This window comes from Amblyomma mixtum, chromosome 1 (genome assembly GCF_055824585.1).
Source record: "Amblyomma mixtum isolate Tamu chromosome 1, ASM5582458v1, whole genome shotgun sequence".
Taxonomy (NCBI): Eukaryota; Metazoa; Arthropoda; class Arachnida; order Ixodida; family Ixodidae; genus Amblyomma; species Amblyomma mixtum.
This window is the reverse complement of record NC_143012.1, coordinates 237,659,541-237,803,719: the sequence shown is the minus strand read 5'-3', so window position 1 is coordinate 237,803,719 and position 144,179 is coordinate 237,659,541. Positions and strand designations below refer to the sequence as shown.

Genomic DNA, 144,179 nt, shown 5'->3' with positions numbered 1-144,179 from the left:
CCTATAGTTCTTTTTGTACAGGATACCCTCCCGTAAGCAGAATGATGACAGGCCGCGTGAAAAGATGCGGGGCGGAGTCTGAGTGCTTCCTTCGAGATAGTCAATCAGGGACCGTAATTCAATGTCGTCTCGTTGGCGGTGAGCCAGGGTGGACGCGGAAACGACCCCAAGGAAAAGGGAATCGTCATCGAGGTCCACGGGACTGGCAGGAAGTGGGGCACGGGACAAACAGTCTGCATCACTGTGCTTTTGCCCTGATTTATACACGATGGTGACATCAAATTCTTGCAGTCGGAGGCTCCAGCGTGCGAGTCGCCCTGAGGAATCCTTGAGATTTGCCAACCAACACAGCGAGTGGTGGTCGCTCACCACTCGGAAAGGGCGGCCATACAAATAGGGTCGAAATTTCGTTACTGCCCACACAATAGCTAGACATTCTTTTTCGGTGGTGGAATAGTTCACCTCAGACCGTGATAACGTGCGGCTTGCGTAAGCGATTGCGCGTTCGACACCATCCTGCCACTGTACAAGTACCGCACCAAGGCCAACGTTACTCGCGTCTGTGTGCAGTTCTGTGTCAGCGGCCTCATCGAAGTGCCCAAGTATGGGTGTATTCTGAAGACGCGTGCGCAGCTCTTCAAAGGCATGTTGTTGCTCCCGACCCCAGACGAACGGTTCGTTATCTTTGGTGAGGCGAGTAAGGGGCTCAGCTATTCGGGAGAAGTTCTTCACAAAGCGCCGATAGTAGGCGCAGAGACCCAGAAAACGGCGCACACTTCGCTTGTCAGCAGGAATGGGAAAAGAAGCGACGGCGGCAGTCTTGTCGGGGTCTGGACTAACGCCCTTGGCGCTCACAATGTGGCCCAAAAACTTCAGCTCCTGGAAAGCGAAGTGACATTTCTCGGGCTTAAGGGAGAGACCAGCTGAACGGATAGCTTCGAAAACAGCGCGTAAGCGGCTGAGGTGTTCTTCGAAAGTGTCGGAGAAGATGACATCATCATCCAGGTACACAAGACACGACTGCCATTTGAGATCAGAAAGCACAGTGTCCATCATCCGTTGGAAAGTTGCCGGAGCTGAGCATAGGCCGAAGGGGAGCACCCTGAATTCGTACAAACCGTCCGGGGTAATAAATGCGGTCTTCTCCCGGTCACGTTCGTCCACCTCTATCTGCCAGTAGCCGCTGCGTAAATCGAGTGATGAAAAGTATCTGGCGTGGCGCAGACGGTCTAGGGAGTCATCAATGCGCGGCAAAGGATAAACGTCTTTCTTAGTGACTTTGTTCAGACGTCGGTAATCAACACAAAACCGGAGGGTTCCATCTTTCTTTGCAACTAGGACCACAGGCGACGCCCACGGGCTCTTCGATGGCTGGATCACGTCGTCGCGGAGCATTTCTTGAACTTGCCTTCGAATTGCATCCCGTTCCTTTGAAGATATCCGGTACGGCGACTGGCGGAATGGTCTCTGGCTTTCATCAACTATAATTCGATGTTTAGTTATCGGCGTTTGCCTAACTCTGGAGGCTGACGCAAAACAGTCCTGGAAAGAGTCAATGACAGTCTGCAGGTTGCGTTTTTGACTAGGCAGGAGATTCGGGTTCACGTCGAGTTTAACCGGAGCATTCGTTGATTCCACGGACTTCGTAGTCCCTGTCAACGCGTACTCTCCGGCGCATTCCCCGAGTTCTTCAAAATAAGCAATCGTTGTGTTGGCCGCTAAACGTTGGGGTTCACAACCGAAATTTGTTATCAGTAGTTCGGCTCGCTTATTGTTCAATTCTATAAGCCCGCGAGCTACACACACTTGCCGACCCAGGAGCAGTGACATGTTGGCTTCAGCGATGCCATGAGTGCCGGCGCTGTCATCGCACTCCACAGTTACTAGCATGGTGGTTCTCGACGGAATCACCACGTTATCATCGCAGACCCGCAACTTAGTCCTGCGTTGCTGCGGTTCGTCGCCAACAGTACGGTGTGCGGCAAACGAGACGATCAGCTCCTTAAAGTCGATGACAGCCCCATATTCCTGTAGGAAATCCAGACCGAGAATCAGGTCTTTAGAACACTCAGGAAGCACAGCAAAGCAGCCGGGGAAAGTGACGCCGCGGATCTGAATTCGTAAGGTGCAAACGGCGGTCGGCGTCACAACATGGCCGCCGGCTGTGCGGATCTGGGGCCCAGTCCAAGGTGTCAAAACCTTTCTAAGGGTCGTGGCTAGCCGGCTGCTTATCAGAGAAATCAGCGCCGGTATCTACCAGTGCGGTTACTTCACAGTTATCGGCGGTTACTAGAATTTCCGTAGAAGCCAACTGCTGGCTCTTCGTCGGCGATGGGCTCGTCGGGTCAGGTGGTCGTTGGTCTCGTCGTCGCTGCAGATCGTCGAGTGGAGGCTCTTGTTTCTTTCTAGCTGCGGCGGCCCTACCCCCAGAGGACGCCGTCTTCAGTTTTCCCGCCGTGGGGACCTGCCTCTGAATTCGCCAGAGGTCGACGGGCGGCTGGGAGAAGACAGCTCCTGGGCGATGGGGATCGAGACTGGCGTCGCGGCACGGTCTGAGCCTGCACGTTGGACGTCAGGTATTGTTCAATCTCCTGGGGTCGCTCGCCGTAGCGTGGTCGAGGAGCGTCTGAAGCGAAACCCCTTAAACCCATCCGACGGTAGGGGCAGTGGCGCAGGATGTGGCCGGGCTCACCGCAGTGGTAGCAGAGTGGCCGGTTCCTCGGCGTTCGCCACATGTCCGCTTTACGCATGGCGGGCCGGAATTCCTGCGGCACGGTGGTGGGCACAGTTGGACGTGGGTACTGCACAGCCGGCACAGGTGAAAAAGCTTGTGCCACTGCCGCAGGCCGTCGAAGTGCCTCGCTGTAGGTCATGATGTAGGGTTGCGGCTGCGGATCCGGAACAACTGGTGCTGGCTGCACCACTCGACGGATTTCATCCCGTACCACGTCCGACAGGGCGGCGACGCTGGCCTGTGGAGCTTCGAAGCGGAGTTTCGCGAGTTCTTCGCGAACGATGCTCCTTACAAGGTCTCGAAGATCTTCAGGAGGCAGCGTCGTAGGCGTGCAGGTTTGAGCGGCTGCCATACTAGCCTGCCGGCCGTACTGTGCACCGCGTTCCTGCAAGGAGCGTTCCATGCTCACTGCCTCCTTCGTAAAATCGGCCACTGTCCTTGGAGGGTCGCGGACAAGTCCAGCAAACAGCTGCTCCTTAACGCCCCGCATCAGGTGCCGCACTTTCTTTGCCTCGGCCATAGCAGGGTCGGCTCGACTGAAGAGGCGCATCATGTCCTCAACGAACATGGTGACGCTCTCATTAGGCTGCTGCGATCTCGAGTGCAGAGCGACTTCCGCCTTCTCTTTTCGTTCACTGCTGCCGAATGTCGCCAGCAGCTCGCGACGAAAAACCTCCCAGGTGGCAAAAGAGGACTCGTGGTTCTCGAACCAGATCTTTGCCGGGTCCTCTAGCGCGAAGTAAACGTTCCTCAGCTTGCGCTCACCGTCCCACTGGTTGAAGGCTGCCACACGGTCGAAACTGGCCAACCAGTCTTCAACATCCTCGAACCTGTAACCTGTAACCTGTAACCTGTAACCTGGAACGTCGGCGGTGACCTGGGCGCGTGAAGTACGAAGGGAGTGTCAGCTCCAAAATGTTGAGTGGTCTGGCTAGCTGTGGTTGATGTCATATCTCTTGCCGGTTTTGTCAGGCCGCTGAACTCTGGCTGTAGGCCTCGCAGGCGGCGGCTCGCTTTGTGGACGGGGGTTGTGTCCACGCACTGAGGGCTGGCTTCAAAGGTGTCTTCAGAGTCAGTGTACATGGGACGTTACCCAGCCGGCTCCACCAAATATGTCACGGCTATACAGTCGGGACAGCCAGGTCACGTTTTACTGAACAGCGCCAGGTAGCAGCGAACTCCCGAGCGGAACCCGAAGAAGAGACGACGAAGAAGCCCCGCCCGCCACCATGGCTAAGGCTAGCCAGGATGGCGGTTGAGACAGTTCGGCCAGGAGACGGCGCCACAAGAAAGTCCAGGAATGTGGCAATATGGAGTCCATTTTCAGAGGCAACGGTGATGCGCTGACCACCACAACAACTACAGAGATCTCCTGCAAGTATTCACTAATTGCACAGTGAGGGGAAAATGAGCTGCCGTTCTCCCCTGTATACCTCCGCAAACCAGGCAGATTCTCAACTGAACGGGCTGCCGCTGCGGTGCTGGACAAGAATATTACGGCAGGACATAGCCCAATCCTCGCGAGCGCGCATTTCGGCATAGCAATGGCAGTGGTGTAACGCATCATAATACGGCTAAGATGTGCTAACTAGTACTCTGGTTAACTAATATTGAATATTAAACTTCTTAACTATTACCGTTAGTATGCTTATTTATGGAGAGAGATCTAGACCGACGTAAGGAATATTCGTATCAGCTTTTAGAATTTCGAAAACGCAGTTACCCTCGGCGCTGTGGCCCAACAAATTTTGCCCACACCACGCCAAAATTCAAGCGTTTTCGAGAAGCTTGCAGGCAAAGCAACCTCTCCAGTGTACGTAACTCATCGAAATTTCCAAAATATGTTCGGCCACAGCACCGATGGGTAACGGCGTTTTCGAAATTCCAAAAACTGATATGGATATCACTTACGATGGGCTGCATATCTCATTAATTAAGGAGCCTAACAGTAATAGTTAGAAGGTTAGCTATTCACTGTTAACGACCCTGTTGTTAGCACGCCTTACCTGCATTCTAATGGGCTTTAACACTGACAAACGCTATGTCTAAAAAGCGCTCTTGTAACGCACAAAGCCTATTTTGAATAACTGCAGAACATCTTAGGGGAAACACCCGGTATAGCTGCAGGAAAATTAATCGTATTCCTCACTCGCAAGACCGTCGTTTAAAACGCACTTTGACTTTCGATCAAGGCCATACGCACATCTCCGCCATCCAACGTCCATGCCAGAATATAAGCGCATTCACACGCACATATCCACAGATAAATATATCGTTGCACTCATCTACTCACCGCATTATTAATTGTAGTAGTACGGGCCTGCAGAGTTCGTCAAGATCGATGCAGGGGCGCGCAGTTTTCTGTTGCCCTATAGCTCCTTCAAAACGGTTATTCCATTTATTTTTTATTTCTTAAAGTTATCTACTATCGAATGCGGCTCCTCGAAATAGGGCTTCATAAAGAAGCACCATTATGCTCGGTAGAATTTCGCCGTCGACGGCCCGAGCCGTGCGCTCCCGCTTTCCGCATCTTTTCGCATCCAATCTCCCCCCCACACCCCCCCATTGTCTGTGCTCCCATGCATGCTGCGAAGGAAGAAGCTAGAAGACTGCCGCACGACGAACGCTTCAGTGTTCGAAAGAGCCAGCGTCTTCTGAGGCGGTGCATCCGTTTCCAGGGCTGCCGTATATATATAGTACACACAATCGCAGTTTTCCAATCTGCGCTGGAGGCCTTTATGCGTGCTGCAGAAAGAAAGAGAGAGAGAGAGAAAGAGAAAAGCCATGGTTCGATCTTTTCATCGTCCTCGGAATTTCTATGCAAACTGGCGCATTTAAAGCTCACTCGGCGTCTTCTTCCCTAATCAATTTTGCCTCCTTTCTCCCCACGCGAAATAGCGCCTAACGAGTTGCTCCACGCGTCGTCGTCTGCAGAAAGACTCTGCGCGCGTTTTCGCCGCTCAGATTTGCATATGAACGACTCCGGTCACGTGCCCGAGGTGTATACATACGAATTCTAACGTTGTATTGGGGTCGGCGTTTTCGCGCTTATTATTTTCCCTGCGGCGCGTGGGCGCCTCTTTGTGTGAAGCAAAGTTTGCGCGCTTTATCCGAGATTTCGGGAAGCCTACTCTACTACGTACTGCGTGCCGGGCGGGAATTTTACAGCGAGAGCAACGAAAGATGAGTTGACTAATTGCAACTCTCCTTGCCCCAAAACGCAGTTCCGCTCTTTCACGTTTTCGGTTTCTTCTTCGAGGTTTTATACGCACTCGTTTTAGAAGCATTATTTGCATAGCGATGCCTGAATCACGAAGGAACACTCCTACACACCAGAAACTCATTTTCTCCTACGTGCTTTGCACAATCTGGAATCAACACTGGCTACGGTTAATACATGTCCTGGTAGTGAGAAGGAAACGCGATGCTATTATTATACTTACATGTTAGAGAGCCTCGTTAGCCGCCTTTGGCAGTGGGCATCAGCGCAGTGATCATACCAAGCGAAATGACCCCCGAGTTCTAGGATATCACAGCAGAGCCACCGCACTTAGAGCGCGGGTCGTAGGAAAAATTTCGCAAAAGTATAAGCCTTGTTACGATACGTTTCTGCGTAGCGCCCGCCTGGTTTCCATACCATACCATACGTCCACGTTTCGTCACCATTCACCATGTCTGGCACACGTTCGGAGTACTCGATTCGAATTCGGTGCAGCAGCTCTCGGCAGTGTTTCACTATTGCCAGCTTTTCAACCTGAGTCAAGTCGTGCGGCTCTTCTCATAAAAAGGTAACCATGAAGATGTGTGGAAACATTCGGCAAACTAATTTCAAGAGCGGCTTGAGCTTCTTTTGTTAGGCGAAGATCCCCTCTTGCAAACCTTTTCTCAGCAGCGACGCTTTCTTCAGACACCAGTGGTGATGTCCTGGCAACGCAATCATCGTCCTGCCTTGCACGCAGGACGCTTTAACGCGACGTCAGTACCATACTTTTTATTTCCTATACCCTGGAAGCCGTGACAAGCTCTTGTTCTTTTCACTCTCGGCGGGGAGCAAACAAAAATGGCACCCATGCTCGTGGTCACGTTGCTTTCTTTCTACAGCTTATCGATCACAGCACCAAAAAAGCTAAGCACTACAACAAAGAAACAACGTACTAAGTTAAGGCAGTAGCCATGAATAATACCCAGAAGTATCGCACGAAAGTGCAATTTTCACAGAAAACAACATTCGAAAACAGTTCGATATAGTACCATACAGATAAATGTACAAATGCGCTCCCACACACAAAAAGAACGTCATAACATAAATGCGCATGCAAAGGCACGCCATAATATAAAGACCATCCCGAGCGCGAGTGCCGGCGAACATCCAAGATCATTGCGCCATAGCACAACGCGTTATGTGCCCGGCAGATGACGGCCATGTCATCGGCTGCCACCGACGGCACAAAAAGGGCTGTCCCATCGGAAGACAGTACCGCGATCCCCAGTTCCCCAACACCCACCCCAAGCTCCCGGGGAAGAAGACACGGGTGAGCGCAACGGCACACCCGATTCCTCGGAAGGAGCGTCCAGCTTCCGCCGTCCCCTTCTATTTCCCCTCGCCAGGCGATGGCGCTGTGGTTCGGAGCAAGCGACTAGCCCCGTTCTCAAGATGCGCATGCATATGAGGGTGTTCTCGCGAGCAGGCCGAATACGCGACGCCTCATCAATACATCGATTGCGCGAAGCTGCTCCGAGATAGGGGGCGACCGACCGGGCCCAAATGGCACGGGCGACGCTGGCCGCCGGGACCAGAACGCATTATTATCCCCGCGACCCAAGGCGCCCTCCTTGGCGTCTCGGCGCTAACGGGCTCCCGCTGCCACCACCTTATTCCCTTATATTTTTTTTCCTCCCCGGTACCGCTGTTTAGTACCCGTTCGTTTGCCTGCTTGTAAATGGACTGCGGTCATTGTGGGGTCGCAACTACCATTTAGTTTGCATTTGTGTGCAATAGCTGGATGCTTTGTTTTGTTTAGTCCATAAACCGCGTCCTCTCCTGTTTGTATAGCTATACTTTGTCTGGCCATTTGCGAACCGTGTAAGAGGTGCCAATAAGTAAGTATAGATGGTTATGGCTGTGACCTTGCAACTAAATAGTATGGCCGGTTGCCATTAAAGCCGATGACGCGAGCAGTTGCCACAAGTGTTCAGCAGGGCAAACAGTTCCCGTGCCCACAAGTGATGACGGTTTGCTTCTCACTATGAGTGCAATGAATGTATTGGCGTCGAATGCCATAAATGGGGACGCAGAAGCATTGGAACTTTCGAAGAAACAGGACAATGCAACAGATTGAACAACACACTGCGACAAAACACTTTCCGTGAGCTAAGTGAAAGCCACCTGTCTGGGTCTCGTCATAACACCTTCCAACTACTCGCATAAATCTTTCGGATTGTAAAGCCTTAGTCAAAAGTCGCCCTCCGGCATGCTTCGCTTTTAGAGCGAATAGCGGAGCACTTGTGGCGTTCGTAAACACCGGAAGGCCTTAAAAAGTCGTTACAAAGTTCGGTTAAGCGTAAACAGATTTAAATCTTCAAGGGTGTCACTAGTTAACTAGAACAGAAAACTGGGCAAGTTGCAACGGATTCATCTTAATACAGCGCGATACACAGGACGAGAGAAAGAAACAAGAGACGACACGAGCGCAATCTAAGATTGCGCTCGTGTCGTCTCTTGTTTCTTTCTCTCGTCCTGTGTATCGCGCTGTATTAAGATGAAAGTGTCACTAGTGACGTAGTGCTCTGCTCAAAAACAAACAACCTTATGTGGCCTGAGGACTTTTGACTAAGAATGAACATGCCTTCGACAACCTATGGACTTTGGCCTTAGATTGAGTTTCCCAACTATAAAAGCCCTTTCAATCATAGTAGAACTTTCACTGGAATTCAAGTGATTAGCGCTCATTTTTTGTCCTCCTATCGACGCCTTCGAATCGACAACTGCCTCATGCATACATGCATAACCTGCTTCAACCACATGCACGACGTGACCGGCAAAGTGCACTTGCCGCGTCAGCGCCAAAAAAAGTACAAAATCAGCAAACACGGAATCACAAGCTGAGGAGCAAAAAAACGAAACCAGAAAAACAACGAAAGCACGAAAGTTTTGCTTCGCGTAGTCGTCATGTAAGGCAAAGAAGTTGCGGCGCGGTATTCGAACGGCTGTTGCTTTCCACGCGTCGAACGCGCGTACGTTCACGGAGCTGTACACAAAACAAGCGAGCAAGCAAGCATCGACAAAACACACCAGAATAAAACCGCCTAGAGTGCGCGTAAGCGAGGTGGCGCTTCTTGCGGCGCGTCACGTGACTCGACAACGGCCATCAAAGTCGCATTAAGCGGCGGACAGCGACGCTCTAATGGGCCAAAGATGGCGGACGCCATCTGCATCAAGTTGACGGCTGTGAGGCCACACTATCAAACTGCCGTTAGTCGCCATTAGGGCGCCAATACGCGTCAGTCTCTCTCCTTACGCGTGCGGTATTCCCGTTCTTCTTCCCCTTTTCACTTCTCTACACAGCTCTTCCTTCGCCACCTTCGGCTCCCTAGTGCTTTTCTCAGCCTCTGTCGCTCGCCCTGCCAAGGATTCTGCGCCCGTGCTCTCGATTAGTTCGGCTCGGCAAACGGAAACTTCTTTCTACACGTTGTTCTTATCGCACTTCGAGTTGCGCATCTATATATCGAGCCCTGCCGCCTTTCTCTCCTTTTTGAAGTCTTTTGCGTTGTCTCGGTAGGAATTTAATCCTTGGCTGTTATATTGCATGCCCGTATGAGAGATAAAAAGCAACTATGGTGACATTGCTTCGCCCTTTTCTCGGCGGTCTCCACTGATATAGTAACTTCCTGTTTGCGCAAAGCCATCTTTCTGGTCCTTCAAGGAACAACCGGTATCATGAACGCATTTTTATTTGGTGATTGTTTCCTTTTTGATGTCGTCAGGACATCTATTGCAACCCATAGTTTCAATTCCTCGCGCGTAGTACATTAACGTAAATATATTTGTATCGCTGGAATCCCGGTTTAAAAAACTTTCAGTTTTGTTTTGCGCTGAAAGAAGCAACCGTCTTAACTGTCGAGTTCTTTAGTTTATTTATTTTTGCTACCGTTTTATTCTGGGATTCCTTGCAGCTACGCCCACTTGACGAAATGGCGCTGCTAAAAAGTCATTTCATCAATGGCGCTTCGAAAAGGAACGCCACGGGAAGATCTAGAGCAAGTCGGGCCGGAGCTTTTTTTCTTGGTTGAATGACAAAAACCAAAAAGGTCAGCGAGATTATACTTTTGTCAGTTCAGTGACATTGCTATCCATCATCATGATTGGTCATCATCAGCATCATACGAAATAAGTTCACTTCAGGACAAACAGAAACAATCTCTCTTTTGAGCCAGCTGGACTTCAGAAATTCCCTACGTTCATCACTGCATCAGGGGCCCTCACTCTCTCACCTAACTCCAGAAATGACAATCCCAATGGGCATTGCTTTTCTCACAGACGTCCCATGGACGTCCATGAGAATAGCAGTGCCCATTGGGATAGTCATGGACGTCATGACGTCCAAGGGAGTTTCAATGCTCATTGGGTATGACCTTACAAATGACGCGACACACACGCCGAACATCCCTCATATGCCTTGAGGCTATAGTCAGTGATGCAAAAAAAAAAGAAAAGGCGAGATCTATAGAACCACTGGGCCTGCGAACAACTTGGTTGATCATCCGCAGCATCGAGCAGGCTAGTTTCCTTTCATGACTCACGAACTGCGTGATCAAAAATGTTTTTTTTTTTCTCTTTTTTTTGCCTCACGTCCTCGGAAGCTTTCCTGTGCGAATACGAGTCTCGCAGTGAAGCCCACATTACAAGACCAACCAACATCAAGAGACCTCAGGCCGAGATCTTACTGCCTTTCTCGGCACATCAATGGGTAAAGACCACAATTCGAAGAATAAATGGCATTAAAATAAATCTATCAAAAAGAGCATTCAGCTCCACTTTTCTTAGACAGCGCGTTTAGCTGTGAAGGAACTGTGGAATATTGTAAGATACTGTTGTGAACATATTCATGAGAATTGTCTAATCTTCCGATGCATAAGAAACTTTCGCTTATAAAGTTTGTACACTCGCACCGAATAGATAAGACTGCCATAGAAAGCCAATGGCGTGCTTTTCTGACAAAACCACTCGCCGAACAATACCCAAATAATATAAGCGTCCCGTGGAGGGATATGCGGATATATTGATTATTATGGTGCAGTCATGGAATATGAGATAAAATTACGTTCGTAAACAACCTCGCTTTGACGAAATGCGTTCGCACTGAATTTCTGGATATGAGTGTATCTTGCACTGGCTCCGTCCATAGGGAGCCTGAAAAGAGCGGTCCCCATCAATCAAATTTTGAAAAAGTAACACAGTCGTTAAATGGTTGGAGGATCTATGCAAAAGCGCCCTTGTGCCGCGACGTCTGAGCAAGTTAAAGAAGTGGATGAGGTAGGAATCAATTCGGAGGCATCCTCTCCAGCTTACCTTATAATCCACAATGTTTATTTTGACCGGAAAACTCCAAGCAATCAATGCTTCGGATTACTGTAATTCTTTCGCTGGATACCATAGGAACATACAGGAGCCGTGAAAACAAGAACGGGCTGTCAGATACCTCATAAGTAAAAAGAAACAGTAAGGAGCCCACGCCTCACTGTTACTCATCAGTAACGTGGGACAGTAAGAACGCGGCGAAACTCAAAACATAAAAATAGAGAAAAAATAATAACTTCAGCAAATCAAACAACACTACAGGCTCATTTAGTAAGCGGAAATGCCAGCCCCATAGGTAACACGTTTCGACGATCGCCGCTCCAAGTACGGCCGGCAGTCTATGCGCTCCTCGCGCAGAGGAGCGCGCAGCATATACCTCCTCCCGTCTCCTAATTCGGGTACTTCCGGGCAAAGCTCCCAATATGACACCGCAAGGAGGGTAAGCGAGCCGCTTTCAAGCCTGAAAGGCGCTGCTCTAGCTCCTTCGATTGAGCCGCTTCTCTGCAGATTATATACACCTCCGGTTTTCGCTCTCGACGCCGATAGTGCGCGACTGCCAGTGATGGCTAGGTGTATAGATGGGCGGCTCGGTATAGAGATTAGAGGCGCGGAGGCGTATTCAGAACCGCCTATAGGCACGCACACGCACGCACACACTAGCGCGCTTGCATGCTCGCAATTCAGCTAGGCGTCACGGCGGTTGCAACACTCGGCGAATGGATTGGGGACGAAGAGGAATGAGCGGGTGGGAATGGGGATACGAGGAGGGAAGGAGAGAGAGGAAGCGCCGAGATCCGCGTGAGAGATGCCTCCGCAGCAGCGATGGGTGAGGGGAGAGGGAGGGCGAGCTAGCTCGTGCGCCCTGAAGCCACTTGAGCGTTGCAGAGCCCTCCTCTCTGTTGCACGTGCAGCGGACGTGCAGACAGCGGCAATTAGGGAAGCGGCGCGAGTGCCTCGGTGTCGCGCAGCGACGTCGAGATCGTTGGCGAGAGGAGGAAAAGAAGGAGAGTGTGATGTGGAAGCGGAGAGTACATAAGCAGGTTGCGAATGCCGAGGTTATTTAAAGAACGAGTGTGCATATAGACGGCGCTGCAGGAGCAGAAAGATAGGGATGTGTAACGCGAGGTGCATATGCCGTTACTGATTGAGATATATAATAAGGATTGGAGCACTCTGCGCTCGCCGGGTTTGAGAGGTTGAAATGGGGAAAGGGCAGAGAGGGGAGGGGGGATCAAGGCGGGAAGACCGCGCCGGAGAGAGTCGCACGTCGGACGGACAGCAGCACGCTTACATGATCCGTTCGGGGCCGAAGGTGCGTGACGTAGAAGTAAAGATGAACAGAAAGAGGGGCAATGACAGGGATGCAGTGAGAAGGTGTGACGACGCAAAAGGGAAAATAAGGCAAAAGGGGAAAACATAAGGCGTGACGGCACATCGGGAGACAGCGCGCGCTTGGGCTTGTTTCAGAGGGAGAACGAAACCCCGAGCTCCGAGGGGGACACGCACGCACAGGCGAAGCGGTGAAAGGGAGAAGGGAGAAAAGGAGAGAGGGAAGAGGCAGAGGAGAAGGAAATGGGAAGAGGGAGGGAAGCAGGGACGCTCGGCGGGGTTTGAGTCGGGAGCGAGCTGTTCCAGTCGCCTTGTTTCCTGGTAATTAGGCTCCCCTCTCAATCAAGGCTCAAATAAAACGGCGCTGCCTCGTCGCCGCCAGCTGCCGCTGACGCCTGGCCGCTGCGGGGGAAATGAATAAGCTCCTGACGGCCGCTGCGTTATTCGCGCCGCCAGGCTTTAGCCTCCCCTCCTCCTGGCGAGCTGCCGCTGTATCCCCCAGGTCTTCCCCCGCCGCCGCCGCCGACGACGACGACGAGGAAACGCACAGAACCGTGTTGCTGCCGGATGGAGCGCCGAACGACGTGGCGGCCGAGGAAGCGTCATTGCGCATGCGTACGCACGTGCGTCACAGTTTGCGGCCTGCTGTGGGTATGCGATACTCTGTGCCCTAACGAGGAAGCTGCCCCGTGTCGATAAAATCGCGCGCTGAGAGCCATCGACACTAAGAAGATCGAAACAGTCGCCATGTAGTGTTTCCGTAAGTGGGGTATTGGTAAGTTGTTTTGGTAAGTTAATTTTTGCTGATACATTTCAAGCGGCTGCAGGAAGCTGACAAGGATGTAGCGCGTAAACACAGCAGTCAAGGCGATCGAAATACGCACGATTCTGCCGTGCCACTTTGTGCGGCAAGAATTTTTCGGTGTTTAAAGCCCTCTAAAGCGTTTTCCTGTCTGCATAAAAGAGCAGACTGCGTTTCATTAATGTACTGTTGCTTCTGCAGGCTCGGGCTATAATACCGTACTGCGGAGTCGACCCTTCGCTGAAATGGCACTAAACTTTGGAGCAAAGAATACCAATTTAAAACAGCTGAATCTATGAGTTTTCCTTCCTCGCAACTTCGCTAGCAATTTCTTCATATGATGGGCATGCATCATATCATATAAGATGCATACGATAATATCCAGAAAACTCAAGTAATGTATAACAGTCTCGGAAGGGAACAGCAGTTTACGACTGGTAGTGAAGTTTTGTAAGGGATAACGGCGTACGTCTACTTAGGACAGGTAGTGGCAGCATATCCAGATCACGAGAGTGAAATCACAAAGAGAATAAGAATGTGGTGAAGCGCACTTGGCAGGTTCTCTCAGATCATTATATATATTGGCAGTTTACCAATATCCCTCAAGAGGAAAGTATATGGACGATGTATCATACCCAACAATTCTGAGCAAAATATTTTTTGGGCGGGAAGCCATTTATTATCGCAATTTTTTTTTCATATAATGTAAGATTTCACTATAACATTCAATATATCCGCAGATCACTAAACGGCGGTCTTCAATTTTTTTTTCTATTAACTTTTTTCCTATCATCAAAAGTTTTCCGAAGGGTTTTCTATGGCAGTCTTAACTGTTCGATGGAATCGATGGAAACACTTTAAAAGAAAGATTTTCCTACATATCAGAAGAATGGACCATGACCATCAATATTTCCATAACAGCATACAATTTTCAAATATTTTTTCCGAGAATGCTGAACACGCTTACCGGTGCTCACCTATGGGGCTAAAATGTCCACCGAGGCAAAAAGGGTTCAACTGAAATTGAGGACAACATAGCGAGATGTGGAAAAAAAAATGATAGGTGTAACGTTAAGAGATCGGAAGCGGGCGGTGTGGGTGAGTGAACAAACGCGGGTTAATGACATCCTAGTCGAAATCAAAAGGAAGAAATAGACTTGGGTAGGGCGTGTAATGCGAAGGCAAGATAACCGCTGGCCCTTAACGGTAACGGAGCGGATTCCAAGAAAAGGCAAGCGTAGCAGGGGCGGCAGAAAGTTAGGTGGGAGGATGAGTTTAAGAAGTCTCCGGGAATATCATGGTCGCTACTAATACAGGAAAGGGCTAATTGGAGAGATATTGTGAAGGACTTAGTCTTGCAGTGGGCGTAGTCAGGCTGATGATGATGATGACGACGACGACGAGCTGGTGGTATCTGGCGCACGCGGCTTGTACATTACAGCAGCGCGCATGCATGACAGCTTGCTCAGTCTTGACCTGAGCAGTAGCGGCTTGAACATGACACCAAAAGCATGTTCTTGTTGCCCTGAGACCCAGCGGCGCATACTAGCAGTATTGGATCTGCCAATAATCGCTAGTATATGTATATGTGGGTAATGAACATGAAAAACGCTTTTGTTTTCTTCAGGGCTTTGCAACATCGCTGACGACAGGTCGTGCTCACTTCCAGTACGTCTCAAATACCCATATCACTAAGAAGAACAGAAAGCTTGGCGAGTTGGTTTTTATCCATTTTTTAACAGCACGAAAAAGACGACTGCGCTCGTGTTGTGTGTTTCAGCTATCGTGTTGTTGTGTGAGTAAATGTCGTCGTCTTTATCGCGCTGTTACAAAATGGCTAAAAACCCATATCACTCCGGTTGCAATCCGCAAATTTGGCAGCGCACTGCCGTTTACCGCACCTCTTCGCGAGTTGATTGGCGGCGTTTTCTGCACAACTATACGACACGCACTAATCTCGTCGCCAGCTTCGCCTTCTCAATCTTCGCCACCGTCATCGAATTCAATGCCTGACATTTCGCCTCGTGCGTTCTCTCATTCAACAATGCATCTAAGGAAATATGAAAGTGAAAGCGATGGATACGATAAAAACGCTCAGAAGTCAATTTTCGAAACTCGGTTTTACCGAAAAGCTAAGCATTTTCGGCATGCGCGCCCCTCCTAACTGGCTATCGAGTAGGAGTTACACTCAGTAACAGGTGAGGAATAACGAGATGTGGAAGCCGGGGACGTGGTGAGAGGTTTGCCGACAGATTAAGCAGCGCAGATGTGCATTTTGAAGTATTACCCGCAACTTTACATGCCACTTCAGACTAGGAGGCTTCAGCTCATCGCCATACGTCTTCTGATAGCGTATCGCTCTTCGCGGTCATCAAGCCCTTATAGGTTAGCTGCTTAGAGCACGTTTCTCCATTAATGCAAGAGCGCTCGACATCGTGCATACGTGTCACTGAAAAGCGTCATGCCTTGGCTAGAGATAGCTCAGAGGCAGATGCATCGTTGTCTTAAGTATGAAGAGCACATGACTCCTCACGCTCTTGCTCAACGACTCAGCGATATCATGGCAACCCCTCTTTTAGAAATCGACTTGCAACTTGAACGTGACTGGAAGGCAGTGTCATCAGCAAACCGCAGAATCCTTAGAATGCAGGTCACCAAATCGCTACCTTAAAGGTGCACTGAAGAGGAATCTGAACTCGTCTTTTTGCCCTGGGAACTCGATCTACACGTTCTGAGCATTCTTAAAAACTGCGAATTATTGCGCTGTGCGGCCGGTTGCTCTAATTTAAATCGAATTAACGTCCGGCTCCCGCCTTTTTTTTTTTCGAATTCTCCCCCGTACGGTGGGCGGAGTCGACCAACGCGTGGAGTGCCTTTCAGCCAGCTCCGTGGAGGCTTTGCTTTCGCTTTATATTTTGTTTTTTAGGTTTCCGTGAACAAATAGTTTCATTCGTAGATAATATAGCCGCAAAATAAGCCCGCATAAATAAAAATACGCGCGGACTATTTGCTTCTACGGACTACTACTTATTACTCAGCCGATGGCAGAGCGGCAAGCCGCCACGGGACTGTGTGAAAGGCACTCCGCGCGTTGGTCGACTCCGCCCACCGTACGGGGGGAATTAAAAAAAAAAAAAGGCGGGAGCCGGACGGTAATTCGATTTAATTAGGGAAATCGACCACACAGGGCAATAAATCGAAGTTTCTAAGAATGCTCGGAACGTGCAGATTGAGTTGCCGCGGCAAAAAGACGAGTTGAGATTTCTCTTCACTGCACCTTTAAGGACGCAGTCCTTACTCTCACTGATGGAAGCATGGCCAAAACTATAAGGCCTCAAGGCGTTTTGAACATCGCGAGGAGCAATGTCGGGATATGGTTGAGTAAGGTTGGGCATCGTAAGAAGTACTGAAGTCAGAGAAATGCAGGACACCTCACGAAGGAGTCTTTAGGAGCGAAGTGACAAGTAAGGTAGCATATAAGTGGCACTGCGCACTACTCACTACATCGCTGGCGGCTACTAAATACGGTTCAAAGCTGTCTTTTTTTTTTCTAGAAAATATTTACATAAACCTGTTTTGCGTTTTTGATCTTTAATATATTTCATAATGCTAACGTTTGGATATTTGGCTCGTTATTCGAAAAGAAAGAAAAGATAGGAGGCTAGACTGATATATTATTATCTTTATTTACATGGAGAACAACTGAATTCGAATCATGCATATTTAACACAATAATTTTCTTCTAGAAGAATTCTGTGCTAAAAAGACCGCAAAAACAATACGGTGCCAGAAAGCAATTACAAAACTGCTAATATCTGGTGTAAAACAATTTTTCTGTGTCGGGGTGTAGGCCTTGTCAGGAGGCATGCTTGGTCTACCTCCTTTAGCCTCACCTCAAGGGCATATTGTATATAATATAGCCAAATAAACATACTACCTAAAGAAAATATGAAATGGGGAATGAAATATGACAAACCCGAATGAGCTATGCGTAGTTGCCGGGATAAGGGGTGCGAAATATAAACATAGGACCTATCCTAGCTGCGCCCTTAAATAATGAAAAGGCGGGCATACAGCCATTGGCAACTCTGTTAGTTAAACCTGGGAGTACAGTAATCAGGCAACAGGGATTCGCTAAGCCATTGCGAAAATCGCTCCTTGCAGTTCTGAAATATATAACTGGACCATGTTATTATTCAGGATGTGAACAACCTGTTTTCTTAAGCCCGCTTTAAGAATTCCAGTTTCCATCCAATTCCGGCCACGGAGGAAATGGCCCACCTAGAGAATTATTTTCAGAAAACCTTGTTGAAGATTCGCCGCTCATTAACAAACACGCCTCGTTTTATTCAGCGGGATACGCGCATCAGCGCTATAATTATAACCCGCCGTTCAAATAATGACGCGCGCATTTGTCGTCATGCGTCTCCGCACCTTCTGTAATGAGCCACTTGGCGGCTTTGCATCTGCCAAAAATTAAGTCAGATACAAAGGACAAAGACTGCAGCCAAGAATAACGACCTGGCATTTCTTCGCTCACATCATTTCTTTCTTTTTTCTTTTCTATCGATAATATTTTTCTTCCACACCGATGTTATCTTTTCCCTATTTTTTTCCGCACCGTTCCTTTCCCGTTTTTTTTTTATTTTTCAACGTCATCGCCATCGTTCCCCACGGCGTATCACTCCGACCTGACGTGCGCGGGCAGGTCTCGGCGCCTCGAGGGCGTGCAAGTTTACATCCACTTCAATGAACGTGTCGGAGAAACACTCTCCCATGCGTGATCTTTGCATCGCCTTCCTCCTCCGTCCTCCTCGCCCATACACCCTCCCCATGAACACACGCACCCGTGGACAGAGCCGCCAATTCATTCACGTCTCGGTGGCTCTCAGCTCCGGCGAGTCTTCCGATAGTATACGCGCAGCGAGCCTTGTTATATGTACTTCGCCCTCATCACGCGTTTCTGACAGATACTGCCCCGCCTCACCCTGCAACTTCTTATCGTACTCCCGCTCTACCACTGCCCGTGTTTTTTTTTTTTGTGGTGTTTCCCATTTTTCTCGGTCTTTTTGTTGTTTTTTTTACCTATAAACATTTTTTTTTTCGTTACTATGAAGACCTCTCGGCTGCCCAGAAGGCACGGTTACTTCCAAGTTAACGCACGCGCCAGAAGGCGCTGAAGTGAGCGGGCGAATAAATGAAGAGGCAGAAAGAAATATAAATATTGCGTCGTTCCATAATAGTTCTACGCGATTTCGCCTGGGGCGTTAGAGAGCTCATTGGAGGCGGGAGTCTAAGAAACAACAAGTGCGTTGGCGCAGGTACAGAGGATACAGCAAAATAAGCGCGCGCGTTTATTCACAGCTGAAAGTAAGGGCAGAACTCCCTGACGAATGAAAGCAAGATGTGAAGCGGAGAATACATCACATTCTGTTCGGAAACATGTTCGGGACACGACTGTTCTCTCTGCGCGCACAGTCCATGCAAGTATACTAACAAGATACGATCAAAACATCCATCAAACGCTTATCCGTTCAATTAATTATTAGACAGATAAGAAAGAATGTCAAAGAGTTACGCAACATTGAGGTTTTTTTTTTGAAGAAGTTGCAAAAGTTCACTATTAATCAAGAAGGTGACCCCTTTACCCCCTCCCCGCCCAAACGATGCACCAGCTGGATCTCCGCAGAAAATAACTTCTTTGGATGGCTCATGAACCAGCGCGCTATAGATCTCCTCAGACTTAGCAGTTTTGCTCCGCTGAGACTTTTTCATCGACTAAAAACACTAAAATCTGGCGCTGGCAGATCTGAGGAATAAATAAAGGCGTTAGAAGACCCTTGTTAGAGGAGGAGTGTTAGAGCATTGTTCCGCTGTATTTAGTCCGCTTGAGCTGTGCGAGGCTTAGCGCTGCGCCTCTGTCGATAGAACTTTTCGTAGGTAAACATATATACATACTTCTCTACTATCGGCAGCAAAAGTTTAGAGATGAAGGTATGCGAGAAAAACTAAAATTTCGGCGCAGTCACCCGAGGCAATCGCCTACAATATACGAAGGTACGAAGGACATGCATGCTTTATCCGCTGGGAACAATACCAGGAGACTGGGTCGCAGGGCAGCGTTATACAATGAAAATTTTGCGAGAACACGCACCCATAAACCTTTGTTGCTGATTGCACGGTCTTTGTCAAAAGTATACAGCCCAAGGTGACTGCCTCTGAACCTTGCAGCGCTGCTCCTCATGCATACTCAGGGACCCTATTCTCACGAAGGCAGGAGGAACTTAAGTCCTCAACACTCCCAGGCTTAGGACTGTCAAATGTGCTTAAAAGCCCCGCTACACTGCTTGCAAGCAAACCCCTTGGGCTGTATATTTTTGACAAAGACTGTACATGCATGCGGATTTAATTGGGGACGTACAGGTCAAAGCAGCACGAAGGATAGAGCTGTTTTGACTGGGCGAGTTAACAAGCCTCTATATTTGCGAACTACATGAGTGGCCGCCCGAATGTAGCAGGTATTGTCCATGCGCAGATGTGAAAAGTAGCCTGAATATTTGTTTCTCCTTTTTTTACTGGCTTTCCCCTAAACGAATAAGTTCCATGATGCATTTAGAACGTCATGCAAGACAATTCCCTTCTTGAGTGCGAACTTTGTATTGATTTGCTTTTATACTGCTTGTACCTACTTGTACGCACAGTCTGTCAAAAAGGCAGCATGTCTATAGGAGCGGCGACTAGAATGCAGGAGCTTATCAACAATGTTTAAAAGCTGTACACCTGGTAAGGCAACCGCATATTTAAGTCGAGCAGTGCATTTTATACCACTACGCCGACTGGCGGTGTAGCCGATATGCGTACGGCTAGACGCATTCAGTCGCCGTCGGGTCTACCACGGCTTCGGGATACGCCACCAGTATGCTTAGTATAAAATAACTGCAAAAGCAGTTGCTGTCGGCCGGTCTGCAGAAAGGACAGCACCATATGTATAACAGAAATATTCTCGCTATTCGTAAATACTTTAAGAATTACATTTCTATTCGGGCTCCGGAAACCACGTCATAAGGGGAAAAAAGGTCTAAGTCCTGCCTGCTCACCCACGGGCATTGCAAGCTACCAAATTGAAAAAAAAAAGACCACATGGACTGTATTCAACCCTGTTCAAGAATAAAACAACAAACTTGCATGGAAAAGGAAATGGAAGCCTACCACTATCAGTGTCTCCGCCGCATGAAAACGGGACCATCTGCGAGGTTTCGTTAATCTATAGCTAAGGAACTCTGCCCTAAAGATTAAGCACACAAGTGAAGGGAAAAAGGCTCTCGTTATGGCCTGCATGACGGAAGTGAACAGCCACCGAAACCAAGGAGCATAGGGGATGTCTTTTCTTTTATTTGTAGTTTTTCATCAATGGGAGACTAATTAGAGCAGAAGCAAAAAAAAAAAACGCATGCCGCCGGTGGAATCCCAAACATACCTCCGAATTTCGCGTCCGTTGCTCTACCGACCGGTTGGTAGAGCACCGTTCCTCGCTTACAAAAAAATTTTTAGACAGTCTATAAAAAGTCTATAGAGCGCTCTCTATAAAGTCTATAGACTGTGTATAGACAAGTCTTAGAGAACAGTCTTTAGGCAATGCAAATGTCACTGCAGTCTATAAACAATCTATAGATTTATGGCCATACACTTTTAGTAGACTTTTTAAGGCGGAAGCCTTTAATGCCTCATCGTTGTAAGCAGGAGTTGTCGACAGAAAATGTCACGCTTTTCAATTGGTCGAAATGCTCGTGACGTCACAGTGCGCGAATTTCAAATAGGGCCAATTGTACTTTGGCTAGTAACCATGCAACCAATCAAAGGGATCGTATAGTGATGCTCCAACTAAGTGGGATTGAGTTTAGTTAATTGCCTAATTAATCAATTAGCCTAAAGTTAATCGCTTAATTAATCAATTAGCCTAATTAAGATAGAGGAGAATGAAGAGGTCAGAAGACAGAGGAAAAGAAAAGAAAGAAAGAAAGACGCGGGTCGCAGCGACAACAGCGTCCGCGGAAGGAGACGCTGCTGAAAAAACCAGATAAGTACGAAGCCGCGTTCGCTCCACCACCACGCACTTCCCCACTCAGTTCGATGTTGCTCGTTTCATATACGTTGTGTCGAACATCCTAGACAGTTCCAACATTTGACAGGTGAATGACAGAACACGATGGATAGAAATACAATGATATAAATATGAAATAGCCTAATTAACCTTTCTAGTTAGACCGCATAAATCAATAAAACCGAGAACGAAATTGGTCGAGTTGGGGAATCGAACCAGGGTCTCCGGAGTGCGATACGAGCACGCTAGCCACTCCGTAATGCCAGCTGAATGGTTTGGAATGAACAAAGGCGCGTCTAGCTAATACGGCGTCTTCGTTCACTCCCATCTTCCCCCTTTCCCTTACGGCGAGGTGCAGGTATACACCCAGATATGCGAGAGAGATACATTTCCTTTCCTCAAAAAATAAATTTACCGTCCAGCAAGGCGTACAGCCGAATTGGCGATGGCGTTCTGTGGACTCCCTGGCAGCGTTGCAAGACGCTGTCGCGTTCCACTCTTACAGGCGAAGCTTAACATGTTAACCACACATCAGTAACACACGCAGAGAGCCAATGGACGCGTCATTCGCTGGTAGCACTTGAATCATCATTCACAACCACATTCGTGGCAGAATGCTGTACTCAGGCTTTCGCCTTGCACCACTTTAGTCGCCAAAGTGACTCCTAATTTTTTTTATATAGAGTCTACAGACTATGAATAGACAAAAGCAATATCTATAGGAAGTCAACAGAGTCAATAAGAACTCTATAGACTCTCTATAGACCGTTTTTATAAGGGCTAGAAACCCAGGAGAGGGCGCATGACAGCTTCCGCTGTAAAAACGCAGGCCTTTTTGTGAGCTGCGCTTTGTTGCGCCAGAGTGTTAGAGTGGTAGCTGTATTCAGCGCTAAAGTCGCTCACCATTCAGTGCCTGATTTGACCTTGGTTGAACCTTAAAGGGCCACTGACCAGGGTCCGGACATTTTTGAAAAACAAGCCCACTGCATAGATGAGGCATCGAAGATAACCTCTGCAAAATACTAGAGCCATGCGCGCCCCGAAAAGCTGCGAAAATTCAAATCAAAGCCCGTTCGTTCTTTCCTTCCTTCAAAAACGGGCCCCGCCCACTACTCTGCACCCCGCTGACGTCAAGGGTGGCTACTTTCGCTAAAGGCACTCCATTGGTGCATCGTTCTGACTGACGGGAGAAGGTTGGGCGTAGCCTTGGCGTCGCGTCGTCTGCACAAGGCTTTCCGCAGCGCCTTCTGTTCTGGCTCATGCCTCCAAACCCGCATGAAGGAAAAAAAAAAAAAAACTGCGGAGGGAGCGTGCGGCGACAGCCTTGAACCCTTGCCATAAAAAGTAAAAAATAGTAAAACTGAGGGAGTTGGTTCGCCCCCCCCCTCCCCCCCCGCCGTGATCACGTCACGAGAAGCTCTGCGTGCGCGCTCCCTTCTCAGTTTCTTTTCTTCTATGCGAGCCCCCCAAAACAAGGTTTTAATTAGTAGTGCAGCAGAGCCTTTCCCTCGCTCGTCCACTTGAGCGCTCCGCATAGACACCGCTTATCCTCCATGCATCTTGCGTACGCCCTGACTCCAATGAACGACATGGGCTTCGGAGCGGAGAAAAGACACAAACACACAGAACACAAACACACATGAAGAAAAGCAAACGGGCGGTTGCCGGGTCCGCACTTCGCCGTGTGTTTCGAACAGAAACGACTTCCGCCCATCCGCTCGTGAAACGGTGGGGAGGCCTAAAAAAAAAAATGAAAAGGTGGCTCGCTAACTGGGAATGACAAACAGATGTATGAAAGGGTGCGCTCGCTAACAAGTCTAGGTGGCCGAGCCGATCGCGCCTCTCGATCGTTCAGTGTGCGGAGAAAATGCGACGACGCTGTTTCAGCCCCAGCAGCAAAAACCAAGAAAAGAATTCTATTGAAGGCGGGGCCATGACGTAGCCCCGTGACGCACTCCACAGACACCATGCCTCCGGCTTACGTCGGAGAAGGAAGGGGTGATTTTGCCTTGCCGAGCCTACTCGACGAGGAGCGGGAGAGAAGAATTTCGAGGAGGGAATGGAAGGAGAGGAGGCTCGCTGAAAGAGAGGTAGAGAGTGTCTGCTGAGCTGGGGTGGTCCGTGGCCCTTTAACAAGCACAGCATAGCAGCCGACTGACTTGGACAGAGTGACCTTGGCCGATCTGGACCAAAATCGTTGTCCAACCGTGACCATTCTGGCCCGACACGATGACGACCTCCAAATTTGGCCCAAATGATTTCCGAAAATTCCCCCCCTCTCCCCCCCCCCCCACCCCAAAAAAAAAGAACTGACCTTAGCCTATTTGGACCAACATCGATGTCCAACCATAATTTAGCATGTCCGACACGATGGCGACTTCTAACTTTGACCCAAGCCATTGGAAAAGTGCTATCTGTCAACGTTTGGGCATGAACTTGATTAAACCCATGGCCTAACTGTTTTTTTTTTTCAGCAGGAGTTCGTAAAGCTGCCATCCTGTAGCAGCCAGCCACCGAGCTCATCTGCTGCAGTGTCCGACGGCAACTCGACTGAGCAATCTCGGACGTGCCCCGGCCCGCAAAGAGCGCTGCTGATGAGCTACCCTCATGGCGGAGCGGGTGATGCAACCCTCGGTCGACCGCCAAGGGTTTAAAAGGCGAGCGCTGATGTCGGAAGGACAGCGGAGCACGAGACTCAGCGACCGTGTGTCTGTCGTTCGAGCGAGCCCGTCTCGAGAAGTCGCTACGTTGTCGGCGTCCGTGCCGTGCCTGTGCACTGCCATGTAAATATTGTATATAAAGCCAATTTCGTTTGCTCCGACATCGACTTTCTTCGGCTAGCCTGCCGTTGCATGCACGCCGCGCCGACTGCCAGGGAGCTCGACAGCTCTACCGCCACGACCACAACGTCCCAACAGTGGTTGCAGCGGTATGCTGTCCCACTGCCAGCCAGCAGCTTTCAATTCTGCTGCATTCGACCAGGAAATCGTGCATTCAACAGGCACGTATACAAGAGAGACCGCGACCCCTCGCCACATCAAGAAATAAATTACCTAGGTGCCCTCCCGAAAAAAAAAAAAAATCACTGCTCTATAGCTGTATTGCAACTGGCCACAAAGGTTAAAACCTCATTCCATTATCAAAAGTGCATTAATCGCATCCTCCTGTTTCCGTGTGGGGCTGAACGTATTGAGGCTTAAGTAAATTAAGACTCCGTATTTTCCGAAATAGTGCCAATTAGACCGGTGAGCAAGCGAAATTACTTGTTAAATTTTATCTTTAATCCACTGACCATTAATTTTCATACTCTACACCTGTGAACGAGATGGGGAGTGGTAGTATACAATAGTAAATAGTTTAGTTTTTCTTTTATTGTTGCCACATTTTCGCTTCTTACTTTTTCGCTTCTTACTTTATCACGCGCTACACCAGGTAATCAGGAACGGAATAAAAGACAATACACTCTAAACTAAGCCTCCCTCGCCACACGTGGCGAAATATAAAGCAAACAAATATAAACCTACGCAAAGTAAAGTGCTGAATCAAGCATATAAGACATTTCAGTCAGACATTGTTTCTACAAACACTGAGAAAAACACCAGCAAACAAATCCCGACTACTGACCGTGAAAATTTGCAAAGAATAATCCAAACCATGGTAAACGCTGCGAGGCGGAGAAAAAGGTGGCGTTGCTACGCGATACTGAAAAATGACGCTTGTGAATAGCAATTAGCTAAAAATTCACTAAAGTAAAATATCATTTGAAAATAACATTAAATGAAGCAGCCATTTCGAATTTTCGCAGTTGTTCTTTGTGCTGCCCAGGAAGTTTTGTTTTGTCTCGCACGGTTGAATTGAGAGCAATCCACGAGGCTGAAATACGTAATGTGAACAACGACGCACTACGGGATCGAAACTAACGAGAAAACGAGTCGCTCAGCATTTCATTTAGCAAGAACAACATGGCAATGGCTGGGAAGTTTGGACTTGCGCACTAGACATAAACGTCCACACGTCGCCGTTCTTTGTGTAGTACACGACAGAGACTGCGCGCTCGTCCTCGACACACAATGCGATCTCGAATGAGGCAAAACATTTGATGCAGTCCGTGTTTAGAGATTTCTCTCACGCACGGTCGAGATATTTACTCTGGTGTACCGATACAAACATCGTCTGCTTCCACACCCGACTTGGTTTACACATCGTCCGTAAACAAGTCCGCAGGTTTAAGCTTTAAGGGCACAGGCCTGATAGCTGTGTAGATACAATATGTCAGCATTGCGCAAGGATTGGCATCACAGTTCAGCGTTCACTCGATCCCTTCGGAAACAGCAGGTGTCACCGCTTCACGTTGAAACAGGAGAGGGCACCAGAGCGATTTTTGCTCCCTGAAAAGTTTCACTGCTGCGTGTTGCTTAGCAGCTTCGGAACCGTGGGAAAGCTGGAGCGGCTGCGTCAAACGCGCGCGAAGGGAAATGCACTTGTTGCTAAAACAAAACACAGGCGAGAGACGTGTGCAATTGTTTCGACGCTTATATATGACGGGCACAACGCATGAACCTTTTGTGGCGGGGACTGAATACTGGTTGGATGATATTAATCCGATTTCGAACTCCTTTCTAGGGAAAATAGAAGCCTGATATTTTCTCACGACAAATAAAGTGGACCTTTTGCCGTTTTCAAGGTCTTCCTGACCGACAAAGCTGTTCTCTTTAAAAAGCTGTTCATATATCCGGAATCGCAAGTGCATATCTGCACCCAGGCGGCTGACGTCTGCTGAGCGCATCACAGTAGCAGAATCTTCTGAAAGAGCTTTCCTCACACGCGTATACCTGTACTCTGGCATACGGGAAGGCGATGTCCACGTTTCATGTATTTCTTGTGCATATAAATCGTGAAGTCATGCACATATCGTCGCCCATGCATTTCAGCTTTCGAAACGCATGTCGTTGGTGTCCTGCATTAAGAATACAGGGAAGAAGATATCTGGTTAGCTGTGTGGAGGATTTGTTCTCATCTCTTTCTGTGTTAACAGGAAGAAAATATAAGCAAATGGGCTGTTAAGCGAACAGTTTCCGTATTAAAAGAGCGTAATACTTGGCCTTCAGACAAATCGTCAATTATTTCAGTCGCCTATATTAACGGGGTTCGTGTTGCGTCAACCACTTGGGCCGTCAGCCGCTTGGGCCACTACAAACGTGAAAGCACGTCATGAACGATTAGCAGACCGAGTTTGGTTGGTAACATTCCTTGCGTAGCTTCTCTAAGAAACCAGTCATCAGCCCGTTTCCCTTGGCATCAGGTATCTACATCATATAGCCATTGCTGCAGGTTACTGTATAACATTTTAGTGGTGGATCACACTGTGGCATTCTGGCTAATGAAAAAGCAGATGAAGCGGCCCGCAAAGGCCACTGTCATCGTAGATACATTCGAACTTTATTCACGAAATCTGATGCATCTCAAATGGCTAAAAGATTTGCTTCCGAAGAAACATATCGGCTCTGAAGCTAGCCGACACGTTTCTTTATTCCATCGGCCCAAATCTCTCATCATGACTCTCAACCAGAATTCCTCGCCATCTGGAAGCACTTTGCCCCCAACTTCTCCTGAACGCTGCATTTACAAACTGCTTGCGAAACCCTTTCGGTCAAATGAAAAGCAGTTCACTTTGTGACAACTGCGGCTCGATCGAAACTGTGGAGCATATTCTGCTTCAGTTCTCTGCATACGCTGACGAGCGTGCGCACTATGAACATTCCATGGAGGAGCTCTCTCCAGTGCCTCCAACAATGGACAGCTTTGCTTTAGGTCCCTTAGCCTGCTTTAGGCAACAGAGAGATAGAATGAACTCTTTGTTTGCATAGCTAAAAGGTATTAGACATCTTGAAAAGATCTAACTTCCCCTTGCACGTTACCCTCATGCATTCTTCACGCAGTGAACTTTGTTAGCCCATTTGTCGGAGTATGCACTTCATCATTACATACGTTACATAATCTCTCGTCGATGCACCATAAATCGCTTTTATTGGCCGCATTTTACCTTCTCCCCTTTTTATTTATTTTATTTTACCTTTCCCGTACTGTTCTCCTTCCGTCTTTGTCTCCCAAATTCTCTTCCCCATGAAGAGTAGAATGATAGTGATTTTTAAACGCCGGCTTAATTCTCTTTTTCATTAAAGGGTTTCTCTCTCTCTCTCTTTCAACGTATCCCATACAGGTGACGCATGGCATGCGTGGTTCTGACAAAGTGCGGGAGCTCGTGCTGATAAGCGCAGAAAGACTGCGTGGAAAAGCACTTCGAGCCCGCCAAGAACTGCTTGCTTCTCTCGCTTGGCTGGGACTTACGGCGCTGCGATCAACACGGCAAACTTGAGCGCAGGTTCTCTATTCCCTGCCGCCAATTTGGTCGGTACCTCGCTGCCTGTTTGCATGACGTAAAAGATGCAGTCGCCAGAAAATGCGGTAGAGGATGGTGGCCCCTACTGAAGAGCGTGCGAAATAGCAGCAGAAAGCGATTATTCGTATTTTTTTCAGACAAGTGAGTGTAAAAAAAAGTGCTAAAGAACTAATTTCTGAAATGGAGACAAAAAATTCGAGGTCTGGTACAGCGAGCTCAACGGGCGACAGTGGCCAGCGGAGCCCTGGACTGAGGGCAACCGACCATTGATTAGAGGCGGACGACTTCGACAGAGAAGGCTCCTGGGGATGCAACCAAGACGTCTCTGAAGATGCCCCCAAACCGCAGGAAAAAGCATTAGTAGAAATAAAGTTTTCCCTTCCGCCAACACAGCCTCAGTGTTCAACTTAAGAGTGTTAGCTACGGGAGCGTCAAGTGTTTGCATCGGTGTGCCCAGTAAACATGAAGACCAAATGCAAACATCCGCGGATGTTTCCTTTCCGGAAACATTCCTTCTGAGACACAAGCAGCACTATCTGCCTTATGGATTTTGCACTACTATTGCGATTTACAGACACCTTCGCTATATCCGGTATATTTCTTCATTATATCAATTAATAAATTTTATGAACGTGTACACCACAACACGACGAATCGTTTCACACCATCCAGTACCCCCTACGACAGACGGTTCGGCCGTAATGGCCGTCTGAAGGACCTCGGAATGCACGGTTCGGGGGCGGAAAGGTCGTCGTTGCGAACCCCACATATATTTTGGGCTTCAGCTCAACATAGTAATTTTGTCCTTATGAGCATGCCAAGTCATTTGACACCCCTTCAAACATTCGGCGTCAAATGGGTGGCCCCCAATGTTTGTGCAGATGATGCTCCCAAGGTGGGAGGGGTGTCCCTCTCTGATGGCCGCTATACTGGCACATATATAACGGATCGAAAGTATAAGTACTGAGGTGCCACGCGCCCACTGCTGCTATGTGGTCACGTGGTTACTCTGTTAATTTGACCTTCATTGTAGAGTGACGCCTCCGTGACAAGCGTAAGTAGCAAGAGCTAACGCTGTTAAAAAACTCTTTGCCACACAGCATGAGGACACCTGCTTGCCATTTCCGCAACTATGTTTGCGAGCTGTGCAGCAAGTTCAAAAGCGAAGTTGCAGGAATTAGCTAACGAAGTTCTGCTGGAACAACGAAGTGTCAAATGCAATGCACAGGTGGAAACAGGTTCAACGTGAACAATTTTTTTTCTTTCACTTTCTAAGCACTGATTCATGCACTGAATCAGCACTGAAGTAGTTATCTTAGCACTGAAGTAGTTATCTTAGACGTGCTCTGTAGAGAAAAAAACATTGTCTTCTTTGTTATCTGTTTTTTACCATAGGAATAATCGCTATAATGTTACATTGTGACTGTCGCTTCTAACTTTTGTCACTGCATAAACGTTTAAACAATAACCAGCTGATTAACTCGACAAGAGTCGATAAGAGTAGTGCGACCGGCACGCCCGCAAATAATGCAGATCGACTGGCCATAATATTTGACCGGTCATGTTGTGGCTTCAATAAACCAACCTCATGATGAGACAGCAGCACATCGCTCTTACTCTTCACTCAAGGATGCCTCAACATCTTCAAAGAGGAAAGCAACAACGTTTGAGCACTTCAGGCATTTCCTTTCTTTGTACCAAGGTGCTTTCTGGATTTCTGGGAGTTTTTTGTAATTTTATAAAGTAGTATATAAATATAAACGCTTATAAAAACAATAGAAGGCACTATTAGGATGTGTTAATATAGCACATGGTACTGAATTTTTCTTCCAAGCCTTGATTTCTTAGCAAATGCTTGTCATACGACTCAGTTCTCATGTTTTTAGATGGAGCAAAATTGCTGACTTCAGCTAACTTCGCCATCGCACTCAGACAGTAGGTGCTCACTGTTCTGTGAAAAAAACAAGTTCCAGTCATATCAAACGGTATTCGCGTCAAGCATTGCTTCTTTCTGGTGTATCAGATCGCTTTAATATTTTATAGTAACTTTAATTCGAAAATAGAGTACAAAGAAGCAAGAAAATATTAGTGTATTAGAGAATGTTCGCAGACAGTAAACGGTAACGCAATTTCAATCAATTTGATATTAAAGCAACAAAATGGTAAAGCCAAAAATCATACTTGTGAGAGCACTCATGCTTTGAAACAAGGGGTGCTTGATAACAAATCGTATATTACGTAGAGCCTAGTAAGCCGGAGAGCATCGCAGCAGCTGGCAAGTACTAAGTCATGCGAACTTCATAATGTCGACACTTTTCGCCACCTTTGCATCCTTGTATGACCTCGCTCGCCGAACTGAAAACAACCCCGTCGAAAGAGTGTGTACCCTGTCGACTCGCGGGAATGTTCCCCGTTGTCATCCTCCGTGACCGCGGCGCTCTGTACATTAACGAGCTCCGAACGCGCTTCGGAAACCACCTCTTCCCCAGGTCCGTATAAACCCGGCTCGATTGCGGGAGAGCCTCCTCAGCGCGGCGCGCGGACTACCTCACTCCCACACGCCACCGCATTGCGCGCGAGAAGCCCTGGAGAAAATCGAGCGATCGAGTGCGCCCATCGGCAGAGGAGGTGGAGGGGCGAGTGCGCGTCCGCGAGGGACGTATACGGCGCCGAGGTGCTCCGCGGTGGGCGGCCCCCGCATAATGCGCGCGGGCCGGGCGGCCGTCCAATGGGACGGCCCCGATCCGCGGCGGGGTCCCATGCATTGATCCCAGACCGCGGGGCGAACCGACTCGTGTATAATTCATAGCGGCACGCGGGGACGGCGCACGGCGCTCCGATGTACCCGACGGCCGCAGGGCCGCTCACGCTCACGCATCGGCCCAACAGTTCCTTCCTCGTGGACAATCTGCTGGCGCGGGGTGTCGAGGCCGCGTCCCCTCCTGTCGTGGTCGGCTCGCTCGTGACCCAGCAGCAGGTAGTGGCGGCTCATCAGCAGCAGCAACTGCAGCACCAGCTTCAGCTTCAGCAGGAGCACCAGCAGCATCAGCTGGACTGCTGTTCGCCGGGAGGCATGACGCCCCGGGACGAGGACGATGAACTGCGCACCCCGCCTCCGCCGCCGCTCAAGTTCGGTGTGACTGCCATCCTGGCCGATCACGGAGCCGCGGCTGTGCACGCCAGGGACAAGGAGCGCATCTTCGGAGGTGCCGCGAGGAGCGCCGCTGCCGCCTCGCTGCTCGCCGCCGCCGCGGCCACAGGTGGGTTGCCCCGCTTTGGGACAGCACGGTGGACAGCGCGATCACGTGCGCCTGCGTCGCTCTTTTTTCGCCCCTGACAGTTGTCACGTGGCAATGAGCTTTCGTCGTGCTGTAAAACGTCTTCCGCTGAGGGTAAGAGCTCAGGTGCGGTCTTGTTTACGTCTATGACATTCCGTGGAAGAAAAGTGATGCACGCGGGCCGCCGGCGAGAGGCGTAAATGCCTCCATCCTCCTGTCTACTCATGGATTAAGACACAAGTAGCCGACGACGAGGAGGAAGTAATACTCGTACCTCGTAGCTTCAGGTGCGGAGAGGCCTCGCGCGAGTCGCATTACAGTCCTGAAGTGAACAGAAAAAGAAAAGGCCCGATAAGTATATGGCCTGTTTGCTTGAATGAAGAGCGCGCAAAGAAGGATGCCTCACCGCGTCTTTTAACGGAAACGGATAATTTCATGAAACAAGGCAGGGCCTCCTCTTGTCTTCCTTTTTGCCTAGCTATTGACTATCATCATCATCATCAAATGGAGCTCACGCTTTCAGCTGCCGCGGAGAATGCCTTCTCTCACCCGCATACCCTTCCGAGGTGGCCATTCCAGGTGCGGCGGAGAAGTTGCCAGCAGTGCTTGCGGGCACGCGAATCAAAAGTGATTGCCGGGGTTCATTACGCCCAGATACGTGCATAAACTGTCATGGACCGAGCTGGGTGACCATGGACGGAGAATTAACAGCTTATTGAGCGCCTCGGGTTAATGAACGAACAGCCTTGCATCTATGATGCGACGTAAAAGTCATAGGACGCTTTTGCTGGAGCATGCGTACTCTCAGTTATTGAAATTATCGGATAGTCAAGCGTCGTCGACAGATGTCACTGAATTTGTAGTGGAATTGTGAGACCAAAACCAGTCGACGTTCCGGGTAACAATGCACGGAGCCGAACAGTAAGTAAAGTAACATGCTAAAAAAAAACACTGCTTTGTTATCGCGTGGTAGACAGGCATGTTTTTGTATATTTATTAATTTTTGGATGTCACTATAAGAGAGCCTTATCGTGCCGTTTATATGTCCGCGTACCGTCGATGGAACAGAATCACTAGTCATCCTGAATTCCTAACGAAGCGCCATTACTCACCGCAACCAGGCATATATTCAGCACTCGCCAAATACGGTGTAATAATGCTGCACAGCCAAAAGATAAATAGTAGCGTTGACACTCCATTTTACATCACGTTTACACGCACTGTTCCCACGATGTGCATGCGGGTTGTCATCGAGCAGTTTTTGCCATATGCACGAAGGCGTTGCATTTACTTGCATGCCTTGATTCCTTTATCTCTGTGTGACTTATTTTCATTATTCCAGCGATGGCTGTATAAGGGATTACCTCGTGGAAAATGGCGTCAGCTTGTGCTGTAATCGAAAGCATCCTCCTTCTTCCGAAGCCGACTCATCGGGGATAATTTATCGAAGGGAGAGGGGAAGGGGAGGGAAGAGGGAGAGCAATCATCTCTCTTACAGGCGAGAAATTATCTGTGAAAGCAGCTTTCTTCCATTATTCTATTTTGTTGACCAAAAATGCGTTATGCCAATAAGAGTGCCCCCCCCCCCCCCCCCTCCCTCCCTCTAGCTCGCAAACATCCCGCCCGCTTCATCCAAAAGCTGCCCACGTTCGGGTTCCAGGTTACAGAGACGTTCAGTGTTGCAGATGCACATACAAATGTGAGGAGTGGCTTGCTTACACGGCAACCCTGGGCGGGAATGGCGCGAGCCTAAAAAGGAATCGGCCTTTTTCATTTTCCTGTGCTGCCACCTCGCGTACAACGCTGGAAGCTCACTGGAAGGGTACTGCGCGCCCAACCCGGCTGGACTGAATGCCGCTGCGGAGCACGTTTTGTTGGAATCTGTCGACGATGGCGTGTCCTGGGCAGCACCTGGTATCTGGAGGATTTCTACGGCTGACTGATGGCGGGGTGCAAAGTCCGAGGCAGGCTGCTGTGCCCACCGAAGCAAATTCTTCGTATCTCCAATCATCCGGCATGCGATGCGATCGCCAGCTAAGCAAGGGCCGCCGCTTCAAAGATGAAGGCTACATTCGGAACGTATTGTTCAATGAAATATCCGCGATCATTTCCCATTTATTGGTGGTAGTGCAGTTTGGCTTTATCAACGTGCCGCAGCTTAGTCTCATGGAGGCCGATCTGCATACAGTCGCGATATTGAATGTGCAAACTCGTATGTGCTTGCTGGTGTGCGATTCCAGTTTGCAGTGTTTTAATGTAGGAACAGATGAAATGGCCACATTTTTGCTTCGAGTGTCCTCTATTTTTGTCTTCAGTTCCACCATCCGCCCGTCCGTGGGGATCCGTACGGATGTGCGTGCGGCAAAACTTTTGGAGGTAACTTAAATATAACCGATTCACTTTTTGCCCTACCGGATTAAAAACCTAAAGCCATTTTTGGTGACGAACTGGAAGCGTGTGAGGCTACCGCCGCAGTTCACCTTTGCTTGTTTCTAGAAAAACAGTTGCCTTCGATGAGCGCACGCCATGGTATTTTACGTGGATTTGAACGTCTGACACATGGGCTGTGTGGAACGCTTCAGTGGAGGGCTCCGTATTAATATATGCGACGTGGACTTATTTCACGTGCACTGACATACACAGCACACTAGTGCTTTTGTATTTCGCCTCCACTGAAATGCGGCTGTCGTGGAAACCGAGATCTTGAGATCAGCGACCAGAAGTCTGGGTGCCGCGGTGCCGAGGCCTTCCTGCCCACGAATAAAAGATTTCGTGATGGACTGCACACGCATTTAGCCGCGGCAACTAGTCCGTACCTGTCACAAAGTGATTCCCGCTAAGTTTTGACGTTCTTGACGGTGCCCGAGGGCGGCCACGATCGTCGAGCCACCGAACTGCTTTTATCCACGCTTCGCTTCGAAGGCGGTCCCGGGAAGCGTTCAGAGAGCGAAAAAATTCGACTTTGCTTCCCTTTACATATTGGGCATTGGAGCCGTATGCAACACATGCCGTAAGCATCGCCAAATGCGCCGTGCTGAGCGCCCGAAGGCTGCAGCAAAGCACCCCGCCGCGTAGGAAGCCGGTTTGTTTACACTTCCAGTATGTTTCGCGACACCGCCGCCAGGGGATGGGCGCATGCGCAGTCGCGTCGTGAAAAAGGCGGATTCTCAGATGCCTTCCACAAGGCACACAGGGAGTCACGATCGCGCCACCAGAAACAGAAACTGAGCTTTTTAAAAAGACTTTTTGCCAGCTAAGCACGCAGAAGGAGACGTATGTATACGTATAGTGCTTGCAGTCTTGCTCTTTTCCGCTGAATACTTGATTGTTAGTCTGCAGCTACACCAAAAAAGTTGGTGTAATCTGCACCCGTTATTCTGCCGCCTACGCACGTCATGCTTGAGTCCTCCTTAGCGTATTCTTTGCGAGAGAAAATTTAACAGACATTGAGACTGTGCTCGAATGGACACTGTGTAGGCATAAATGGCGTAAAATCGAGTTTCAGACAAAGAACTCTGCCAGAGCCAGAAAGAATATGCTTTGAAACTTGGTTCAGTCCACGTATACAGAGTACTGTCTGCTCAAAAATAGCCACTCGTTTATTCCTCCCGTATCCTGTATGATTTCTATACAAGGATATAAAAAGAGATAACTCCCTCCGAGTAGTATGTATACCGTGCCTGTACGGACATAATTGCAGACGATTTTGTGTACATCTCGGTGAATCTTGCGCGTACGGATAAGTACTGATCGATAACCGATGTTAGGAACATTATCCAACACCGATCTACTGCATGAAGTCGATCTTGCGACACCACGAGAGAGACAACAAATCATCTACCGCGCGAGAATATGATCGAGTGCAACATTATTAACTCCTGTAGGTCTGCACATAATCAAGAAACAAATCAACATACACAGCTAGCTGCGGAGGGTTCGCGCAGGTTATTCGACGATTTTTCAAGGCCAGCTCCCGTTGCGCACATGACTGTTTTTTACCTGCATAATTACGCAATAACTTGCGCAATAACGGTCTATCTTCATCTATGATTTCGACGACGGAGCTGCAGGGAATGAGAAATTCAGCGCGACGTGCCGCTACTAATTCATTATACCTCAGCTTTGCACACACATGCGAACATCTAGCAACGCTATCAAACCGACTGCATAGGATGCAAGTATACAGCCGCTGCAGGGATACTGCCAGGCGTACAGTTCTTCAAAGCTCCTACAGGAAAAAAGGGGCGCTGCGATCGCTCATCCACCACAGGAATGCCAGAAAAGGTGAAATTCGTGTCTGCCTTGGCTGGTAATTGTCCGAAAACGAGGCTTGGTCGCTTAGAGCAATGAGAAAATTTTCGAGGCAAGCCTCCGATAAATCAGTTTCAAATTTCTGTTGTCGCCGAAATACCCGTATTGAATGTGTTAAAGTAGTGAAATGTGTACAGTAAAATCATTCAGTTTTAGTTGTGCCTTACAGGGCCACAGCTACGCTTTGGAACCCGACGGCACATTTGCGGCCAAATCCGAATCGCTTATTTCACGCTTCCCGGCATTGCCGCGATGCATGAAGCGCTAGGCCTAATAAAGCCGAAGTAAACTTAATAAAAGCATGAATGCACTTCGCTAAAGATGCGCCTGGACGTAGAAACAGCTGCTAGAGGGGCACTAGAAGCCTTGCTCAGTGACCGACGGGGTCATGACGCCCGTCGGTCACCTTCGTGCTCTTTCGCTCTCGCCTGTGTTCTCACCGGGCAGGAGAAGATTTATGGATGACTCTTGGAGGGGGTGGTTAGGAGGTGATCTTATCTGCGCATTGCATTTCTTGAACTCTCTTTGTATAAATAAACAGTTTTCTTATAGTTTTCTTATATATGCAGTTATATATCCCTAATAACAATGGTCTATAGACAGTCTCTGGACCACTTATAGACTTTATTGCCGTCCTACAGATATTTCTTTCTCTCTATTCATAGCCTACATACATTCTATAAACAAAATTCTTCTAAAAGTGTATGGCCAAAAATTGTTTTAGAGAGAGAGAAAGACTTTAATGAATAAAGGACAGGTCTGCCTGGTTATGAGCCTAGCGTGCTGCTCCAGCATAAATCTCTGGGTTCTCTATAGACTGTCGAAAGGATTTGTATTGCCTATAGACTGTTCTCGATTATTTGTCTACAGACTTTGTCGACACAGGTCTATGGACTGTCAAGAAATTTCTGTAAGCGTATGGCCCTCAGCGCGAACAGAGTAGTCATTTGGCGTCCAAAACCGGAACGCATGTTCCACCCTTCCGCCTAATTTCCTTCTCCACACAATATTGGAAGCGACCGAGTGGAGAGTGGCCAGAGGGCTTCGGCCAGTCTTTATAGCGCCTTTCCTTCGCTCTTTCCCTCCTTGCTGCACCTAAGTTGCATTCTAAAAGCGTCAGCCCGTATGTGGACGTTCTCTCGCCAGTTTATAGGTGAAGAGCACTCGTAGTTCTTGGCTAAGTCTCCCTCTCTAATAATACCATGTTACTTTTTTACTTTTCAAAAGGCTTTTTGAGTTTAGGCAAAACGTTTCCTTTTCAGTGTCCTTTCTTTAAGTGTATTGCTGCGGTCCGATCTGTTTCCGCTGCTCAACTGCCTGTGTTTTCAGGTCATATAAGGCCATGCGCAGGTCAGGTGTAAGATCGGATCAGGTCAAATAAAGCGAATAAACATCCGCTCTAACAATTCGCGATGAATGAAATAATTTTTTCGGCAACAAGAAGGGTGCCCGAAGAGCAAACCACGCACCTACATATTTGCATGAACAATAAAAAAGAATGGCATTCTTACTTGCTGGACAGAGGTATACTTTGAAGATGTGATGGCCTGAAATTGCATGGCAGAATACTATAAGATGCAACGATGTGCGCACTTAAACAGTGGGATTTTTAAGCATTGACAAATTTAATTGAATCAAACCTCAAATAACTGCACTCTACTGCAGCAAAAAGGACGCGATGGATTCAAGTAGTCAAATAAACCATGCACTTGCGGAACACTCCTCATTTATACCATCGTATGCTTGTTCATTGCTTAAAAGCTACGTTACTAACTAACAATCGGAAAGTGCTGACCGTTACACTGATCGTTGCATTAGTAGACGCCATGACATCGCAGTGCTGTATAGTCTCCTTAATACACTGTTCGTGTATTTTTTTTTCTAATATATTCACTTCTTATCAGCCTTGGTCGGAAACATTCTGGAACGAGTAAAATGAGAGCATACGAAACATTCTGGAACGAATAAAATGAGAGCATACTCTCATTTTAGAGTATACTTATAAACGCATCAGTTATAAGCACATGGTCTGAAACACTGCCCCCGAAATTCAAACCATGCAGAAACACCTTTCCTCCTTTCCAAGTAACCCCCGTCCCCATTCCCAAGCGCATTATTGTGGAAGTTAACCTGGTACACCACACCATTCTAACTTCTCGCCACACACTAGGAATTACCCATGTTAAGGTATGCTAGACTTATTCTGGCTTCTTAACACCAGACTTGATGCTGATGCACTTTCTATATCCCTGCAAAACAATGTGTGCAATAACTTCAGGTCTTCAGGTCAGGACATGTTCGATATCAACGGTAAATAAAAATAAAAACCAACAAATGGCGGTTAACTTTTTTTTTAATTACTGAAACCTACTCAAACACTCTGATTTAATCCCTCGAGGCACACTGATCAAGCCTTGTGCTGCGAACGCCCAGCTGTACTAGTGGAAACAAACAAACAACAGCGTGTTTTCGCTCCGTGTTATAAAAGAAACAAAACTATAGGAGAGCCCTGACGCCGACAAAAAAAAACAACAAGCCAGAATCTACACATAGTCTCAACAGTGCAGCCGTGTATATAGCGCTGAGGACACCAACAGGTGTCCGAACACTTTTCCTGTCATGATTTACCCTGTATATACGTGTATTTTCATTATTTGCGCCCCCCCCCCCCCCCCCCAGGCCGCTCAGAAACACAACAAAAACAAAGAGCAGTTGCAAGGAGGGGCAGGAACTTGTGAACACAACAACACGACGCGACTGACGACAAGTCGGACAATGGGCCACCAACTGGACGCCACGAACTGGACGACATAAAGAACGCTGTGTAGAGGCTGAAGAGAGAGGCAGTCGCCCGGTGGAAGCAAAGCGGAATGAAGAAAGCCAAGAAGTGGGGTGGCTAAGACTGACGCCCGGACACCGACATAAAGAACGAGTGGACCGGGACTTAGACAAAGCTTCCCGAGTGACCCGAGCGGGGAAAGCCAAACGCGACAGCGGTCATTGCCGGGAGCAGCAGTGGGAAGAGAGGGGGGGGTGCCGGAGAAATCTTGGGAATTTCGGAAGAAAATAAAAAAAAATAAAAATATGAAGAGGACCACAAGAAGTGAAGTAAAAGACAGTGAGTGAAAGAAAAAAAAGATGGAGGTTCGTATTGTGGGAATGAGGAGACCCCTGGTCTCGGCGTGCGAAGACAGTTGAAGGGAAATACAAGAAAACAAACATTCGAGGAGAGCCGTAAAGATTGTGTTGACGCGAGCTGGCTGTGAACACCGGCCTGCTCGACTCAACTTCTTGTCCGCGACATGCAGCTCGAAGTGGTGACTTATAGCTACATGGTGGCGTGGACGTCAAGAGTTCTCCAAACTTCTCTTTCCGCACAGAGTGGAGCACTCGGGGCAGTTTGTCGGGTCGGGAATGGGGTACGTGCCAAGCGCCTGCGCTCTGGGTTTTGACAGCTCTCTTTGACCTCTCGAGGACGACCTTTGCCCGGTGTTGTTCTTTTCTTTTTACCTGCCCCTTCGTTTTAGAAAGACAAGCTCTCTCTGTTGTGTGCGATGATAAAGTGTTTCCGCGAACCAAAAGGTCGCCGAGGATGCGGAACCTCTGTATCTCTTTTATAAGTGGATTAATGTGGGCTGGTATGCTGGTATTCACTTATGTGTGCACTGAGAGAATCCGCAAGACTAATCCCACCCATGGCCTGCATCAACCTCTACCTTTCTCTTATGAATGAGAGAATTTAAAATAATTGCGCAGTGTCTGCAATGATGCAATGACGCGCCATGTAAGTAGAGGTCAATATTTTGTGATACTTCCGATTGTTTTTGACGTGCATCAGTTCAGGGACCCGACAGGGTTTTATCAGTGGCTGCCTAAAACCCTGTATTATTCCGTACCAGTGAAAGGGGCCAGGAGACTTGCCAAGGAAGCCATCATCGATATCTGCCCTACAATTCTCTTTATATAACTTCAACACTGTGAAATAGTTTTCTCCGCACTAAACTTGAAAGGCGTGGTTCAATGACGTCTTTTCGGGACATTAGCCGAGCGGGAATGAGTTCAAATACACAACTAGAACCTTCCGCGCCACAGAGAAAGCCTACATCGCCTTTGTCTTGTAGTGAACTGCGCCAATAAGATTCCTTTCGAGATGCTTCTTGAGCCTTCTTGGTGTCGCTGCTGCCATGAGGAATTATGTATTTCTTACGCCTTCCTTGACCTACCAAGATACTGGACAAAAAGAAAGGTTTTAACAGCTATAGGCTACCAATGTTGCCCAAGCGCCCCGTATACAGCCCGGAAGAGAGGACTGAGTCCGTGGCCGGCGATTCGCTTGCAGCTAACGGGGATCGATGTTTGGAGAGGGTTTCCGGGAGGCAAATCTGCATGAGCGGATGCTTTCCAACCGCTCTAGAAAACTAAATGTGTAAGAGAAGCGCCCCTTGATAAAGGCGCTTCTTGGGTTGTTCTGCACTGAGCTACGCCGGTAGGATACTGTACGCTTAAACAATTAATACCCAGCGGGCTCATAAACCAGACGGAAGAAAGTCAAGGTGCGAATGTATACCAGTCCTTAGCGTACCCCATTCTTTTTTTTTGGCTGAACAGGGGTGGTATTCTGCCGGTGTCGCCTTTTGCGACATGTCGCATATGGGCGGGGCCTAAAAAAGTGCTTACAGATGCTCGAAGAAACGGAAAAAGCCGCCGGCACTTTTGTCTGCGGTGCATTCATTCACTCCGAGAAGCGACAATTTACCACTGCTGATTCACTAGCAGCAGTAGTTTCGTATCTTTTATAGCAAGAATATTTGCCATCACATGACGTCTAATGTTCAAAAAAACATTTGCAAATTTAATATAAACTCGCTTTACTTCATTTAAGTCTATAAAACACCGCGAAAAAGCTCCAAATCTATTTTTCTTTCGTTCCGGACGGTTGTGCTAGGTTTCGGCTGCGTTTCGGGCAGTTGCAGACGGTAGCAGTGTAGCTGGAGGTGCCATTAGGCTTGCGCGCTCCAGAATCGAGAGCGTATCTAAAAAACTAGGCTGAATTGCAGCTTAAACTTTATCGTCGAAGCAAGGTAAGTCATAGCGAAAAGTAACAACACCAGTAGTTGCCGGTAAACATGCCGACCGGAATCGCAAGAACTGCTGAATTGGCTGAAGCGGGCGGCTCTTGCTTGAAAGGACGTCGCCATGTTTTCACGCTAAGGGCGCAAAAGCCGCAACTGCCGATTGCGTTCGTACGCTAACGGTAGCCCGTCGCCCGCGCGAATCGCTTCAGCGCATTCCGTAGTTCGACTCAGCGTAGTAAATTGGGGCGACGTCACGACGACGTAGCAGGAAGGCGGATCCGTGTTGTCACGCCGCCGTCACCGCGGCTCGAGCCAATCAGCGAAGTGCGACTGCGACATGTCGCAAAAGGCGACACCGGGAGAATACCACCCCACAGGATTTAGCAATCGTTGATTATTTGCTTCGAACAGCTCCTGTCATATTGTGCCGTTGGCTTCATGTCCCGGGAGCTGAATCAATACTTTTCTTCCGATTTTGTAGACTGATATCGCCAGCAGCTGCCGTTTTCGGGCGTAGCACGTCGTAACGAAAAACACTCATATTTTCCCGTTGGTTGCAGAAATGCGATTCAGGTGTTCGTAGCGATGGCCTAGTCATTTGAGCATCCACTCGTATGCGCGTGAGGTGCGGGGCTCGAGTCCCTGCGTGCTGAAAAGTAGGTAGCCAGCAATTTGCCAAATGGCATAGCTGCCCTGCAGCCTGGTGTTCGTCTTCAATGCATTAACATGCTTGGAAATATGGGTCCTGTTTTCCAATCGCATTCTCTGGTCAAGCTTCTCCTGAGCAAACATCAAATCATCATTATCATCATCCGCGCCGCCGCGGTGGCTCAGTGGTTATGGTGCTCGGCTGCTGACCCGAAAGACGCGGGTTCGATCCCGGCCGCGGCGGTTGAATTTCTTTGGAGGAGAAATTCTAGAGGCCCGTGTACTGTGCGATGTCAGTGCACGTTAAAGAACCCCAGGTGGTCGAAATTTCCGGAGCCCTCCACTACGGCGTCTCTCATAGCTTCAGTCGCTTTGGGACGTTAAACCCCATAAAACCAAACCAACCATTATCATCAACCTGTCATCCTTGTACAGGTGTTCTTGCGCCCTCGGCTGGAGTGGAGCACAACTGTTCGGGGGAAAGAGTGAAAATCTTTATTAGCTCTCTTCTGCTTCCCATTTCTTTTTTTAATTTTCTGCGGGTTTGAGGTGACCGTGAAGTGTAGGTCTCATTTTTTCATGGTGCGCTATTCAGCTCTATTTGAAGGCAAAATTTCGTGACAAAATCAAAAGAAAAAAAACTTCATTTATATATAATTCGAGTTAAGGCACCGACATTTTAGCCATACCTTCAAAAATTTGGTGGCTCTGGTGCAATGTGGGATGCCGGTATGTCACAATAACTTTTGTTCAATAAGCGCCAGTTATAGAAAGGGCCAGAGGGGCGAATTATGTTATCGGTGAAAATCTCATAGAGTTATACTAGATGCAGTTGCAGACTGCGCTTTCCAGCCAGAGAATTTTATTTACTCCTTGCAGCAATTTCGCTTTGCGCCTGCTTACAGAGGCAATGTGACCATGTCGCTACGTTAGTTCTCATCCACTTCATGCATTACTTTTCACTATTACTAAGAGCAAACCGAGACAGTCATTGGTTAAAGGTAGGGCGTAAGGTACGAAAAATGTTGCGCACAAACACGCGGTGCTGAAAGAGAAATCGGCAAGTGCATGATGCTGGAGGTCAGTCGATTTTTACGCTCCATATCCAAGCCCAGCTTTCATGAATGGTGGATCTATTTGGCATCCGCTTTGGATCGGGGTAGCGGCTGTAGCCACTCTGCCTAACAAACTCATGTGTACTACATTTAGTGAATGTGTGAACTCGTCCATGTGCTAAGTTACGCAAGAAAAATCCTTATCTAGTATTTGCTCTATCCTGATTGGACATCACCAACTAGCGCCATAGGTCGTCTGCCAGTACGCAGTTAACACAACGTACCTCAGTCGGAATATTTTCACGGCAAAACTAACATTGTGGTGAGATGCTGTGCGAACAAGTCGATCATGATGGTCTAGTGCTCCCACATGCTGAAAAATCTTACTTGTAACGTGGTTTCTGCGCTCGTACCAGCCACTCGTAATGAAGATAAAAAAAGTCAGCGAAACATACCAAACATGCAGAATTCGTGCAGCAATTTTCGACGCTGAGCGGCATGCTATTCGTAGCATTGGGAACTAATAGCGGCATGCTATTCGTAGCATTGGGAACTAATAGCATTTGTCCAGGTTCTCCGGACCAGCCAACCCTGCATGCGCTCTATATGGGCTGCATGGGTATCTGGTGGTATTTAATGCGTCCTGAGAACATTGTTCGTAAGCTTCTCTGCATTCCGCCTCCATCTAAATGTAGCCGTTACTGCGGGATCGAATCCGCGAATTTGTGAATATCAGCTGAACGAAACTTACGCTGTGCCACCACTCCGGCGGGTAACTATAGGTACCAAAATTTCTGCCATGGGAAACGCATATAACGACGCATCACACTGTGCAGTGCTTGAGCATCCCAACTAACCCCAGAAGAATGAAATAACTGAGCCGATGCCCTATTTCTTTATTTTTGTCGTGTCCGGTCGCTGTGTTGAATGCAGCGAAAGACGCACACGGTACTTTAAGACTTCGTTTATTTAAAGCCGATGAGGGTGCGACCAGCGTCGACCGAGGCAGGAGCCGAACTGGCCGCCCGAAGAAAGGAGGGAGCGGAGAAGCGTCCACGGGAGGGAGTGGCTTCCCAAAACAGGAGGAGGATGCGGGGGCGCACCATGGGGGGGCATCTGGCGACAGCGTGCGACGAAGGGCAAGTGGTCGTTAGGAGGAGGATGCGAGTGGTCGTTAGGAGGAGGATGCGAGTGGTCGTTAGGAGGAGGGTGCGGGGGCGCACACACAAAAAAGCAATAAGGGGACACAACACTTCCTTCCCCCTTAGAAAGTTGCCTGGTATCGTGCAGGGGGTCGGCGCTCACGCGTGGAGGCGCGCTGGCTTTGTGCGCTCGGGGGAGAAACACTTGTAGGCTGGCTGTTGTTCGCTGTGTCTCCTAGGTCTGTCCTGGGCGAAGTCTCTTCTTCCGGGAAGAGGTGCCAGGCTATGTGGGAAGATGGTGCACGTGTTCTCTCCGCTGGCGGACAGCTCTCAGACGGCGTCGTAAATCTACGCAGCTGGTTGAGATGTCGGCGTGCTACTGTGCCATGTATGTTGACGAGCCAAGAGCGCAGGCCTATGCGTCTGACAATTGTAGCTTCCTCCCAGCGTGGCTTTTTCAGAAACTGTCGGGCGAGGACGCGCTGCCCCTCATTAAGCGTGCCGCAGCGCGGAATTGCTTTTTCTTCCCGGAACGTCTCTGCCTTTGGCTCGGGGAGGATGGCTGTGAGCTGGGTTCGCATTTCACGCTCGAACATCATTTTCGAGGGGGTCTCGCCTGTTGTGCTCTGAACCGTCGTGTGCTGCTTGAAGAGAAAGCGCGCAAGGCGGCGCTGCAGCGAGCCTGTCTGATCTCTTTCAAGGGCGCGTTTTAGCTCGGCTACGTAGCGCTCGGCTTGTCCGTTTGTCGCTGGGTGGTAGGGGGCCGATGTAACTGATGAGATCCCGTTGTCGCGATAAAACTTGAGGATCTCCGCAGACACAAACGGTGTTCCGTTGTCCGACACTACCTTGCGCGGCAGGCCGAACGTTGCAAATAGTGATCGGAGGTTGTCAATGACTGCTGCCGAAGTCGTCTGTCCCATTTGCCTTATCTCAAGCCACTTTGTGTAGGCATCTACGACCACAAGGAAAGTGCAGCCCTCAATTGGTCCTGCAAAATCAATGTGCAGTGTGTGCCATGGTGTGTCTGGCTTTTCCCATTCTGGGACAGGAGCTTTCGGCGGGGCGCTCCGGCTGCTCTGGCAAGGCTTGCATTCTCGCACCACTGTTTCGATGTCGTTGTCAATGCCAGGCCACCACATGTAGCTTCTGGCACACTTTTTCATTGCAACGATGCCCCGATGTCCGGCGTGGATGAGAGACATAGCTTGTGCGCGTAGTTCTCTCGGCATCACAACTCGGGACCCAAATATGATGCAGCCGCGATGGGTGCTCAACTCTGTAGCTCGCCTGCGGTAAGCGTCGAAGTTGTCCCCTTTGAGTTTATGCACGTTGCCTTGTTGAACAGCTGTGTAAACTAGCCGGAGAGCTGCGCACTTCTGCGTAGATGCTGCAACTGTGCCTGCTGTAAGCGGAGGTTCTGGCAGTGCTTCGAACATCAGAACGTCTCCTGGTGGAAATGGTTCGTCAACAGTTGCGTCTAGTGGCAGACGGCTTAGCGCATCGGCGTTTTGATGTTTACTCCCATTGCGGTAGACCAGAGCGTAGTCGTACGCTGAGAGTTTGATGCACCAACGTGTCATTCGCGGAGACAAAGTTGGTGGCATAGGCCTTTGTGGTCCCAGAATGCCCAATAGCGGTCGGTGATCGGTTATAAAGGTCACCTTCCGGCCGGCAATGTACTGGTGAAAATGTGTCGCCGCGTAGACGATGGCTAGCCCTTCTTTGTCAAGTTGCGCGTAGTTGCGTTCTGCTTGCGACAACGTACGTGAGGCGAAGGCGATGGGAGCTTCCCTTCCTTGCTCGTCAGTTTGCGATAGAACCGCGCCGACTCCGTACGGTGATGCGTCGCAAGCCAAAAGCAGAGGCTTCCTTTCGTCGTAGTGGCGGAGGACTATACATCTTCGAATCAGGTCTTTCAGGGCATCGAATGACTGCTGATGGCGTGGCGACCATGTCCATGTCACATCTTTCCGAAGGAGTTGGTATAAGTCGTTGGCCACGGTAGCTCTTTGTTCCAAGAACCGGTCGTAGAACGTCAAGAGTCCGAGAAAAGCCTGTAGCTCCTGCTTGTTTGTTGGAGCTCGTGCTTCTGTGATCGCTCGCACTTTGTCCTCGGTAGGGTGAATGCCTTCCGCATCAATTCGGTGTCCCAGAAATTGCACCTCTGGCACCGCAAAACAGCACTTCGATTTGCTTATGCACAAATTAGCGTTTGCTAGCCTTTCGAGAACGAGCTCTAGGCGCACTGCATGCTCTTCAGTGGAAGTGCCACTGATGATGACATCGTCAAGGTAGACACAAACTCCTGGGATGCCCTGAAGCACTGTCTCCATGAATTTTTGAAATATGGCCGGGGCTGCAGCTACGCCAAAAGGCAGTCGCTTGACTTTGTACAAGCCTTTCAGTGTGTTAATTGCCAATAATTCAGCAGTTGACTCGCTCACCTTCAGCTGCTGATACGCCTGGGTGAGGTCCAATGTGCTGAAGACTCTTGCGCCACGTAGTACACTGAATACTTCTTCAGGTGTCGGTAGCGGGTAAGAGGACGCTTTAGTCGCAAGATTGACGGTGCTCCGGTAGTCTCCGCAGAGGCGTATGGTTCCGTTCTTCTTGCGAACTACGACAAGTGGTGTGGCCCATTCTGAATGCTGCGTCGGCTCGATGACACCTTGCTGCTCCAGTTTGTCCAACTCTTTTTCAACTGAATCTCGGAGAGCAAACGGCACCGGCCTGGCCTTCAGAAATTTGGGTTGCGCGTTGTCCAACAACTCCAGTGTGACCGGGGGCCCTTCGTTTCCTGGAATCTCTTCCGAGAATACTCTTTCGTATTTCTCTTGCAGTTGCTCAACCATGTTCTGGCTCGGCGTCTGGTGTATGCCGCATATCATCACGCCTAGTGGAGAAAACCAGTTTCTCCCTAGAAGGCTTGATCCTGTGCCCTTCACAACAAGCAAAGGTAGCGTATGGGTCTGGCCGTTGTAGTTAACCTGCACGTTGGCAGAGCCCAATAGTGGCAGATTCTGTCCTGACCACGTTCGCAGGTGCGTGTCGTCTTGTTGCAGGGCGGGTGCGTCAGATGGCCATGAAGTTCGGAACGTGTCCTCACTGATCAGAGTACAGGCTGCGCCGGAGTCCACCTCGAACTTAATCAGCTGGTGATGTACGCTTACTTCTGTAAAAATCTTCGGTCGCGTGCCGAGATTCATGGTGTTCAGGTCGTACAACACAGATGGTGTTGCTGATGTTGTTCCATGGAGATCAGATAGCGGCGTATTCTCTGAGGCGTTGACGCTGTGATTAGGCTGGGAAGGTGACTTTATCTTGGCAAGTCTCCGTTTCGTAATGCATGCTCTTTCGATATGCCCTCGCTTGTGGCAAAAATTACACGTGGCTGACTGGAATCGACATCCCTGGGGGTTGTGTTGGTCGTCACACCGCCAGCAGCGTTGTGCCTTTTTGACCGATTTTACAACAACAGAAGGCTTGCGCACCTGGTTGCTTGTCTGGTGTACCGGCTCGGTGTTCCGGCGAATCCCTCTCTGCTGGTGACCGGCGCTCTCCGCTCGAACGGCGATGTCGTAAGCTTTGCTGAATGTGAGGTCCTTCTCAGCGAACAGGCGCTGCTGCAGTGACTCGTCACTCAGTCCGCACACAAATCTGTCGCGTAACATCACGTCCAAGGGAAGCATGGTGGTGTTATCAGAAGAAGCTGCGTCTCCCTCCTGCCCGGTAGCTGTTGTCGACAGCGTTCCAAAATTGCAGTCGGCAGCGAGCTTCTTGAGCGCGGCTACGTAGGCGCTCACAGTTTCTCCTCCCAGTTGATCTCGTCGTTGGAAGCGAGCCCGGCTGTAGACCTCGGATGGCCTTGGGTCGTAGTGCTTTTGCAGCGCTTTTACGATGTCGTCGTAAGACACTGCCGCTGGTGTGCTTGGCTGAATAAGGGCGCAGACAGTATCGTAGGTCTGCTCCCCGCACAGCGTCAGCAGGTTGGCCCTCTTCAAGGCTGGGTCTGTGATGTTGTTAGCTTCAAAGTAGAACTGAAGGCGTCCAACCCACGATGACCACGATGAGCCGTTGAATTCTGGTATCTGATTGGGAAACCCTCGCGTAGCCATGGCTTGTCAATAGCGTTGCGTAGCGCGGGTCGAATCCACTTTCTCGTCGCCACTGTCGTGTCCGGTCGCTGTGTTGAATGCAGCGAAAGACGCACACGGTACTTTAAGACTTCGTTTATTTAAAGCCGATGAGGGTGCGGCCAGCGTCGACCGAGGCAGGAGCCGAACTGGCCGCCCGAAGAAAGGAGGGAGCGGAGAAGCGTCCACGGGAGGGAGTGGCTTCCCAAAACAGGAGGAGGATGCGGGGGCGCACCATGGGGGGGCATCTGGCGACAGCGTGCGACGAAGGGCAAGTGGTCGTTAGGAGGAGGATGCGAGTGGTCGTTAGGAGGAGGATGCGAGTGGTCGTTAGGAGGAGGGTGCGGGGGCGCACACACACAAAAGCAATAAGGGGACACAACAATTTTTTAATCCGTAAACAGGGTAAGATGTAGAGAAGGCCGGTCATATGCTCCAGCACTCATTCCTGTGCACACATTGGCTTTGCATGCACCCCACCAGGCACCATCAGCATAAATGATACTCTTTGGCTAGCAAAAACGACAATACTTAATCAACCCTTCAAAGAGAGGAAAAAAAGTGCTGCTAAGCTAAGCTCTGCCTTAATTTAAGCTTTGTTCACGAAAGTGAAGGCATAATTGTTCATGCTGTTTCCAACGGCAGGCCTGTTCCACTATAGTTGGAGGAGGGCCTGGTTCAGCTGCAGTTCTAGAAGGTCCGGATGCCACAGATTGTTCTTCTCGCTGCCATTTACGCCGGTCACGCGCATGGTCAGGTTTCAACGGGCGTCGGTACCCGCATTCATCCCGCTGGCTGTGAGCCCGACGTTAAGCATTTCGCACATTGGGGTTATCGCTGCAGCGACATTGTTTCTCACGGTTACAAGAGCGAATGTCTTCCTTCTTTTCCTTCTGTGGAAGAGGGGGGGGGGGGGTACTACCAGATCGCGTAATCACACCGACCCATCTGATTGGTTTCTGGAATTATGACGTATCAGTACACGTGACAGTACCGACGCATATGACTGGTTCTCAGGATTAGACGTCGTCATCACTCAGTGACCACGACGACGCCTAATATTGGTTGTTAGTGCAAGAGAAAGACGAAGGCTATTTGCGAGTGGCGGTTACGTCTAGGCTGAAGCAGTTGCAGCCTACAATGAAGCTTCTCACTGGAGGTCACTCTACACCGTCGTAGAAACAGCTGTCGCTGTAAAAAAAAAAAAGGGGCGGGGGAGGGGGATGCGCTATTTAAACGAATAATTTCTGAGCCGCGTTCTTAGCCTGGTGTTTTACAGCACCTGGTCATGAATACCACTTGTGAAGTCTCTGGTGTTTGGGTTACTCACCTATGGGGCGGAAACGTGGAGGCTAACAAAGAGGAGGGCGTGGTTTTCCTACATCGCCTTTCTCATGGTCTTAAAAATGTGGCCCATAGGTATGAAGTTGATGTGGCTTTTCGGCCTCTAATAAGCTCAATAAAATCTGTTCAGTGGTAGAAAATAAGTCCCGCAATCCCAAGAAATCTGTAGCGTCTTGTGGTGTTAAGCACGATGAAAGATTTGTGCCGTGCTCCAAAGGGGTAGTTTATAAATCCCCCTGTCCTGTGGTCAGATATACATTGGGCAAACGGGACGTTGTATTAACACGCGACTCGGAGAACATCTCAATTCATTAGAATCTAATCGCTCCACTAATCTAGTTGATCATTGCCGAGAGTGTCAATCCTGATATGCATTGTACTGACATTTTGTACAAACACCCCGACCAGTTGACCAGGGAAATCATCGAGGCGTATAATATGGCAAAGAAAGCAAGAATGTGTGTCAGCAAACCGTCCCTGCTCCTGCGTGACTGTGAGGTTGCATATCTGGATATCACTTAGTAGCACGTGCGTTCTGGTTTTGGTGTTTTTTTGTTTTCTGTTTCCTTTTATAAGCGTGTTTCCTGCGATTAAACTTCAGTTGAGGGTCAGCGCTTGTTCCTGTGTATTCTTCCTTTCGTCCCTGTTTGTTCGCGCTGTTTTTTGCATAATGCATCACCAACTCGCCCGCTTAGCTATCCTGTTGAACAAAGAGGGTTCAGCTTAAGTTAAGGACAACGCAGCGAGCTATCAAAGAAAAATGACAGGTGTAACGTTAAGAGATCGGAAGCGGGAGGAGCGGGTGAGAGAACAAACGCGCATTTATGACATCCTAGTTGAAATCAAGAGGAAGAAGTGGGCTTGGGCAGGGCATGTAATGCGAAGGCAAGATAACCACTGGACAATAAGGGCAGCGGAGTGGATTCCAAGAGAAGGCAAGCGTAGCAGGGGGCGGCAGAAAGTTAGGTGGGGGGATGAGATTAAGAAGTTTGCCGGGATACGGTGGCCGCAACTGGCGAAGGACAGGGTTAATTGGAGGGACATGGGAGAGGCCTTTGCCCTGCAGTGGGCGTAGTCCGGCTGATGATGATGATGATGCAATTGATGTGCGCTGCATTGTGGCCAAAGAAATCTCTTATGCCGGGCAAGGTGACGTGCATTAGAATCGAAGCTAATTCAGTGCATTAGGTTCGAAGCTAAAGTGCAATTAGGTTCAGGCCTACCATCTCCCTTATAAATGCGCCACTGGCAGGCTACCTGACTTTGTCCGCAGCAGTCTCCTCATCTAAGATCGCTTGTTTTCCACCGTTCTATGCTTTTGTGCAAAAAAGGAAAGAAGCTTTGATACCTGTTTTCACGAAAAGCGTTCAGTTATTTATCCCTGGTCTCTTCGCTTCTTCGTAAGGCGAAGCTCCAACAGGCGGAGAAGCGCCAGGCTGAACCACGGATGCCATATAAACCAGAGCAATGGGGCCGTGTCATAGATCGTCAAATGGTCAACCGTTCGCGTGTGCGCCGCAGGTTTTTTATGCGAAGCATATTGCTAGAGCTACCACTCACCGTGGGACCCCCACGTGACACCGTGACGTCACACCACGTGACATCGGATGAGGGAGCCGGCCTCCACCTCGCGCCGTCGCCGTGGGACCCCTAGCCGTCACACCCGCGCATTCCCGCGCATTTCGAACGCGCGTTCACACTCGGTGTAGGTGAAACGCTCGCTCCAACGGGCAGGCAGACGCGGCTTCCGTGGCAATCCAGGCGCTCACCCAACGCGCGTCTCGGGGTTAGTCGGCGTTCCGCTGTAGCCATGCCGTTGTCTTCCCCCACGACGAAGGCTTCTAGTGGTTGTATTAAAATGACCAAGTATTCAACCAAGGAAAGCCATGTATTACCAAGCCTAGCCACTAATATGCTTCGCATTCCCCAGGCTTAGCCAAGCTGAGCCTCAGCAATTTTTTTTTTAGTCGTTCTTATTTTCTGAGATGAAAAACACGTTCTCTTCTTCTATTCTTTTTTCTTCCGGTTCTTTCACGACTGACGATCCGCGAACACAGCCAGGACTTCACCACCGCTGCTGTGTCTCATTTTGAGTTGCGAAAATACGGTTCCCTGATCTATCCAGACGTAACAAGAGCACAGAAAAATAAGAAAATTGCAGCCGCTTACCCTCGCGGTACGACGAGGAATCAGCGTTAGCTTGTTCGTGAAAGGATTTATACAGTAATTACGTCACACATGACTACCACTTAATTGCCAGTCGAGAAACACGAACATTTGCAGTAGCCTATAAATAATTGGACGGGAACGTGTGCGCCAGGAAACGTGTATTCCGTGATCGTATGGGTTATGCTTCCGGCCAGTTCAGATTCTCTTTACCGTGTTAGTCTTCGCCTGAGGGCGGAGTCCAGGGCAGAGTGGACACGTACCCCAACCGGTAGCTTTGTACATATATATATGGAGAGTTGCCTACCTTTTCCACGGAATGGAGCATGCGGGTGTACGACAAAGCCATCGACGTGAAACCGGAGGAACTAGGCTAATACAACCATAGCGCTGTAAAACTATCGACAACCTCTTATATCAGTCTGCGCAATCATGGGCTGCAATATAGTTGACGGTGTTTCTGGTAAATGGCGAGAATAGTCCTCGGTTCAAGACAAAGGATAAAATCTCGGGGAAAATCTTTTTTTAGAGGTTTTTTTTTTCTTGACTGCGCTTATGCAATAGCTATTAATACCTAGTTTCAGAAAGGTCGTAGTTTGGCACTAGTTCCGACTCTATAAATAACCTGCGCTCACCTCTCTGAATTTTGCGCCTGCTTTATAACGCACCTACCATCACTTTCCACTGTCTCTATAGTCCAGCTACACCGTCTGTTTATGAGGCTATTAAAGCATGGCGGCAGCACAAAAAAAAGGCGGAATGCTCACTCTTCTTATTTAATTTTCTTTTCTTTTTTCTGGCCTCGTACTTGTGGAACTTGTGACGTTCAAAAATACGCTGTGACCTCTGATCGGTAATCGTGAAGCCTGTATACAGCTTGAGGATATAGGAACGCCATATTTTCTTGGCTTCGAGACCATTCTACTGTGATTACGGCGAAAGCTCGTTAAGAACACTTCGTCATGCGCAAAATCATCGGTTTCTTATTTTCGATTTTTTTTTTCGTCTTTCCTTCGACGTCATCGCTTTTGGTCTGAACCAAGATTGCCGCGAATGAGGTGCAGCCTTATAGAAGAAATGGGGCTAATCATTGGCTTGCTACACCTCGTTCCATTTTATGTAGTAAGCATTTAGTACGCGAGGCAGAATTCATTAACGAGGACATTCGGTGAATAAATTCACGATAATTCGGTGCGCCAGCAGGCATGGCGTTCATTGATATTTGTTTTTTTTCTTGCCATGTTGCTTAATAAAGAAGGGCAATAATCGTCGACTCAGATGCTTCATCTTCACAGGCCATTAGCCACGCATATCAATATGGGCCCGTTAAAACAGGTGCCGCGCTATTTAACGTCTAGTAACCCCACGAGCGAAGTCTGTACCTTTGCTATAGCCTAATGAGCTCTGAAAGCCATGTTATTAGTATTCAGTCTGAAAATCCCCCCCCCCCCCTCCCGTTTTCCACGGTTCCTCAAGCACGGAAAGGGGAGCGGAATCGGCAAAAGTATTTTTATTGGAAAAGTAATTACCTCTAATTAGCTGACTGATGCAGTTTGCTGGCAATAATGGAAATTCGCTCCGGCAGTTTGTAATTTGTGTTTATATTGCGGCCAGAATTTCTTTGGCCCGCCCTGCACCCAATATGCACTACGAATACGGATAAATAAGAGCGCTCTTGGGGCACTGTCTTCACATAGCAAATGAGCGTAAGTAGAACAGGTCTCCAAATGTGGTGAAACGTAAACACGTGCAAGGGGCTCTGAAACGACAGGTTAATCAGACCATGGTTAGTTACATCTGGGATTCAAACACGAAGATCATGACAGAAGCACTGAGCAAAAATACAACTGTTATGCCTTTAAGTGTACAGATCGGGCTTGTAATCGATCTAGTCTCATTTCGTTTTTTTATTGTCCTCTGCCAACTCGTTTTAACGCTGAAGACACCAGAGGCGCATCGTCAACAAGGTTTGCTTTGACAGATGAAGCTTCTGAAAAAGATGAGAAGGGGTATAGTGTCACCACAAGTACTTTATGCTCTTATACGAGGCTAAAGACCTGAGTTCTTCACACATAATTGATGCACCGTATTTTTTTTTTTAGTCTGGGCTTGCTCGAAGATCTGGCGACTATTTGCCGCTCCTAAACTAGTAAATGTCGAAGTATATAAATTAATGTGAGTAGATTTATAAAAACAGTTAAGAAAGTAAGTGAGTTTCTTAGAAGTTCTAAATTAGAGTACTCGAGGACCACAACAGAATAATAAAGGAAAATAACAGGAAAATACCACAAAACAACAACTTAGCTGACTCATAAAATGAAGAACGGCGGCAGGCGATATAGGAGAGGGAAGTAAGCACGGTAAAAAGAAAAAGAAATATGCTTTCAGGATGCACTAAAATATGAGGACACCTTCAAAGCGCATCTCGTGAGGCAGGGCCACCAATGGAAAGCAAATCGCGTGTTAAAGAGTGCTTTAGTTTCTCCATCGACAACAGTACAGACACTTCGCCGCATTGTGTAAATTCACCTCGCTTATAACACAAAACAGCTTGGATAAGTTCGCTGGCAGCGAATAACAACGCTAGTGAAAGACCATCCTCCTTACGCACCGGTTCTCTCCGAAATTTGTCGCAACCTGAAGAAAGACAAAAAATAAACAAGGCATTTATGCTTTCGTTCGTCCGTTTGTTTTTATATTTCCCTTCATTTCTTCCCATTTATTGTTTGAAAAGTCTTCTACCGTATTCGGACCAAACAGTGTCCGAGCAAACTCCCGAATCCTCTTTACTTCGTCTTCATTTATTCACTCTTTTTGCCTCCATATTGCTCGAGAGTGAGTCCCCGCTTAACGAGTTGTCGTCCACGCTTATTAAATTACCGAGCGCGCGCCGACGTGGCGACGTTTCCGGACACTGGTCCCAGCGCTCACCGCCGCCGCGCGCTGCTCTCGTCAGCACCGGAGCGCACGCGACACGGTTGAAGTCATAGCTGGGCTGAATAGCTGCAGCCGCAGCATTAATTTCAGCAATGCCACCAAGCGACTCCTCTCCCCCCTACTCCATCCGCCAGCCCTCTCTTACACCACCCGTTTCCCTATGAGCACCATCTAAGCACTAAGCACAGCAGCACGGAACGCAATGCGCATGCGCGCGGCGGTGCAAGAGCGACGCACGCAGACCCAGCTTTAGTATAGACTCCACTAACCTTCTCCAGGCTCCCTTTCCTACGCACATGCGCAGACATACGAAAACCGCATACTCTAAAGCGTATTGGCACATAACGCGCTTTCCACACGCAGGAAAGCCTGCCTGCCCGGCGCGAGTATACACAAAGCAAAAGAGGTGAAAGCACGCACGAAATAATCCGACACGCTGCAACAGTGCTACGCACGCGCGCGCGCACATACACGGGCTGACGGCTCGGAGGTCAGGCAGCCAATTAAATGCTAATTACGTTGCGCGACGTCTTAATTGTGGAGCACCGGACGAGAGGGGGAACAGTCATCCATCGCTGCTCCGGCGTCGCTGAGGGAACGGGCAAAGGGGGGAGGGGGAGGTGGGGGGCGACGCCGACCGGCGAGGACCCCGGGGAGACGCGGCGCGCACCTCGAGGCATTAGCCGCGTATACGGTGTCCGCTGCTGTGCCGCTATGAGAGTGCTTCGCAGTCACTGCCGAGAAGTGGTTCTCTCTGCATGTAGTCTTTATCTTTTTCCCACAGTCGCGTTTTTCATATTGTATTTTTTTCTTTCTCGCCGGTTAGGTCCGAATTCAAAATAGTTCAAAAGATAAAAATTAACTTGAAAGCTCAGCAAAAACAACGTGCTTAGTTTCTCAACCCGTGAAAAGCTGGGTGCAAGAAAGGAACAGTTGAAGTCGGCTGGAGTGAATATTTTATTTGATTTATACCAGCTTATTCTAGACTGTCCTTTGTGCGAGTTCCTATGCCCTGTTTTTGTTGCTCACATCTGTTTTTGTTGCTCACGCACACAGGACAAAGCTGTACCTCTCTCGAGGCATGGGGGCTGATTATGACGCGTGATGACGGGAATGAAGTCAACATCAAGAACTACAACACATCAAGGTTGTTTACTTTTTTAGTTTTCTTCTCTTCTCCACCCCTTTTTCACCGTCTTCGGGCCAGCGGTGAGATGAAGTGGATTTAGATTACAGGCTCCGCAGCGCTCGGGTTCCTTGCGAACCAGGCTTCTTGCGCCAAAATGGCCGCCAAGAGGCCGATCGTGTCTAATAGATCGCATATCGCTGTTGCATATTCCAACTCGGGTGGAGCGGAGGAGAGCGTTACCTCAATGATGCCACCCTTACCATCCACCTTGACATTCATTCCATTGGATACACCAGAGTTGCGTCTTCATAAGAACCGTTGGGCACGTCGTTGAATCAAGAATTTTCTTAAAATGAGCAGACATTCCGATCTGTGGCTAATAACAGCGTATCTCGGCGAGTTTTTAACGCGATATCGTTAAGGAAGGAACCCGTGCTGCAGAAAAGGCGGCGTGGTCGTCGGCGTCGTTAACCGCGCCCGAAAAATCCACGAATTATCCTCAGAGAAGCAACGTTCGCGGGTCACCTAAGTCACGTGACCTGATGATGTTATCACCACGGAGGAAGCGCAATGATTTCGCGGACGCCGAGCCACGATGGCAGCAGTCAAGTGCGTCATCCTGGACCAAGGATCGACCACGGCGCCCAGTGACCCGTAAGGGTCAAGAACACTTTAAATTTGTTAGAAATAAAGTTTTTTCCATCCATCCATCCGCCATGGTAGGTGGCAGTTAATGACTGGTCGAGAGAGGTTGCGCGGGAAGAGCAACCTAAGTCGCACAAGCCCCACCGGTGGCAGCACCTGCCATCGCAGGGCAGTGGCGCATCGCTTAACCGCTGCACCACTGCGCCAGGAGGGGCATGAGGACTCCCAGGGATCTATGAATGTAAAGTTTAAAATCACCAACTTTGTACCCATTAACTCTATCACGTCATACCCTTATGGCGGAGCTTAAATGTTCCCTCGAACTTTTCGTTCGTTTGTTCTGTAGCCAAGGTTTCCAACTGCGGGTATAGCCGAACAGATGCAGTTCCAGTTTCGCTCCCTCTTTTCTCAAGTAGATCGGATCTGAGAATGTGGGCGTCCTTTTTCGTAGCTGGTGACTCTTTCTGGCTTCGTGTGATGAATGAATCGCACACGCTCAAACAAAAAAAAGTTTAAGACTTGACTACAACTACGAAGGGATTAAAGCCAGTCCAGTTCTTTGCTTCCAGTTGAACTCTCCGGGCACGATACGCAAGCCAAACATACCACTCACAAGAAACATTCACTTTTCCATGTCACTCTTAGGTCATACTTGAATATACAGACACCGTATGTGGTACGTACAGATACAGACTGGCCTAATACGAATAATACTTCTTGAACCATTTTTTTTTTCGTTTCCCGTGGTTCGATCTTTTCCATTCATGACTACTCTTCTGAACTGTCCTTTCCACGTTGCACAGTTACACACTTCGAGTAAGTGGCTTCATCTATCTCTTGTGTAAGCCATCTCTCTTTCCCTCGCGTTCGATAAGCTAAGACCGCGTGCTAGTGGTACAAGCTTAATATAAAGGAGCATTTACATAATGTATACTGACTCGTATCTTTATGGGATCTCTCTCAATCATTTCGATGAAATGGTTTCAGCATTTTTCCCGGATAGCCATATGTTTCCAAAACACGGTAGCTAAGGCGCTCTCTAAGACTGAGTGGTCCTTGCGCCATTAAAATGAAATCATCATCATCAGTCTTAATTTTGTTTAGCCCCGCGATCAAATAGAGCTCCAAGATTTTGTCCCATATTTTCGAAAATAGCGACTACACCAGGGTTTTGTAATGAAGTGCGTCTTGAAAGTAATCATTGTTATCTCTGTTTCACCGCCTGAGGCGGCAAGACGGTGTTCTGCGTTGGGTAATTCGTTCAACTTCGTGTGAGCGTAAGAGGCATCTCGGTGTATGCTCGAATATTCATGCAGCGTGACCGATGGCCGCATGTGCCGAGAGGGGCGGAAAGGTAAGCCTCCAGTTGCGTACTCGTCTGACGATGACTTTGGAGCAACGTAAAGAATTTGCGCCTACTCTTGGCAAGATAGAGAGACCGGTTGATGCCGTTTTTAGGATAAGTGTAGATGGGCTTCGCTCAAACTCGGCCTGCACGGCAGAAAAGATGGGGAGGCTCGGGAGGAATTCTCCTCCCTTCTGCTTGACCTGCAACTTTCGACGACAATTAAGTGCATGCCTCAATTAATCGCGTATCTATGGGCTCTTCGGCTCCACTGAAACAACGCCAGCACGCACCGGAACTGAATGAAAAGACTACATAGCAGCACTAACACAGGCCCCTCGACCCTTCCCAAACAACGCCAATACGCACGGGAACTGAATGAGAAGGAGCATGCATAGTAGTACTAACGCATATGAAGTCCGATGGAAGTGTCATTGGTCAGTGAAGAGCGTAGAGTGGTACTGTGCTTTGCTGCGAAGTTCCTTCTAACAACTTCTGCTTTTTTTGCTTCTCAGGCAACAACTCAGAGCATGAGAGACAAGGACGCACGGTCCTCAGACACTTTACAATAAAATTGGCAGTGGCTTAGCTCAACTATGCCAGGATATACGTTGCGAGAGGTGCGCAGTCTCTCTCTCGGTCGGAGGCGAGCGGCGCGGCGCACCAGCTGCGCGGCTGTGACGTCACTCGGCTCCTCGCGCATGCGCACAAGTGGCGCCGACAGCGAAACGGCGAGACTGCAGGTGATGTAGCTCTCGCTACAATATATACACCCGGGAACAAAACTTTCTGGACCACAGACGCCGCGATAGGTGTTGCAGCCATGAAGGCAAAATAAATGAAGTTGATGCACACAGCATGAAGAATGTGCATAAATGACGCAGGCGGCAGCGACTTTCAGGCAACGGGGACATTCAACTGCTACTATTTAGTTTTTTGCACCGCCCTTAGTCCGGAATTTGTGCGTGAAGACGCAAAAAATAGCCCCAAAAGGTAGTCACTTTCCGTGATGAGCCGCCCACTAATACATACCAACTTACTACAAGTGTGCGAACGCTGTGCATATAAGCGGCAGGTTCCAAAGGCAAGAAAAAGGCGACTTAAAAGCACCCACACCCAGTGTCTTCCTATATTTTTGCCGCAAAGTAGCCTTCGCTTTTATCAACCGCACAGCTCAAACGGATCCAACGGATCAGTACTGAATACAGTTATGAACCTTAATTCTTTCAACCGAAAGTTTCATATGTTATAAACACGCTGTGACAACATGCAACAAAGGGCAGCATAAATAACGGTTTAATGGGCACTCGCGACGTTGCCTATTTATTCGGGCAAAGCAAAACATATCAAGTAGAAGAAATGCATGTTCCTTGCCTATTTTCCTTTTGTTCAGATACGCTCTGCCTCAGAATAAATCCTCCGACACCCTCCTACAGTGTCATGTAGACAGGAGCCCTAAGATCAGCGCCTCGTTGCGAACAAAATGCATTAGAGAACACAAATTTTCGGTAACATACAAATGTCTGAACATCTGCCTCACCAGATGTTGTAAAGTACAACTATGAAAGATTACACGTTCCACTCGTACACTTGCACGCCAACGAAGAGCGCAGACGTGATGTACTCTCTAGCTTAGGCCCGCACGCATCATTGCTATTAGCACGCAGGAGGTGCTGCCAAACGGCCCTTGAACTGTTCCGAAGTACGGCGCTCGAGTCACGGTGCGAAGTTTATACGCTAGCCTTGAAAGAACTGTCTGAACAGGCCAAACGTGACTTCAGATGCGAAGGACATGTTACAAGGCATCATGGATGTTGCACACATGACAAACTGTTATTCTTGAAGGAGACACTAGAGACAAATTGACGTGCATGACTGTATCAGTTCATTATCGCGTTCTAACGACAAAGTGCCTACTTTAACTGAAAAAGGAGCTTTTGTAACCTTTAGTATAGATAAGGCAAAAAAAATTTAAATGTCGGTACCGCCGTTACCCACCGTTTTCGCAACCCAACGGAGATATCAACTTTTGCGTAGATCTCTGAGGGTATAGACCACATCGCCATCAAGTTTCGCCTACCGATCGCGAAGTCTAATACAGTGTCGATGTCATCAAGTCACGAGTGGCAGGAAAAAATTTTCCTTTTTGAACGACAAATTTCTCAACAACGGATATACCTTTTGCTGCCTCACGAGTGGCAGCAAGGCCGGGAAAAATAAAGACTTTACTAACAACAAAAACTCAGTGGAGTTGTCCTTAATGACCCTTTGAACATATAATAAGAGCTCTGCAGCTCGATGTAAACGAGGGTTTCGATGTCCGTCATGATTTTCTCTGTTCAGCTCCTATTACAAGTGCCGTTAGTTTGTTTCCTAACAAACTACCCTTTTACCTCCGTCTTCGATTTGCCAAATGATGATTGTTGGTTTGGTTTATGGGGTTTAACGTCCCAAAGCGACCCAGGTTGTGAGAGACACCGTAGAGAGAGGGCTCCGGAAATTTCGGCCACCTGGGGTTCTTTAACATGCACTGACATCGTAGAGTACACGGGCCTCTAGAATTTCGTCTCCATAGACATTCGACCGCCGCGGCCGGGATCGAACCCGCGTCTTTCGGGTCATCAGCCGAGCACCATAACCACTGAGCCACCGCGGCGGCTAAATAGTGATTGTAATGTTGCAAAGTGCACAGTTCATATGACCGCATATTGTTGCGGCCAGCTTCGCAGTGTCCTAAACTCCCTCTATACAATTCATGACCTTTTCACATCTTTCCTCTCACCAAAACAGAACGACCTATTCGGTTCTCACGGGCTGACCTTCCCAGCGTTGTCGCTTTCGCGTTAATATTCCACTACTGCTCGTTATCTTTCACCGCATCTCATGGGCGCCGCCACCTCAAATTCCGTTCCACAGCGAGGTCCCCCGCAAAGCCCGGCCGGAACCCTAAAACCGCAGCCGGCACATTTTATCGCTCTGGGAAATCCGGGGTCGCGTGCCGCAAAAGCCCATCGTCGCTCCATTGGTCGCTGATCGAGCCACGCGACGGCTATAAACACCGCGGTGGCTAACCTTACCCGCGCGGCTGTTCCGGGAGGCCGCTTCGGACGGTTCCCATGAAGCGCCTTCTCTATCCATACACGGTGGTCGCGGTGACAACATGCGTTGGGAAATGCCTGCGCCTGAGTATCTATAAACGAGATCGAAGGAGAGGGAGAGAGGGGGGAGAAGACAGAGAGAAAGGACGTGGTCAGCAGGACAAGGCCCTCTCTCCATCCCATCCCCGGATTTTCTTCCTCTTCCACCCACTGCCGTGCGTTGCAGCTCTCCGTGCAGTGCATGTCCCTTTTCAGTGCTGCAGCCGTCACATTTCGGCGAGGCGCGACACCGGATCGCTGTGAGAAACGCCCACGTTGCGCGTGTGCGTGCGTTACTCTCTCGATGGGTAGCGAGCGCAGGCATCACGTAGTTGACACAAGGGGGCAGGAGAGGGAGGGGGGAACTAAGGCTGAGAAAGGGCAGCTAGGGGTAGAGAAGCAGATGGCAAGAGCAAAAACAAAAAAAATATTGGGAGAGAGGGAGGTGTGGAGACAGAGAGAGGGCCCGAGGGGTAGCAGGAAAGGAACAACTGCGAGGAGGAAAGGGGGAGCCTGGCAGCGCTGGGACGGCGCTTCAAGCCACGCGCGTCATTTGTCAGCAAATAGACGTTTAATGGGGCGCGGCCGCGAGTGGCGCTACGGGGCCTCGCAGAAGAGAACAACGCGTCCGTGCTCGGAGACCGCGCCACTGCGTCCGCTTCCCAGCGCGCAACACTTCTCGCGCCTAACACCCATCCTCCTCCGCCTCCCCTCCTAGTGTAACGCCTCCCCTCTGCCCACTTCTCTCTCACACACACTCTCTCTCTCGTGTAGCCTTTAGCACCCAAGCCTAAAAAGCTCGACGCCCCCCTTTCTCCCGCTCTCCTATCGCCTTTCCCGTCCTGCTTTTCGCGGCCGTTATCGCGTCATCCGCCAGTCGTTCCGTGTTTCCCTTCTGCACGCTCGCGGACTCCGTCGTTTAGCGCGCCAGATAACAAAACAATGGAGAGGGGCGACACGCTATAGCCTCGTTTGCTCTACTGAGCGATAACGACAGAGGGCACGCGCGAGCGCTTGTTCCTCCATGTGCTTCTCTCCTTTCAATCCTTTCTTTTCTTCTCTCTCTCTCCAGACCGCCCCTCGCTCTCGAATGACCCTCGCTCTCCTTATTCACATTTCTCCCCGACCCCCCCCCCCCTCCTGCCATCCTGCTCCTCTTGGTCCCGTGTCTTATTCTGCGCAGTCCGTCGCGCGCTTCGTTGTCCCCTACATCCCACTCAGTTGCTCCTTGCCCTCCGTATTTGTCGACAGGACCTTAAAAACACACGCGTTCAAGAGAGAATGCGATGCTTCTCTCTATTGCCATTATTACTTCTTGCTTTTGTGAGCAGTGGATCAACAACGCTGTCATTTCGATCGCTTCTGCGTCGTTGTTTATCTACTTCCGGGAGATTGTGCGTGGGTCTTATCCTTACTCGGCACCATAATCTCGACCCACAAAATGATACAAGCCCACATACATTAGGTGTTTCAAATGACTCAATAGAGATTTTTCTTTCAAAAGCGGGGAAGATGGTCCCCTGCGGCCTGTGCACGATAATTTTGCGGAAAGAGAACGTTATTTACGTGACAGAGCGTAATATTAGCACTATAAATTAGTTGAAATTGAATAATCAACATTTTAGTTTTTTCTTTTACTTTTCGGCCGATTATTATATTGCAAAATTGGGGGCCATGAACAACAAAAGTGAACCCACTTTTTAATTTTACAAATCGGCAGAGTGGATCGGGGTATCGAACGTTAAAAAGATGTCTTCGCACGCTTCTTAAGTTCAGTTCTTCAGTTCAGTTCTTTATTATCATTTCTTCAGCACACTACATAACATCACTGTCTGGATTCTTAGCCAAAGGCTAAGAAGGTTATGCTAAGGAAGGTTATGGATCCATGCATTAAAAGCAAAGAGATTATTGAGGACAAATGCTTTCTACTGCATGCCAAAATAATACACACATGAATGGTGGAAAAAAGCAAAGCGTACAAGCAAGATGGTTCAAATTACAGAAATATAAAAGGGCTAATGACAAAAAAATAGAAGAGTGTGAAAAAAAAAAACATATGAGAGCAGGAGCAGCATTCTTTATACAAAATAAACGCAGTTGCCTTAGAAGTGATTATTCGATGACAAATATAAATAGCAAACCCAATATCGACAGTACAGAGAATAATAAGAGACAAGCACTAAGCGATCTGCGTTGTAAATCAGGTAGTTATTTCTGACAGAAAAAAGGTCTTCAGTGAAATATAAGGATTAGACGTTGCTAAGACTGCACAAGGGATTTTATTCCAAATTTTTACCCGTTGATACTCGAAGCGGCGCTGGCCATAGTCATTGCGAGATGTAGGGACCAGAAATCGTCCCTGTGCTGCTGAACGGTTGTCTTTCCCATGTTGCATATCAGGCAAATTGTGCCCGTGCAGTTAGTGTCGCCACGGGAACATCACCTACAACATCATCTACAAAATAAAACACATAAGCAGCATAAATGCATAAATATGTTTTGTAATGAAGTGTTCAGCGTGTGAAGCGTGTAACATGAGAAAGCCAACCTAAAATCTTTCAAGATCGTCATTTCCCCGTCCGATATCTCGAACCATATTGCCGATTCCGGCATTTAAAAACTGAGCTCGACTTCCATATTGGCGGTCGCCAATTTCGCAATATAATGTCGGACACTGAAACCAAAAATATGAAGTTGTTTAGGTGATTCGAGTTCATTGTCTTTTACTTTTCTCTGTCACATTTTAACAAGGGCCACCGCACAGCACATCCCACATGGACAGGCCACACCCACGTGTCTTTCCCGGCTGTTAAAAGAAATACTTGAACTCAACTCACTCACCTCAACTCAAGCATCCAAAATACACGTTATCCTCTACGTTGCACTATGCCTCTTCTTAGGCTTCGAGACTTATTCCAATGTCTCAAAACAGCGAAAAGGACACGGACAATTACAGAAGTGGACACACTCAGTGGACACGCACAGCGCAGCGTGTGTCCACTCTTTTCATTGTCCAAAACATTTGCGCTGTTTTAAGATATGACGAAGCAACTAGCCCGCGCCTCTACCCTTCTAATATTTCAACGCATAGTCTCGCTTAGTGAGTGCTACGCGCTATGCACGCTGTGGATGACTGGTCAAGGAGCGATTGATCCAAAGTCCACTTTTGTTGTAGGACTTTTTAGTTGAACGTAGACAGATTTTTGACAGCTGCATAGTGTACTGATGTAAGAATGGTCGACAATGCGGCAACGTCAAGGGCTCGAGGTATCTTTTTCCAACGTTTTAGCATCGAGAAAACTGCAAGAATTGGGCCTAGTTGCTAGATGCTGCACCTGTCTTGTATCCTGTCACACGGCATATTAAATTTCCTGTCCCACAAATGGCAGCAAATAGTAATCTAGATCGTTTTTTCTGACGCGGCGAAATTAAATGTTCTTCGCTGAAAACGGCATTTCACATCTGCAGAGTTCGAGAAACTCGTTACCATTCACTGTAGCATCGATTTTCTTGGATCAAGGCTAAAGAACTCGCGGGACTCGAAACGCATAATCAGATCAAAAAGTAGGAAAAATCAAACGTCAGAATTCTGCAAGTTTTCTTCAGCAAACACTGGTTTTAATTACGCCAAAATAAACATTCTGCCATTTTACCAGAAAGCATTGCTGTTATCGTGCTTGTTTCCGATATCGTGCTTGTTTCCGACGCCATGCTGTCCCCACTATTGCGGTCTCTGTGCCATGCCACGTACAGCCGTGCTTTTTTTGCTGCGAGATCGCGCGCTTATTGGTTTTATTTAGGTTTAACGTCCCAGAGTGGCTCAGGCTATGAGGGATGCCGTAGTGAAGGGCTCCGGGAATTTCTATCACCTGGGGTTCTTTAACGTGCACTGACATCGCACAGCACACGGGCCTCTAGAATTTCGCCTCCACCGTAATACAACCGCCGCGGTCGGGATCGCACCCGCGTCTTTCGGGTCAGCAGCCGAGCGCCATGACCACTGAGCCATTGCGGCGGCCTGGCACTCTTATTACTTCTTTTTCTATTTGCGTGGACTTAAGGAAACGTTGGGCCTCACAGCGGCGTCGGCTACTTCTCACATAAGGGGAAAAATTACACTAGAACTGGCTATTGTTCCTTGAGAGCAAAAAAAAATTATTGTTTTGAATCCAACTCCGCTGCAATTTTGTTCCATTAAATTCCATTTTCTTTCTCTCTCTTACCAGGCGCCGAGATACACACGGCACATGGTTGGCTGGCCTCAAATAAAATGGCACACTCTTCCATTTTTCAACGTCGGCTGCTGCTAAGGTTTCGTGTCATTTGGGTACATCCGCTATGCCCATTTTCATCCCTGAAATGTATGAATTTTCTGTGTAACCTTATTTTTCACACTGTATCGTTATATTATCAGCTCTAAGGTGTTCCTTATAACGCGATAACGTTCATAACATATTATCACTATTCTCACGCAAGTGCTTTTCTCAGGGAATTCTGTTCCCACCGTCACTACATAAGTCGCACACGACATCAATTTCTGTCGTGCCAAAACGCGCGGGACAAAAGTCAGATAGGGTAGGGTGATCGTTCTTCGACGGTAATGACGTTAAATAAGAATATTTTCAAATCGACAGTGGCCTAACTTCCCTGCTGGATCAGAGCATAAATACGCCAAAACCCTTTGCAGACGCTTTTGTCTTGGAAGATTACTCGCACAAGGCGTACGCTGTTAACGACAGTGCCCTCATTTTCATCTTTTGTGAAGGCTCGCCGTGAATCAATTGTCCAGTGCAGTACACGCACCAAGAAAACGCGACCCACGGAGGTCTGGATGGCTACGCAGGCCTTCGTGGGTCACGTTTTCTTTGTTACTGTTAACTTTGAACAAAGAAAAGCCAAAAACTACTAAATGCAGCTGAAAAAAATGTTTCACACTTACCGAAATGACCCGATCCACAAACATACAGAATATGCTTCCACTGTACTAGAAGGTCCTGAAGCTATATTGCCTCTGATTGGCGTCATTTCTGTCATTCTTAGACTCATTTAGAGCGTCATTTGTAAACAACTACACACTGCAAACAGAAATCGCTCACCAGTTACTGAGATTAACATTTCATTTAAAAGCCGCAGAAAGAGGCCTCTTTTTTGGTACTATAGTTTTTCGTAGCACTGTAGTACTATTATAGGTACTGGAGTTCTGATACTATAGCTATTAACTAAAACAAAAAGTATTGTTTAATGATCTCTAAAACCGCTCACTAGTTACCGAGATTAATAATTAAATTAAACGCCTCAGAAGCAGGTCTGTTTTTGATACTATAGTTTTTTTTATCTAGTACTATAGTACTACTATAGGCATTAAGTCGAACAAAATTATTGTTTCGTGCACTCTGATTTTTGCTCGCTATACATCGTGCCAACAACAATTGCTATTAACAAAACGTAGAATTGAAAACTAAATACATTTATTTCTAAGGAGCTAAAACTTGCTTGTCTATCATAAGCGGGAGGTGCACAGCGATCGCACAGACATTGTGATGAACGGACAATGACCGCGAAAGCATGGGACCCACGCCTTAAAATTTCGTTCAAAGGCTGCCGATAAAGTTCTCTTTTTGGTGCATTAGTTACTCCAGAAAACTTCACGCAAGTAGACGAGTCGAACTGAAATGCCTTTTTTTTTTTTCACTTGCTAGTTTGCTCACTCCATACCGAGCAACTGAAAGTGTTCTTTAAAAAGATTATACATTTCTCTTTACAGTAAACTAAAAATTGTTTCTTCAGCTTTATCGAAAAGGACACAGCGACGGCGCAAATAAACTCGAAAACGATTTTGTCATCGTGTACTCGACTTGAGGATAAGTAGGTTCCCCACTTTTCGAACCAAAACTGGAAGAAGCTTCGTTTTCCTTTCTCTTGAAACTGGCGACGCTTTCAATTTTGTCGAGCAAGCCCCACACGCAGTTCTTCTAAGATTAAGTTCAGAAAAGTAAAGCCCATTCCTCGGCTATTGGATCACGTGGTTGGAATTAACTTTTTGAGCCAGTCCGATTATTCATAGTTTAATATTAACTCTATTATTTCCTGCTAACAACCAAGCTCTCCCTGAGTTCAGCTGCATTCTACGGTCAAATCACAAGCCGGCCTTACGAAGCTTAAAAGTAGCTGAAAACGAGATCATCTGACCAGTACCTCCACCACATGTGATTTGCAAAAGACACAATGACGTCTACAAGTAGCAGTATACTGAGTACTTCAGTGCTTGTTCGACTGGAAAATATTTACGATGAGTCATGGTAAGGTCTAAATTATTTAAAAAGATATACACCTGCGTGACTCCAGAAGTAACCTCATATACTCGAGCTGCTGTGGTACTGACTTCACAAATCTCCAAAGCCTATATGAAAGACAAAGGCTATGTGACGTCACTGCCCTCTCCACAAGGTTCAACGTTGCATTCTATGATGCGCGAGAATTTCCTTATTATGGAATGCTTTAAATCAAGCCCGCAAATTATTATAAGTGTCAATTTCTTCAATTGGCGCCCAATATTTGTAGCAATGAAAAAACTGCTCATCATATGTTTACCCTGCCAGAAGCGCTTGAAAGCAATGTGAGAAAGACAGTTGACTTTCGAAAGGAATAATCCGTAATCACGTACATACTATGTGTTTCGTTTCCCATAAATATATTTCTTTTCTGGGTTTCGTGCAGGAGGAAAGCCCGACCTGCGGGATCTGTTCGAGCAGCTGAGGACGAATTCGGGCTTCCTTCCCCGGTGTTTTGTGACGGAGAGGCCGAAATACCCGCCATGCAAGGATGAGAAGGTTCCCGGTGGCATACCCTGCGTCCCTGGTGAGTGTTCGTGGTTTAATGCTTCATACTTTTTTTTTACCTATCTCACAACAGACTCATCGTTAAACCCGTCGAGTTCCTGTAGTTCTTCGTTGTGTAAAAATTGGCAGTGATTTAGCTCTGGTTAAACCTGGAAGATTGCGAATGCAACGAGGAGAGAGAGAGCTGATGGAGAGCGCGCGGCTGCGGCTGCGGCCCCGGCACGCTATAGCTATGCGCCGCTACTGCGCATGCGCAACTGGCGAGTGCGGCGGCGGCACCTCCGAGTCACCCGCGCAGCCACGGCGGCGGCGCGCCAGCTGTGCGCCGTGTGACGTCACTGCTCCTCGCGCATGCGCAGTATGGCCTTTCGTCAGCTCAGCGAAATGGCTCGGCGACTCGCGTAGTGTTGCTTTCGAAACAAAAACGGCGTCTGAATGAACGGAATGAATGTAACAATATGCGCAGTCACGCAAGTGCTTAGTGTGTGAACTTTTTCTTCTCGCTTCGCCTGTAAAGTGAATGTATGTCCGCTGTCACTTTAAAGACCTGCGTATTATTTAAAATACCATTAAAATTACAACATTCATCAGCTTGCTTTACCGATTAAACTGCAACAATCAGTGCTCTTTTCTACCAGTTTTCCATGCCTTCGAGGGTACGATAAATAATAAATAATAATAGTACAGCAGAAGCTGGAGAGTGTAAACCTGTTTTTGCCCCTTTCCCCCTTTCCAGTGTGCAAAACTGATACAGGCTTCACGCTTGAGGTCTCACAAGAATGTTCTCTGTCACTTACCTAAATAAAAGCGCTGCAAAAAAAGGCGAAAACCTAGCAATGTAATAAGGAAGAAACTCCCGCAATCTTCTTCCCACTATATTCATATATATCGGAGTGATAAAAAAAAGTAGTCTAATAATAGCACGGCCTATCACCGCTAGAGCTCATAACATACTCGGACATCGTGCGTCAAATTACGTGAAAACAATTAAACAAAGTTAATATGACTGCTTTGTCCGCCTCGTCCGCGGACAGGATTTCAATTATCTCGGCCTGCCCTTCGCCGATGCATGTAAAAACTGATATCATCCAGACGGCGCAAAAGCTCCCAATCCGGCGTACATATTTATCGAGTGGGGACAACGATCGCGTCCTCATCTCGGCGACTGGCGATGTAGGGAATTCATACGCACCCTTGTCCTCATTCGGCGCTTAATTAATGCGGGCCACGGTTTAACGAATTACGACGACGACCGACCGACCGACTTAGCGCCCGTCTCATTACCGCTTCAGCGTCGCGCGCTCATATCCCTTTTTATTAACTGTCATCTCAGACGTGTTATTATCTTTCGACACTAGGCGGCGCTCCGGTTGCGTCGCGAAGAGAGTAATTAACGACGGGCCTCCGAGTGGGCGTATATCTCTATGCTCGCATTTATTCGCGCACCTTTTTCGAACCAGGCATAGAGAAATGTTGCGAAGAGTGGCGATAACCGCTGTCTTTATATTTATTTTATTGAGCTAGCGAAGAAGCATACAGGCAGAGTTATGAAAACAGATATATAAGGCGTACGCGCGCGTCAGAGCAGCCGCGTCTCGCTAGTTAATAACAATACATAGGTAAAAATTTCGAAGTTCGCTAAGAAGTTGAAAAGTGAATTAAATGACACTACCCAAGCTCAATTGTCAATGTCAAGGCAGCAGAGCTACCTTTCCATTCGTGACTGCGTTTCCAACACATAACTGTCGCAGGCAGCGATATCGACGAGCTAAAATTTTTCCCGTGTACTGCTGCTATACGGACTATCGGAGACAAAAGTGTCCAGGACACGCGACTGGCATCAAAAGCATATAGCTTCGTCATCAGCTGGTGGTTGCAAATCACACTTATGGAAATGAAACTAGGCGTCGCAGTTTAGATTGTGTGCTAGTGAAATCAGCCGAACAATAGTACACTTCGCACCAATAAGCCCCAATATCACCAGTCGCACGTTCCGGAGAATTTTGTCGTCAATAGTACATATGCACCAATAGGGTTGAGAGAACGAAAATGGACTGCCACAGATCAGCGGCGACTTTCTCGCAAGGTTGCCTTGTTTTATTCAATTCACTTTATTTCCTTCAATACCGTCTTGGGATTACATATAAGAGGTGCGATTACAGAAACAATAGGATCAGGGGACAGTCACAGCAGTTGATTGGAAATGATGGTTTAAACTTCAAAGAAATGATAATGAACATGAGATGCCATGGAGCTGTATGGCGGGGAAAGACAGTTCCAGTATGCAGCAGCACTGCGGAAAAATCAAGCCGAAAGATGGCGTTTAATTTGATTTATTGATTTATTGGGGTTTAACGTCCCAAAGCGACTCTGGCTATGAGGAACGCCGTAGTGAAGGGCTCCAAAAATTTCGACCACCTGGGGTTCTTTAACGTGCACTGACATCGCACAGTACACGGGCCTGTAGAATTTCGCCTCCATCGAAATTCAGCCGCCGCGGCCGGGATCGCACCCGCGTCTTCGGGGCCAGCAGCCGAGCCCGGTAACCACTAAGTAATACAAAATATCTATGGTTTATGCCGCATGAACGCGTAAAAGAGCATATCACCATATTTAAACAGAGATAAACTCGATCTCCTAAATACGGAATTAAGAAACGAAACTTTTGATTGCAATACGAATGTGGTTCGTTTCAAACCAACGACACCGGCTACATAATCACGACCGTGTAGGTCTAAATAGCTCCAGAGTAACTATCGACGGAGTCCGGATCACGGAGTTGCGTTAACTGCCAGGACAGGTTCGCTCAAAGCATGTTCGCGTTCAGGTAAGGACCGACGCGTTCCCTGTCCTTTGCGTTTGTTGTGATGACGTAACACTTGCTTTGCGGGAGCCAACATATATATCTGTCCTGGACGAGGCGACCCCTTTTAAAATAGGCGGCATTCTGCAATGCGACCAAATGAATCTTCACAAGTTTATAACGACACACTTATTTTTAAAACACGGCCTTGGGTAATAAAAACGTTGGCGCCTGGAGAATGTTGGAAATAATTGTGATGGCCGCAGGGAATCAAGCCGCCACGATATAAAATTTGTAAGTACGTGCACCGGCACAGACATCGACAGTTCGAAAGAGATTAATGGACAAATAAAAGGTCATCTTGTGCAGAAACAACTGGTCAAGAAGCAAGAGAGTATACAATGTGCTTTTTTGAAGGATGCACTAAGACGACGTAACTAAAAGCAGCGGGGCGTTAGGACTCTTGCACAGTTTGAACCCATGTGAATGCATTCCGTTACAGCTAGGCTGGTAATGATTATGGTGATTATTAAAGTAAAAGTCGATTTCAAAAGGCTCTTATTTAACGTCATTACCATAGAATAACAATCGCCCTACCCTATCTGACTTTTGTCCCGCGCGCCTTGACACGAAAGAAATTGAAGTCGTGTGCTATTGATATCGTGACGGTGGTAACAAAATTCCCCGATAAAAACACTTGCGTGAGAACGGTGATAACCTGTTATAAAGTTATCGCGTTATAAAGAACGCCTTAGAGTCCATAATGAAACGATACGGTGTGAAAAATAAGGTTACTTATAAAAGTCATAAAAAATCAGACAAGCGGAAGCCCATACCGGTCAGGGGTGAAAAATGGGCACTAACACAACGTAACTAAACGCAGCGGGGCGTTAACACCCTTGCACACTTTGCACTCATACGAATGCAAACCGTTACAGCTAGACTGGCAATGATTATGGTGATGGTTAAGGCGGTGCAATGACGAAGCAAAATAAAGAAGCTTGAATATCATGTATACCATGTTTGGAGATCGCGTACGGCTCCATCTATTTATGCAGGCAACATAAGAATTATCGCTGTGCACTGGTAAATGATGGCGCTTGCCTCCAGTAACTTTGTGCATGCAACACGCACACGCCACTGCGGTATAAGTTTCAGCAGTGGGTTGTGTGTAGATAGTTCAGTTATTTCTTAGATCAAACGCCATGGGGAGACGCAGCGCAACCTCTCAACATTTTTTATGGACTATCTGAAGGGCACAGTGTGGACAATGCCCGAAATAACTTTGAAGGATAACACCCCCCTTCCCCCCCCTTCCCCCCCCTTTCCCCATTCCCCCCTCCCCCCCCCTTCCCCCATTCCCCCCCCCCCCCCCGCTCCCCCGTGAATGGAATAGCCCCAAAATGATTTAGTTTTTCCCAGAATCTTCCATTTGGCGCTAAAACCTTCGCAAGCGAATGTGATTTCCTAGGACCGAATGTTCTCTAATTGTCTTTGGTCAATGGCGGTGCGCTTTAGTCTTCCGTTCTGGTTACCTGGTACTGTGCTCCCCCTCTGCATATTGGTAACTGCTCATCCTTCTTGTTTTTTTTTGTTTTGTTTTCAACTGCTGCGGTTTCCTTTTGACCCCTGATATTGGTTGGTATATACCTGTATGTGGGATTTGTCTGACGTTCTTCATTTTGTCGCTTTGAGGCGGGCAGATTGTTTCCTTTCATGTACCTATCACTTTCTCTTTATTTAGCAAGCTTATCATTGCTTCACATCAGCGAACAAAGCAGCAGAACTTGGTAAAGCACGAATTTAGGCATTTTAGCTGTCTATGGATAACGTTTACGTCGCAAAGCAACACTGTGCACGATCTGAAGCATGCGACAGGCCCCGGGTAAATTTCAGTCACACGGAGTTCTTCAACATGCACCGAAGCATACACGGGCGTTTTTACTTTATCGGTTGCATTTGACCTCCATCGAAACAAAGTCGGCACTAAAACCTCTAACTCGTGCTCAGTGTCCGAATCCCATATCCGCTGCGCCACAGCGGGAGATATATATGGATAATCCATAAAAGAAACACGGCAAGAGATAAGCTTATCTGTAATCTACAGAGGTAAGAACACATTATACCAACGCTAATCAGGCGCTTCTTGCTGCGAAATGTGCCCCGCCGGCATGCTGGCAGCTCGATAGGCGTTGTTAGGCCTAACCTGCTACGCTTCGAAGCCGCAGAGCACAGTGCTAATTGGAAGTAGCCGCTGCATATCATAGCATGTCTAATCGTGTTAGCAGTGGGATAAAATCAGAATAACATTAAAATTAAGATGCAATGGGTTTCCGCAACGCCTTAGGCAGCGCAGCACGCTAGGCGAGAGTCGCCGCCAGGTTTCACCGCATGAGAATGAATCGGCGTGGAAAAGTAGTGCAAGAGATCGAAGGCCGCCTTGAAGCGCATCCCACATTCACCTCGTCACACGGTTTCACAGAGCTAGCGGCATCATCAGATGTCCAGCACCGCGAAGCCGACCCGTTTTTTCCCGGCAAAATTTACCGATGTGCGCCATAAGGAGAAGCGCCGCTTCAAGTGGCGCGGCGCGCAGTTCGATACATCGAACGTCCGGCGATATTGGAGTTGCATAAGCTGCGCAATTTTCGTGTACCTCTACACGGGACTTTCGAGGGAATAATCTCTGTGTTTGATATAGCCAATAATTCGAAATATCAAGGTTCGATAAATCTGGGCTCTACTGCATTTCAATATTTTAACAAAGAACTGCCGTGCACGTTACGTTTACAAAACACATTTCGTTCTGAGCTCGCTTAACGCCGACTAAGTGATCGCTAGAATGGTGACAAAGGAACTCAGGCAGGAAGAATATGCTGAATAAAGACAAGTGTATTAATAACAGACGCTATTAAAACGCATGCATTCCTGCGAACTGTCCATGCACCACAGAATAATACGGAAAGAAATACCGCACAAAACGCATTGTGCCCCTCGAAGCATAAAGACGAATTTCGAACCAATGAGCCAATTTTCTAAACCTCAGCAACTCTTCTGTACACTCAGGTTAGCGCGTCTTAATCTATTTCTTCCCGTATTACTTTCCATTCGCAAAGACCTTCACGCATTAGGCAGCCGGCAATTATAGAGAGCAAAAGAAATTCCAGTCTGCGCTTGGCGCAGATGTTTCTAAGCGTGTCTATTGTTCCGCCTTTTTCTTTCCTTTGTATTGCGCCGTTGCCACTTTTTTTATATTCCTGCTCTCTTTGTGATTGGAATTCTCTTCAAACTCAATGAAAGAAAAAGCAATAATAGAAGGCGACGGAGTCCAAAGCGTTCGCGTGCCGCATAAAGACCACGGCTGCTCTGATAGTGCTGCGAACTTCTTTCTTTTTTTAAAGAGCTATTAAGAAGCAATTAGGAGTATGCGTTTAACACACGCCCGTTGTCGCGGTGTTAACGACGCTTTAATAAATGGACCCTCGGCACGAGTTCGCCTCGCGCTGCCGCTGCCTCGCTTATATGTATGCATATATGCGTGTAAGCGACCTCGGAAGGCGTAGATATTATTCGAAAGAGGTTGAAAAGTATATTTACATATGCTAAAGAAAAAAGAGAATGAGCGAAAACGAAGAGAGAAGTGTGCGATGCGGCGACATGAGTACTTTGCTCGAAAGGGCGCTAGGGGGCGTAGTGATTATGCGAGAGTTAAAGGACTCTGGCAGCTGACGCTTGCTCTGAAGCTTTTGAATTAGGAAGGAAATAAAGCGCCTAGGACAAGGCGCGGGTTGGAGGTCCCAGCCACTTCAAGTACGGGGACTGAGTACAGTGCAACACACCAATGACAGCCGTTTTGCACCTTCGAGTCTTGATAAATGCCGCTGTCGAAGGCCCGTTCCCTGCGGTTAGTGTCAGTAATAGTAGTAGTAGTACTACTACTACTACTACTACTACTACTACTACTACTACTACTACTACTACTACTACTACTAGTAGTAAGAGTATTAGTAGTAGTAGTAGTAGTAGTAGCAGTAGTAGCAGTAGTAGTAGTAGTAGTAGTAGTAGTGTAGCAGTATTAGTAGAACAGTATTAGTAGTAGTACTACTACTAATAGTAGTAAGAGTATTAGTAGTAGTAGTAGTAGTAGTAGTAGTAGTAGTAGTAGTAGTAGTAGTAGTAGTAGTAGTAGCAGTAGTAGTAGTAGTAGTAGTGTAGCAGTATTAGTAGTAGTAGTAGCAGTAGTAGTAGTAGTAGTAGTAGTAGTAGTAGTAGTAGTAGTAGTAGTAGTAGTAGTAGTAGTAGTAGTAGTAGTAGAACAGCTGGACTTCGTTATAACTAAGCGGTTTATAACGAAATAACGGATATAACAAAGGAATGACGATGTCCCTTGCAAGCTCGGTCAACACGGGCTATAACGAAACTACGGTAATAAAGAAGTAGTCGCCGGGCCCCTTCAATTTCGTTATAACCAGGTTCAACCGTGAGTAGTAGTAACAGTAGTAGTGGTAGTAGTAGCCGACGTAACCGGACGGTGTTAACCACGGGTAAAGAGGAGAGCTACCGTGGAAAGTCAGTACGGCGGGCGTTGAATAATGCGCAGACTTGGGTGGCTGCCACGGGAATCATACGTAGGGTGGTAATCGTTCGAAGAGGAGGAGGAGGAGGAGGGCTACCGTGGGTGGAGGAGGGTATGGGAAAAGCTGAGGAGTGCGCAACCGGAGGGTGGCTGCCAAGGGAAAAGCCCGGACGGTGGTTACTGGGGAAGGAGGAGGAAGGGCATGGCGAGAACTCAGGAATGTGGCATGCGCCGTAAGCGGCGGCTGCTGCAAAACGTGCCGTCCGAAGGGAGGCTCAGCGTTCGTGCCACTGCACGCCTGGAACAGCGGACTGGAGAGGAGCTCTATAGTCTAAGAACGAGTATGTGGTTAAAACTAAAAAGTGTGCTCTATAACCACGCACACAACATGCATGTCTCTCTCAAATTCTTTACTTCAATATATCGCGAAATGAAAATACCGCCACATCTCCATGTCACTGAATATGGCTTTTCACAGTGGTAACCGCTCTGTGATTGTTTTTTAGTGCGGAAGCACAACCTCACGTGATCTAAGCAGCTCACCGAGTTTGTGTGAAGCTTGACCTTGACAAAAGCTAGCATAGCAACAACGGATGCAAAAATAAAATAAGCATTGTCGCCACTGGGTTTCGAACCCGTGGCGGCGCGAACAAATCAGCTTCGCTGTCGAGGGCACTATGCTACCTTACAGTATGCAGTTCTTGCCTGTCATGAAAGACTCCGGGATGCCGTGCGATCTGTTAATGCTTATCGGACTTCTTAGCCTGCGGGGGAGCCGCATGATGGATCGATACGCAGAACCGCCGCGTTCATCAAAGTCTCTGTTCGGTGAACAGTGCGCTTTGGTGCGAAGGGTTTAGGCTGCGCCGGACTGGCCGCCTGAATTGTTGCCGATTCTTGACGCAAGTCTCCCACGGCGGAGTGGAGTGTTTGAAGACATGAATGTGTGTCTGCATCGCGCAATAGTATCCGCTTACCTTAGCTTAGCGGGTTTGATTTCCATGCAAAAAAATAAAAAAATACGATATCGCCGCAGCCGATCACGCCTCGTGTTAAACTGTATCACACTCTCGAGCTGAGCATTGCGCATTGTCGTCTTCATCAACTTCCATCTGCGGCACGAACAGTTTAATCTCGATCAGAATTTAACCTGAGTCTAATATCGTCGCCAGACGTGCCGATTACCCAGCAAAGCAAAAACATGAGCCAGCCAGGCTAACCACATGCCTTTACTACGTTAAAACCCGACCCCTTTTATCCTTATGGAATATTATTCTTAGAAGAGAGTCTAACACCAGCATGTCAGCTTCCTCTAGGTAAGAGGGCTTCTTTTTAACTACACTAAGCATTCAAGACAATGATACGGGCAAGCTAAAGTAAGCAAGAGCCCCCGATCAATGCGTATGCGTACATGTACTTACATGCGCTTTCACGAAGGCCCGAAGATTTCTTGATGCAAATAAACGCACACAACTCCAACGGTCCTCTCCTAAAAGGCTTAGGGGCCAGTACACACATTACCCATGTTCTCGACCGGTAGTGTGCAAAGTATAACAGCCCCGATATTACCTTCTCCCCTCCTTTCCATTATGAGCGAAGGGGCAGTGGCTTCCCTGTCCTGTGCAGATTCTCGATGTTTAAGTTTTCGCCGTGTAAGTTTCGTGTAACGCCCAGAGCATCATAAATTCCCTCTGGCAAGCGCAGGTATAACAGCGTGGTTTCGCTTCAAATCGTTGACGGATTTAAGGATGAGACAGGGCACGCATGACAGATCCGAGCGCTGTAAATGCGCCCGCAGAAGCCGCTTTCGAATACTGCGTTCCCTCAATAGCATTCTGTTTTCTCTATATTTTTTTTTCTTCTATTGCTGTTAAAGTCGCGGTTGGCATAAAACCTCGCAACTCGCCTCACTGCTCACGCGCGTTTCGTGTTCAGCCCTCTCGTCTACTCTTTTGGAGCACTTGCTTCAGGAAGGCAATTTCTTGGAACCATCATCACCATCAGCCTGATTACGCCCACTACAGGGCAAAGGCCTATCCCATGTCTCTCCAACTAAGCCTGCCCTTTGCCAGCTGCGGCTACCATATCCCCTCAAACTTCTTAATCTCATCCGCCCACCTAACTTTCTGCCGCCCCCTGCTACACTTGCCTTCTCATGGAATCCACTCAGTTACCCTTAAGAATCAGCGGTTATCTTGCTTTCGCATTACATGCCCTGCCCAAGCGCCAGTTTTTCCTCTTGATTTCGACTAGGATGTCATTAACCCGCGTTTGTTCCCTCACCCAATCCGCCCGCTTGCGGTCTCCTAACGTTACACCTACCATTTTTTTTTCCATAGCTCGCTGCGTTGTTCTTAACTTAAGCTGAGCCTTTTTCGTTAGCCTCCACGTTTCTGCCCTATAGGTGAGCGCCGGTAAGATAGAGCGGTTGTATACTTTTCTCTTGAGAGATTTGGTAAACTGCCCTTCATGACCTGAGAGAATCTGCCATATGAGCTCCATCTCATACTTATTCTAGTTATCTTCCTTTCATGATCCGGATCACCGGCCACAACCTGCCCCAAGTTAGATATATTCCCTTACCAATTCCAGGACATCGCAACCAATTGTGAACTGCTGTTCCTCTGCGAGACTGTTGAACATTACTCTGGTTTTCTGCGCGTTATTTTAAGACCTACCGTTCTGCTAGGCCTGTCTAACTCACTGATTATGCTTTGCAGCTCATCTGAGTGACTTAGCTGGGCAATGCATGTCATCAGCGAATCGCAAATTACTTAGGTATGCTCCATTAACTCGTACCCCCAACTGTACGAAGCCTCGGAACGCCTCATGCAAATAGGTGGTAAATAGCATTGGCCAGATCGTGTCTCCCTGCCTGACACCCTTCCTTATTAAAATTTTATTGCTCACTTTATGGAGGACTATGGTAGCTGTGCAGTTGTTAGAGATATCTTCCAGTATTTTCACATGGCTCTTCTACACCCTGATTCCGCAATGCCTGCATGACAACTGAGGTTTCCATTGAGTCAAATGCTTTCTCGTAATGAATGAATGCTATATATAAGGGTTGATTATATTCTGCGCATTTATCTATCACCTGATAGTATGAGAATGGTCTTTTGCCGAGTATTCTTTACGAAAGCCTACCTGATCATTTGGTTGAATGGAGCTGAAGGTTGTCGCGATTACCTTAGTAAATACCTTGTAGGCAACGGACAGTAAGCTGATCGGTCTGTGATTTTTCAAGTCGACGTCTCCTCTCTTATGAATTAGGATAATATTAGCGTTCTTCCAAGCTTCTGGTACGCTTGAAGCCAAAAGGCGTTCATATACCCCTCTTTAAAGTCCATGTTTATACCTTTGTACTGGTAAATTCACTGAATGTAGAGCTGCTGCTGCTGCAGTTCATTATTAAGAGCACCAACTCTCTGCGAAGTAGCCTCTCGACATCCGCTTTCTACATTGCAGAAGCAGCAGAACACAGAGAAGCCCAGAAATTGCCCTCGCTTCAGCTATTCCACGTTGGTCACATAACTCGGGGAGAGCAATCGTAAAGATTGTTTTTTTTTTTTTAATCTGTGTATGCCCCTTTCACCTCATCGTTAATCCCTTCCTTCAGGGTAAAGTCTATGTGCCTACAAATACACACAGTTAGCGACTGAGAGTCATTTCGAAGCCGAAGCATTTGATGGCGCTTTACGCCCGTGCATACTATATACCCGGTGGCAACGTAGGGTGCGCGAGACGTGGCTGCGTGCGCTTGTGGTCACCAGATCACGAGCAAGAGCTACGCATGGTCGAACCCCCCATCCGAAGATGACAAGGGCAACATGAGGCACGTGCATGGGATGGTCACGTGATTGAGAGTGGACGTGCGCGTCGGCATCAGGCAACGTCGGAGAAACAGTTGTCGCGGTAATAAAGCGGAGCTCGAATTACAGCGGCAGTGCCGCATCTGGAGGCATGCCACTATACGTATCCTCACCTTCACGTCGCGTGCGAGGCCTAGAGCGAGACAAGGAATGTGTCCAGACAGGTTGAATTACGCAGGTGCTGTCGAAAGTGAACTTAACGGCGTTCCGACCCCGTGCTTTTATTGCCGCACTAAACTATATGTAGAATAAGGAGAGCATATACCATGTCTATAGACGACTGTTTCAGTGTCACATTTCATGCGCCAAAACAGCTCCCGATACGAGTGCACTACCATGCGCAAAAAGAAATAAAGGGATAGCATTTAAGGTGTGCACTATTCATGGTGACATCGTCACCCATTCAAAGTCCATTTCTTGCGTTACTGACCGGCTAGTTATAGGAACTCTCAGAATAATTTAAAGGAAGTGGAGTGCAGACGGTAACTATTATAGCAACGTGATGGACGCGCATTTATTCATCACAAAGTTTTTGTATAGCGTGTGCGATATGCTAACTTGGACGTACTATTAGCAACAAATGAAACACGAACAAGACAGTTAAAGCGCGCACAGCAAAATGAAACGGTTTCAGCCGACAGAAGCTCAATACCAGTGCAGGTTAATTTCGCTTCGAAGGCGTCAAGACTCTCGTTTAGAAGTGTAGTCAACCTCGCTTCCGTTTCCTCTCCAGGCGCTGACATGTTTGTGTTTTTATCTTCGCGTTTCAGTTTCCTTGTCCCCGTTTCATCTGCTGCTGATGGTTCGTATTTGCAAAAAGTAATCGTCTTTGCAAAACCGTCTTTGCAAAAAAGTAATCGGGCAACGGTGGTTTGTTTCTTTGCCGCGTAGTGAAGCACTTACGGCAGGCTTTAAACTATTAATCTCTGTAAATTGGAGTGCGCCCTTGCCCTCATTTTTTGACATCTTTCGGTCTTTACGGGTTCCGTAAAGGCTCCGTTACGCGGTTGAGAAGCATAAATCTGCTGCTTGGTTACTTTCGCCAAAGGGGTTACAATTGACTGCTGCCGCGCATCAACAGTTGAATGTGCACGCCCGATGTGGCCCTTCAGGGCAAAGGTTAGGCGAAGATTAGCCGTATGGCCATCCGGCTGTGCTAAAACTTTCAGCTGTTACGGTGTACCCATTACACAAGGCGGCAACACCAACACTGACACCACCACCTTTTCTTCCGTTGTCATCACCGTGGAAGGTGCGTTCTGCGTTCTATAACTACAACGTCGCTTCTCACATGGAGGAAAGGCCGTCTATAGGTGCACGATATATGTACACCAGCTGTAACGAGTTTATGAAACGCATCTTTGGCAAAGAAAATCTAATTTCTTTGCGTCGATTTGCTTGAATTCAGTCGTGCACCGTGTAATTCGCAGATTCACTCATGTTGCATGTACCTATTCCAGAGCTGCGTTTTCCTTTTTTTTTCCCCTAATATCGTGTTACACAAACTTTTGAGTACGGTTGTAGCTCAGTGGCAAGGCAGTCTCTGCCAAGTAGAATCAGACCTGGCACGGCTATAGCAATTTCGTATGTCGCCCATTTGGGGGAAAGAAGGTTAATCGTGCTCGCTTAATGAGCAATAGGTGGGCTAAACGCAAAAAAAGCAATAAAAATAATAAACCGCCTAGTGGCTACTCTCTCTAAGGAAAAACTAAAACGAATAAAAGCGTAGAAACATAGGCCGAGTATACAGTAAAGTGGTGGGGGAAAATTGCCGCGCACTGAGGCGCGGTTTTCATCGTGGCGTGACAAATGACTTTTTAATCTGCACGAAGTGCCGCGTAGGCGCCAGAAATTCCAAAAAAAAAACGAGTCACTTCGATCTACTGAAGAAGAAAAAGAGAAAGAGAAGAAAATGTGGACGCAGAAAATTAAGAACGCGGGCCGTCCGTAGCTCACTAATGTTTAGGGTTAATACCCCGTGAAAACCGCAAACTTTGACTTTCGCGTTCCGTGGCCTCCCGTACCCTACTGGCTTTTTATACTGTACCGAGAAAAAAAATGAGCGCACAAAACTAAAAGTGCGCGCTACAAGCCATCGTCGCGAACGTCGCCTGTTAAGCGACTTTCTATAATACCTTTCTTTAGCTGGCGGTGTATAGGCTTGCCCGTGTAACTTTGAATTATGCTCGTCGGGCATAAATTTCACTCCTGAAAACTCCCCGCTAGCCTAACGCATGGGTTCGTAGGAGTAGTGGGCGCAATAGACATACACGAATAAAAAATATATACCGTAGCTATGATATAAAAACCAAATGCTAAGCACATGTACAGGAACGCTACGCACTGCAGGTCACGATGGGTTTCGGCCAGAAAAAGAAAACATGATTGAGAAAAGCGGCGAGCTCATTAAAAATTCCTGATCGTAAGAAATTGCTTTCGGAGCGCTGACATTCGCCAGCTTAAATTTTGCGCTCCATCGCTTCTTAGAGCATTTCTTTTTTTTTTTTTTCCTTCTTTGGTCAACAGTTATGGGAACGCCAAGTACTGGAGACCTTACAATATTTGGCACCTTATGTCAAGCGACCGCTGAGCCGTAAAGAATTAATTTAGCCTCCCTATCGGCGCGGCCAGTCCTCTGACCCATGCGCGGCCATTAGTTCATCGTGGCGAACGTAGCTATAGCCCCTTCGCTGATGTCGGCCGGTAAACGGCTCAAGTGGAGCCAATTCCATGCGAAAAATAACAAGCTCGTCATCAACGTCGTTACAAAGTGGGAAAAACATCTGGATTGAGGCATGCATGTTTTAATATGAGGTCCGTTAAGCGCAGATTTGGACTATTTAACCAATTCGTGCCACAGGAAATAAGATAACGAGCTGGTGAGTGCGTTCCTGTCCTTTAGCTATACAGGAACGTCATGCTTGTAATTAAAAAGTTGACCAAGGTTTTAGACATGAAACGCTTTTAGCTACAAACTCAGCAAATTCCGAGTTTATCCGAAACACTCCGAACTCTTCTGTCCGAATGGGAGGGAAAAGAAAATAAATTTAACGTACTTATAACGCTAATTCTGATCTAATATGTCACCAGCGCGAACAGATCAGCTCTGCTATCGGCTACTTTAGACCTCTCCGCCATCGCCTTTTCTTTTTCTTTATTGCCTTTATGTCCCAAAATAAAGTACTAACTGGACGAATTAGAAAAGTGAGTAGGTTTACACAACTAATCTCACTATAAATGGTACAGGTTTATCACTTTCTTCAGTTCACTTATACATATACCCTCAGGTGCACATGTCTGCGTTTTCAAAACATCTAAGATTTGAAGAAAAGAATCACCAAAATAGTCGTGAATATCTCAGACATGAACATCAGGATGGTGAACAGCCATTCGGCGTTTACATATGCTGTATGTAAAACCAATACTATTAGCATATTATATACGCAACACCATCATCATTTTCAACAGCTAAAAACTGAATTATATGGGGATCTAAAAAAACAGTTCGACAAAGTTTACTACGTGCCAGAAGAAAACCCATATCAGCACCGTGTCCCGTTCAGTTACCACGATGTCGTCGTCTGATGGATACGTCTATAAGCGCATGTCCAACAGCCTCCATCTTTCTGCATAAAAGGCAATATGGACAACATGGTAAAAACATTTACTTTCCCGCCATTCATGTCTTTACGGGCAGAATCCCCTCATACAGTTCACAGAAGAACGTCTTCATAGCAGACTGTACAGGAACGACTGTACAGCAGACTGTTTTACACGTTTCATTACCTTTTGCCCCGATCCAAAAGAGAATAGAATGGTGACAGATACTCAGGAAATGGCAAGGCTGCTTCAAAATGATCTCTGTAAAGAAGTTTTTTGGTCACACTTGTTAAACATTCCAGTAAATTAAAAACACGCTACTTGGTCAATTTTCCGAAAATAACCATGTTTCGCCACCGACATGACAAACAGTTGGTACAACAAACATCAGCCAAGCTCTTCCCAAGCGTAGCTGACAAACGGTACATAAAAATGAATCCCTAAAATATCATAAGAACACAAAATGGTCAAAAACTTGACGCAAGAACAAGTGTGACAAAGAAAGACCACCAAACTCTACGCGGCCGAAAAGGTTCACTCGACTTGTTGTCTCATAACCTGAAGCCCAAACAAACACTGCAAAGATCCTGTGTAGCTTTCCCATATTCATTGATACAACCTTTAACACTGCGAATCCTGAAGTACACACAATACTTTGCTGGTAAAAAATAAAGTTCATGCGGTGCGCGAACAAACGCTGACATTAGCTTTGCCCCCCATTTTTTCTGCTTTGTTTCCCAACTACTTCATCTGCTGTCGCTAACATGGGTCGCTGTCCGTAGTCTTCTAGTGGGACAAAGATATACTTTGTTGGAGTCGATAGCTAAGTCACATTCTCAAATACCCGAGGCTTTGCTCCCCAATTCTCATTCCAAATCCTCAAACATTTTTTTTTCCCCTTGAAAGCTCTTCCATTAACTCTGCTAAAATCTAAGCAGCCTCCCGTACCACCTGCCTAACTGGTAGCTTCTCGGCCTCTGCTGATTCTCGGCCTCTGCTGATAGTCTGATTATCGTCGTCTTCATAATTTTCATTCGTTCGTTCTGCGGTTGTAGCTCGGAGAGAACCTTGTTTGCAGGAAAGGCAAAAAGAAAGGAGGAAAGGCACAGTAACTTCTCATTTCTCAGTGCACTTCTCAAATGCACTGTGAGGGATGGGATAAGAAAGAAGTGAAAAATTATGTTTTAGGTTCTATGGGGTTTGACGTCCCAAAGCAACTCAGGCTATGAGGGACGCCGTAGCGTAGGGCTCTGGATAATTTCCACCGCGTGGGTTTCTTTAACGTGCGCTTACATCGGACAGTACACGGGCGTCCAACACTTCGCCTCCATCGAAATGCGACCGCCGCGGCTGGGATCGAAACCGCCTCTTTAGGGTCAGCAGCCATACACCATAACTACTCAGCCACCGCGGCGGCGCAACGAAAAAGGAGAAGAGCTGAAGAAGTGCACTTGCGTGCCAGGCAGCGCCTGTGTTCTGGCGCTGCAACCGGTGGTATGCGCGCACTAAAGGCGCCACCATGGCTTAAACACGAGTCACACTTGTGTACTCACACAATGCGCACTAACAGCTTCTTTGCAGAAAACAAATGCAGCAAAGACGGCGCCTCAGCAATGCACATACTCGCTGTCATTCCACTGATGACCATGCGAATACTATCCGGTTCTCGCGCTGTGATAGGCGGCGGGCGCCAACGCCGACAAATCGTATGATTACCAAGGGAATCGAATAAACTTTGCATAAGCCAGGGCGCTGCAGTCCTAAAAGTCTTCCCTTATAGGGCCTGTAAAGTGCTGTGTGTGTGAGAGAGGAAATAAATGCAATTAAGACGGCAGGTGACTAGGCGACGCCTTTAGAAGTAAATTACGGATACATTAAGCAGTCACAATAAATTGACGTTCCTAATACTACAAACAATCCCTGCAGCAGTGACTCATACAAGCGCCCGTGGTATACGTGTCCAAGGATATTGTTGGTCTGTTTTATTAGTCGAGATGTTTTGGGGACATTTTATTTACTTTTTGCGTTATGACAAAGTTAAGCTTTATCCGAAATATAATTATATCAATGTTTATTCTCCCCTGCGAACGACCTGTTTATTGCGTTCTTTCTATAAGCACACAAACGCTCTTGCCCATTAAACTGTGTCTTATGCCAATTTCGGTGCATCCCTGTGGTCTCTATAAAAGAGACCTCATTCCGCATTTTTTTTTTTTATAAGCCACAGAAACTTACCTCGAGCTGCCCCATATTTAAAAATATCGTTCACAGCAACCGCAAGCACAGCATCGTATATCTCTCGGTACATGTTCCTAGTTTTCTGCGCCTACGTTACATTCGCAATCAAGCGCCACCTTTCGAGAAACATTCTAACTTTTTTTTTGTCAAATTTACGATAACAGTGCCTGGATCCATTCAATACCGCTACGGCTCTACAGCCGTGAAGAGTTTAATTTAGCAACCGCTCTTGTACTCCACTGGCAAACGGCGGCAAGAATGTTACTTTGGTGCCAATTTCGCCCCTGTCCTTCAAATATGATTGTCGCAGACGATGTCGTCCGTCGGGATGATTCCAAGACCTTCCAATATATCGACTTCTTCACAACATGCGATACAGCAGCCTTAGACTGAACATCATCCCTCAGTTTCATCTTTACAGCTTGGAACCAATTCTGGACACCAAAGCGCACAATATGTTAGTAAAAAGCCTGAGCATCTTGTCAAAATAGAAAGCAGTGTTTTGCTATAAAACAGTGCCATGTTTATTTTCTCTTTTCATTCTAATATGTGGGACTTTATCACCAGTAAGGAGAGGCCGCCATTTTCCGTTTGCTGCGCACATCGGGTTGCCTTGTATGTGGTCATCGATCGTAAGCGCTTACGGCGAGCTACTGAGGAAAAAAATATCTATACGATGTAAGGCCGTGACGAGTCAATAACCGCACTGTTTTCTCGGGAGAACTGTCAAAGAAATCCAACATGAAGGATCGAAGTCCTGCGGTATAAAAAATCGATGAAATTGTCTTGCTTTGTGATCGCAGGGTATAGGCACGTAAATGAGAATTCTACAAAACAGAAATGTTTTCGAGTGATAAATCTAGTTTATTCCTCCGGTGCCTCGCATAAAAAAATAGGGACAGCTAACGTTAACTGCCAGATTAAACGCTTATAATAATAAGGGCTTGGAAGAATGTATGGTATCGGAATTATAGGGCAATGGTCTCCTCCTTGCAGTGCTATAAACTTCAATTCCACACATATAAAACAAAGAAAAAAATATGCATCCATACAAAGTGCTTTAATGGGGGAAGGCGAGGAAGAAAGTAAATGATTCTGGCGGTAAAGAATATATGCTTAAAATTTACACTTCCACATATATCCACGTTTGCCTTTTCGTGTAGGTTAATATAGCTTGTTAATTCATAAAACGGGCATAACAGCTAACTCATAAAACAGTCGGTATCAAAATCATGCATTTGTCGGGCAGATACTTAAGTTCTCATCCAAAGAGGAGATAGAACGCTAGGTCAAAGTCGCTTCTGCGATTGGTCTTCAACCACGTTCTTACAGCTGTCAAGTAAATTGTACGCGCAGCTCTGCCCGACCTCTTAAGATAGGCAGATAACTCGGATGAACGCTACATTAATCTGAATTAATCCCAACTAAAGAATGCCTGCATGTTCTGCCTTTACCGACAGTTTCATTGGCGCCGTTGTCTCCTCTGAACATATAGATAATCGGCCGTAAAGTATACATCGCACGTTCTGTTTCTGTCACGCCATCTGTGCGTTTTTACCACCGTTATCGTTATCGCTCCAGCTGCGTTTAAGACTGAACATGAAACCCAGATTAAACAGTTTCACATTTGCCATCGACCAAGTTGGATTCCCCTCTCTTGATCTCGTAGAGGGAAATTTAATTAATGATGATGTTGTAGGATTCTTGACGTCTTGAAGATTCGTTTTGCTCAATCACATTGCAAGAGGACACTTTAGGAGAGGTTAACTTTTTATAACAATTAAAAGCACAAAGGAGGATACAAGCAAGGAGAACAGATATTTACACTTGACTGGCTCGTACTTCTACGTGACGAAACCAGCCCTCGGTCCTGCCGAAGCAGCGGGTTTTAAATCCCATGTCCCCGCCCTCGGTGGGAGAATAACCAATCAAGTACTATACAAACATCCACCCAATAACTTATTGGGGAAAGGAAAATACCACCAATCAGCAATTGGGGAAAGAATAACACAACCAGTGAATGATTGGGGAAAGAAGGTAACTCATCGCGACACTGTACACATATGCACACTTTCCGCCATCACGATTTCGGATAATTATGCTTTCCCGCTGCGAGCTTCGCGAACACTCGCTTTCCCAACGTCCGGTTGCCGCCAAGTTCGAGGAACGCCATTTCAATCCATCTCTTTCCCATCGTCGCTCCTCATGCCTGCAGCTAGCGTGACAATAGGACAAAGCATGCCGCTGCAGACATGGTACAAAGAGCCACGCACTGTGACGCGGGTCAGCCTCGCCGTACACACGTGCACACAGGATGCCGCCTAACGACTCCGTCCATGAGGGGAGTTTGACGTCTCCTGTAATCCCCCGCCATTCGGCGCCTCCCTTCTCCCGCTGGGTTCACTGACCCCTTTCTGTGCGGTTGTGCGGAGGGCCTAAGAAAAAGGACTTAATGGGCATTCCCATAAAGCGACCGGATGCGGCAAACAAACTACAGCACCGCGAACTTCACTCCTCCCAACCAAGAATGTCACACGGACACTTGTTGTCAGTGGGACATTAAAGTTCAGCCACGGTGTCCAACAACAAAAGTACACACGCACGCACGCACGCACGCACGCACACATACGCCGGCTGTCCGGTCAGTACACCAGCACACACACATGCGCGCACACAGCGGATATTTCAACCCGCACACACAAGGCCGGAAACCAATCTACACATTCCAGAATTCACCATGTCAGATCGGTGCCCCAAACTGGCAGAAATTACTTCTAGCCACCTACATCACGAAACAACAAATGTTTCTCTAGAGCTTTGTCCAGAAGTTTGGACAAAAATTCTGAATTATCCGGCACAGCGCCGGTTGCAAAGGCTGCCGCCGCTATCAGATTAGTAGAGCGGACTGGCTCCCCGCGGGCTACGAAGATTGCTGCTGTCCTCGCGTCTACATTCTCCACTTCTTTCAATTTTACATTTCGTTCAGGCCTCTCATCGGCTACTTCACATGCAGTTTTGCATCGAGATTCAAGTAGCGCTAGCTCTTCGTACAACTGCCCACCGATGTACGCTTCAAAGAAAATCGTTCCTTCGAGCCTTCTTTTCTCACAATTGACTCCATCAGCTTGCTTGCGCACTTCTGGCAATGACACACACTGTCTCTCCTCCACGCTGATACCCACAGGGACAGATGCATTATCCCAATCCTGCAGTTCCTTATCAGCTTCGAAAACCATTGCAGTGATCAAACGCGCGTTCCTTCCTTCCTCGGCATCAAATGCAGCCTCATCGCTCGTTGTTAACTCACAATCTGCTGCCAAAACTTTTGCAGCTACCGAATTGGCCTCAAGCTCTACCGGCGTCTCAGATTTGTCTCGAATTTTGAAATGCTCTTCCAAATCAGCTCTCTCATTTTCTTGATGTAGCCGCTCTCTTTCTATCTGGTCTAACAGCGAGTGCGTCTCAGGTGTCACCAACTTCGCTACACCGTCAGCTATATCTGCTGTCACTGCGCAGATTGTCAGCTCCGGCTGGCTAACCGATTCATCTTTGGCAGCCAGCTTACCTTCGCCTGCAAAGGGTGTTCCCGTTATGCGCGCCTGCTCTAGCTTTTCGTCGAGCGTTACAGCTGCGCCAGAGTTTGCGCCAACCTGTTCTTGCTCAATGCTGAACTCCTGTTCACAAACAAAACACTCATGAGCCTCCTGGGTCTCCTCTATCTCGGCTTGCTCTGACAAGCAGCGCTTCAAAGGCGTGACTAACGCCCCTATGCCCTCGGCCATCTCTCCTGGCACGGCACACACGGTTGGGCCCTGCTGCCTAAACGCTGCAGCTTTCACACCTATAGCCATTGGCCCACAGGTCACTCTCAATACGGGAACATGCTGTTCTCGCTTCGATTTCGGACAGTCAATCATTAGATGCCCAAATTCCATGCAGTCAAAACATTGAACTGCTGCCAATAACATCCCTTTATCAGATTTCGTTCCCTGGTTGAATTTAGATTGCATCTGTGCAAGTTTTATCTTTTCTCGTTCAATTTCGAGTTTCAACTTGCCAATTTCAAGCAGCTGTTCTGCCTTCTGCTCAGTCTCCAAACATCGCATCATGCCCTCCCGATCGTACCGCACGGCAGCCATCTCCCTTTTCCGTGCTATCATCTATAGCACTAAAACACTACACCGACATGGTGAATTCGGAGGAAGCAGAAAGGTCTCCTACCTCGCAGGTTGCTTTCCTCTGCCACGGTAGTCACGTCGCCCTGAGTGACGACAGCGGGCTCCTTGATGCGGATGAGTTGAGTTGAGCCCCGGCTCTCACAGCAGCTCGCTGACTTGTCCTGCCTCGTTTGACTTGCTGGTCGCCTGGTTCTTCTCTTGAACCTCAACGGGGACGCCTGGTTCCTTCCGCAGCTCACGGACTAGGCACCTCCACGACACGTCGGTCGCCTGGCTCCTTCAGCTCCTCGCCGACTTGAGCCTCCTACGTCCCGTTGACAATGACCAGCAGTCTCTGAAGCTTTCAACGTCGCTCTATGACGCTGACGTTCCTCCTTTAGGACGTACCGCTCTGCAGCTTGTCCACCGACTTGTTCCTCCGCCCCTCCGTCAGATACCTCGAGCAGGAAGACGTAGCAAATCCTGTCGAGACTGCGCCAGTTGGATTCCCCTCTCTTGATCTCGTAGAGGGAAATTGGGTTAAAGATGATGTTGTAGGATTCTTGACGTCTTGAAGATTCGTTTTGCTCAATCACATTGCAAGAGGACACTTTAGGAGAGGTTAACTTTTTATAACAATTAAAAGCACAAAGGAGGATACAAGCAAGGAGAACAGATATTTACACTTGACTGGCTCGTACTTCTACGTGACGAAACCAGCCCTCGGTCCTGCCGAAGCAGCGGGTTTTAAATCCCATGTCCCCGCCCTCGGTGGGAGAATAACCAATCAAGTACTATACAAACATCCACCCAATAACTTATTGGGGAAAGGAAAATACCACCAATCAGCAATTGGGGAAAGAATAACACAACCAGTGAATGATTGGGGAAAGAAGGTAACTCATCGCGACACTGTACACATATGCACACTTTCCGCCATCACGATTTCGGATAATTATGCTTTCCCGCTGCGAGCTTCGCGAACACTCGCTTTCCCAACGTCCGGTTGCCGCCAAGTTCGAGGAACGCCATTTCAATCCATCTCTTTCCCATCGTCGCTCCTCATGCCTGCAGCTAGCGTGACAATAGGACAAAGCATGCCGCTGCAGACATGGTACAAAGAGCCACGCACTGTGACGCGGGTCAGCCTCGCCGTACACACGTGCACACAGGATGCCGCCTAACGACTCCGTCCATGAGGGGAGTTTGACGTCTCCTGTAATCCCCCGCCATTCGGCGCCTCCCTTCTCCCGCTGGGTTCACTGACCCCTTTCTGTGCGGTTGTGCGGAGGGCCTAAGAAAAAGGACTTAATGGGCATTCCCATAAAGCGACCGGATGCGGCAAACAAACTACAGCACCGCGAACTTCACTGACCAGTTCGGCAACTACCGCTCGGCAACTACCATTCGGAAACTACCGTTCGGCAACTACCGTTCGACAACTACCGATCGGCAATAACGCAAATATAACACTATCCCAGAAGTTGGATTCGGATCCACACACGCATACAAACCATGCGCTGCGTCGGAACTGTTTCCGTAAGATTCCGGGGCCGCTTATACGGGAGCTATATACAGGCTATGCAACGAAACATCGATGTCGCCTTTTGTTGGCTTTCTCCCAAAGGTCGAGATACATGGTCTGTTCTGAAAGTAGTAGGACTCATTTTTTTAAACAAAATTTATTCAAGGGAATAGTACAAACTATTACAAATTTTCAAGGTAGCACCCTTCCGCGCCTACACGCTGCTGCCAATGAGTTTTACAGTTTTCGTACGAATCCAGGAACGCCTGGACCGGAATGCTGTTTAGCTCCCTTGTCACGGCCTGTTGAACATCTACCGATCCGTGATGTTCCCCCTTGAGCGTCGATTTTATTCTCGGGAATAGAAAAAAGTCTGGCGGGGTCAATTCGAGGCTGTAGGAGGGCTGAGGCATCGTTGCCTCCTTGTGCTGGGCAAAAAATCGGGTCCTCATTCACATGATGAAGAAGATCCTACCGGTTGACCTTTTCCTCCTCTGACAACACTCCCGGCACCAACTTCGCACACGCTATCCTCATGGATAAGTTTTCTGTCACGATCTCAAAAACTTGGGTATGAGGAATGCTCAAGTCATCAGCAATCATTCTGATACTCATTCTGCGATCACTGTTAAGTAAATGTTTCACTCGCTACACATTTTCGTTGGTCTTGCTGGTCCAAGGGCGTCTGGAGCGGTCGTCTTCCTCCACTCTTTCCTTACCTTCTCGGAACAGCTTGTGCCACTCAAAAAACACCTGATCTACCCATGGAAGCGTCGCTGTAGGCCTCCTTAATCATGTTGTGAGTCTCTTTGCCCGTTTTACCAAGATTTACTCAAAATTTGATCGCGTATCGCTGATCCAGTAAACGCTTCTACTGCGTGCGATGATTCTGCGTGACGAGACGTTTTGACAGGGGTTCACAGTACAAGCGACCTCCTCTCTTCAACGGCCGAGAGCCGACTGCCCATTTTCCCCAGCATTTCCCTTCAACGATCCTGCACGCGCATACCACCTCTCGTCCGCCCGTTCGCCCCGGAAAAAAACCAGTCCTACTATTTTCAGAACAGACCCTGTATGTGGCCGGGTATCCAGAAAACGAATGCCGGTCTCAAATCCAACGTGGCCAGCACCGCTCACGTAGCTCAGTCGTATGGTATCGAGACGACTAAGAGACACTAACTACTTGCTGCAAAGAGATGGATTGTGTATCATATTACGACCTCGACAGAGCCCAGTTGTTCCGAATTACAGTGCAACTAGGTAATAAGTGTGGCAAGGCGTCGCTGATATGAATATGCGACAGAGACTCTCTGACATTTTTAACCCCACGGTAAACGACCTGCGCAACCTTTGGCTAGACCTCGTATACGTAAAACTGCAGGATGAATAGTAACGAGTCAACAATAAAAAAATAAACTACGTTAGGAGAAATTTGACGCACGTGGAGCAAGAATCACGAAGCAAGCAATTCCTGCTCTTTTGATGCTTATGTTCATTGCGAAGAAAGTGGTGTTAAACCAGCGTAGCCGCCATATTTCTAGTATCAGTATACCTTTCTTCCTCCCAAGTTGATGGAAAAATTATTGCAAATAGTCTTCTCAGCAGATTCCGAAGATTGCATCTGAATTTTTCTGGACATTATTAGCACTCGGGAACATACAAATCCATGTGTTGATTGCATGGCGCATTTCATCTTTCTTCACGGTACCCGTATTCTAAAAGCATTCGCTGTTGTCTCTGTATATTCCGGAACGGCCTCTCACCTCCCCCTCTGCATCCACCCGCAGTATCCTGTAGCGGAGCGGCGGCAGCGGCAGCGGCGGCAGTTCAACTGGCCGGCTCCTACCCCGTGGTGGCGAAGCCCATTCCCCGAGGGTTCTTCGAGTCTCCCCTGCAGTCGCTGGTCGCCTGCAGGACGTCTTACCTTGCCGGTGAGTAGTATACCTTTTAACGTTTTTCGTCAGCGCACGTCACTGCAGCAACGTGCGCTTTACTCCATTCCAGTGTATAAAGGTTCATGCAAATTGCTATCAAACGTAGAAGCGTCAGCCAGAATGGGAGAGACCACGTGAACGGTGGCGGTTGCGGTTCTTCCCTACTCTGAGGAGAAGATGCGGCAGATATGAAAAAGAAACATTTACCTGCATTGAAGTCGCTCCCCCTGTTTTCAGTGGTTTTGGCGTTCGGCTTTTGAGCATCGAGTCTGCGGATTGGATCTCAGACAGAGCGAAAAGAGCACCAATATTTCAACGTACCGTCTTTGGCAAAAGTAACCGGGCAATGGTGGTTTGTTTCTTTGCGGTATGGCGAAGCACTTATGGTAGCCATTAAGCTATGAATAAGTGTAACCCTTAGGTTACACTTATTATGAGGGTTCACCTTAGTGAGCCCTTGTCCTTCTGTTTTGACACCATTCGGTCATTAGGGCTGCTGGAAAGGCTCTGTTGTACGGTTGAGAGGCAAAAACTAGTTGCTCGGTTACTTTTGGCAACGGGGGTACGTTAAATAACCAGGGTGATCTAAACTAATCCAGAGCCTTCAACTACTGTATGCCTCAGAGCCCAAAACGTTTATTCGGCGTATAAAAATCTATTAACCATATTAAACACATATAGTGGTGGTGTTAGTGGCGACTATAAAAAATAAATAACGCAATTAAGATTAACATGTTTATCAGACGCTGAAACTGTCGCTTACTTCTTGGACGCCTCAACTCTAGCCGGCGGAAATAAAAAAATAAAAAGGGCGGCGGGAGTGATAGGTAGGACGAAATAAATACAAGAGGAATAGTAAGGAATGATAGCGGAGAATAATGACTATATACAGCTATGTGCAAGGATCACATTCAAATAAAAACACCTACGGAAATAAGTCAGAACGAAAAATAACTGCACGTGATTAGGTGCCCCGGTCACAGCTCCAGTCTTGGCCACAGTTAACGACAGTTATTAAATTATGTACACCAGCTACCCGCGTGTCGTATCCGGTCCCCAAAACACGATAACTCACTGATGGCACTGTCGACACGGTACATTGCCCAACATGCATTTGCGCAGCAAAAGATAAAAGCACTGCATCCCATCGCGGAGTTGAATATTTATTTCCGGTAAACACCTTCACTCTTCAGTGCCTTTCTCAATCAAATAATCACCAATAGTTAGCAACATTTTCCAGGTTAAAGGCAAAACTTCACGCAGAAACAGCCGCCTCTAACAGCACGGAGTCCTTCTTGAAAAATCACCAAGCACAACAACCTGCAGGCTACTCTTTAGCCTCTAACCATCTCAGGTAACAAAAGAAACGAAGTCATCAGAACCCTGTTAAGCCGAGACGCTTAAGATGACTAAAGCGTACACAATGGCAGCTCGGCTTAGGTTGAGGCGCGGAGGTGCATAGTTAACAGCTCATTGTTCTAACTAACAGGAAAAAAAATAGAAATAAAACGCTTAAGGAGATCTTGATGTTCCCTTCTCGTGAACGCTGCACGCGATTGTTGTTTCGCTAAAGATCATAAGCTTAAACGTCGCTTGAAAGAACAATAGCCTGAAACGCACAGCGAAGCTGCCACTCTGAGCGCGCACGCGTCAGAGATTGGTAGATTAATCTCGCTGCGACGACAGATTAATAGCCCCAAACTCTTAGCGCACAGCATGGCACAAAAGAAATGATTCGCGATCCAGCCATGCATACATAACACTGCGCGCGCCGGTGTATAGCTAAATCTAAAGGCTCCATCACCGGTTTTTGCGGTGCGTCTTTATGAAGGCGCCGGCACAACACCCTTGTCGGGCCGGGTGTATCGCGTAACGCTTATTATTAATGACTCGCGCCAATGCACGCGCCCGCATGCCTCATCGTTCTCCCGTGATCACTCAATCACCGCCCGATTCTCAGACTCCTAAGCGAGAGCCGGTCATATGCGGCCGGGCGCCTCCCCGTAGAACGAGCGCCAGAGCGTTCCAGAAATCGTGACCAACCTAGCCCACTTATAAGCGTGATCGCTTGCTACGATACAGACGCCTGGTGGAAAGCGTGATGTTTCGGAGAATTATCCGGGTTTTGTTTGTGGCGTATACTGTACGCGATGAACTAGGTTTTTTACAGCTGGTATTGTAACGGGTTATGGAAACCTGAGGCCGGCGAAAAAATTAATAAAGATTCGGCGGTTTCTTCTTATCTGTCGGTTTTATATTACTAGAGGTTTTTACGCCTGACAGCCAAAGCTTATTTCTCGTGACTTACGAAGAGTGAGGCTTCGTGAAACAATGCAGGCGTTTGATCGAGACAATGGAAATTCCTCTTAACCGAGAGTCGTGCACTAATGATGGCTAATCAGCCTTCGGGAAACGAAGAAGAGAATGGGATGCTGGTGATGATTATCTGCATTTTGTAGTTTTTTTTTTTTTCATGCTCTGCAGAAACGTGACCTACCTCATGCAAATGCTAAATTTTCAGAAGTTTTTTCCTACAGCACGCGCGAGCTTAGGCACATATTTTGCGGTGCGGTATTTGGTATGTCAGGAAGCACATGCAGTGTTTGCGTTTAAATTGCTCCATAGGCAATATATATGTACGTGTACAGTTGTTGTCTTCATTGCACTTTCGTCCTTAACCCTGAGTAGCAAGGAGATACATAGTAGGTGCAAATTCTTTATTGCTACGTCAGAATAACCCTGCATGTAAATTTCTACGAAGGTACGCAAAGTAGACGTTATATCTCTTCGGCCGTATAGAAACCATCGAATCTATGCTCCTGCGCATCAAGATCTTGCTGCGTGGCTTTGACACAAATAGCTATATAAAAATATTCCCCCACGCTCATGCACTGATACGCCGAAAGGGTTGCTTTAGCTAATGCCGCTGCAATGCATAATCATGTATGTTTATTTGATATCGCTTTCGCCGCCTGCATGCCAGCCTGATGATTCTCACCTTGCAACCGCAGTGTAGTAAGTGATAGTGTTTGTTATTGCCTTCAGTCTTGACATTGCAATGGTATTCTGAAGACGAGGTTGGCACAGGAGCTGTGGATGAAATTGGCTGCATGTAGGGCTGGTTTCTAAGACGGGGCACTCGGACGCGATATCGGTGACAAATTGCTTGCGCTGCATCACGTCTAGGTCAAAGTCGCAGGCAAGCACGATTGACGAAATGAGATCGAATGCGGTGAGCATAGCAGTGCTAAATTGGAGGATTCTTTGTGCGGAGTGTTTGGATACACGCCCAATGCAACGAGGACAGTGCCGCTTTCGAATATACAAGGCTACACATTCGTTCTCCGCTTTTTGCAGGCTTTACTAAAAAACGATATTGATTGGGTTGGCGGGGAAAGTACTTGTGCAGCAAACGGCGATTACCCGCAACGTAGTTGGCCGATCGTTTTCCTCCGGCAACCATGCGGTACCCTGTGATTTCCTGGGTCGATTCACGTCTCGGAAAATCACAGCACCATGGTTTTCGAGACGATGAGGACGTGGACAAGGTCCTCTCGGTGTCATCTAGGACCTGACGATGAGGGCCTTATAACGGAGAGCGAATGCGGTTGGGTCAACTGTTCGCGGCATGACTTCGTTACACCTCACACCTCGGGCTCTTCGCGAGCCGCGCGTCGTCGAAGACCGACGTCTTTGGTTTCCCCGGCCCGCACCCATGGTTAATGAGGTGGATTGTTGAGCTAGTTGGTGCATGATCACTTAAAACCAGCAGCAGAGAAGAAACAAGCACCTTGTGTTTAGCCTCGTCTACGTCTGTGTATTTGTGTTTGTTTCTTCTCTGCTGCTGGTTTTAAGTGACCGCACCCAGGGACCTTGACTAACCGGGTTTGCAGGCGTCGTTGTTTCTCACCAGAAAAGCTTTCCAAGGACTGGTGGCGAAGGCCTGCGAGGCGGAACGACGTGCTGACCTGCAGCCATTAGCTGTGGGTGTTCTGTTCTTTTGTGCTGGTGCTCAGGCTCACATTGTCTATACGTATGCGTCGGAGGCACATGCACATAAACGCGATGATAACGTGACTGCGGTCCGCGGTTGGCCCTAACTCAGCCAATGGGCGACTAACAGCTGGCGCGCCAAAAATTTGGTACCACAGCTACGGCAACGCAGCTCGAAATTCAGCTTTCCTTCGATTAGTACGGCACACAGTGTGGAATCCTGACGCTGAAGGCGTTTTGCTTCAGCTTCGGCGGAACGCAGTATGGGCTTTTGACACCGACGCCTATTTGCCTGTGAATATGTCTGAACATATCCAGTTTCTGTTGTAATATTAACTGACCGTGAAACGCATTTTTCTGCGTGGATCCCAATTAGCTTCTCGCAAGGAATTCACATCTCTTTAACAGCAGGTACAGAAAAGCCTCTGCACCTGCTTTTATTTTCAAAGTAGAAACGAACTGAAGAACGCTCCCCAAAGAAAAGCACCGAGTTTTCAAGGGCTTAGGAACCGCCTTGTCCGCAGTTTAATGTACACTGAAGTATTTTTTGATCCTATTTAGACTATTCAGTTGAAAGTACGAAGGCCGCCAATTAATTCTCTGCGAATGAGGTGCAGGTGTGCAGGTGCAAGTATTGATTTTGACATCTTTGAAGCGTTAGTGCACGGATGCCTGAAGGATTGCAGAGTGCTAACTGCACACAAAGAGAAAAATACAGCCGACCGAATGTACTAAATACACATACACATAGCACGGCCCGGCACTCTTCGCCTCCCCGGGGACTGGGCCAAACTACGCGTGACACATAACGGCGTTTTCCTACACCCTATGACAGCAAATGGAGCGATAGGATAGAGCACCGTATAGGCACTCCTCACCGAGGACGTTTAAAAGAAAAAAGAAAAATATACGAGCGAGTGGGAGTGAGCCGTCCACGTAGGCAATACGTGAAGAACTACGCCATAAAAGTGGCGCTGTATTTGCACCATTCCGGTTTTATATTGATGGCTTGGCAATGTCAAGGGGGTGCACTCCAACACAGTGGAGGTCGTAAACCGACGGGGCCTAACTAAACTTAATTATGTTAGAAAATCAGAGGAACGGAACGAGTGTTTATTAGAATCACACAGTCGTCTGCGCTCAGCCATAATGGACCTACATGCGGTGCAGTACAACTGAAGCTGCAGTCACATGTCCTAGACTAAACTAGCACTGCAGTACTAAGTAGAGTCCTACTATAAGAAAAGCTGACATCGTGTATCTTTTTCATTGCTATCAAGCCGCATCTCGACCAGAGAGGCTGCGAAGGCGAAGTTTGCACCGTGCAATCATGAGACGCGATCTCCGGAGGGCGTCACAACTTGCCAACACCTCTCTTCTTTTTGTCCGACCCTGCCCAAGCCACGCCTGTTAACCCATATACATAAGTTTCCTACGCCTAGGCTGACGCTTGACGATAACTTGCCCTGTATTTTCGCCCCGTATATCGCTCGTCCGAATGTCAGTTATAGTCCCTGATCGAACTTTTTGCTCTCTTAAGCTATGAAACACTTTTTTTCCTCCCCATTTACACCCTGCCAGTGCCTTCTCGGGCGATTGCTTTCCTCTGATGTTTAAACAGAATCCTTCTCAAAGATCAAAAGCGCTCGCGAAATGGGGCGAAGCAGCTTTGGGTCTTTCCCCTCTGCCGCCGTAGTCGAATCCACGCCCACTGTTTTTCCGGGACAGATAAAAGCAAAAGAAATCACATCACACGCGCTGTGCCAACACTCGCGAAAAACATGGGCTCCGTAGCCGTGAATACGGCCTCTTTGAGTAAAGCCGCGCATTTCATCGGTGTTTACGTTATTTCCAAATATGATGCATGTCTGCGCGTACGCGTTATACGGGTGGTCGTAGCAGCCGGGCAGCTCCACAACGTCCTTGCCTCTGACGCACGCGGCCATCTCACGCGCGCTTTCACCGACGGCCCAATAACAAAAGGCTGCCGAGAAAACAAAGGGGCAGGCCGACAGTCCGGCTCGCAATAGCTGCAGAAGCGGCCAAACTGCCGCGCTCCGGCGAACGGTTGGCGCCTCCCAAAAACGGCCCATAAATTCATCCGCCTCGCGGCTTTTTCGTTCCTCCCAGCGCTCGCGGCGCCTCGTATCCGCTCGCTCGGAACGCGTTTTGCTCGCACACACTCGCCCGAACGCGCAGGCGAGCGCGCCCGACGGCCGCGGTCGGCGCGCCGCCGCCGTATGCGCCCGCCGCCAAACTCGTTGGTCTTTCCGCGATGCCGACGACAAACGAGCGGCGAACAAATGAAAGAAAGCTTTCACGCGTCATTTGTCTCTCTCTCTCTCTTTGTCTCTCTCTCTCTCTCTGCGGCGCGCCGACGCGCCGTTCGTGCCATGTGGTTTCTGCAGCCCGCGACGCCCTTCATGACGCGCAGTGAATGTGGCGACGGAAACAAAACTGTGTTTGTGCCGTGGGCGCGTGAGAAGCCGATGTGCTGCTGAGAGCTGTGTTTGAAAAACAATGGAGGGGAAAGAATCGTGCAATGGCCGAGGAGAAGGGAGGAAGGCGGAAATGACGTGGACGAACGAGGGAACGATCTCGGTGCTTTCGAGGCGCTTGTATTTTATTTACACTTGTAACGACGCTCATGCCTCTATAACGCTGTCGTTCGTACGCGGTGCCTGAGGCGTGTTGTTGGCGAATGGATTTCAACATTTTGCTATACGGTTGTTTGTGTGTCAACATCCGATGTATAACGAGTAGTTTAACACGATGCACATTAGCGTGCGAGGCCGTACGGCCGCCTCACTTTTCAAAAACCTTGTTTCGTCGGATGTAAGAAAATACTTCACAGCGTTGTTCGCGAAAATAGCCGATGCCTCCAACGCTTTGTGTAATAAATGGAATAACATTAAGAGCGCGGTATAGTTGTTGTTGAAATGGTTACATTTTTAGGTTGCACAATGGTAACTTAACATCTGGGTAAACAAACTTAGAAATGTATGCTACAAATCACCCTGACGCAACATTTTACAATCATGGGCAGAGAACATTCCCCCATTTGAAACCCCTTTAGCTGTCCAGCTTCCCGCATTCTTGATTTCTTTTTCACATTCTTCGTGCGTGTGTAAATCGCAGCAGAAATTACACTCTGATAAACAACGAAGAGTAAAAGTTTTCACTTATAATCTAAATGCCGCTTGACTCTCAAGGGTGCTCTGCGAATTATTTAACTCATGTTAAGATAAACGATACATTCGCTCATGTGACGTAACGTGACGTAATATAACGTGACTTTCAGCGGCGTTGACTCGCGCTCAGATAAAGATATCGCACTTCTGAGCATACAATGAACCGCAGGTTGGCGTCACCACAAAAATAGCTAGCAGAAGTTTGTTTAGAGAGGCTTTATCGCGTCATTTTTCTTTACCATAATTTTCATTCACATTTCTGTCCTAGAATTATTTATGTACACTTAAAACTTATTCTAGCTGTGTTCTTTATTGTGCATTCTATGATCTGTCCTGCATCTGTACAGTCAACCCTCTTAAGAGAAAAAAAGCTGGTAGCGGCTCCCATGTGTGGTAACTCTTGTCCTCTTGCACTGCTCGCAAGCGGAATTAAATCGAACCAGCCTATCTTTATAAGCCGGTGTTTCATAATGTAGTGCCGTCGGCATAAATGACACTCAGCTGTACTGGACCTCTGCTGCTATTCGCCGTGCAGTGCCATCTAGTGCCAGTTCCGGCCTAACTTGGGGGTTTGTTGCATGAATAAATATTCATGGAATAAATCCATCGAAGCCAATTGAAGGTGCCAGCTTGCTGCCAGAAATGTGGGCAATTCATTGGCTTGCATTAGTCCAGGAGTTCTTAAAGCATTGTGTTGCAGTGACGGAAACTCCGTTTCGATATCAGTTTTATTTTCACGAGGTACCTCGATGACAGCATTGCATTCTGTAATGCAAAAATAAAACGGCTATGACAATTCAGTTTGCTTCAAAGCAGCACCGCCCTTTAGTGAAGCAGTGAAGAGAATTGTATAGCTCGACAGTACTATTACATGCCGTCCGTGCCGTCTGCATTTCGATAGAAGTGAAATTCGAAGCACGCCCACGTGCTGTTTAATGTCAGTGCACTTTAAGAACTCCAAGCGGTCGAAATTGGTTCGCAGCTCTTTACCACGGCGTCTTTCGTATCCCAGCCTGTCCCAGCCGCATCTTCAGGGCGTTAAATCCCAAATAGCATACCGACTGTATTACCTTCGTGTAAAGGACAACGAGCAATGCAGAAAGTTGGGCGAGTTGATAATACTTGTTGAACTTAGCAAAGCGCAGTTAAAAGACAGGCACCTAGAAGAAGAAGCACACAGGACAAACGCTTCACAAACGCACATAGGACAAGCGTTTGTCCTGTGTGCTTCTTCTTCTAGGTCCCTGTCTTTTAATTGCGCTTTGCTAAGTTCAACAAAAAGGACAACGCTTGCTTGTCAAAACAGGAATCACACCACATAGGCGGTGGCGTACGCGGGCGAGCGTTGATGCATGAAGAATTGTCTTTTGACTCATATAAATGGATCACAGTTCATTTTTGCTTTCTACTACCCATGTTCCAACACAAGTTAGCGGGTTGATGAAAACTCTCCGCTCTACGAGGTCTCCTTTAGAGCTTTGCTGCGGGGAATATCCCATATCCCCGAAGCTCCAAATCTCTGCTAAAGAAGGAGTTCCATACTCACTCCAGGGGATCTTGGCAGCTTTATAGACGCCGTAAGTGCATGGAGACATACTGCTCAAAAGAAGACCCTGTGGTCTGGGAACTCGTCACCAACAATGTACAGCCCCCGTCAAAAGTATACAGCCCAAGGGGTTTCCTTGTGAGGTCTGCAGCATGCCTCGTTACGCATCCTGAGTGACCGTAATCTCTCGAAAGAAAAATGGCTTTGCGTCTTCAATTCTCCCAAGGTTTTTGACTCTTTGTTGTTCTAGGGAGCCGCGCTAAAAAGCTCGGAAGCAAACCCCATGGGCTGTATACTTTTGACGGGGGCTGTACATGTTTTGCCACCACTCTATCTATAAAAGGAATTAACTGACAGCTGCGCTATTCACTCAGTGAAATGGCCGATCAAACATTTCTTTCCCAGGCCTCGGACCCGCTGGATTGAGTGGCGGCGAACAGTTCGGTCTGGGGCCCGGCCGGAGTCCACTGCCGGGAGGCGCGGGCGGCCCGGGAGGTCACGGCGGACCGGGGGGCGCCGGAGGCCCCGGCGGACCCCTGCACCACGGCTTCCCCCTGCCGGCGACCTTTCCCTGGGCGGCCACGGCGCGGGGAAAACCGAGGCGCGGAATGATGCGCCGGGCAGTGTTCTCGGATGCACAGAGGCAGGGACTCGAGAAGCGCTTCCAGATACAGAAGTACATCAGCAAGCCCGACCGCAAGAAGCTCGCCGAGAAGCTCGGCCTCAAGGATTCCCAGGTGAGCTCCCCTAAGCTGCATTTCTGTTGCTTGCGTGGTTGTGCGTTTGTAAACTATGCTTTTGAAAACAGCTGCGAATAGTCACAAGATAGGGGTCTCGACGTCGTTTCTGTTTCTTGACGATTCTGTTTGGTCGTTGTGTATAGGCTATACTAACAACAAGGCGTTCCAAAGGCTGCTCCGAGTCAATTTGTCAACTTTTATTGGGGCACCTCTGTGCTAAAAAATTTCTTTGGAGGAGAAATTCTAGAGGCCCGTGTACTGTGCGATGTCAGTGCACGTTAAAGAACCCCAGGTGGTCGAAATTTCCGGAGCCCTTCACTACGGCGTCTCTCATAGCCTGAGTCGCTTTTGGACGTTAAACCCCATAAACCAAACGAAACCAGAAAGTGATTGGGTAACCAACAAGCTTTAAGGCGGAAACAAAGGATTCATCATTTTCCAACAGTACAGTCTGCAGATTTTCCAGCTGGTACATATCGGCACTCATCTATCATCTACAAATGTCTCAGTAAGCCCGCGTTCTATGGTACCCTGTCCGCCTGGCTACCTTTTGTTAACTTCCAGTACATTACTAAGCCGCGGTGGCAGAATTTCGATGAAGGCGAAATTCTAGAGGCCCGTGTGCTGTGCGATGTCAGTGCACGTTAAAGAACCCCAGGTGGTCGAAATTTCCGGAGCCCTTCACTAGGGCGTCCCTCATAGCTGGAGTTGCTTTTGGACGTTAAACCCCAATAAACCAAAACAAACATTACTACGCCTTCCCATATTTGTTCTACCCCAGAGACAAAGTAAGCCGAACTTTCACATCCGTTTCAGCCAACACCTGTTGTGCGCAACACGAACAGATGCGAGCCTGTATCCTATATGTATAGGATGCGTGCGCCATCGTTGAGAAAGCAATGAAGAGAGGGCGAGCTGAGCAGCACACGCGAGCCTTCCCAACACACTGCCGGCGCGAGAAGCGAGCGCCTGCTCACGACTCCCACACCATGACCGCGCCGCCACGCACGGAAGGCATGGTTAGGAAGGCAAGGCACCGCCGCCAAAGCACGGGAGTCCGCCGGCCGCGCATTTTATTACGCCCTGTGCACCCGCCCCCTCCTCCGTCTTCTCCGGTGCCCACCCTCCCACCTCGTTCCGCAGCTCACCGCGCCGCCACCCGGAGGATGATGATGGTCATCGTGTTGTACGGCAGACATGAGCTCGAGAGCGGCGCGCGTCTGAGCGATGTAACTCTATTCCGCGGTGGGTGGGGCAGCTCGTGTCTCCCGCGATAGATGGCGGGCTTGCCCCCAAACTCCCGGCCGAGGCGGCACGCATCACAGGTGGGTGCGGGTTGCACGGGAGGGGGCGTCTAGAAAGGCATCGAAACAACAAAAAGTAGTCGGAGTAAAATGAGAGGAGGACTGCCTAAGAGGCAACAAAGACGTCTCAACTAAGCACGCAAGCTAGGGGAGAGGCGTAAAGAGAGGAAGGGAATCGACCTCACTGCTGCCTTTAATTCACGAGAATGTCGAAAGTCTCGTGACTGACCACAAATGGTGGAGAGGACTTCCTATCAACCGACTTGAGAGGTTTTACCTCGTGCCATTGATGCGGAGGTGATGCCGAGAACTGAGCTTAAGCTGGGCGCTCTGTAAATTGCACAACACTTCCGCTGGTTGCGAGAGGCGGTGGAAAACAACGACGATAGCAGCCAGATAGTGCGGACCAAAGGATCAAAGGGAGAGGGTGTATATAATATCAGAGTTCCCAGACGGTCGTCGGCTATACATAACCCAAGCACTCGATGAAGACATTAAAGTCGGGCAACACCTCCGCCATAATTCATGCCGGCCAGAGAGAGAGAGACGACTCCGCAGTGCGGCCTTCCCCTCTTCCCCCTTCTCTCGACTTTTTGTCTGGTTTTTCATTTCTTTTCTTATTTCCCGCTTCCGCCCGGCTTCCGGTCAGGCTGCAACTATATGTTCCGAGCGATGAAAAATACAAAGCATGGATAAAAAACACACTCACTTCAGCGACGAACAGAACGATCGCTCCTCTTCACTCGCTCACGCTCCGAGCGCTGCTCTCAACTTGAAACAAAGCAAAGACCGCCGAGAGAGAGATGGAGCGCGAACAAAGCGGCGCAGCGCGCCGCCACATCGTCCCGTCTTCGCGAGGAAGGCTGCGCATGCGATCAAGCTAGAGAGCCTCTTGCGTGCCCGCGTGAATGCCGGCCGTTACACAAAAACAAAGAAAACGGAGGGGGGGAGGGGAGAGAACGAGGAGGCTTGGCCGCGCACGATCTTCCCCCCACTTCCTTCCTTCGGCGACGACGCTACTACTATATAACCGAACCTGCCGCAGCCTTGCCCCGAGCCGGGCAGCCTCCACACCCCTCCGCGTGGCGGCGTGGCGTTACAGATGCCCCCAAGAAGCCCATAAATATCCGCGATAAGGCCATCCGTCGCTTCACGGGGGCGGAGGCGAAACCGCCCACTTTCGCGGCGACCGCCGCCGACGGCGCTGCTCGCCGACGGGTGCTCCGTTGTTCCTCGCAGCCATGCTTGCAGCAGCAGCAGCAGCAGCAACAGCGCTGGCGGCGGCGAGCAGAGAAGGTTCTGGCGCGCATTAACGAGAGAGGCATCCATCCGTGAGGAGGGGAGGCTGCGGAGCTCGCATATATACATGCATGTGCAGCGCGTACGCGTTCGCACGCACGCCTCTGGCGCATATACGGCCCGGCCTTATATAGCTGCCCGCGTGGCCAGTGGGTCGGCCGTCTCTTCCGATCATTCCTGGCGCGTCTTAATCTATCGTCGTTCTTTCTCAAGCCGGTCGCGTTCTTTGGTCTTGTTATTAATGTAGTTGTTTATTGAGCTCCCCGCTTTCCCTCCCTCTCTTCCCCCCGGAGCCCCCATGCGTCTTGCCGGGGAGTTTTACAGCTTCTTTTCCGGGCCCTGTCGGGACGAGTACGATCACGCCCAGAGGGCGTCTGCTCTGTCGCGGCGGCGACGGGTAGCGACGTTTATTATTATTACGTGCGCCCGCATTCTGTTTTTCATCTTGCACCTGGCGGAGGACTTTCTTCTTTTTATGCCCTTGCCTTAGTCGAACGCTGGGCTTAAATGGGCGACTCATCGATGTCGGGAACACGGTCGTGAGGCCATTTACCGCGCCGCAACACGTGCGTCTCCTGCGCTGTCGGCAACGGGAGTGAAAGGACGTAGTGGCGGCGCTGCGGTGACGGTGACGAGTAGGCAATGGGTCTTCATCTCACTCCTCGCCACTGGAACCTCTGTAAGCTTCGCTCGCCATCTTCAGGGAAAGACATTTTCCGGCTTTGAAGTCTATGCCAATTATTTCGTTTCCCAACGTGGAACATCAACGCGCTTTTTTTTTTTTTTTACGTGCATGTGCAAAATATCCTGTAGTGTCACAATGGTTGGATATTGTAACATTGAACGCCAGGATTTGTCAAAACAGTACTCGAGGGATCAAGCAGACATTCGATTCGATATTCGTTACACATGCTCGATACAGATATTCGATACGAATTTTTCGATACAGATTTTTTTTAAGCAGTAAAATATACTGCGGTGCAGATGCTGTATGTTGATTCTCCCGCAAGCCGGTCGTTATTTGCGCGGTAAGGTGCAAATGAAATGCGGATAATTAACTGAAAATAATTAGTTGACTTTTTTATTGATCTCAGGGCACAAGACTATATTGTGAAATTAATGGCGTCCATGTCAAAAGCGAGCTCAGCTTTTAAAATGTCGAAATCTGGGTTTCAGTTGGAGATATCAACAGGTTTTTTTTTAGTCTCGTAAAGTTAGCTTTCCCACTTTGCCCACTGACCAAAAGCGCCTATAAAATCCCTAATGCATGAAAGACTTGCGCACTTACTGTCCTTTAGGACGACCAAGGTGCTCACGATAATTCTGTAACGGCACCAGGTGCAGGGACGCCGTTTAATAAATGTGCAACGTGGAAAAGCCAACTTAATGAGCTTTGTAAGATGTTTCTAAATCTCGAACCACGTAGCCAATTCGAAAATTCTTAATTAAATAGTGAGCTCACTTTCGATGCGTACACCCCTCAACTTCGCGACAATGTTTGGCTCGAAACCTATAAATGAAGACGATGAAATGCTTAGTCACAAGATTAGTGATCTTTTAAATGCTTTCCGTCATGTTAATAATGTCTGTTATCCCGTATAATGCGCCTGAACAGGCCGCAGGCGACGTATCCTTGGCGAGTTGTAAAGGAAAATCTGTTTCGGATAATTTGAAACGCCAGCTATAAAGAGTGCTAAAATCATTTGAAACAAAGAGAGCACACTGCTATCTGTAAGACACTTGCTGAAAAAGCTGCTAATTCGCAATTTGCACACCGATTGAAAGGTCCAAGTAAAAACAAACAATGCTGTTATTCAACCTCAGTGTAAGCCATAGCCTATTCTAGCTACGCATGCATAAGGGAAGCTTTCAGGGCCGACAGAGTCAGCAGCATGCACAATACAACACGAGACGAGTTCGTGTGGCTGTGAAGGCACATCATTTGGAACAGCGTTAGCTATTAGTCGCCGCATGTATATTTATTTTTTATTTATTATTGATACCCTCAGGGCCAAAGGCATTTCAGAGGGGCATATGACGTGACGTCCCACCTACCTGCACTCATGTAGTGGGTGGGATGGCAGGTACAGCGAGAAAACACTGCACGATGATGCACCTATGTCTATCCCTTCTTTGTACAACTGAACGGTGCGAAAAGTGGTGGTAACAGTTTTCACCTGCTTTCGACCTTGTATCTACCCGGTCGTTTTTTCTCTAATCCGTGTGAACCTAAATACGCTACACCAGTGAGAACATTTGATCGAGCATGCTTGCGATGAAAGCAGTTTACATCCGAGAGCATCTTGCAGTGTCCTTCAGACCAACCTAATTCATTATCATGGGTACTTTTGTCACAAAGAATAGCAACACAGTATAGTTACTGCCGTGTTAACCTTCGCATTAGCTCTTGAGTGTCAATTCCGCTACTGCCACCAATACACGCCAATACGCATCAATGCAGTCAGTTCAAGCTTAGCCAACTGACGCAAGGAAAATCTCTCGTTCAGGCATCGCTTCCATACCTCACGCCTTGCGAAATAAAGATAAAAAATAAACAAAGCAATCAAATTTTGCAGGATAAATACAGACGTGCAATATTCCAGCAGGTTCATACAGGTTATAGGTTGAAGCAGAAAGAAGGAACAATTCTGCCTGGTGGGGCTACACAGTGGCAGCAGCAAAAGCGACGCGTCAGCGGGTCCCTTCGTCTCTCCGCCTATCGGGTGTTTCAACCTGGAGCTGGCAGCCGAAACAGGGAAAAGAAGGGAGCCGTGATCGAGGCCCGGGTGCCTGACCCCGGGAAAGAAAGGCCCGGCCCCTTTCTCCTGGCCTCCCCCTAACTTCCCCAACCTCCTTTCTTTCGCTAATACGGCCGCGATCGAGGAGTGGGCAGGCTTAATTAAAAGACCGACAACTGGCAACCTCGTCGGGGCGGGGTTCTTAAGGAGTCGCAGACCGATCTCTCGCCTTGTAAGCCTTCCTTTTATTTTTGGAAAGCGTCGGGGGCGTCGGGAGTAATGGCCTTTCTCATATTCTTTCGTTACTGTCAGAAGCTGCTTCACACCCTTTCTACTCTGCCCCCCCCCCCCCCCCCCCCCTCCACTTTTTTCTTCGCCCATATCTTCTAGCGCAGTTCTTTTTTTATTTATAAGTCCCTTTTGTTTTGGCTGAACTTTTAGCCCGTTCCAGGTTCTTAGCAGTGTAATGGATTAGGCTAGTGGGTAATCCATGTGAGCACTCATAGCGCAACAAAACAATGTGTGCTCGAAACAAAGAGCTTACTGGAAGTTTGCGCTCGTGCACTGTCTTGCTATCTACTTCGCCCCGTTCTGCTGGCTTTATATGGCACCTTCGTGTATACGTCGCGTGCGTGTACGTCGTGTTTGTGCAGCGCATGCGCATAGAGGACCCTACCTATCATCCCCCCTTACCTTCGCACATGTGCGCTTGTGCTTTCCACTTTTGAATGATAGATACTTAAGGCCTTCATTGTGGCCAGTCGAAGAAGAACAGACTTCGAGATGAACAAGCATTCTTGAAGCTAGCATGGTGAAAAAGGAAAAGAAAGAAATAAAATAGAAACTATAGAGAGCGAGAACAACAATTAAAAGGAATCAACTGCTGTAAAACACGGCGGACTGCCAAGGATCGCCATTATTATCGTCTTTATTGCGGGGCGTCTCTAGTGCCGTTGAGAGATTGGTGGAGAGGAGGAGATGGCGGCGGCGGCATGGAGGAGGCTTCGGGGGGTTCCGGGAGGGCTATTTATTAGTTCTCGCGTTTCGCTTAATTGCTTCTCCGCTGAAACTGCGTGGCGCACACGCGAAGAGTGCCTATAGTGGTCGCAGTGAGCACGCACACGAGAAGCGCTCGGACGGGATGCTGCCAATATAGCTGGATGACTGTCATCGCTGTATAGCGCATGCAGGCTATCGAATAGACAGACAAATTTAGGATGGCTGCGTAGTATAGTGCGTGTCGTTAGGCTTAATGTTTTGGAATTTTAGTTATTTAGTTCTCACCCTACGTAGCATTGTGACCGGTACTATACACAATAACAACAAATACCGCAGATCGCCGTGCTTTTTTTTTTGCCGAAAAAGAATGTTGTGTGGGAATGCGAAAGCATTACTGTTCCTGTGAGCATTGACACCAACACAAGCGCGCGCGCATCACACCACCTGCAACACTGTACTAGGAACGGTTGCATACAATTTTGATGCTAATGTCTGAGAAGGCATACAAATGAAGATGCGCATATCTTCGGCTGGAAGCCGCGCCGCTAGTTAGCCTCAAATTTGACTAGCACATGCAGCCTATATGCGACGAGAAATCGAATGACACCATCCGGAACGTTGTACGGCAGACGGTTGCGTCACAATTTTGGTACGAATGTCGGTTTAAACTGGCGCCACTTGGAGGTCGGCCAGTGGCGAGCATATATAAACGAACTATATGTACAGGATTGTTTATATGTAGGATTGTATAGGCGGCCGCTTGATGGCGTCACCCTATTCTTGCCATCGATAGGATTTTAATTTCGTACCATCTCGAGTACGCACACACACGCCGCACCGCTTTCTTGTAAAGGGATCAGTAATACCTTCGCGTTAAAAATGAAAGTCGTAAAGTAAGCCACATTGGTGAAACTACGGCAGACCAAACAAACGTAGTCATTATGATGATTTTTAGTAGAGGAGATCGCTAGGTCAATTGGTGTAGCGACATATTCAAGAAAACTTTGCGCAGATTAACACAATACAGAGGGAGAAACACGCACACACACAAGAGCTCATGTGTGTGTGCGTGTTTCTCCCTCTGTCTTGCGTTAATCTGCGCAAAGTTTTCTTGAATATCTCATCATGATGAAAATAGCATTCACCTTTCCTAAAGAAGGCAGCCGATCTCATGAGTTGTTTTTATTCGTATGCCTGTTCCTTTCATGATCAGTTACAACGTTTGGTTTCAGCAACCGCATGCCAGATTTAATAGTACATAAGTGAAATGCGCAACAACTTAGACGGGACACAGAAAGAAACACATAAAACAGTTCACGAGCGCTCGTGAACTGTTGTATGTGTTTCTTTCTGTGTCCTGTCTACGTTGTAGCGCATTTCACTTATATACTACGCAGAACCAACTAGCCCGACAACACGCTCTTCTGGCCAGATTTAATTAAGGCTGTAACGAGAGGTGAGATTTTCGCGCTAACCATACGGACTAATGATGACTGCGAAGAAGCGTGCCATTTAGAAGCCGTGCGCAAGCGGAGGAAAATGCTCACGCAGTTTGTATTAGTGCTACGTTCCAGATTGGCGCAAAGCCAAGAAACCTTTCCAGGGAGACAGGACGCTGCTAAAAAAAAAAAAGATGAAGACAAACACGTCTGTGATCACACGAATACTTTTAGCACGATGCCCGGCTGCTGCGGTGATGCGGGTGTTCGCAATTTTTGGCTGCGAAGCCGTTTGAGTGAAAGTGCGGCCTGGCAGAGCATGAAATTTAGTTTGATAAACACGTAGAGGAGCACAGGAGCGATGAGAGGCATGTGTGACTTCAGCAGTGCTTCACCAGGTCGTGAGTTCGAGTCGAGCCTTAATGACTGTGTTTCAATGGAAAAAAACGAAATGTCCACGTAGTGATATCTCGGTGCACGTTAATAACCCGCACATGGTCGAAACTAACCCGTAGTCCTTCACCCCGGCGTGCATAACCCGGTCAGGTGTAGTTCCAGTACGTAAAAAATATTGTCAATTAATTAGTTTAACTGGTACTTTCACTGACAGGCGATACTAGCACGAGTTGGCACGAGCTGGTTTCTTCGGGAACACGAAGAGGCGTGCTTGTCAAAATTAGTAACGTGTTCTCTAGCGAACTCCCTTTTGTAAAAGGATCACTCCCCTTTTTACTCCTTTCTTGTTTAGTGTGCAGGTGGTTATCATTCACTGCACCGCCGGTGAAGTATTACAAAGCGTAGAAGCCTTTAGTGAATCTTACCGCAGGTGGCGTAATATATTCGGTTAGATGAACTGAAGGCGGCTGCTTACTTTTCACTTAACTTAAAACCCATTTGACAATAAATCCAATAGCATTCCTAGCTGTCGCATACTCCTTAGCCTAACGCGTGTAGATATGTTTTGCCGCAGTCCGCACTTTCACTGCTGCTTTCTCATGGGAGTCTCCGCTCGGCCGTCGGGTGGCGCTGCTATCAGCTGTCTGACCTGAAAAATAATGTTTTTCTTTTTCGGGGGGGGGGGGGGGGGGGGGGGGGGCAGAGCTGCCCTGCCGGCTATATCACACCATGTCAGAGGCGTAGTGATTAATTCCATCCATTGAGCTCGAACACGCACCTAAGCCTCGGTATATGGCCGTTTTTGCGTTTCGCCCTTATCGAAATGAGGCCTCCGCCGCTGGCATCGAACCCGCCGACTGGCGATCAGCGGCAGAGCGATGCAGACACCTTTCCACATCGGCTGGTAAATGCCCGGTTTCAAAGCTCGCCCGTGCTACTAAAATATGCGCACAGAGGCGTTTGCTGACGCCTAAATGGTATACGTCTTACATAATGATGGTAGCACACACCGCGCAAAATTCTGCGGTAGTTATTCAGGAACTGTCGCAAATGCGAACAGTGTATATGAAGTTTCTGAATAGCGTGCCCCTGTCGGCGACTATATACAAGCCCATCTTTATAAACCTTTGGGGTACATGAAGCGGTTTGGGGTACATCGGCACGGTGTCAACCTTTGTTGACACCGTGCCGATGTACCCCAAACCGCTTCATCTCAGTTAAATTGCTCCACGGCGATGAAAAATATAACTTCACATAGTTCATCATGCCTCCAAATGAAACTGTTTACACTGATCTGCTAATGTATACACAGGCATGACGCTGTGACAGCGCACGACGATGTTCTACATCTCATCATATATTTTATTTAAAGTACGTAAAATTCACTCGAGCGGAAACCGCGGTCATTATTAAAGACCCTAGGTGAAGTGGTCACAACGGGTTGGGTTATCAAAACAATTCATCTTGAAGCCGGATGCTCTTCTACGGCGGGAGCAAGACTATCGAATGACTAACACTTTCTTTTTTTTCGCTTTGGATTCGAAATACACTTAAAACTTTTAACCTTAACTCTCATTCGATAACTACATACTGACCTACGTTCACATAAGTTCGCAAGTGCCACTAAATGATCCTCGACGGGTAGTGAAGTCCCGAATGCATGTATCGCTCGCCGGCACAAAGAACAAATTCATCGGTATTCGCCATTCATCAGCTCACAACAGAGTCCACAAGACCCGCCCCACCCCGTGAGAAGCTCATGGCGTAAGCGTGGTAAGTGCCTTCATATCGTCAAACGCAGCACTTCCTTTAAGCGACGCCATTCATAAGCAACAACGTACCCCAAGCAGGAGCGCTCTAAGGCGGGCTGTGTACACCCAGCCCATGCTGCTCCAGCGCTGACAGCGCGGAGACAGAAAGGAAAATAAAAAAGCTATCGGCGATGCAGCAAAAAAAAAAAAAAAAAAAAGACGACAGTGTGCTCGCGCGCGAGCGACGCCGCGCGCGTAGCCGCATCCGATTACACAAGTTTATGCCTGGTCGCCGCCGTTTACATTATGATATACCTCCACTTCGCGCCGAGCCCATCGATCGATGCCTCTCAGTGCGTGTCCGGTCGTTTATTGGGCTCAGCCTGTGGCGGCGCCTGTTCGCTGCATCGCATAACGCCTCGCCGGCTGCAACGGTAACAGCACCCAACGACAGCACTTGCGCGCGCGCTGCATATCATGCATGCAAGCCATAGCACGCTCCGATAGAGCCATCAGGGGCCTCGTCTCGAAAGGCTTCGGCATATGCGCTCGCGCCAATGAGCATTATGCATTAAGCAGAACAGGCGCCCCGAAAATTCCGCCGCGCTATAACAACCCCCCCCCCCCCCCCCCCCCCCCCCCCCTCCACACCCGCTGTCCTCGCTCGCTCAACTGATGCTATTGCCGCTTTGTTGCTCGTCGTCAAAGTCGTAAATAAAGCCTCGGTGATTTTCACTCGCCGAGCTCACACGCACCTTAAGCACGAGCTTCTTCATCGTAGCACTCGGATCCCCTCCTTTGCAATCCGCCCTTGTCGTTATTTATAGAGGCCGTTCTGCATAGCTGAGCCCCAGAAGCACCCGGCGCGTATAGTGTGTGCAGTGGCCTGCCGGTTGCCCCGAGAGAGTCCAAGTACTAGGCGCACTGAAATAAAAAAATTAAGAATCTAAAGTACGGACAACAGCAGTTGGCAACCGTGCCGAGGATTTTCGCTGTGCGCGGGTCCTGTAGGATCGCGCAGGCAACTTGTAACGAACTGGCGTGTCTCGGGCGATATATCTCCTTACATACGTGTCTAGCGTCGCATCTGTTTCCGCTTTCTGTTTTCTTCTTTCTTTACATCGCAGCCAAGCGCGTTGCTGATCATCGAGTGGCGCTTAAAGCGTTGCGTGCTTTTAATTACCCCTGCGTGTATATAGATATATAGACGACAGGCTATATAGCCGGGGCAATCTTGAAGCGACTCGCTTTTTCTTCTTTTCTTCCAGCCCTCACTCACTCCCCCTCTCTTTCTCATCGCTCGTTCCTGACCTGCCGATACGCCCATTGCCACATATTTCTCTCGTCGGTTGAAATCTTACACGCTCGGGAACGCCTCATCACCTCTCGCGTACACCCTCTTGTGTCAGCGGCGATGACCAAGGGCTACATCTTCTTTCCGCGCTGCCTTCATCTTCTTTTCTTTTTCAGGTGTAGTATTGCGCTGTGCGTAGCTTCCTTCGTCGTGCATCACGTCCGCCCCGCGTATCTGAGCCGCCTGAAACGTTAAACGCGAAGGTAACGCCTCCCGATAGGGGCCCATAAAGTTTCGACCGCACTCTGCACGCAGCTTAATTTTCTCCATCACGTTGCGGGTATTTATTTATGGCTCACGGCGTTGCCCAGCGGGCACCATTTCCGTCTGAGCGTTTCTAGGCGTCGCTTATTGTATAACCCTGAAGGTGAGGCTTTACGTTAGCTCCGCTTTAGAGCAGCGATGTACATCACGTGGAAAATTTCTGTAAGTCGCGCCTCCTTTCATGTTGCGCCCAGTAGCGTTGTCCTTATCCTTGTCGTTTTACACACTAGCGTCGTCTCATACCTTAGATTTCGTTCGTGCGTGTGCAGAAAGTGAACAAGGGAGGTGCCTCAAGGTGCTTGCCACATTTTGACAAGAGGCCTTGTGTTCGTTTGTGCACAACGTTCCTCACTGGCGGGGTTTAAATACGGTCTTCACTCCGAGCAGGAAGGCATGGTGATGAGGACGAGGGCGCGAAGTGGGAAGGGTGTTAGGATGGGGAACGGAAATCTTGTCCAGGAACGCTTTGCCGGGACGAAGAGAAGTCCTCTTGTTGAAACGGTGGCAAGCTCCCTGAGGTTTTCCCAACCTTCATCACTTTGTGTGTATCAAGAAACCATCTACATTCCCTCTCTCTACCATGCTGGTGCGTTTAGTTAGTCTTGTTGTAAATATTTCAACGCAACAGAGCTAGGCAAGGCGTCCAGAGGAAAAGCCGTGCGCGTTTTTGCACCAATTCAGGGTCGTTAGACGTGGTTGTGACGTCACACATTAAGCTGTGCAATGAAAATGGCTAAAACTCGAGTTAAATTGAGACCATGAGGTTGTAGCGTGGCTTAAAACTCATTATGACATATAAAGATATAAGGAAAATTTTGCTGAAAAGAAAATTGTAGTAATTAGTCGGGAACTGAGCCCATGATCCTTGCATTGCGAGTCAAACACGCTACATCTATAGGCCATTGAGGCTCGTTCGTTCGACTTGACTAAAAGGAGGATTTGCGTGTCTTGTGGTGTAACACGTGGTATAGTATGCCTAGTGATGTATGCTAATTAGTATGTGTAATTAAAATAAGTACTAAATAAGAAATGCAGCAAATAGTCATTAACGCTGTCGCATCATATCCTTAAAATCCAGCTTAAGTGGCCCCTTCATTTTACTCTACGTAATGTACGCAGCATTCCTTAACACTTTCGCGAGTATGTATCTCAGTAGTGAAGACATATCGCATAGAGTTCCGCACGGGCATCTACTAAAATACATCTGATGGATGTTTTGGGCTGGTAGCAGATATTCTGGACATGCAAATCAAATCGGTTGAGTCTTTATTAATTTCTTACAACAAAAGCGTGTTTCACGTTGAACTCGTGGTGCCCGTATGGCTCACAGTAGAAGGGACACAAAAGCAAACTCTCCTATATAGACCAGATTCTTTTACCCTCGCACGCAGGCTGCTGGCGCGCCCCTACTCTCGACACCAGGCGCCATCTATCGGCGCACGCGGACCGATGGACTGCGGGTCGCGCCGGTACAGTGTAGCGCCGGCGCCGCGCGTAGAATGCATGTTTACGTGTTCGCTTCTACCGTTGTAGTGCTCCATTATAACGTATGAGGGTGTGTGCTGTGCGTCACTACTCACATTTTCCCTCTACCAGACAGTACTGCGGTTATCTTGCGCGCAGTTAGTCTTTAACGTGACATCTCCGAGTTTTTTTTCGTTCATTTGGATGTAAGTAAGTGCGGCGAGGCAGTGCGCGTCTGTCTCGTTGTTTGTGCCCACCATGATGATATTGATGATTAGCGCTCGTGTCCTGTCTTCACCTTTTCTGTTTCTCGTTTTTCGCGCTACTTTCTTCAATGATGATATTATGCTGGCTGGCTCAGGAATCTAAACGCTGGCACCGCAGCGGCGACGCTGCTCCACCGAGCCGCTGGTGCGGCGGCGCTGCTCAGGGAAATTCTGGAGTAGTATTGCAAACAGCAAGGATTTTTTCCCGCTGAGTAGTCGGCCAGGTAGCGTACGGACTGAAACCGGCACTTCTAAGTAGATTTCTGCGCTGGCGTGTCGTTTGTTGCCGTCTTTTACGTGCGCTATCATCTACGATAACTTTAGGCGCAGGAATGTGGATTTATTGATTTGATTCAGTGGTGTAGTAACTGGATAGGCGAGCTGCAGACTGTAGGTTGTCCCGACAAAGCGCGTGGTTTCGATCACCTCCTTGCGCTGAGCTTGCTCTAGTACCCATTAAACACATTTCATGCACAGGATTGTAAGCACGACCGCTACCGATTTCAGTTGCTCTTTCCGCAGGCATGTCATAGGGATCAGGGGGGGGGGGGGGGGATAAGTTTGGGGTGAGAATCACGCCAAGGTACTAGTTAGATGAAACTCTTGAAGCAACGATGTTACTAGTGAAATAAAAGAAGTAGGATTTAGAATGTTTACGGGAGAAATAAATCACTATTCATTTTGTCGAGTTAGCAAACATTAGTCAATCGTTTCAGAAATTAAGACGCTAACCCCACAGAAAAGATCAGAAAGGGATGAGGCGAAGCTGCTCATGACTGCAAACTGCCGGCAAAATCTGAAAACAATTGCCAAGTCGCGATAAAGTGTTAGTCGCAAGTCCAAGAGCTGATAACTCCGAGATTAAACTGCAGTAAGAAACGTCGTCGAATGCTTCGGAAAAGTAAAAAATGCAGTCCGTTTGGCTGTTGGCATCCATTACAAAAAAGGGAGGTCAGTATAGTTAATTAACAGAGCTATGTGTCACATGAAAGGCTTTTCTTAAAAAAGAGTTAATTGAACTCTAGGTGACTGTAACTGCGAGATGCGATGATATGCTCAGGCCGTTTGCAACTAATGCATGTTAATAAAATGGGGTAATAATTTTCCGGAGTATTTTTACCGCCTGGCTTGAATACGGGCATTACCTTCGCCGCCTTCCAGTCTGCAGGTAACCGACCTGTGGACAATGCTTAAAAATATCTTATAAAATCCGTCTCTACAGTGACAAATTATTTTTACATTTTTAGAGTTTATTGCAAAATGACAGCAGATGTCGATAATTTCAAAATATTGATGAGACTGCCTTTTGAGGTGACAAAGATAGAGTTCATGTGAGGGTAATCGAGTTCCCGCGATATGGGCGTATGATTAATTTTAAATACTGTGGACTCCGTTTTTATTAGGTTAAATGCGCCAATGATTACCTCAAATTATAAAAGAGAAGTTCGCAAAACGTGGACTACCTTCGTAAGATAAGTTACCTGTGCAGGTAATAGCGCAAACTTTGTTCCATACTTATTTCTCTGCTATCTGACTGACTGCATACATGATACAGATGATATTATACACTATACTGAAATTTTTTTCTGAACATACACTCTAGTATTTTCCAAGCAAGAGAGATAATGTTTGCACTATTCCGAGAAGTCGCCAAATATGGCGACTGCGTTGAGAAAAGGGCTAAAAATATCTTGTTTTATCACTACAGCGTTCCTAAAGCCAGCTTTTGAACAACTCTGCCTGCTCTGAACGAATTTCAAGATCCGACAATCTTGCTTTAACTGGACACGGGGCGCCCTAAATTAGACCCAACAGGTTCCTCGGCCGAGGCGTTTCAGATTCCAGACGTCGAGATCTTAAGACGCGATAAGGGAAGACCCTCGAAACACTGATTGCGCGCGGGGTGACGCAACGCGCGGTCGTCGAAGGGCACGCTTTGACCTTTCACACGCATGCGCCCGCGACGGCTCAGACCCTCCATTTACAGCACAACCAGCCAGAACAAGCCTATCATCATTACGCCTATGCGAAGCCACGAGAGCTGTGGGGAGAGGGGGATGCCAGCGAAATGGGAGGCTTTGGTTCTACTTCAGTTGGCTGTAAGCCCAATGCAACACCCTCATTCAGCCCCCCCCCCCCACCTTCCGCCCCCCTCTCCAACCCCCACTACTAGCTCGATCCCCTTCAGGAAATATCAGCCTAATGGCGATCATTTCATATTTATCGCCGATGTGTAATGATGATTAAGTACTCGCTGTGCGCAATTTGACAGCGAGGCGTTGGCTGTTGGCACGTGTTAGGGGGTTGTTGTGAAGCCGACCGATAGAAAGGCTTTCACGCTTTGTATCGAAGCAGTTGTCGGCAGCTGGAATTAGACACCATGACAAGCTGTGGGCAAAGTCGCGTAATTAACTGCGAAACTTGGCACAAAATCGGGTGGGCTAAGACGATGGCGGCCACTAAGCGAAGCAAGAGCTTCGTGTGAAGCATCGGCTGCACGGCGCTTAAACGTCGACACCTTGCAGTTTTACTGTTTCACGTCATCGCTTTACCTGGTACGTGCAGGCTGAACTCTAACGGAAATATTGACTACGGTCCGAATTCGATACAAGACTTAGCAACTCCTATGCCTCCTTATCACACAGTCGCATCTCCTTCTGCTGTAGCCAGATGGACGAGATAAAGGTGGCTTCCGCTTTCTTTTCCGTGATTCGCTGAAAAACCTAAGCTTGTAGGTTTTGACAGGTGCAGTATTACACAGTGGGTCGTGGGATATCACGTGTGTAATCTGTATAAGTACAAAATATCCGACGTCATAAACGATTGCTTTTAACAGTTATGAAAATATGAAAATGAGGAAAAGAAGCTGCGGATATTACAGATTAAGTTGACACAAGCGATCTAGTTTCTAGTCTATAGAATAATTTTATTTATCGTTTGCCAACTAAAGGCACAAGACGATAAGTAAGCTGGCACTTGGTTTCCTGACACACGCACCAACTAAACTGTGTTAAAGGTCGCGGAAAGAAGTTGGCGCAATTTTTTAAAGGACGCGAATTCGTTTTTCGTCAATAACTGATCAGTCGGCATATTTCCTCTAAACAAATATAGTCTCTTCGCCATGTGCCGCGCAAGAATCAAATGGCTGAATCTCTGCGCTGAGCTGAAGTTTGTATCCCAGCCAATACTATTTAAAGAGTGGAGGAGCCCTTGCAAAGGTTTGGAATTACGCACTTTTCTACGTGAAAATGTTGGTCTGAGAAACTACACCCTCAACATATAGGAAGGCTCGAAGAGTGCGGGAACAGCTGTCACCCTCGAAGATGGTAGAAAACAGAGGATTTTTTTCTCCCCCTTTTTGCATTTAACCGCCGCTCATGCATGGTATGAAATTTGCTGAAGGAAACCACCGCGCTTTGCTCCTGAAACTCTGTTTTCTCCGCATATCTTTAAGCACGTGCCAAGAAGCAGCCGCAAAAGAGCGCAGCAGCAGCAAAAAACGGTCGGTCGCATGCATCCAAGGGCCGACGGGGCTCCTTTCCAAAGCTCCTCATACCTAACCATGAATAATACATGCCGCGCCACGCAGTTGAAGCCCAAACACAAAACTCGCGCTCCGTCGCCACCGCATCCGCTGCTAGGCTAGAGACCGCACGAGAAATGCCGACTCCCGCGGAAGTGGCCGTGGTGGCCCGCTTTTCCGAATTTCATATCGGAGTCAACTCGCCGCTTCGCTCAAAAGCAGCGACGCGTCGACAGCGACATCAACTGCCTCCGCCGCAAGGCGAGGCGGCCCCTGTTTATGAAGCGGACTACAAAAACGGCTCACGACGCGTTCGTATGCGGCCTCGGACTACACCACACTCGGCTCCACGCCTCGACTGCCACTTTTCTTTTCGTTTATCCCGCGCGTATATACCACCTCTACTCCTGCTGCTGTGGCTTCTGCTTCTTTCTCTTCGCGTCTCGCGCAGGCGTCTGGGGAAGAGGGGTGCAGATCAGTAGGGAAAGGGAGGCATCGCGTTTGCTTGGCTGGTCGTGCGGACTTGTCTCTCTATCCTTCTTCTTATCTTCCATTTCTTTCCTTTCCGTCGCGAGGTTCAAGCTCGGGTTGCTCGCTCGGTTGAGCGTTCGCCGGCGGCTGCGTCGGCAGGCGCGACTGCTGCTTGAATGCGCCCTTCTCGACTATGTACGACGGCGCTGGGTGTACGCTGTGCCGCGCACGGGCCTCCCCACGATTCCGGCGAGTCGTCGCGCCGTCGTCGTCGTCGGTTCTTCGCTTTTGTCGCTCGCTTGGGTTCGGGCCGCGGCAGGCAGCAGCAGCAGCAGCCCCCGGCGCTGCTGGCCGTGTATATGACGCACTCAATGGAAGAGGGGGCATATGAGGCCGGAGCGGTTAGGGCGACCGCCGGTGAATTATTCATGCAGCCGAGGCAATTCTCGCGCTGACGCCGGAGAGAGGAGCGGCGTCGACGTTGGCGACGACGGTGACGCCAGCCTTTCTCCCCGGGTGCTCGGTCTCGGAGGAGAAGTATAGCGAGGCCACCGCTGTCGCCAGGTTATTGGCTCGCTCTCGCCTCCCCACGGACCCGTTCGCTGGCGCAAGCAGCCCCTTCCAGCCTCGCCTGCATATGACGCCTCCGCTGGGTTGCCGCGCGCGAAGGAGCTGGGAGGTCCTTGGCGAATGTAGCTATGGGGACCGCTTTCGTTCAGCCTGCCGCCACGCTTAACGTTTCCGAAGTGAAAGCAAAAAAAAATGATGATACGTTTGTTAATCTCCTGGCTTTTAGAGCGAAAAGTTGCCTCTGTAGTTTTAATTTCGTCGATAGCAGAATGTTTCACGGATACTTTAGCGGAAAAGCCAGGCCGAACTCTACGCACATTCACTCCCTCCCTCCCAAACTCTTGCCCCCTGTTCTCAACTCTGCCCTTGATGTGCAGCATGGTGCGTTCTGTGTTCTAACTGTCGAATAAGAGGGACGGAGTTTAGGCCCTATTCTGTTGCCACCTAGAGCAGTAACATTCCCTCGAACAGTACACTCCCCACCATATCTCAGGGAAAGTTCGCGGCCACACCTCGACCAGAACATCAATATACAGGGTGTCCAGGCTAACTTTAGCCAAGGCTTAAAAAATAAGGTTTTTGGGGTAAGCCAGGGAAACCACTTACATACAGCTACCAGCCGGCTTGCGCATCTAGCCAATTTTTTGTATTGCTATTAATTAAGGAGTAATTAAGATAATTTTTACAAATCCGTAAATATTGACTTTAGATGGCAGATGTGAATAGCAAAGTTGGAGAGCACCTTAAGTAACCCCTATTCCATTTATTTGCTGCAAAGAAAGCCTCACGTGTATCTTTTTTCCGAGCTGCAACGAAAGTCCGTGAAATACAAAAAAAAAAAATCACGTGACTAGCCCATTCGCGCGCCACAATTGCGCTGCTCTCAATCCTGGCCTGAGTGAACGAAATCAGCTGCTGGCATGGACCGACGACTCCACTGCTCCGGCAGGCCGATATGTCGACGGTGGTTGCAACGTCACGCTTGCAGACTGGCTCGCGCGGGCGTCGCAACCACCGTCGACATATCGGTCTGCCGGAGCAATGGGGTCGCCGTGCCATACCAGCAGCTGATTTCGCTCTCTCAAGCCACGGTTGAGAGGAGCACAATCGCGGCGCGCGAATGCGCTAGTCACGTGATTTTTTTGTATTTCACGGACTTTCTTTGGAGCTCGGAAAAACGATACACCTAAGGCTTCCTTTACCGCAAATAAACAGAATAAGGGTTTCTGAAGGTGCTCTCCAACTTTACTGTTCACATTTGCTGTCTGAAGTCAATATTTGCGCGTTTAGAAAAATTATCTTAATTGATAATTAATTGCAAAACAAAAAATTGCCTATGATGCACAAGTAGGTTGGTAGGTGTATGTAAGTGGTTTCTCTGGCCTACCTCAAATAATTTATCTTTTAACCCTTGGCTAAAGTTAGCCTGGACACCCTGCATATGTCCCTGTGTGGCGCAGCTTAACGCAGGCCTTTTGAGAGAGCTGAACTCGGCATAGCAGAAAACGCTGTCTTGGCTTTCGTTTCTCTGGAAGGTCACAGTGACGCATACACCCGCAGTAATGAGTTTATGACACGCAACATTCATTATAATAAATGAAAAATAACTTAAAACTGCGTGTTGTCTGGGCGTTGTTTTCGAACCATGACACACTGAGCCTGGTCTCTAATGTGCGTATTATAAGTTAAATTTCAAGCCATGCATGGTTCAATGACTCCAAGAAATTAAATTTCTTCGCCACATTCGTGTTCCACATGCTTATTAGGTAGGTATACATGATGTGTTCCACATTCAGGTGCGTACTCAGCGCACCTACTGTGTACACAGTTCCAACCAACAGTGCATTACCGCATATAGCCTACACTACAGAATCAGTTATGCAGATCGTAGTTCAGCTTTAGGGCGTGTTTGAAAACCTAATTCGTTTTGATGGCCACTTGCGTATTATATCGAATGCGAGCAGGTACAACGTGGCTGTAATCCGTAGTTATTATACGCATAAATAATATGCAATTCCGCGTAGAGAAACGAATGCATTCTTATTTTTTTAAATCTACGCACTCCGAAAAGCGGACACGATGTGTGCAATACGCCATGCCCTAAACTAAGCGCATATAGCTAAGTTTGTGACTTCGAATAGCGCCATTAGCTTCATTAAAATGCATTACGCATTCAGGCATACCAATGCGCGGAATATTACCCGTCAACCGGCGAGACGTCGTTCGTACCGCCCACCTCTGCAACATACACGGTATTCCCATTCAGGGGGCTGATATAGGAAAGCGCAGCGGTGAAGTTCTCTCGCAGGGTGTTCGCGCCAGCGCTCATGTCATAATCATAAAGCGAAGCTTTGCATACCCAAAATGGTCCCTCCCACCGTTTCCCAGTGCACTAAAGCGCGCCTGTGCGCGGCGGAACGCTTTGGCGCGGCAATATCGTCGAAACCAGCCATCAAGGAAATGCGCGGTGATATCGACTCCATCGGCCTCTTCGCGCGTTTAGGCAAAACGACGAGCCTTTCCACTCGTTTGCGTGAGCAATATCGCGTGTGGTACGATTATGCGAAATATGAAAGCAACGAATGGGCGCGCAAAGTGTTCCTGCCCTATACGTTGCGCCTGGCAATCTAACGTATTACATTATGTTTTCTTTTTAGAGCCCAGCTCCTAAGCATCCGTTCGTGGGTTGAGCCGCGTCGCCTCCATCGGTGTAGCCGAGCCAAACAATAAATGAATAAATAAACTTTACCGCGGCAGGGATTCGAACTCACGGCGCCATGAACAGATCAGCTTCGCAGGCCACTGCACGAGAGCATTAGGCTATCGGCGAGTTCTGTTTTTCGTTTAAGCGAGAGCTACATTACCCGCAGTCTCGCCGTTTCACTGTGGGCCTTCGGCGCCACTTGTGCGCATGCGCGAGGAGCCGAGAGACGTCACAGCCGCGCAGCTGGTGCACCACGCGCCGCGCCGCTCGCCTCCTACCGAGAGGAGCCGCCGAGTGACGTCACAGCTGCCGGCGCCGCTCGCCTCTGATTGAACGGCCGTGTGTTACTTTACGGATAACGGGGCCGTCTTTCTGGCAGTCAGTAAAGTTGAATAGCCCGTGCCGCCTTCACCACATGCCTCATCTTTAATGTCTAACACGTAGCCATGACGATAAGCAAAACAACTAGACGCAACCAGAGATATACCGTACCTCTCGCAACGTATATCCCGGTGTAGCTGAGCTAAGCCACTGCCAATTTTTTTTTTAGACATGGTATTTATTACAATGAAGTAATGTTCTGTGTACATGAACTATGTACAAGCCATGAGGAAAACAATTGCAAATCAGTCCAATGCATAATACGGCACACCTAAACAACCAAGCACGAGAAAAGACGCGACACAGGGTACATCGCTATTGCATCATAATTTCCGCAGCCGATCACGCGTCTGTTAAAGCTGCAAAACACTCGCGCGATGCACAGTGCACATCGTTGCCGCCTTCTTCTAATACTGCTATCGAGATAATATACACATTCGCGCGCGCTGTGCATTGGACATCGTCGTGTTCATCCACTAATACTACTATTTATAACTAATATTCGTGGTGAACGATTGGCAAGAGCTGATTTTAATGGCCGCTGGCCTAGCGCGAGCGCTCCGTCCCGCGCCACTGCCAGCTTCGTCTTCTTCATAACAATATCTTCGCCAGACGTGCCGACGACTAAGCAAAGCAAAACAATCAACCGACAAAGCTGCGCTCAAATTTCGCATTAGGGAGTATCGTAATGCCCCTTAGATTTTTTTTTTTCAACAGCGCTGGCACTGTGCGATGCAAAAGCCTTGCATTTCATAGAATTAAATTTCACAATAAGATCTATGTTGTTTCCCATCAAAATAAAGCAATAATTCAAAACTGATCTATTGTGCAAGGACAAAGGTAAGTTCAAGTTCTGAGAAACTTCTTAGCGTGCGTGGAATTATGGCGCGTTTTCGAATTCTTACGAAGAGGTGACGTGCGCTTCCGGGCTGCAAGTCCTCAGTAATGTTTCAGATATATGCCGTGGCTACATAGCAGCTGACGTCCCCAAACATTGCTATAATTCATTCACAACACAGGCCTGTAAACATATAAACTTTGGGTACGCCACTTAAGGGTACCCTCGTTAAAGATTTAAAAACAGTTTCTTTTAAGGGCCACGAATTAGGTGATCATAAATTTGACATCTGTTAATTTGAATTATAGAAGTATGCCGGAAAATTTGTGTATTTAACGCCGGGCAAGTTTCTTGTCTACAAAAACTAGCCCACTCGAAACGACAAACGTTATGGACTCTGAAATGAAATATCATTGAGCGAAACAACTTTTTGTGCGGGAAGGTAAGAACAGAGGTGTTGAACATGAATGAGAACTAAGTTAATACATGAGCAGTGTAACATGACTCAACATGACTACGCTCTAGATGAAAATATATTACCAGCATATGTCACATTTTGCACGGCGCAACATCAATCTCTTTGTGTCTGTTTTAATACCAGTTATACAACACCTATCGGTTGTTACAAATCCTTCCTTTTATTTCTTGAGCTCCAGTCCAGCCACCTTCCTTCCATGCGAATACTACACAGAGTATGAGATGAAAATGCGTAACAGTATCCCCGTCTTTTCAGTCCCGTATGGAAAGTGTGTGCAGAGTATATGCAGAGTATATAGTTCCATATGAAGACTCAGAGTTGCTAAGGGAACTGTTGACCTCCGCTCCTCAACTTCACTCGCATGGCGTTACGTGCTATGTCTACGCATGCACCACTTCGCCCCTTTCCCTTTCGCCACGCGCGGGCACCACAGAAACGATCTCCGCCTTACTTTTCAAAGCAGTAGCTTATATACATACTCTACGATTAACATCGTCACGCACCTCGATAACCTCGCATCCACGACCTCGTATGGCACCGCTTCTCTTTTCAACCGAAGCTCTGAATTGCACGGCAGAGAGAAAAAAGAACTGAGGGAGGAGTGGTGATAGTTGGAGAGGGGAGGTGCAATAATCGTTCGAAAGCGCAGATTTCACCTCGAAGCAGCTGACGCTTACGTTCGCTTAACCGGGCGCACTGTAATGAGTCCGGGAAGCCACCGAGAGAGAGAATGCGAGCTTCCGCGTGAAGGCCTTCAACGACGCTGATACGCAGCTGAGTGACGCCCAGGGAGAAGCTCAAGCACGCTCCATTGCTCTCGTCAGAAAAAAAAAATTACAGCACCCTTCCCCTGATTTTATTCATTTTTTGTTGTTTCGTTGGTAAAGGCGGTGGCGCCGTAGTTGTTACGCAAAAAAAAAAAAAAGATCGACGAAGCAAAGCTGTTGATGAAGGCCACCACACCAAGCTAGACAGAGAAAGAGAGAGAGAGAGAGAGAGAGAATGAGGAAGAAGAAGAAACGGCGATGAAAGTTCGCATCAACTGCCTTCTATCGCAACTCGTTACAGTATGCACAGAGAGAGATAAGCAAGGATCAAAATACGTTTAATTCATGGCTGCCGCGGATGAGAATTGCCAGGCGAAGCGTGCGCCGCGGAGGTTTCGCGGCGCAGCTACTTTATGCGCCGTGGGTTCCAGCTGCTGCGAAGATGGTTGGTTAGGCCGCGGTGATTGCCTGCACCCCCTCCCCCCTTTGCATGCGTGCCTCGGTCGAGACAGTTTCTGGCGCGTCCTGGCAGCGATAATGAAGACGCGCTTGAAACACCCGTCGCCGCGTAATAAACCGTGCCCTCCTTTTGCGCTTATTCTTTATCTGCATCGCCTCAGTTCTCCCTTTTCGCCTTTGCACTCTGGGTGTGAACGAAGTATCTTTACTGCGGAAAAGGTTCTGTGTGAATCTGCGCAAATATCACGTCTACGCAGACAGCGCGTCTTAGCTGTATTCTGATTCACTGCACCGCTGTCAATACTATGCCAAGAAAAAAAAAAACGCTCTTCGAACTCAAAAATCCTTGTTTTAGAAATTGTCGAATGTCTTGGGTGAACATCTTCTATATTTGTATCCTGCGCGCTACGCCTGCTTGGCCTTTTTAGGGTCTTGGTGTACCGCAAACTTGTCGCATGCTGAGTAATTTTATCTACGCTGTTATTGGTTAAGAGATGAGAAGATTCTTATAAAGATATGTGCGACAATATACCTGGAGACTAGTGGTGCATCATTTGAAGGTGTTAGCACTTTACTCCGCCTGCTTGAAAATCATCCTTTTAGCTGGTGCTTGGAATAGCTAAGGAATGGATAAATGGTGGTTCCCTGCAGTTCCAGTTATTGGGAAAATGTCAGCGCATTTGCGTAAAACAGGGCTTATTTCAGAGCAATAAGAGTGTTTTTTGCTCTGCAGGGGAAATGACCGGTTTGATGGCTGATTACGGTGTGTGTGGTGGAAGTAATGGTGAACCGTAGTGGTGGAAATGGCAATGGTGGTGGTGGTGGCAATCGAGGGGACGGTATTTGCAATGGTAATAGCGCTGGAGGTAGTGATGGTAATGTTAGTTGTAATGATGGTGGTGGTGACGGCAATGATAATGATAAGTGGTGGTGGTGGCGGTGTTGGTGGTCATTCTAGAGGTAATGGTCAATCCTGGTGGTCGTCGTAATGGTAATGTTGGTGGCGTTGATGGTTATGGCAGTGGTAATGGCGGCGATGGTTTTTCGTGTAACGGTGGTGGTGATGGCAGTAACAATGGCGGTGGTGGTGGTAATGGCAGTGACAATGACAGTGGTGTAGGTGGCGGTGGTGGCGGAAATGGTAATGGCAATAGTGAGAGAGGGGGGCATGGTACTAGTTGTGGTAATAGTGAGGGGGGGGGGGGGGTCGTGTCAATGGTAGTGGTTGTAAGGACGATGTTGGGGTAGCTGAAACAGTAACGCCGCCCCAACAGTTCCTCCCTCGCGTGACCAATGGGGGCGCGACCATCGTTACTCGTTACCGGCGGGCCCACCATAGTTATCGTTCGGCGCAGTAGCGGCTCGGTCGTAGTAGAACACAGACTCGACCACATCTTCCAAGCCGCTGTAGTCTGTTTTCGTCTACACGGGCCATCGCACAGGGTACTGCTCCATAGGAGCTACTATAACGGTGTCATGATTGTGTCACAAGTTTGTAGAAGCTAACCTTAAACATAGACAATTTTTTTCTTGTATTTGTTTGAACATTAAACGGGAACACTGGCTAGAATAAGTAGGTTTGGCGGCCCTAATGTGTCGAACCAAAGCGTTTCCTTGCATTCATGGTGAATTGCAACATAAAGTATGCGTCAGTGATCGCGGTCCTAGTTTGCAAAAACCGTTAATAATTGCAGTTTGACTTCGAAATTTCGCTAGGCCTTACCGTATCATAGCCGGATTTCGATTTGGGCTTCCGCCACTGAGAAAAGTGAGAGGTGAGCACTCGTTATGACGAAATAAAGAAAACAAAAAGGTTTTCAGATAAGCAGCGTTGTTCTGGGGTATTGTCCACTGCAAAGCAGGCGTGGTTTCGTGGGTCAGCCCAAGATTATGAATCTATCAGTCATTAGAATTATTTTGACCATCACTGGCGTGGCAAGCAATTCTTGCATTCGATTCAAATTTAAACTAGATTTAAGATGAACGTATCCCGGGGTAGCAGTTTGGAGGACGGTGAAGATTAGGAAGTTTTATGGGAATACGATGGGCTGCGGCTTGCAGTGGACAGAGCTAACCGGAGGCCAACAAGAAAAGCCTTTATCTGGCAGTGTATGCGACATTGCTGATGATTACGATGAGAATGACGACGGCAGCGGTAATGATGACGATTAATGCTCTAAATTACTCCTCTATATTGTTTTTTTTTTCGAACTTCTCTTATTAGAACGAGAAGTGGGCTATTAGAGTGAAACACGTCTATACAAGACCTGCATCTTCGGCGCAGCTTAGAAACGGGCAAGCGAAATAGGCAAGAGCGAAACACAAAAATTTTCCGCGATGAGTGCCTAATTGCCGCCGTCGCCGCCACATTGCCGTCAGAAGACCGGCGTTGCGTGCGGGTGGCTCTGGTTTGCAACGCGCCTGCGCGTCTGCGCGCCGGGGTGGTTTCTCGCATGTACGGAAATGGGAAGAGGGGGGAGGGGCAGGGAGAGGAGGAGGTCCACTCAACGAGACGGGAGGGCAAAGGCGCGGAAAGGAAACCGTGGGAAGGAGGGGAAAGGAAGAGGTCGGGGAAGAACGGCTCGTCTTGCTCCCCTCCGCGCCAGAAAGCGCGCGTTCCGACATATTAATTCGCTAAAGGCGCGCATTACGGCGTCGGCGGAGGCTCATTTCGGAAGGAGGTCCGCTTAATTAACGAGTTCGCGCGGTCCGCGAACACGCCGTCGCAGCCGCTGCCGTCGATGACGACGACGACGGCTGCAGCCGCCGCGGGGCCTGGCTTTGAGTGCCTTTGCCTCCTCCCCTTCCTCCTTTCTAATCTTCTAACGGCTTCCATTCACCCCTTTCTCTCTCTCTCTCTCTCTCTCTCTCTCTCTCTTAGTCTCTCTACCATTTGTGCCTGGGGTGTTCTTCTGCTACGGCAAATTTCCGCACGCATGCCTATATGCGAGCCATTCACTAGAATCTGAGAGCCAAGTAGGTGGGCCTACAGTCTTGGAGGGCGTTGTGATGCGCAGGGTGATTTTCTAGAAAGTGAAGAGAGAGATGCAGGAAGGAAAATTTAATGCACGGAAGAAACGTTTCTCTGGCCTGCTTTTTCACGTTGGGGCAGAGGGAAGCGGGAATTACCGTGATACGGCGAAGGTTGCGATATAAGATCTTGCACACTGCGGCACAGAGAGGACGCGGGCACTAGAATGCAACAAGACACAAGCTTTTCAGCGTGCTAGCAACAGTGACCTCTGAACGGTAGGGGAGAATTAATGCTTTTGTGCACTCGATTCGTTCGTATTTGTCTATCGCTAGAATTGTTTCTCATCTTCTATCGTCACCAAGAGTAACCTAAGGCCCAGTAATAAACTTTTCAATAATCTAAACTTCTTTGTTTGCGAGCTCGACCGAATTGGTCGACGACACATCGATTAGCTCGCGTCCAAACATTGTAAGAGAGTGAAGATGGGAGAGCCGATGGCATAAGAATACATGCAGCACGCGTGATGTAGTCAAAGTATATGTATGCGTTTTGTACGCATGTGTACGCACACACATGCGCGTGCGTACAGCGCCCAGCGCCTTCACAAATGCTGCTAAAACGCTGGTTCCGGCAGCTGTGATATGCGGTTCGCAAAGAACAAAGCACACGCAAACATACAAGTGAAAATGGCTTTCGTAAAAACAGATCGACTGAGTTAGCTCTCCTTGCTCAGAAAGAATTCATACTAAAACATTTTGAGTCAAAAAACAAGGTACTTGGATTATTTTTAGATTTTGCAAAGGCGTTTGACCTTGTTAATCACTCTGTGCTGCTTAAAAAATTAGATCACTACGGTATTAGAGGCATAGCCCATATGCTGATTTCCTCATACTTGCGACATAGGTCTCAGTTTGTCACTATTGCCGGTGAATGCTCCCATTTGAAAGCGGTAGCTTCTGGCGTTCCGCAAGGGAGCATTTTGGGTCCGTTTCTTTTTGTTCTTTATGTCAATGATATTGTCCGCATTGATAGCACTGCTGAGTATATAATTTACGCAGATGACACTAGTCTGTTTTTTTCGGGTACTTCAACTGCTGATCTTGCAAATCGAGCTAATAAAACCTTAAAAGCAATAAATACTTGGACGGTTGATAATCACTTAAGAATTAACGTTAGTAAAACGGCAGCAGTCATGTTTCACCCACGTCACAAACACATTGAACTACCTCTAATTGAATTAAACAATACCAGAATAGAGTTTGTGCAGTCTGTGAAAACTCTGGGCGTTTACTTTGCAGCAGATATGTCATGGAATGACCATATTAATTACGTAGTTCAGAAACTTTCCAGAACAGTTGGTATCATGCGCCGCAATTGCTTTAATTTTCCTATGTCAGTCAACATGTTACTTTATCACTCTTTGTTCTCTTCTATAGCCAACTACGGATGTATGGTGTGGGCAACAACAACAGCTGAAAATATTAACAAACTCACAGTGTTACAAAAACGAATTATACGCATTGCATGTAAAGTGTCATATTTCTTCCACACGGCGAGCCTTTTCCATCGACACAACGTCATAGCAATGAAGTCCATGTATAACTATAGGCTGTGCTATAAATATAAACTCGCCATAATGAAAAATGATGACTCCTTACTTACACTGGCTGGGCTAGAGCAAAGCAGAACTGTGTATGATACCCGAGCAGCAGAACCTTGGAATGTTAAGAAATGCCGCACAAACTATGGCAAGCAAATGTTGCAGCATACCTTACCGTCACTTCTGAACCAGTTGTACTGCCACAAGAATCTTGATCTATCCAATATTTCTCTGAAAGAATTGCCCCAAATGTTCATGTAGTTTTTTTTCTTCCTGTTACCACTTTGAGTGCACCTGTCAATTTTGCTGTCATTTATTTTCTCCTCCCTGTGTTTGCCTTTATAGGCTCTTTGATCTAATGTAGTTCTTCTTTCTTTCATAAGCACAATGTACTACGTATTGAACGTACATGTCTCATTCTCTGTACCGAACATACTTTACTTACATTTTGTTTGATGTCGTACTCCGCCACCGTCAATGCTGCACTGTAAGAGGAAGCCAGGACCTCTCAAGCTGTCTATACAGCTTTTTCCCTGGCTGTCCTCGCAACACCCAGTTGCGGAAATAAACCTTCAACCTTCAACCTTCAAAACTTACCTACGAATGACGAACAGCTGATGCCTCGGTGCTTCATTTTTTTTTTTTTTTGCTATACCGCAAATAAATCGCTATTGAAACATTCGAGTGGGGAGAGGATTTAGACTTCAATAAAGCGATACCGTGATTAGGGGGTAGGTTCACCACTTATGTTCTTTGCATATTTAGAGAAAAAAAAAGGCTCTCATCTTTAATTGCGCATTCTCCTGTTTCACACTCATCTAATGCGCAGATAACACGAAGAACAACATCAACTCAGTGCTCCAGGGAAGTATTAGCACATGCTCAAAGGCGGTAGTTACTATTCTTTCGCACATATAGCGGAACAACAAGAAGAGGAATTTTCCGTCATTCACTCTTACTAACTTAAGTATTGTGTTGTCGATTTTGTTGTGGAGTGGGTGCTGTGACTATGTCAATTTGCAAATGATGTTGTCAGTTCTTGTGAAATTTTTTTCTTCGATGGGAAAAGGAGTAGCCGACGCCACCGACAGGTACCAAACTCTCGTTATATTTTCATATGGAATAAATTTCGTCTCCTGAGAAAACTGACGAATTGGTTCTTCCTTGAGCTGTTAATAGCGCAAGAATCTCAACACCGTGCAGGTTCCGGGGCTACGCCCAGGAATTTAGCCGGTTTTGTCAAAAATACAAACTTTTATAACACGCGCTTACCCGAAACATGACATGTGCTACCCGACGTGCCAACTACGACCTCACATCTTTCAAGCGCACATTACCATCGTTACTAAAGGAATTAGAATCAGAATCAGAATCATGTTTATTTAACATCATGTCGATGTTGGGTGCGTCGACAAAAAGCCAGTGAAAGGCTTGACGAGGCCGACGCAACCCACAGAGGCATTGCAGTGGTACACAAACTTCAGAGCACTTTCGAAGAACAAAGGAGCATACAAGCGAACAAAATAACAGATTTGGCATTAGCTATGCATCAATTCGGACTCCTTGTTTAATTGATGCGGGAGGGTGTAGCTCAGCATTTGATAGCCGTAATTTGTTCTCATCCTAGGTGCATACCATTTCGGTGTCGCTCGTGTAGAGTATTTCGGCTCTTTGCATTGTAAACCTGACAGCTTCACCACAGGGCAATTATTTTTATTAACACTGGATTTATAACACCGTAGAAGTAAAGTTTCATATAGCTGTGGTAGGCGGGTGATTCGAAGTTCCTCGAAAATCGGTGCTGAATTGGAGCAGAAAGGCCTCTTCTATGATGGACTATCATTTGATGTGGCGTTCAACATATTGTCCATTTCGTGAGCCTTCCCTAAGCCTGTTCTCACTGAAACCAATTGTTTTATTGTTGTTCATAGCCTGATAATTTGTTCCTGTTGTGGACGTTGTTCAACGTTAAAAACCAACATTACAAAAGCATGTCGTTTCTTTTTTATGTGTGTAACAGTATTTTGTTACGTGACCTGTGTTCACGAGATTTGTAATTTTGCGCTATGTTAGATGCTATAGCTTTTATTATTTTTTGTTTACTTTCTTGTCTTGTATATAACATATTCTACTGTAACTGACGCCCGCTGACAACTGCCAATTTTGAAGCCAGGGCCTCGTCGAGCTGCTACTCGCCCGGCTTTTTGCTCCAGTCACCTTCTTTCTTGTAAAGAAAGCAAATGAACTTCATCTACGGCATGCCATCTAAATTTAATAAAATCGCTGGGGAGGAGGCAGTCACATCTGTTAAAGTCATTGTTGAGCAGTGTAGGTCGATACTTATGCTCGTTATGGAAAAGCCCATCGAGAACAGGAAGCATAAGAATTCAAGTCTAAAGTTAGCAATGTTCCCCGCAAAAACAAGACAAAAAGAGATTTATATGTCCTTTCTAAACAAGGCATTTTACTTTTGTCGAAAAAATAGATCTTGAATGTCGTTTAGAATATGTAGTGTGTGTGGTATGTGTGGCTCAGCGTCCCGATCCCGCATATATGCTATGAATGACACCATAGTGAAGGGCTCCAGATCAGTATCAGATCAGATTTTTAGCGTAGTACATCACGCAGGAAACCGGCGTTTTTCTGTCTCTCCACAAAATGCAGCCATTGCAAATAGAATTCAATCCTGCAATCTTGGGCTCAACTGGTGAGAGCCATATCCGTTGAGCCACCGCGGCAGGATATCACATAGAATAATTGCGACGAACCACCAAATTCTTCTTTTAACGATCAATCAATTTTTCCGCATCGGAATGACCTCTCTCAGACCTTGTGAAATATATGCAGAGTGGCAAACGAATCACTTGTGACCCCTGGCCTTAAAGTGTACTCATCTTCCTTTCAATTCCTTTCTTTTTTTTTCGCAGGTCAAGATCTGGTTCCAAAACAGGCGCATGAAATGGCGCAACTCCAAGGAGCGCGAGCTGCTCTCAAGCGGAGGCTCCCGAGAGCAGACGCTGCCGACCAAGAGCAACCCGAACCCGGATCTGAGCGATGTCTCCCCACCCTCCGGTACCACCACGGGCTCCACTAATGGTCATGGCAGCCACCCGCACCAACCAGTCACCGCGGCTGCCAGCCTTGCGGAGCACCTCATGAGGGCTTCGAGAGACGAAGACGACGACAGACGCTCAGTGGACGTGGACAGTGATGAAGACGTCGAGATCAAAGTCCTCTGAACCTGCGAACCACAATATGAGACCTGCCTTCTCACGTGCCCTCGTCGTCTCAGGAGGGCCACTGGACAGAAAGATGACCGTGTACAGTGACTTGTTATGAATCGCCGGGAAATCAAGCGTTGTGCAAGTTCTTCGTGACTCGGAATGGACCTAAAACTTTAGCCACGAAGGCAGAGACGGCAAGCTGCTCCGGAGAGGAGGCTCACAGTTATCAGCGCCCCACCCACACTGCAGCGATTTGAAGAAACGTCTGCAAAGATGAGTTGTGTACCGTGGCACACATTGCGGATGGAGATGCCTTTCATCGGAATCACGTGGTTTTGGTGCGAAGTGACTCATTCTGAACTCAGAACTGCTGCAGCTTCATTGCTTCCCGGACTAAAAGTTCTCGACAGAAGAGAGGTCCGCTAAACCGGTGCCAAAAGAGACTGTCTCGTTCGCCACGCAAACGGACCTCTTGGAAACGATAATATTCCTGTACATCTCGCCATTTACCCCACCGGAGGGATGGTTCCCAGATTTCTTCTAGGGAGTTCGGGGTAGTACAACCAGTTAAAGCCTCTAGTGGCCTTGAGGCCGCCACCATAGCGCAACTTTTGAAACTGTTAGCCTGACGCGATGGTAGCTTTGGTAATCACGTGCGATTTCATTGAAGCTGACTGAACACGTACTGGCTTACCCCTCGATTGCACGATGCTGGAAGGCTATGTCCGCACAATGGCGCTTGTTCGATTTCATTAATGAGGGATGATCAACCACACCAAAAGAGAAAAAAAACTCCCTGTGTACAGTCACCTACCTCCGCGCTGGCAAAAGCTCGGGGATTTCGCTGTGTTCTTGCGAAAGAAGGATCGGGGTAAATGCTTTGCGAAACCGGTGCACACTACTTGTTCTCTTAGGGAGAGACTGCGTTTAAGCGGCCCCTAGCAGGATTATTGAGAGTGAAACCAGTCTACAGTGTCCTGTTGAGAAAATAAGATGAAAAATATGGGCTCACTTTCAACGGGACTTTGAAAGGCGCTGGTGTTCTAAAAACCGGACAAGTACTCCCCGGAATAGCAAATCAGACAGTAGCCAACCTTCATCTCTGATCACCGGCCCATTATGTCGCCCACTGTTTAGGACTAGACCGCCTAGTGTAACAAAGTGCCGCAAAGGGAACCATGCGTTACTCCAATAACTCAACTATGAAAAGAAATTGGATGTATTTCACATGAAAGCTGCCTTCCCTTTCTGAGGTCTGTCTGCAGAGCGGCATCTAATGTGTGGGTCATGTTTGCAATCGAACTTGAATACATGCTGCAAACACTGAAAACCATCATGAATGTCGTGCAGTTTAAACTAGTTACCTTCGTCGAAAGTGCGAGCTTGTGTTGTGCAGACACGAAAAGCGTAAAGCAAAGTCTTTTCACTTGCTTCCAATTCGAAAAATGACATTTTTATGGAGTAAGGAGCCTGTCGTGGGCTGCGATTCGGGATATTCAAAAGAAATGGATAGGCGCTCCGGCGTAAAATACGTGATAATATCAATGGCAGACTCTATCAAGGGCAGACTCTCTAGTGTTCTCAAGCCTCAGCATAGCCCAGATGTGATGGGCTTGTAACAGTTACAGCTGCTATGAGAAAAAGAAAACCACATCCACCCCCTTCTTTCCCTTGTGTTCGCTCCCATTCTTGGGGGAAAAAAAAACTAAGCGGAATGTAATACTAGTTCGTGAGCGGCGTCAGCGATGCTATTGTGCATCGAAACACCAAAACGTTGAATTTCTTTCGGTATAACATGTCGTTTGAGTAAAGATGCTGCTACGTCTTCTGTTTATTTTTTTCTTCCCCGCAGGTGTACATTAGTCGACTGGCACCACGGTGACTACATCCTAGTGAGCATTTGGAGACTTAGCCAGAAAAACGCTCCGAGAACGAAAACTGGCCTCTGCAATTAAGGGAACCTCCCTAAAACCTATAAGGTCCAGTATTGCACACCACAGGATGCATAAATTAATGAAGCTTCAACTATTTCGGGTTCGGTACTTGAGAATGGATCTTGGTACACAGGTGATCAGCGAGAACTCGATAATGCGATTGTGATCACCGAGGACAGTGTAGTCTACGACAGGATCTGCATGACCAGCCCGTAGAGGAACAGTGTGGAAAACACCCCGATGGTGGACAGATAACGATCAACAAAGGTGATCCCAGAGACAATACTGAGGCTCAGCTTTAAGTTGGTTCTTCCCGTGTTGAGGGATGACCTCTGCAGGACTTGTACAATAAACACATGATGAAAGTTAAAATGACTATCTCTGTTTCCACGCCAGCGCCGCAAGCCTCACTGGATGCAAGGCGGCTGCAGCGTTCTTACGCAACTTTTCTGCGCCTAGAATAAACGAAACACAAACTACACGACAAGAAATCCGGTATTGAACAAAGATACCCAGGGCAACACTGGCATACTTTGCCTACTGCTACCACGCGAGAAAGCAGACTCTTCTGAGGAGCTCGTATTTCAAATCAAACTTTATTTTATTTTACAAATGTGCATACAGTCTTTAGGATGAGCCACAGGCCAAAAGCTAAAGAAAATAGCTTGAAAATGCCTGTGGCTCATCTAAGAGCCATTACAAAATAATGAAATAAATACAAGCATACAACGGTGGCAGATCGCATACGAGCACACTGTAGAAAGAATTTATAATATTTACGATTGAACTGATGGGTACACAGAGATGTAGTTTGAAACTAGAAAAAAAAAACAATTTAAAACTGAACAAATGCATTTGAAAGTTATACACTGCTGGGTTGATTACAAAGGGGAAAAGGACACCGATACATACACAAACTATAATTGATAATCCACACCCAACACTGTCGAATTCGCCAAGGTACACAACTCTTCAACAATGTGCACGCAACGACCTTGCTCTGCTATGTGCACTGATACGTATGTTCCGTGAAAAAGTGAAGCGTCACGTTAAAAATAAAAAAACGGCAATACTCGCGCGCAAATATTTATTATAGAAGAACAAGGAATAAGTGAAATTTCATTAACCTCGTACAATCATAAAATAAGCCTAATTTTTTATGGTTACAGCCACCCATCTGAAGTTTTACGCCGAAATAAATATCGCAAAGCATCGGTTACTGAAATGCACGGGAATAAGTCTCGTTACTGTGAATGCTTGTGAAGTCGTCGCAATATTTTTTTCTTATAGCACCGCGAACTAGTGCCAATTCAAACGACGATATTGCAGTTTTTTATAGCACAATATCTGCTAATAAAACTGCTCTGGCTCGAATTTACTCCGCAAGAAGCTCACGAGAGCATCTTAACCATCAAAAACATTAAAGCCATTCACGCATAAACTATACGTAACATTTACCAAACTCAAACACAACAACCAGTACCAACAGCAGGACCAGCAGACTGGTCACGCGCTCTTGGACGGACGTCCAGATGGGACATTTACAACAGGCAGGAATACAGGAATGGAGGACATCGTTGTTTCAGGCCTGAGGCGCACAATTTATGCCACAGTCTGCAACTTAGGAAGCGGGGGAAGCGCAGAAAGATGGAGCCTGCCACAGAAATGGCAGAGAGACTCCAGGAAGAAATCAAATTATGCGTTAAGAAGCACTCCGACATAACGGACAACAGGTCAAAGGTACAAATAAAGGCCCGGAAAAGTCAAGTTCAGAGTGCCGTTTCAAACCCGCCAATTTGAAAGGTGTTTTGTTTTCACTTACTTAGGCTCGGACATTTTCAGCGGAAAAAAATATGCAGCCGTGTAATGTTCCCAAACAAAAAGAAAAACTGAGAAGTGCATAAAAGAAGACTGCAGAAGAGGAAGTTGGAAGATACTGACGAGTGACAAGGCGACAGGTTAAAGAGGCGGAAGATGAAAGCTCTGCGAAGAGAAAAAAAAAAAGAGTACAGATTAAGCAAGCACTAAGGGGGAAAAAAGGCAAACCCTGGGAGGCAACTGGAGAGGTGCGAATCCCTCAAGAAACCCGTACACAAAATGATTTTAAAAAATATAGCGCGAAAAGAAAAGGCAAAGATATCTAGATGATAGACAAAAGAAAAAGCGGGAAGTGAAGGGAGGTAAACAAACAGCACTCCGAAATAGTTAACGAAGCCGCTATGAAGAAAAGAGAAACAAATTTTCTCAACACACACGAGGAAGCACATCATCCAAATAAAAAAAGTGAGGGCACGAGGGGCGAAAAGGGAAATAAGGAAAGCAGACACCGGCGATAGGGAAGAGGGTGCTCTTTCCCCAAGCATGCGAGCAAGGAAATGGGGGGAGGCGTTAATACGAAGACGGAGGTCAGAACGGGGGGCTGTGGAGAGCTGTCACCGACAGCTCCAGTGGCGTCTCCTCTGCCCCCTTTTTTTTCCTTCTGTCCTTTATGGGGAGTTACCTCTCTTTTTTGCCTTTTCCCGTCCCTCGCACCCTTCCTCGTACGGCCCTTACTCCCTTCCGCGACGAGGTGCCGGCGTAGCGTGCGCGCGTCTCCGACCGAGCATAACGCAAACAAGCCGCGCGCTCCCTCCCCGCGGCGTCGCTTTTCCTCGTCTCCCCATCTTCCCGCCAGAGCCGGCTGCGCGCGCCGGGCAGACTCTCGATGATAAAAAGAAGCGTATTGTCGCTGCTCGATGGGCACGGAAGAACAAAAGTAGGGCCTCGGTAGGTGGCGCGAAGGAGTAGACGAAAGAGAGAAACGCAAAACCAAACAGGAAGCAGCAATCAAAGCGAGAGGGGAACAAGTCCCATGATAAGATTCGGGAAAAGAGGAAGACGCTTCGGACGACCAAGGAGGTACGAAGCATGCAAAGATCAAGCATTGTGGGAAGATGCAGCCCGGAAAGGGAGAACGGAGCGAATAGGAAACAGCTAAAACAATCGAAATCACCGAGAGAAGAGACAAAATCGGGACGCGGGGATCAAGGCGCGACAACTGTAGGGGAAAGAAAGGGAAGACGACGACGAAAGCAACTCAGGGAAGTAGTACTCAGGAAAGGAAAAAGAAGAGAGGAGAATTCTTGCCACATCGGTGGTGCCGTGGCGGGTGCGTGGCAAAAAAAAAAAAAAAGATGTGGGTGGAGAGAAGGTGGGAGGAAAGCGCTTGGGCACGCTTGATTCTCGTGTGTGTTTGTTCTGCTAGGGGTGGCCGCGAAAATGCTTTCCGCCCTGTCGCGCCGTGCGCGCGGGCGTCATCATATATTGCGCTCACTGCCGCATCTCTCGCTCGCTGTCTCCCTCTAACTCTCTCTCTCTCTCTTCATCCCGCTTGGCCCTCTCTGCATCTCTGGGATAAAGGAGCCTCTCTTTACTTCATACTTATACTCGTCACCGACCGTTGTTTTCTCTTTCACTCTGCTATTTCTATTTCGTCCCTTGATACCCTTGACGCGAGAAGAGTAGCGAGCCGGGTACTTGGTAATGTGAGACAAATAGCAGCAGCTTAGAATAAGTAAAAGCGCAACATAAAGTCTGAGCAGCACTGAAGGAGGAACAAACATTTGAATTCGGGGATACGTAAACTCGGGTAAATTAAAATAAAATTTACAAGAGTGCGGTGAAGGGCTATTTGGTACGACTTAATAAGAACAATAAATAACTACGCAAAAAGGATGGGAGAAGAGAGAAGAAGAATAAAGGACGAGCACAGACTAAGACTGGTTTATTGCATCAACGCCTCCTTCCTTCAACAACAAAGAGCATCTGCACCAACCACACAAAGCCAAAAAAAAAAAAGCGCAATCATCTCGTCAACCAGAGAAAATTCAACTCCTTGCGGTTCAAATGGATGAACGCCTCACTGACACATTTGTCGGGCCCTATTCTCGCGATTTCCAAGGCTTCAAGAATTTCGCGTTCTCTATATTCTCTTTCTTTTCCCTCCTTCGAGGAAGAGTAGAGCTTTGTAATGAGTACTCACTGTTTTTTTTTTTAGGTTCAGTCACGTTGCCTGCATACTGCTTGACGATCGTTGACCGTTAATAATCGTCTTCATTCTAATTTGTTTGTTTCATGAGCGCAAGTACTTCCCCTATTTTTTGCTGTTTTCCATAGTTCATAATTTCATTCTCTATATGCAAGTTAGCCTTGAATGTGCCTATGTTTCTGTTGCTCTCCCTTTACCGGGCCTCAAGCATCTCTCAAGCTACCCTTGTAGCTTTTCACCTGAGACCCATTTTCTGGGAACGAACTTTCTTCTTTTTCTTCTTCTTATTCATAAAGACCCAATTCCTAACCTTCACCGCCACAACAGCTACAATTATTTGGCCTTAACCGGCTGCCATTCTCCGCAGCGCATAGACACTCACTGTAACGACAAGCCGGATTCTACTCGTCGGTAATTAAGCGGCACGCGCCTTCCTTCTCCTGGGCAAAAAAAATTACAGCGGCTGGTTTTATGATCTGGATTAGCGTCGGCGCATAACTACCTACTCTCTCAACGTGGCGTCTCATTTCCCGCGTTTTCCGCTCTCCCTCCGCAAGGCCTGTCCTGCTCAGGCGTGGTTATCGGATTAACAGCTCTCGGGGTGTTTCTGTCATCATGTTCGAGCACTCACCCTGCCGCATCTTCGTCATCGGTACATCTCGTGTTCTTTACACTCTCTTTGCCTACAGCACTGGGTGCACGAAATCAGAAGCGAGCACGGGCAGCATGAATACATCGGCTCTGCAGCGCTTTGCCGAACGAAGCTCAGACAGTGCTTTCTAAAGCCTTGCACGGGTCTTTCTTAAGCCCAGTGCAATCATTTCCTTGAATCCATGCAAGCGGCTCAGTAGAAAGATAAAGGACTGTTAAGGTTTGATAAATAGAGGAACGCGGAAGAAAACACGGGGGGGGGGGGCTTAAGTACTAATAGTGTACAGCTAGTGTTGGATTTAAGAAACGCGATATTTTGTGTTGAAAAACCACGTTAGTTCTCGCTTTTTCCGCGAAAAACTTGAAGACATGCAAATGTGTCAATAGGATCCCAAACGCAGCGAAAAGTGCATGTGCTCCAGGCAGACGCATGACAGTTCTGCATGCCGTCTAGTCGCGGTCTGCGCTGATCGTGACATCGGTCGCATCTAAGAAGCAATGAAAGGAGGCTTTGACATGGACGTAACCGTAAGTGAAACGACGGAAGAGCACCTGTCGACGGATTCTGTGCACCGGAGAAGCCCGAGCGTCCGAAGTGCGCTAGTGTAAATCAGTATACACGTCGTGTACAACATGCATAAAGAACACGTGTTTTTTATTCCTTTCCCAGTGGCTCTACCAGCATTAAACACGAAATTTCACCAGCCTATTCAGCATTTAATAAATAAATTAGATGAGAATCATGATACTGGATTCGCTTGTTCGCAAGCTGGAGTCAGCTGTTTTAAGCAGAATGCATCGACCATATGCACGCAGAACCAAAATTCCTGCGATAGTAGGGTCCCATCGAGAGTTTTCGTTCCCTGTTACGGTGGCGCAGCCTGGCGGCTGGCCGCTGTACTATCGAGTGTAGACAATTTTCCTCGCTTGTCTATGTCGAAACGGCCCGAAAGGAAGTGCAGACGATCAATGCAACTAACGGGGCAGAGTATGCGCTAGCATAAGTGCTCCCCTCGGACAGAGCAGCCGCTGCCGCTGATTGGTTCGGACCGTGCGAGCGGGTGGCGTGATGAAGTCCGTCAATCAGTGCGTAACACGCCGCACCCCCTCTCTACTCTACCCCACCCGTCACTTCACACCCTCTCTTCGTCTTCCCTTTACCGCCCCTTCTCCTCTGAAAGTCCAGAGGAGGATTTTACTCTCTCCACTTTGCCAGCTACCACGTGAGACTCGAGACGGACGGAAAGATTTTTCTGATGTGGGGTTTCTTATGCTCAAGTATTAAAAGACAGGACCGAAAGGTACCTCACGGCTGTGTGTCATGTTCGGCGTTCTGGGTGCGTGTCGTCTCCCAAGGTCTCGTCTTCTTGCTCTGCCACATCAACCAAACAGGGTCCCACTCTACTGGCGTCTGTCTTTCTTCTCTATATCTGACGGGCATTGCAAAGCAAAAAGAGGCACTGGCGCTGCGAAGGAGAGGTAAAGCGCGCGACACTGTCCCTCCCCATTATGCACACACCCCGTTATACAATGCAAGTTTTGGTAGTAGAGTTTCATATTGTCGCATATGTACGCAAATCTCGACGGCAGTTTTGCGACGCAGCCCACTATGCTTCGTGGGGCTTCAGTGGTGCTCGAAAAGAAGCACATGCTGTCGATTGCGTAAGCGCCCAATACAGAAAGAGAGGAAATGTCGAAACCCTCTTGATTCGGGGGCGGTTGTGTGGCTTGAATGCCACAGCTCGAGTCAAGCGCACCTGACACGAAGCGAGATGAGAGAGACGCGAGAGAACCGCAGTCTCTTTCTCTCCGAGGACTCTTTCCGAGAAAAATAAGTACAAACGCAAGGAACACAATTTAGACTGCACAGAATAGGGCTTTTAAATCGAACGCCTCACTTCACGCAGACCTATCGTCGCGCACGTCAGAAAAAGCGGCTTCGCTCCAGGGCACTCAGACGCGCAGCCGTAAACAGTAATATGGCAGTGCACTTTTTTTTCTCGGATGTTAAAAAATGAAGGGTATTCACACTTTCTCCCCTTGCTTTTAATATATTCCTTTTCCTTTTTTCATTTTTCCTTGCGCGATCTTATATCGAACTGGTGCCGGAGCCTGTGTTCCAGTACGTGTGCCTTTATTATCCTTTCTCTGAAACGAATTCACTTCTGCCCATTTTTCTTCCCTGAGGAGCCTTTTCAAATCTGCTCCAGCGAGCGACGTCGTTGGTTGCGTCTGGACGCCGTGGCGTGCGAATTGATATACACCTCTGGCGATATCATATTAAAGCTGTCACAAAAGCGAAGCTCCGTATGTTGTTTTTCTCTTTTCCGCCGTATAGCAGAAAATAACTCTTCCACTCGATGTGCCCCTCCGTATAAGGCACAAGCTCTCACTGTTCCTTCATTTAAAAGGCAAGAGCTCACCTTATTACTTTTGTTGAGCAAAACTTCAGTGGTCGCAGTTAAAAACGGTGTAGAAACGGTGGTTCAGCTCATAAAGAAGCATGCAAACACTTCGAATACCCGTGATTGAATGGTCTAGCCGTCACTGCAGGCATTCTAAGACGAAGAACTCGAGACATTTTTACGCAACCGCTCTATGTTGTTTGTTTTTTCGATTTCTTTTTTTTTGTATTTCTGACTTAGCGAGAGTTTGACTCAACCATCAACCTCCCTCATGGTTGCGTTTGTAGAATCACGAAAGGTAATTGTAGTCATTCAGAACATAAAATTAACCATGGCGTGCATTTTCAGACATTGATAGCAATATCTCAAATCGTTTCTTTTTCTGTTGTACAGAGTTTGAGAGTTAGTGAGGAAAAATTTTGTTCCTTGCGGCAAAAGAGTGAGCTAATAAATTCATTCTTAAAATTACTCAATGATCGTGTTTGTGCCGCTGTCGGGAAAAAAATAATTTGGACAGCTTCTCAGACCATGGGCTCTCTCGAATAATGAAGCCTTTGCTATAAGAACTGGTAGTCAATAGTAACAGCGACGGCATGCAGTACTAAAAAACAAATCCAAATTAATCCTTCTACCCGAAGACTTCCTGTTGTTGTGACCAGGCCTGATACAGAAGCCGGAATGGAGTAATTCGCTGTACATGCTCACGAAAAGTACGAACCGTCCTCTACTGAACGCAGCGGCGTGGTGTCGACAGGCAACATTTGTCCGCGCTGCCATCGACTTAGGGAATTCTAGGGACGCTAGGGACCGGCTCCGAGCGGCCTGTGTCGGATTATTGGTGGGTGGACCCGTGGGGGTGGACCCGTGGTGGGTGGACCCGTGATGGGTGGACTCGTGTGGTGTGGACCCGTGTGGTCTCGCGATGTGGAGCTCTGTCCATGTTAGGGAGCGACCGTCCACGCTATATGCCTATGTAACCTCTCGTACATAACGTAGATGTGAAACCTCTTGTTCTTCCTTCCCGCTAAGAAGAGGCCTTGGAATACGTGTTCCTTCGGAGCAGAGCCTGGGTCCCGGTCTCAACGCAACCCGATTCACATCACTGTCAAAACCGCAAAAAGTTGGGGACGCAGATTCTTGGGCACGCGGACTCCATTGTAGCGAAGCGGATTCACCGTGTAACAGAGCAGTATCTGAAGGCGCGTAAGGCAATTTGGCGAATAGGTCGTCTAATACGTTCTAATTATTCAATTAAACAAAAGTAACAAGAAGGGCTCCTTTGGTTGGCACCTCTGCCAATCAGCTAGGCGAGGAGAGGCGTCCCTACAGGGCGCTTGTTGGGGGTTTTTCCTTCGGACAAGAGTAGTTTGGCGGACCGCCGACGTTTCCAACAGCTCCTGTCTCCTCGAGAAGATGCACTAAAGAGGTTATTTTGTGCTGCACTATCAGCTGTGTTGTCGCACATTGAGTTTATGTGCGGCGGCCGCAGCCAAATGCAGCCACGGAGTAAATAGTAAATGAAACGCCAGGAGCTACCTGTGAAATGACTGTTTGCGTGATTCATTTTATTCATTTTCTTGGCATATTTGTCAGCCGTACCTTTGACATCGCAGCCAGCAAACGATTTGGTTTGCTGGCTATTAACCCTGACGTCAGAGGCGGCAGGTGCAGATAATAAGAGGGCAAAATGATTAAGGGGGAAATGAATCGTTACAAAATGCGACGCCGGCTTAACGTTCTCAAAACTACTTTTTAAGACTCTTTCTATGTTGCCACAATTTTCTCTGACTCGCATGTGCGCGTATATTCAGTCTATTTTCTTCCCCTTTTTGGCTTCCCATCGTTTTCTCATAGGTTGCATACGCGATACCGCTACTGAGCAGCTCATTCATCGCAACTGTCCATACGCGAAAGAAAGCGTATTGAGTGAGTAAAAAGAAAAAAAAAGTAGTTGTGCAAGGTCATCTAAGGAGGCTAAGCTTGTGTTCAATAACAAAGCCCTAAAGAGACACTTTTACCAACCGAGAAGAGGCACGTGTATGTTCCCGTAGGCAAGAAGCAGCGAACCAGAATTAAGACAAGTGATGACTAAGCCCTTATACAGGTTTCAGTGGAACATCAGCTTTTAAAAAAGGTAAACAAAAGCTTTAAAATGAATACGTCGTAGCATTTATACTACAAGCATGTGCGATTGAGAGAAAAGGGTGAGCGCAAGAAAAATTGAGACCTTCAAAAAAATTCGATCAGTCCGTGTGCTAAAAGCACCCAAGCGCATTGCTGTAAAGGTTCGCGGCTCAGGCACTTGGCAGTTGGCTATATATTTGGTTATCTGGCAGTCACAAACTGTTTGTTTAGTCAGCGCGCATGCCACTGGCTTAAAGGCAAAGAAAATTTGATAAAACAGGTCTATAAGAACATGCCAAAGAACGTCCAATTCAAGCTTTAGGCTTTCTCACCTAGAAGCGGGAGTAGAGCTTCGCTGAAGCTCTTCTCGCTTCTTAAGACAGTCAACAATGACAGCTTAAACGCGTTACTATTCACTGGTATAGGACAAAGCGCGCCATACTTTTCGCAATCAAACAATGCAACTAAA

General features: G+C 47.9%; 1 protein-coding gene across 1 annotated transcript; it reads left to right on the top strand.

The window, feature by feature from the left end:
- The first annotated feature begins 30,712 nt into the window (after positions 1-30,712).
- Positions 30,713-134,875, top strand: Dbx (homeobox protein Dbx). The gene is made up of 5 exons (XM_089565185.1): positions 30,713-31,204; positions 67,010-67,150; positions 91,690-91,833; positions 100,972-101,303; positions 132,273-134,875. Exons 1-5 carry the CDS (start codon positions 30,784-30,786, stop codon positions 132,582-132,584), a joined length of 1,350 nt encoding a protein of 449 aa, XP_089421311.1. The 5' UTR covers positions 30,713-30,783; the 3' UTR covers positions 132,585-134,875.
- Positions 134,876-144,179: the final 9,304 nt, after the last annotated feature.

Excerpts from the sequence above, each read along its gene's own strand:
- Dbx (XM_089565185.1), top strand. The coding sequence starts at position 30,784 with ATGTACCCGACGGCCGCAGGGCCGCTCACGCTCACGCATCGGCCCAAC. Across the intron at positions 31,205-67,009 it reads CGCCGCCGCCGCGGCCACAG|GAGGAAAGCCCGACCTGCGG; the intron begins GTGGGTTGCCCC and ends GGTTTCGTGCAG. Across the intron at positions 67,151-91,689 it reads TGGCATACCCTGCGTCCCTG|TATCCTGTAGCGGAGCGGCG; the intron begins GTGAGTGTTCGT and ends ATCCACCCGCAG.